The 123627-nt window shown below is 40.3% G+C and overlaps 2 protein-coding genes and 1 long non-coding RNA gene across 7 annotated transcripts; 1 reads left to right on the forward strand and 2 right to left on the reverse strand.

The window, feature by feature from the left end:
• Positions 1 to 12538: 12538 nt before the first annotated feature.
• Positions 12539 to 29957, reverse strand: ISCA1 (iron-sulfur cluster assembly 1). The gene is made up of 4 exons (XM_049895931.1): positions 29789 to 29957; positions 17003 to 17056; positions 15068 to 15173; positions 12539 to 13610 (listed from the first exon to the last, which is right to left on the reverse strand). Exons 1-4 carry the CDS (start codon positions 29867 to 29869, stop codon positions 13462 to 13464), a joined length of 390 nt encoding a protein of 129 aa, XP_049751888.1. The 5' UTR covers positions 29870 to 29957; the 3' UTR covers positions 12539 to 13461.
• Positions 29958 to 33924: 3967 nt separating this feature from the next.
• On the reverse strand, positions 33925 to 88285 carry TUT7 (terminal uridylyl transferase 7). Of its 5 annotated transcripts, none has more exons than XM_049895918.1 (27): positions 88029 to 88284; positions 86313 to 86863; positions 82032 to 82213; positions 81559 to 81675; positions 80654 to 80831; positions 78167 to 78255; positions 76414 to 76465; positions 75178 to 75247; positions 74115 to 74241; positions 72823 to 72942; positions 70280 to 70453; positions 67054 to 67234; positions 64558 to 65648; positions 63903 to 64053; positions 62414 to 62500; positions 61703 to 61803; positions 59994 to 60051; positions 57771 to 57874; positions 57220 to 57309; positions 56402 to 56515; positions 56163 to 56240; positions 55089 to 55266; positions 52882 to 52929; positions 52707 to 52798; positions 51739 to 51854; positions 48892 to 49217; positions 33925 to 35378 (listed from the first exon to the last, which is right to left on the reverse strand). In XM_049895918.1, the coding sequence occupies exons 2-27, from the start codon at positions 86830 to 86832 to the stop codon at positions 35311 to 35313; spliced, it is 4512 nt and encodes a 1503-aa protein (XP_049751875.1). In that variant the 5' UTR covers positions 86833 to 86863; positions 88029 to 88284; the 3' UTR covers positions 33925 to 35310. The 5 variants fall into 5 exon arrangements, with proteins under 5 accessions (XP_049751875.1, XP_049751877.1, XP_049751874.1 ...); XM_049895920.1 differs by having other exon boundaries at positions 87978 to 88284; XM_049895917.1 differs by having other exon boundaries at positions 87931 to 88284.
• A 7132-nt stretch (positions 88286 to 95417) lies between these two features.
• LOC126082857 (uncharacterized) lies at positions 95418 to 114439 on the forward strand. The gene is made up of 3 exons (XR_007518673.1): positions 95418 to 99269; positions 103455 to 103574; positions 112910 to 114439. It is a non-coding gene; the product is annotated as an uncharacterized LOC126082857 (long non-coding RNA).
• Positions 114440 to 123627: the final 9188 nt, after the last annotated feature.

The raw sequence follows: 123627 nt of genomic DNA on the forward strand, positions 1-123627 counted from the left end.
TTATAAAATGATGTCGTTTGACAGTTATGTAATATGTAATTTGGCAGTTATGTAATGATGTAGTCATCCTCCATGGTGTGATGTGATCTCCCAATAAGTTGTAGGCAGACTTTCCTCAGGGGGTGTGGCCTGCACCCAATATGTATATGGACATCTGGCAAAGCTCACTCGCTCTGGATCCTGCATCTGGCTTGTCATCTTACCTCTGGTTCTTGGGACTTGAGCCAGTAGTCTGCCATATTACCTACTGATCGTGGGATTCATTGCCTCCACAGCCTGTGAGCCAGCAGCCGGCCATCTTACCAGCTGATCTTGGATTGGTCAGTGTCATGGATTGAATTATGTCCCCCCAAAAATGTGTGTATTAGCTTGGTTGGGCCATGATTCTCAGTGTTCTGTGGTTGTCCTCCATTTTGTGATTGTAATTTTACGTTAAAGAGGATTAGGGTGGGATTGTAACACCCTTACCAGGTCACCTCCCTGATCCAAGGTAAAGGGAGTTTCCCTGGGGTGTGGCGTGCACTACCTTTTATCTCTCAAGAGATAAAAGGAAAGAGAAGTAAGCAGAGAGTTGGGAACCTCATACACCAAGAAAGCAGCACCAGGAGTGAAGCGTGTCCTTTGGATCTGAAGTTCCTGTGCTGAAATTCTCCCAGACCAAGGGAAGACTGATAACAAGGACCTTCCTCCAGAGTGGATAAAGAGAGAAAGCCTTCCCCTGGAGCCAGTGCCCTGAATTCAGACTTCTGGCTTCCTGGACTGTGAGAAAATAGGCTTCTCTTTGTTAAAGCCATCCACTTGTGGTATTTGCATTATACCAGCACTAGATAACTAAGACAGTCAGCCTCTGTAGCCCATGATCAGCAGCCTGCCGTCTGACCTGCCGATTTTGGTTTCGTCAGCCCCTGTGGCTACATGGGTCAAGAAAAGCTTCCAGCATGACATCTGACCCCAGGAATTGGTACTTCTCAGGCTGTACAACCATGTTAGGCATTTCCTTGAGACAAATCTCTCTCTCTCTACACAAATACACACTCACTTCACTGGTTTTGCTTCTCTAGAGAATCTAGCCTAAGAAACCACCAACAAAATTTGGTCTCTGTACATTTGTCTACTCTAGGTATATCGTAGAAGTGGAATCACACAATATTTGTCCTTTTGTGTGATTTATTTTAGGATAGTTTTAAATGAGGAATATTACTACTTAGAGCTCTTGCAAAGATGAAGGCTAAATTCAATGCCATCATTAATGAGAGAAGTGGCCTTTACTGAAGATTTTGTTGAGGAGTGAGGATGTTTATATTACACATTCTACAGTAAGTGGAGGTGGCCTGCATGTTGCTGTGATGCTGGAAGCTATGCCACCGGTATTCAAATGCCAGCAGGGTCATCCAGGATGGACAGGTTTCAGCTGAGCTTCCAGACTAAGACAGACTAGGAGGAAGGACACGGGGGTCTACCTTTGAACAAAAATTAGCCAGTAAAAATCTTATGAATAGCAGTGGAACACTGTCTGATATAGTGCCAGAAAATGAGCCCCTCAGGTTGGAAGGCACTCAAGAGATGACTGGGGAAGAGCTCCCTCCTCAAAGTAGAGTTGACCTTAATGACTAGGATGGAGTCAAGCTTTTGGGACCTTCATTTACTGCTGTGACATGACTCAAAATGAGAAGAAACAGATGCAAACATCCATTAATAACTGGAATGTGGAAGGTATGAATCTAGAAACATTGGAAGTAGTCAAAAATGAGATGCATCAACATTGATAACCTAGGCGTTACCAAGAGGAAATGGACTGGCATTGGTCATTTCGAATCGGACAATCATAGGGTCTACTATGCTTGGAATGACAAATTGAAGAAAGATGGTGTTGCGTTCCTCATCAAAAAGAACATTTAAGATCTATCCTGAACTGCAATGCTGTCAGTGATAGGATAATATCTATATGCCCACAACGAAGACCAGTTACTATGGCTATTATTCAAATTTATGAACCAACCACTAAGGCCAAAGATGAAGAAATTGAAGATTTTTACCAACTTCTGCAGCCTGAAATTGATCGAACATGCAATCAGGATGCATTGATAATTACAGATGATTGGAATGCAGAATTGGTAACAAAGAAGGATCGGTAGTTGGATAATATGGACTTGGTGATAGAAACGATGCTGGAGAGCACATGATAGAATTTTGCAAGACTTCTTCATTGCAAATACCATTTTTTTTTCCTTTTTTATTGTACTTTACATGAAGGTTTACAGAACAAACTAGCTTCTCACTAAACAGTTAGTACATGACTTGTCAACTCTCTCCCTTCTCGACCTTGGGTTCCCTACTACCAGCTTTCTTGTCCCCTCCTGCCTTCTAGTCCTTGCCCCTGGGCTGGTGTGCCCCTTTACTCTCATTTTGTTTTATGGGCCTGTCTAATCTTATGCTGAAGTGTGAACCTCAGGAGTGACTTCATTACTGAGCTAAAAGGGTGTCCGAGGGCCATACTCACGGGGTTTCTCCAGGCTCTGTCAGGCCAATAAGTCTGATTTTGTGTATGTGTGTGTGAGTTAGAATTTCTACATTTTTTTCCAGCTCTGTCTGGGACCCTCTATTGTGATCCCTGTCAGAGCAGTCCGTGGTGGTAGCTGGGCACCATCTAGTTGTACTGGACTCAGTCTGGTAGAGGCTGTGGTAGTTGTGGTCCATTAGTCCTATGGACTAATCTTTCCCTTGTGTCTTTAGCTTTTTTTTTTTCCTCCCTTGCTCCTGAAGGGGTGAGACCAGTGGAGTATCTTAGATGGCCCTAAGCTTTTAAGACCCCAGATGCTCCTCACCAAAGTAGAATGTAGAACACTTTCTTTATAAACTATGTTATGCCAATTGAGCTACACATTCCCCGAGACCATCGTCCTCACAGCCCTTAGACTAGTAATTTGGTCCCTCAGAGAGTCTGGGTGTGTTAATGGAGCTTACATGACCTTTCCTTGTACAAGCTGTGCTGGCTTTCCCAGTATTGTGTACTATCTTACCCTTCACCAAAGTTAATACTTGTCTACTGTCTAGTTTGGAAACCCTAGTGGCACAGTGATTGAGTGCTATGGCTGCTAACCAAGAGATCCGCAGTTTGAATCCGACAGGTGCTCCTTGGAAACTCTATTGGGCAGTTCTGCTGTCCTACAGGGTCACTATGAGTCGGAATTGACTCGATGGCGGTGGGTTTGGTTTCAGTTTTTGGCTACTGTCTAGTTAGTGATTTTGCCTCCCCACCTTTCCTCTCCCTCATAACCATCAAAGATTGTTTTTTTGTGTAAAATTTTGCTTGTTTTTTGTAATAGTGGCCTCATACAATATTTGTCCTTTTGTGATTGACTTATTTCACTCAGCATAATGCCCTCCAGATTCATCCATGTTGTGAGATGCTTCAAAGATTCATTGTTATTGTTGCATAGTACTCCATTGTGTGTATGTACCATAGTTTATCCATTCATCTGTTGTTGGGCATCTAGGCTGTTTCAAACTTTTTGCTATTGTGAACAATGCTGCAATGAACACGGGTTTGCGTATGTCTATTCGTGTGACGGCTCTTATTTCTCTAGGATATATTCCTAGGAGTGGGATTGCTGGATCATACGGTATTTCTATTTTTAGCTTTCTAAGGAAGTGTCATATCATTTTTCAAAATGGTTGTACCATTTTTGCATTTCCACCAGCAGTGCCTAAGAGTTTCAACCTTTCTGCAGCCTCTCCAACACTTTTTTTTTTTTTTTGATTTGTGCCAGTAATGCCAGGGTGAGGTGGTATTTCATTGTGGTTTTGATTTGCATTTCTCTAAAAAAAAAAAAAAAAAATTTTTTTTTTTTTTTTTTAATGGCTAGTGATTGAGAGCATTTCCTCATGTGTCTGTTAGCCGCTTGAATGTCTTCTTTGATGAAGTGTCTGTTCATTTCCTTTGCCCATTGTTTAACTGAATTATTTGTCTTTTTGTTGTAGAGGTGCTGGATTTTCCTGTAGATTTTAAAGATTAGACCTTTGTCAGATTTGTCACAGCCAGAAATTTTTTCCCAGTCTATAGGTTCTCTTTTTACTCTTTTTATGAAGTATTTGATGAGCACAAGTGTTTAATTTTTAGAAGATTCCAGGTATCTAGGTTACTTTCTGGAGTTTGTGTGTTGTTATCCTGTTAATGTTGTGTATTAGGGCCCCTAGCGTTGATCCTATTTTTCCTTCTATGATCTTTTACTGTTTTTCGCTTTATATTTAGGTCTCTGATTCATTTTTAATTAGTTTTTGTGTATGCTGTGAGGTATGGATCCTGTTTCATTTTTTTGCAGATGGATATCCAGTTTTGCCAGCACCATTTGTTAAAAAGACTGTCTTTTCCCCATGTGATAGACTTTGGGCCCTTGTCAAAGATCAAGTGATGGTAGGTGGATGGATTTACATCTGGGTTCTCAATTCTGTTCCATTGGCCAATGTAGGTACTGTTGTACCAGTACCAGGCTGTTTTGACTACCGTAGCTGTATAGTAGGTTCTTAGATCAGGTCGTACAAGTCCTCTTCTTTATTCTTCTTCTTCAATAGTGCCTTACTTACACAGGGTCTCTTCTCATTCCATATAAAGTTAATGATTAGTTTTGCAAATACCTCTTTTCAACAACAAAAATGACTATACACGTGGACCTTGTCAGAGGGAATATACAGGAATCAAATTGACTATATCTCTGGAAAGAAATGATGAAAAAGCTCAGTATCATCAGTCAGAACAAGGCCAGGGGCCGACTGCAGAAAGACCTTCAGTTGCTCATATGCAAACTCAAGTTGAAGCTGAAGAAAATTAGAACAAGTCCACAAGAGCCAAGTACAACCTTGAGTATATCCTACTTGAATTTACAGACCATCTCAAGAACAGATTTGACGCATTGAACACTAATGACTAAACACCAGATGAGTTGTGGAATGACATCACGGACAACAGACAGGAAGAAAGCAAAAGCTCATTAAAAAGATAGGAAAGAAAGAAAAGACCAAAATTGATGTCAGAATAGACTCTGAAACTTGCTCTTGAACGTCGAGTAGCTAAAGCCAACAGAAGGAATGATGAAGTAAAAGAGCTGAACAGAAGATTTCAAAGGGCAGCTCAAGAAGACAAAGTAAAGTATTATGATGACATGTGCAAAGATCTGGAGTTAGAAAACCAAACAGGAAGAACACACTCAGGATTTCTCAAGCTGAAAGAACTGCAGAAAAATTTAAGCCTTGAGTTACAATACTGAAGGATTCTATGGGCAAAATATCGAATGACACAGGAAGCATCAAAAGAAGATGGAAGGAATACAGAGTCACTGTACCAAAAAGAACTGGTCGACATTCAGTCATTTCAGGAGATAGCATATGATCAAGAACTGTTGGTACTGAAGGGAGAAGTCCAAGCTGCACTGAAGACGTTGGTGAAAAACAAGGCTTCCGGAGTTGACAGAATACTAATTGAGATGTTTCAACAAATGGATGTAGATCTGGAGGTGCTTACTTGTCTTTGCCAAGAAATTTGGAAGACAGCTTCCTGGCCAGCTGACTGGAAGAGGTCCATATTTATACCCATTCCAAAGAAAAGTGATTCAACCGAATGCAGAAACTATCCAACAATATCGCTAATATCACACATAAGTAAAATTTTGCTAAAGATTATTCAAAGGCAGTTGCAGCAATGCATTGACAGGGAATTGCCAGAAATTCAAACCGGATTCAGAAGAGGACGTGGAACAAGGGATATTATTGCTGATGTCAGATGGATCCTAGCTGAAAGCAGAGAATACCAGAAAGATGTTTACCTGTATTTTATTGACTCTGCAAGGCATTCGACTGTGTGGATTACAGATAACATTGCAAAGAATGGGAATTCCAGTACACTTGTGTTCAGGAGGAATCTATACATAAAGAGACAGTCATTTGAACAGAACAAGGGGGTACTGCATGGTTTAAAGTCAGGAAACATGTGTGTCAGGGTTGTATCCTTTCACCATACTTATTCAATCTGTAAACTGAGCAAATAATCCAAGAAGCTGGACTATATGAAGAAGAATGGGGCATCAGGATTGGAGAAAAACTCATCAACAACCTGTGTTATGCAGATGACACAACCTTGCTTGCTGAAAGTCAACAGGACTTGAAGCACTTATGATGGAAGATCAAAGACTACAGCCTTCAGTATGGATTATACCTCAACATAAAGAAAACAAAAATCCTCACAACTGGACCAATAAGCAACATCGTGATAGAGAAAAGATTGAAGTCTTTAAAGATTTCATTTTACTTGGATCCTCAATGTCCATGGAAGTAGTAGTCAAGAAATCAAACGACACATTCCATTGGGCATCTGCTGCAAAAGACCTCTTTAAAGAGTTAAAAAGCAAAGATGTCGCTTTAAGGAATAAAGTGTGCCTGACTCAAGTCATGGTACTTTCAATTGCCTGATATGCATGAGAAAGCTGGACAATGAATAAGGAAGACTGAAAGAATTGACATCTTTGAGTTATGGTGCTGGCGAAGAATATTGAACCATGGACTGTCGAAAGAGCAACAAATCTGTCTTGGAAGAAGTACTGCCAGAATGTTCCTTAGAAGCCAGGATGGCAAGACTTCATCTCACATTCTTTGGACATGTTATCAGGGGGGACCAGTCAGGAGAATGACATCATGCTTGGTAAAGTAGAGGGTCAGTGAAAAAGAGGAAGACTGTCAGGAAGATGGACTGGCACAGTGACTGCGACAATTGGCTTAGGCATAACAACGATCACGAGGATGGCACCAGTCAGTTTCCTTCTGCTGTATATAGGGTCGTTACAAGTCGGAACCAACTTGATGGCACCTAACAGCAGCAGCCACCTGTTTGGGATCAGCACCCCAGAGGGGTTGAAGGTAGGATGCCCTCTCCTCTCCCTCTGAAGTCTGGGGTCCAGGAGATTGAGCTTCTTATTGGGGAGGGGGCTTCTCAAGGCAGCTCAATTAGGGCAGGTCTCTCTCTACATGTTTTTTTTTTTTTTAATTGTGCTTTAAGTTTACAAAACCAGTCAGTTTCAAATACAAAAACTTACACACACCTTGCTATGTAACCCTAGCTGCTCTCCCCCTAATGTGACAGCACACTCTTCCTCTCCATCATGTATTCCCCATGGCCCTTCAACCAGCTCCTGTCTCCCTCTGCCTTCTCATCTTGCCTCCAGATAGAAGATGCCCACATAGCTTCATGTATCTGCTTTGAGCCAAGAAGCTCACTCCTCATCAGTATCATTTTGTCTTATAGTCCAGTCCAATACCTGTTCAAAGAATTGGCTTCAGGGATGGTTCCAGTCTTGGGCTAACAGAGAGTTCAGAGGCCATGACCTCTGGGGTCCCTCCAGTCACAGACAGACCATTAAGTCTGGTCTTTTTACAAGAATTTGAGGTCTGCATCCCACTGTTCTCCTGCTCCATCAGAGATTCTGTTACGTTCCCTGTCAGGGCAGTCATCAGGGGTAGTCGGACACTATCTAGTTCTTCCGGTCTCATGCTGATGTAGTTTCCTGGGCATATATTTACCTTGAATCTTTGGTGTTCTTCATTCGCTTTTGCTCCAGGTGGGTTGAGACCAATTGATGCATCTTAGATGGCCACTTGCTAGCGTTTTTGTTCATGAGAATTTCTTAATGGTGAATCAGCTATTAATCAAATAAAATTTCTCTGTATTATTATCTTTACATCTAATTTATAAGTTATTGTGAAAGGAATAAGGCAAATTTCTGCTAGATTTTAGTATGGGACAATATGTCCCTGTGCTGAAACTCTCATTTCCATAAACTCTTGGTGTGAATCATAACCCATTAGTTAGCCACTAGGAGAAATGATGTGTTGATACACACCACCATGTGGATGGAGCTAGAAGACATTATGCTGAGTGAAATAAGTGTCACAAATATCGGATGACCTCACTTATATAAAAAGACAAGAAAAGACAAATGTATACAGACCAAGTTTATTAGTGGTTACCAGGGGCAGGATGGAAGGGGAAAAAGGGGGATTATTGCTTAGGGAGAACTGAGTTTTGGTTCCCAGTGATGGAGAAATTGCACTGATTTACGGTTGCACAGCCAATTATTGTGACGTCAATAAGTTGTATGCCTATAAAGTTGAATTGGCCAAAGTTGTGTGATAGGCATATTTACAAGAGTAGTTGCCGAGGCTGCTCATGTACAACTAAACACCTCATGGGATTCGGTTCTTTGGAGGTTTAAGGTTATGGTTTCATGGGACATTCCAGGTAACTGGACTAATAACGTGTTTAGGGCTTTTCAGTTGTGTAGTGCCTGGGGTCTTAAAAGCTTGCAAGTGTCTATCCGAGGCACAACAAATGGTCTCTATTCACCTGGAGTAACACAGAAATGAAACTCAGGAAAGGAAGGGGAAATGGAATGTGTGGCTAATTGCCTCTACAAAAACTGCCTCCTTTGGTGTGAGACCAGAAGAACTGGATGGCACCCGGCTACCATTACTGAACATTTTGGTGAAAGATTTTATAGGAGAATCCTGATCAAAGTAAGGAAAACGCAGAACGGAATTTCAAATCCTCACAGATTCCAGTCTTCCCGAGCCATGAAGTTTGGATGAACTGCTGAAACTATTGCCCTACAATAATCTTCAAATCTTAAACCAAAAATATTCCCTGAAGTCTTCTTGAAAGCAAACAATACTTCAGCTTAAATAGTAAAAATGTCTGCCTTGAGCATTATGCTCTATGTGGGATCAAACTCGAAAGATTAGATAGGAACCATAGGGGGAAGGGAGTTTATGTTAATGGGGAGGAACAACTCATAAAAGGAGAGTGAGAATGGTTGCACAACTTGAAGAATGTACTCAGTGTCACTGAGCTGTGTATGTAGAAACTGCTGGCGTATGCTTTGCTGTGTATGTTCTCGACAACAAAATAAATTAAAAAATAAATAACCCATTAGTGTAGTAACAACTCAAGTGTCCATCAACAGATGAATGGATAAACAAAATGTGGTATATACATAACAACGGAATATTATTCAGCTACAAGAAAAATGAAGTTCTGGTACATGCTAGGTCATGGATGAATCCCGAAAATATGCTGGGTGTTAACAAGTCAGACGCAAAAGCACAAATATTGTCTGATCCCACTTACGTGAAATGTCTAAAACAGGCAAATGCATACCAACCAAAGCTTATTAATGGTTACCGGGGCTGGTGTAGGGAAAAACAGGACTTATTGCTTGAGGTGCACTGCATTTCCGGTACGGTGATGTAAGAATCTGCAAATGGATAGAGGCGATGGCTGTACAAAGTGGAGACTGTAATTAATGTCACTGAATTGTACACTTAAAAATGGTTAAAATGGCAAATGTTGTATTATATATATTTTATCACAATAAAAATAAATCCAGGGAAACCGGTAAAGGGAACTAAAACTACAACAATTGAGTATTTACTCTTAGCTGGATACTGTGTGTCATTAGCTCATCAAACTTTCCGAAATTCTGAGACTATTCTACACAAGGGGAAATGGACTCAGAGAAATTACCTAACCTGAGGCCGCAAGGCTACAAAATGAAAGTCAGGATTCCAATCCAGATAGGTCTCACCCCCAAACCTACACCTCTGCACTCCAGCACCCACTATCTATCCCAACATCAGCGCAGCCCATGCCAAGTCTGCCCTGAGGTTCAAATCAGGCAATGAGAATGAAAAAGTCTGGAGACTAGGAAGACCCTCGCAGCTGTTACATGGTGTTACTAGGCAGCACAACATCACAGGCCTTTGTATTTCCTGATCTCTCAGGTATCCAAACATGACAAGCAAGGCTATTTTTTGAGATATTTCCTGCTGAATGAAACCTAGGAAGTACTGGAGATCTTGTAGGGACTTTTGATCTTGTAAGGCATTTTTCAACCCCTGCCCCTACTTCCTCTTTGAGAACAAATTCATTCTCACTATTCGTGGTAGAAGGGCTGGGAGGTGCTGTCACTTGACACACAGCAGACCCGTCTTCTGAAATTCTCCAAGGTGTACTTGTAACCATCCCGTGTCTCAAGCCATTCAATTCAGCATGCTGATTTTCTAAACTGATTGTATGAACAAGCAGATCTGCCTCTACAGGTGGCTCCTTCCAGAGGCGGCTGACTGTCTCCGTGACACACAGGGCACTATCAGATGACCTTGCGCAGGAACCCCCAGTCTGTGAGTAGAGCTTGGATGAAGGACTATGACAGACTGGATTGAACCTTCCTGCTTATGGCTACAGCTTGACAATACAGCTTTGATAACGGCCCTAGTATTAACCATTACAACCATCACAAAGTGCCCAGTGCTAAGAGAGCACCAAAGGCGCAGTCTAACTCCTGTCCTCAAGAACCATTCACTGTTGTGGAGATGAAACCAAAAAACCACCAATGTAAGTACTGCGATGACGTGATTAGCCAAAGCTGCAGAACAGTCCTGTTGAGGCCAGTCTGTTCATCGAGTCCTGCAGATCTCACCTCCTAACCTACCTTACGCTGTTTCCCTCCTCACGTCCTATCTGAGGGTTTGCAATCACTTGCTCCTGTCCTCCCTATCATCCCAGCTACTCCACGCTCCACAGTGCAGCCAAGTTACCAAATTTGTCTTCTGGGGACTCCTTTGTAAGAACTGCCAGTAGCTCCCCAACATCGACGGAACCTACAGAAAGAACTAAATCAGGCCTTCTGCCTTCTCCATTGACTTTATCTGCTGCCCCTTACCTTTGTCTCCAAGGGCTTCATCCCCCACATACACTGTCTCATTCAAACCTCTCTGGGTTTGTCTTGCCTCCTCCCCCAAACCTTACATCTTTTAAGACTGGGCTCAGGTGTTGTGACCTCTGGCGCCTTTTTACATGCACACCTGGCTCTGTGCACACCAGTCTCGGTTCTCACAATGTATACAGCCCCACAACTGCCGAGAGCAAACCGTCTGGAAGCTGATGGCATGGGAGGCATTTGAACTTGGCCATTTGCTGTGTTAACTTTGGCAAAATATTTACCCAGTCTGTACCTCAGTGTTCTTGCCTATGAAGAGAGATTAACAGTCAGACCTACTTGACAGGATTGTCGTGAAGACTTAATCAGAACAGTTCCTGGAATGCAATAAGTATGCAACATAGGCTACTAAACCCACTAACTACCTTGATAATGTCCACCCGTGTGCCTCATCTGCTGGCGTCTCAGGTCTTCGAGGTCAGGAGCTGATTACCTGGGAAGCCCCAGGGTTGGGGCAGAGTAGGTGCTTACTAACGTGTCTGAAGTGAACCACGGAGGCCTTCTTGGAGGTGAGCTTTGCAAAGCTGGGCCTGGTGGGTGATGCAGAGGTGGGGAAGCAGTCCAGAAAAAGGATCATGACATGTGAGAATGGGGAAGCAAGCTGTGAGGTAGGCTGGAGGGAGCAGCCTGGATGGAGTGGATGATTCTCATACTGAAACAAGGAGGAAAGGAAAGGCTAATAAGGAAGGAGGAAACTATGAGAATTCTGAAGAACAGAGCATGTGAAATGGTTCTCTCTAAGGGTTACATGAAAAAGGCAGCAACTAAAAAACTCTGGATGCAACAGAACTGGGCGGAAGACTGACTACAAAAATACAGCAATTAACGGTTTGAACCCACCAGTTGTTCCACAGGAGAAAGATGTGGCCATCTGTTCCTGTAAAGATGACAGCCTGGAAATCCTATGTGGCAGTTGTACTCTCTCCTGCAGGGCTATGAGTCAAAATCACCTTGACAGCAATGGTTTTATATCTGCTAGTAGGAGTCTCTGGGTGGTGCAAAAGGTTAAGTGCTCAGCTACGAACTGAAAGGCTGGAGGTTCAAATCCACCCAAAGGTGCCTTGGAAGAAAGGTCTGGTGATCTACTTCTGAAAAATCTACGGAGCACAGTTCTATTCTGACACTCATGGCCAATTTGGTGTGTGTGTTTTTTTTTTTGGCTTTCTAGCCATTACTACCCCAAACCCTTCTCCCTCAACAAGAAAAGCCCATTTTATAATCACAGAGAGGCCACATGTTTTATTGACAACTCAATTTCTACATAATATAGTGCTGCACAAATTATAAGTGGATCGACAATTCTGGTAATGATACGAACTCAGGAACACTGATACGAGCCCTAGGTTTGGTGCATTTGTGCCGGGCGCTTCAGGGAACAAGGCAAACATCAAGGCTAACAGCACTACTTCAGTTCACGAGAGTCAGCTTTCAAAAACAACATATATGCCAACTCACAGAGTACCTGTACGTCAAACCCGGGAAAATCAATAACTAAATGACAAAGTGAACACTATTACAGAAAAGTTGGTGATAAAAATGCTAGGACAAAATGTCAGGTTTAAAATTTTGCAACTGGATTTAAGATGCAGAAAGTGTCAGCACACTGGGAATTTTCAGAAAAGACCTGTGTTCTGCTTCACAGTAACCTGTATGTTCCAAAGGCTAACTCTGGGCTGCTAGGTCTTACCTGCTAGGGTAAACCACTGCTTCATAGTTCAAAAAAAAAAAAAAAAAAAAAAGGTAATCCGCATAAATGGGTTTTACAATTCTTCCAATTCAGAATAAAAATAAAATGACCATGATCTATATCAAATTCCTAAGAAATTTTATCCAAGTGTGGAGCAGACGGAGAAGCCAGGCCACCCACGTAACGTCTCTGACGGGCTAAAGGCATAGAGGACGACACACCGACAGGGAAAGGGAGATGTGGCGGAGAGTCTGGCTCGGCCCCTAACTTGCAGCGTGAGGGTGGATGAGCCTTAGCTTCCCTGGGGTTTGGCTTCCTCAGCTACAGAACTGAGGGGTGGGCTGGATGGCTTTAAGAGTCCTTTGAATGAAAAGAATTGAAGTCAGCTCAAGATCCAATCTTTGAGCAGACATTTAGGGTGGAGACGGGAATGGATTAAGAAAATAGGTGGGTGGAGTGATTTCTACACCTTTTGATACCAGCATTCGGAATTCTTCTGTACGACAGTTCTGAGAAGTCTTAAGGGTCATCAGCTTGGTCGGGGAATGGCTAGGGAGCTGTGCAGTTCAAGCTTTCAACAAAGACCTAATGAGCGCATGCCCAGGAAGAAGACGTTTCCTGAAATGCCACCAGGAAGGTGACTTTGATGAGACTGGTTCTAACACAAAGGATACAAGGAGTTAAGTGCTGGGAAGGATTCTTTTTCCTTTACAGAACAGAAAAATGATCCAACGAGAACAATGGTTCCTCGTTCCATCCCCTAAGGAGGATACAAGCGTCACGTCTTCTCGAATTCAACACGCTGGCTTCGTTTTCAAATGCGTTCCTTTTCTTTTCCTCAAAAGGCAGCCGTGCATTGTGAATCTAGGATTGTGACAGTCACATGGTTTCCTCAGTAAGCCCGAAGTTCCCGTGAGCACCCCTGGAGCCCAGAGCCAGAGTAGTCCCAAGGTTTCAGACATTAAAGCTTTCTCCACAGCCACATGTTCCTTTGATGTTTGGGTTATTGAACACAAATTCACTGGATAATTTGTCTTCTACGTAGTCCATTTCTGTTCCTAAAAGGGTTAGCTGTGCTTTCTTTTCGATGAACACTCTGACCCCTTGGGGAAAAGAAAACATGCGTCAGATAAAGCCTGCGCGCCTTACGGAGCTAACCCGCCAAGTCAGAGCACAAGAGAACCTGGACAGAGAACCACTAACTGCTGCTTCAAGCAACTCAGACAGGAAGCTTCTGAATATGTTTCACTATTTCCTTTATGAGACTAAGTGGTCACTTTCCTGTCTGCCCCATTTCCCATGTGAATCTGTGTCGGGGGGAGTTTTACAATAGTCAATTCCATGCCAATTCCATGCACAGAGCTAGAATTTTCCTTTCATTGCATTTTTTTTTTTATCCATTGTTCCAACTGGCAACATTAAGAAACATATATTTGTCAGTGACAATTTTGCAAAGATGAAGAATTTATGAAAACCCTGCAGCAGCTTTTATACACACGGCACACGGCCAAGCCTAGGGACACACAAAGAACTGCGGCGTAATGAGGCCATTTTAGTAAGACTAGTCAGTACAGCGGCTACAGTTCCTCTGGTCACAGGGTGGAAAACTGGTGATCATACCCTATCTTTGTAAACAAAATCGGTTTGACTATAGCCAAGATGAAATATCTAAAGAAAGTTTTCTTACGAGAAAGTCAGTCATTATTTAAATATAAACCATTCATAATTCTTAAATCCCCATTTCTTTAATTTTAGGATAAAAATCTTAAGGTATAAGATAATTTGAGTTGATTTTAATAGTAATACCTTAAAAAAATGTCTTTATTGATCAGTAACTTCAGTTTACTAGAATGAAAGGAGGCTTGGGAACCCACGCCTCACACAGAGGCAAGGATCGCAAGCTAGCTGACATCCCACCTCACCTCCAATGCACAAAACCACTCCTGCCAAGCCCACAAACGAAGTTCCCGGAGAGTTGTAGCATTATTTACTTTGTTTTAAATGCGTTTTATCAGGTTATTGAGAGGGAGGTAGCTTGGGAAATAAAGTAAGTAAAGCTCTGATATTTTTAATAAAAAATAAGAACTGGAAATACAGAATTCTTTAAAAAACGTGAGTTGACATTACTTTTTGACATTGATGTAAAATTGCTGCTTCAAACAAAAATGACTGGTTTGTTCACTGTGAGGTTTCAGCATCTTAAAAACTTTCTGGGAAAGAAGATAAACAGATGACCTCTTGAAATGGAGATAAACAAACAAGCGTATCCAATAATCCATCACTCAGTCATAAGAGCACAGGCTCTGGTGTTTATCTGGGTTCAAATTTTTACCACGTCACTTATTAGCTGTGTGACCTTAGGCAAAGTACTTCCCCTCTGTGCCTCAGTTACTTCATCTGCAAAATGGGGATAATACAGTACAACTTCATTCAATTGTGGTGCCTAAATCCAACTGCCCAGCACACAGTGAGCACTCTATGTCCTTCCTACTATTAGTTTTACCATTTACTTCATGCTATGCAAAACACAGTACCCAGAAAAAGTTTGGTAAATATTCACCATCTTGAACAACTTCTTCATCAGAATCTCCTTTTGTCTTTGTATATTCTAAAGTATAAGAAAGGCCATTGCAACCCCTGGTTCGAACACCAACTTTCACACCTACCTGGAAGAGAAATGCAGATGTGCACTTAATTTTAAAGTGTTACAGATTAAACATTTACATTATATAATGTTATTAAAAAACATATTTAATATTATTCACTTTTCTCATAAGCTTTTTAAAAAGTATGATAAATATTAGATTTCTGGTTATAAAATGTTTCAGTAGTAAGTACGGAGTGGGGAGTCAGCATTTTATAAAAATTAACTACTGTACAAACATCATTATAACACTAACAGGGATCCAAAAAGAATAAAAAGACAATTAATATATACACAATACAGAGGGGGAAAAAAACCCTATTATTACCACTACCCTAACAAAACAGCATATGTTTTTTCATGTTTTCTTCTAGCCCCTGCTATATATATATAAACTGAACATAAATTTTATTTACAGCAGAAATAAAATTATTCCCTACTTCTTTGGGGAAATTTTGATGACTGGCAGCATTCAGAGCAGTCTCTCCTGTCCTTAGACAACCAGAAGAACGCCCACTGAGAGGGACTGCTTAGAGCAAGTGTGTAGGAATGTCACGTACTCAGCACGATGAATAAGTTGTCTAGCTGAAATTGTGGAGCACACGCCTAAGTTATTTGTTCAACCTAGTTTTCACTTTTGCAAGCAGGAAGCCCAAATACCAAGAGTGGATATGGGCATTTAACTTGAAATAAAGTTTAGAGGCAGCTCCCAGATGAAGAGGAGCACAGAGTGACTCAGTGAACACGTGAAAACACAACTTTAGGTGCCTGGAGCCAGCACTTCATGGGGTGTAATCTATGGCACAAGCCATCCCTTTTCCAAACAAACACGCCTGAAAATCTAAGAAGTTAAATTCTTCCTTCATTTGGTCAATGTGTACTCCAGTCATGAGTCTACCCGAATGGAGCTGGACACTGGCTTCCTTTTATAGGAGGGAGGTGCCGGAACTCCCGCCACACTTATTGTAGGCTGTGCAAACCAGCTCAGATGCCACTCAGCAGTCTATTATTAACATCAACGGTCTAATTAGTACTTGAACTACTTTACACGTACTACACAGGCAAGTAACAATGCACTAAAATTCAGATCACGCCCACACCCCTTACCCAACAACTGCACGTCTAGGGGCATGTCCTACGTAGACACACTACAGCATGCTCACGCGTCCATGACAACGTGCCTGGCACACTGCAGCCACTAAGGAATGATGCTTATGGCAGCACCAAATGGAACCTCAAAGGACCTTTCAAATGTGAGATTGGTTAAATAAATCAAACCTGCTCAATACATGCGGCCACAAGAAAGAACGAGCTACCTTTATGTAATGACATGGGAAGATCTTCCAGATTTATTATTCGGGCGTAGTAATAATAAGCACGGCAGGTACGCTATGCTCTCAGCCGAGTAGGAGAAGGGAGATACACACGAGCACAGGCGTATTTTTGGTTGTCATAACTTGGGGGGAGGGGGACTACTGGTATCTAGAGGGTAGAGGCAGGGACAATGATAAACACCACCTCCACCAAACAATTATCGGGCCCAAAATGTCACTAGGGCCGAGGTTGAGAAGCCCAGGTCTGAGCAGGTAACATACACAGAATGTCCATGGAAGGACCCTGGGAGGTGGCTGCTCGGATGGAAGAACGAGGATGAAGCATCCAGGCTGAGAAATGCTTCCTTTCCATTAAGCACCCTTTTTTACTACTTTTTAAAAATCATCAACATACATTACTTCTTAAAGCAAAATCCTTTAACTAATGAAAGCATACAATTTATCACAAGGTAAATTCATTCTGAAAATAGAACTTTAGTTTTTTACAAAATATTTGTCTGAATATTATTTTACTCACATGTTCAGGCTTATCTTTAAGAAGCTGCTTTATCTTCTGGACTGCTGAAGGTGTCTGAAAAAAGAGCACGGCATTAAGTTTTTGACTACAAAAACCTACATTCTTCCAAGGCTACTATTTCCTAGCCAGGAAGGCTGTTCAAGTCCAGTTTTAACAAATTCATGTGACGAATTTATGCTCCATTCTTGCCAGAGTACCTTGCAGATTTATTTTATACACAAACACAAGAACTTTATTAAATTGAAATCACCTTCTTTATTTTTAAAACATCTGATGGCAACACCCTTCTAATCTCACTCTCCCAGGGCCAGGTTCCCCTCTGCCATAATCTCTGTGGTACTATCTACTTCCATCATTAGGCTGATTTCTTCTGGCAACATCTATCCGGTTCACCTACTATATGCCCAGCAACAAGCACCCTGCCTGACACACAGGAGCACTCAAACGGTCAATGAATGGATACAGTGCCTCCTCATGGGGAAGCCAACAGTCAGGTTTTTCCTGTCGATTGTTATCTGGATTAAATGTTCTGAATATCTAGACAAACAGAAACAGGAATAGTTTTTCAGGGTTTCCCACCCCTACTTTCCTGGGAAGGAGTCTGTTAAGACCAGGCTCTGTTTGCATTCCTGGTCCACTTCCCAGCTGTGTCCCAGTGGGAGTCCCGTTACTTGGTTTACTTGTCCCTTATCTGTAAAAGGGCAACAACCGGTCCCTCCTCAGGGTTCTTGTCAGGATTAAAAGCATTCAGAGCAGTACCAGGCACATGCCAGCTGTTATTACAGTGATGAACACAGATGATGTCCTTCCTCCTTTCTGCTCTATTAACTCCTTCAGCTGGCAATGCTATGCTGGTCCTCCAGCTGTCTGTAGGGACATTTTACAGGTCTGTGAAATCCCAGAGTCTGGAGATGACGAACCATTACTCAGAGGTAGGAGTAGCCAGAACTCAACTCTGTGCTGAGGGAGCAGACCCAAGGGATGGCTGGGGGCGCAGAGGGGAGAACTTGACCAGGTGATGTTTAAACAGAGTCTGGGTCCCATTTAGAAGTGTCAGGAAACCAATTTAGGAGGTCAAGACCAGCATTTTTTTTTTTCTTTTTAAACATAAGGTAGAACAGAGAAGAAAACAATGCATTGCACTTAAAAAAGGTGAGCTCTGTTTAGTCAAACATTCATTTTAATTATTAATATATGGGGTGTGTATATTTACTTCTTACTGTGTATCACCGTAAAAAAAGGTAAAAAAAAAAATCATTACCAGGAGGTATCCCTAAAGGCCTTTTCCCATCATTCTTTCAAAACAAGACACAAGGAAAATACTAGCCCAAACGACTAAAACGACCACGCGAAACAGCGTCCACCAGCCTGACACCAGAACTAGGTGGTGCCCGGCTACCACCAACGGACCACTCTGACAAGGATCACAATACAACGTCCTGGACAGAGTGGGAGAAAAATGTAGAACAAAATTCAAATCCACAAAAAAAAAAAAAGGCCAGACTTACTGGTCAGACAGAGACTGAAGGAACCCCAGAGATTATGGCCCCCAGACACCCTGCTAATTCAGAACTAAAGCCACTCCTGAAGTCCACCTTTCAGCCAAAGATTAGACAGGCCTATAAAACAGTAACACCCATAAGAAACAGCTTCTTAGCTCAATCAAGTATACGAGACCAAATGGGCAACACCTGCCCAAAAGCAAAGAGAAGGGAGGAAGGGACAGGAGGCGAGTGCTGACATCGTTTGGGGATTGCAACCACTGTCACAAAACAATCTGTGCGTGAATTTTTGAATGAGAAGCTAACTTTGTAAACTTTCACCTAAAACACAATAAAAAAATAAAATAAAACCTGAGTCAAGCAGCCTGACAACACAGGGAGGAAGGAAGAAGGGCAGGATTATGACCCCTCCCCGTTTTCTGAAATGACAGCATATCAACCTCGCATAACCGTGGGGCTATAAAAAGATTGCTTTTTAAAGTGCTCATTTACCCTTCTAAATGATCACAGTGAAGTTCTCACTGTAGTCTTCTTACCTTCCATTTGTAAATTTTCCCAGTCACATTTTGTATGTGAGTGCTGAAGAGATTAATTTAATGACTGTCGAACAAAAAAGATTTCTGATAAGTTAAAAATAGGCGTAACCATGGGAAAATATTTGGTGGAATAAAAACCCGCCGCACGACCTCTGCAACCATCTAAACAAAACACATGTGGGTCACACACTAAACTAGAGGAACATGACTCTCTTTAAAGGGGAAGAGTATCTGAATGTGACTACCTTGGTTTTTTTTTTTTTTTTTAATAAATTCCCAGGCTGTTTTTGTTGTTAAAATTAGGGGAAAAGACACTGCAGATGAAGGGGTCTTAGTAACTACTTCATAGCAACATACTCTTACTTTATTCAATGCAGTAAGTTTCTGTTCCTTATAACAGAAACTTTTCATCCTAAACAGTGTATTTCCTTAAATAACTCCCCCAAGTAGTTTTTCATTTTTTTGGTGTGTGAGAAAACAAAATTAAAATGCAAAGTTTTAATTCAATCGACTCCATGATTATATATACTGAAAATGGGTCAACTACAACTGATTTTAATTTCATTATAAACTGGACATTTTAATGTTAACAAAGTGGTAGGTAAATAGCAGCCAATGAAAAAGTGCCAATATTATTTTCGCTCTTTAACCACCAGTGCTGGCATTACGGTGTTTTTTCAAACCTTGTCCTTTCCTATTGGTGTATATATACACAGATATATAGTTGTGATCACAGTATATATACACAATTTTGTAGCCTACCTTTAAAAACGTACTATGTCATGTTTCTCATTTGATACATAGTAGTAAACACACATTTGCCACTCATTAAGTGCCTTCCAGGTGCTTAATAAGGAGCCCTGGTGGCAAGGGTTAAGCACTCTGCTGGTAACTGAAAAGCTGTCAGTTCAAACCCACTCAGTGGTCCCAAAGGAGAAAGCCCCGGCAAACTGCCGTGAAAATTAAAGCCAAGAAACCCCTGTGGGGCAGCTCTGCTGCTGCGCGGCGTGAGGAGCTGAGACCAACTCCATGACACTGAACAGCCCCGAGTGAACGGTGCATAATGGTTTACATGCATCATCCTTACTGTTAAAACTGTGCGACTCAGGCATTAAAGGTTAAGTAATGTGCACGGGGTCACAGGGTCACAGAACTAGTATGTGAAAGAACCAAGAGTCACGGCTTGAAAATGTATTTTTTTAATCATTATTTACAATGACTACATATTTCACCAACAGGATCGACTCTAATTTACTTAACCATCCCCTCATTGTTAGACATTTAGTGGTGCATCCGGTTAGGTGCTCATCTACTAGCTGAAAAGTTGGCAGCTGGAAACCAGCAGGAGGTGCCTCAGGAGACAGAGCCGGCAATCTGTTTCTGAAAGGTCACAGCCTTGGAAACTACGGAGCCGCTCTACTCTGCATGCACACATGGGGTCGCCATGAGTCAGAACTGATCTGACAGCAACTAACAGCAATAACAGCCTACCCTTAGGTCCCTGGGTGGCACAAATGGTTTGTGCTCATCTCCTAACATAAAGGAAATCCTGGTGACGTAGTGGTTAAAAAGCTGTGACTGTTAGCCAAAAAGGTTGGCAGTTCGAATCCAGCAGGCGCTCCTTGGAAACCGTACGGGGCAGTTCTACTCTGTCCTATAGGGTCACTATGAGTCAGAATCGACTCAACAGCAACGGGTTTGGTTTTTGGTTACTAACATAAAGGTTTGTGGCTTGCACTCATGCAACGATGCTGCAGAAGAAAAGGCCTAATGATCTGCTTCTGTAAAGAGTGCAGCCATGAAAACACTACGGAGTTCTACCCTGTAGCACATGGGGTCACCATGAGCTGGAATCAACTTGACAGCAACAGGTTTGGTTTTGGTTATTATTCCCTTAAACTGCCTTCAGAGACAAAGCCAGTACTTGATGACACGTCTCTGGCCGCTGTTCCAAGTGACTTCTGGTGCTGGTCCTATGAATTACCAAAAAAAAAAAAAAAAACCCAAAACCAAACCTATTGCCATCAAGTCAATCCCGACTCATAGAGACCCCATAGGGTTTCTGAGGTTGTAAATCTTTTGCAGAAGCAGACTGCCATGTCTTTCTACCAAGGAGCTACTGATGGTTTTGAAAAAATGACCTTTCAGTTAGCAACGGATCACTTTATCCACAGTGCCACGGGGGCTCTATGAATTAACAACTCATGAGTGGCCTGAATGTATTTAACATCATATTAAGCATTTCCTGGCCCTCCTCAAGTGGGTTCCCCAAGACAGTTAAGCCCTACTGCCCTAAGGCATCAGCTGTACTTAATGAATTAACTTCTCTCCTGTGCATTAGACTAATACTGGGTATGTACCATCCTGGGGAGGACTGAGAAGTCACTCAAGTCATTTTCTGTAAGGCTCAATTCTCCCACAGAACTTTGGTTGAGAAAGGCTGCATTACAGGAATAAAAAATAAACATAAGACATAGTCACTACCTTATAAAAACTTAACATGTGAAATTTCGAAGAACAAGTGAGTGGTACAATAGTGATGTGAGCTATAAATCAAATTCAGAAGGTAGAGCAGGGGTTGGCTTTGTTGAGAAAACTAGAGTACACACCTGTGAGAAATCACGTCATCTGTGAGGGATTAAAGAGAATTAGCAAGGCCCAATATGACTGGCCCAACTGCTTGAAATACATTCTGTATTGGGGATATAGGACCAACTCTACTTAACACAAAACTGGTTCCTTAAGACCATTTGTATCCCAAAGTGACACTCTGAAAGGAAGGAAACCTGGGGGCGCAATAGTTAAGCGTTTGGCTTTGAACTGAAAGGCTAGTGGTTCGAGCCTACCCCAGAGCTCCCTGGGGAGGAAGACCTGGCGATCTGCTTCTGTAAAGACTACAGCCAAGAAAACCCTATGAGGCAGTTCTACTCTGTCACATGGGGTCATGATGGGTCAAAAATCAACTCAGTGGCACCTAACAACGACAACATATGATAGGTATGTTTCAGGAGAGAACTGCAAATATTGGCAATATTGTCTGACTCTTGCTCTTAAAATATTCATCCAAAGAAAGCTTTATTTTCTCTTGTAAATACATCTACACCAACAGCTGCTTTATGTGCAGTTGTGGGTACATCTCTTGTCCTATATGCGCTAATTCTGACTTGCACACTGATGGTGTCTCTTCAATGAAAACAAAGCTTCTGCCAGCAGGGTAGCACAAAATCTTTGGGTTATGCAAGCACATTTACTCTGGCTCCTACAAATTCAATTCCATCTGTCAATTCCCGAGGATGCAGGAAAATGAGGGGAAGAGAAGAGGGACGCTGCTCTCTTAAATTCTCTGCAGATGTTCAGGGGTACTCACTTGGATGCGGTGGGTGGGAGTCTTAAAGACCTCACTCAAGGAACCGTCACTGGTGTGCATAAACGTTTCACGGGCAGCCTGTCCCCGGTCTAAGCCCTTTCAAGGAAACCACCAGTCTGATGCTGGATTAACATCAATTAACTCAGATAATTTGTGTTGACACTTTTCCATCTCATCACTTTTCCTCCAGCTGAAGTGATAGCTGACTGCACAGAACTGCTGCAACATGTCAAATTCCAGAGGTGAAAATTTACAATGTATCACCCCATACATAAAGGTAACATTTATTTTTTCTTACTAGTTTTATTAAATTACCTGTTTGTTTCCTCTTATGTGTCTCCTTTCATTAGCCCTCTGATCACCTCACTGCTTTTCAATTTAACAGAACCTGCAGTGGTAAAAAATGTTTGGAAAACCAAGCACAAACAGCATATATGCCACGGTGTCTTGAGGGAACGTAAATCTAGGACAAAAATGGATGCAAACACTATTGGCAGAGAGTAGCGCTAATGTGATTTTTCTCTGGTACCAGCTGGTAAGAAAGATCAAAAGGAAAGGAGCTTCTAAAGGCTGCCATACAGTTAAGTAGAATGAATTCAGACATGAACTCTGCAAGTTAACTGGAACAACTCAATCAAGAAAAAAGGACCCCTGGTGAACTGAGAATTATGACAAAGCATTGTTTTGTTCTGTTTTTCAATTAGCCTGGTAAATGATAATGTGTAGTCAGGCACAAGGGAGTAAGCTGGTTCTGAGAATGTGAGATGTGTTGTTACCCTGGGGCAGGAACTGTTACATTTATTTCTGTTTGGTGCTGTCAAGTTGGTTCCGACTCACAGTGACCCTATCAACAACAGAAACACTGCCTGATCCTGCAACATCCTCACAGTCATTGCTATGTCTGAGACCCCTGTTGTAGCCACGGTATCAATCCATCTCATTGAGGGTCTTCCTCCTTTTTGCTGACCCTCTACCTTTCCACGCATGATGTTCTTCAGGGCCTGGGCCCTCCTGTCCAAACGATGGGAGACAAAGCCTCTTCATCCTCACTTCCTTATTTTTTTAATTGTGCTTCAGGTCAAAGTTTATAACTCAAGTTAATTATTCATATAAAAATTTATATACATATTGCTATATCACACTAATTGCAATCCCTATAATTTGACAGCACACTCCAGGACCTTTCCACTCCGGATTTCCTGTGTCCATCTGACCAGCTCCTGTCCCCTTCTGCCTTCTCATCCTGCCTATAGACAGGAGCCGCCCATTTGTTCTCATGTACCTGCCTGAACTAAGAAGCACACTCTTCAAGAATATTATTTTATCTTTTATAGCCTAGTCTAATCTTTCAAGAGTGAGCTTCAGGAATGGTTTTAGTTCTGGGTTGTTGAGTGTCCAGGGGCCATGGCTTCAAGGGTTCCTCAAGTCTTAATTAGACAATTAAGTCTGGTCTTTTTACATGAATTTGAGTTTTGCACCATACTTTTCTCCTGCTCCAACAGGGACTCTCTGTTGTGCCCCCTGTCAGGGCAGTCATTGGTGGCAGCTGGGCACCATCTAGTTCTTCTGGTCTCAGGTTGATGAAATCTCTGGTTAAGTGGCCCTTTTGTCTCTTGGGCTGATATTTCCCTTCTTTGATGTTCTTCATTCTCCTTTGCTCCAAGTACCAATCAATGAATCTTAGATGGCTGCTCGTAAGCTTTTACGACCCCAGACGCCATTCACCAAAGTGGTCGTCCTCGCTTCTGAGGAGCATTCTGGCTGTATTTCTTTCAAGATAGATTTGTTCACTCTTCTGGCAGTCCACGGTGCATTCAATATTCTTCGTCAATAACATAATTCAAAGGCATCAATTCGTCTTTGGTCTTCCTTATTCATAGTCCAGCTTTCACATGCATATGAGTCAACTGAAAGAGGTCTTTTGCAGCACATCTACCTAATGCAAAATGTCAACTGGTTTCCTGTCTGCTGCCTTCATGGTGGTCAACTGTGGATCCAAGTAAAATGAAATCCTTGATAACTCAATCTTTTCTCCATTTATCATGATGTTGCTTACTGGTCCAGGTGTGAGGGTTTTTATTTTCTTTATGTTGAGGTGTAGTCCATATTGAAGGCTGTAGTCTTTGATTTTCATCATAAGTGCTTCAAGTCCTTTTCACTTTCAGCAAGCAAGGTTGTGCCATCTGCATATCACAGGTTGTTAATGAGCGTTCCCCAATCCTAATGCCACATTTTTTCATATAGTCCAACTTCTTGGATTATTTGCTCAGCATACAGATTGAGTAAGTACAGTGAAAGGATACAACCCAGACATACAACTTTCTTGATTTTAAAATACAGTATTCCCTTGTTCTTTTCTAACGACTGCCTCTTGGTCTATATGCAGGCTCTCCACGAGCACAATTAAGTGTTCTAGAATTCACATTCTTCACAATGTTATCCATAATTTGTTATGAATCACAAAGTTGAATGAATGCCTTTGCACAGTGAATAATATACAGATAAACATCTTTTTGGTAATCTCTTTTTTCAGCCAAAATCCATCTGATTTCAGCAATGATATCCCTTGTTGCATGTCCTCTTTCTGAATCTGGCTTAAATTTCTCGCAGTTCCCTGTCGATGTACTACTGCAACCATTTTTGAATTACCTTCAGCAAAATTTTACTTGTGATATTAATAATATTGCTTGATAATTTCCACATTCTGCTGGAGCACCTTTCTTTGGAACAGGCTCAAGTCTTCCAGTTGGCTGGCCAGGTAGCTGTCTTCCAAATTTCATGGTATAGAGAAGTGCGTGATTCCAGTGTTATGTTCATTTGTTGAAACATCTCAATTGGTATTCTGTCAATTCCTGGAGCTTTGCTTTTTGCCAAAGCCTTTACTGCGGCCTGGACTTCTTCCTTCAGTACCACTGGTTCTTGAACATATGCTACCTCCTGAAATAGCTGAACATCGACCAATTCTTTTTGGCACAATGACTCAGTGTATTCCTTCCATCTTTCTTTTGAAGCTTCCTGCCAATAGAATCCTTCAATATTGCAACTTGAGGCTTCAATTTTTTCTTCAGTTCTTTCATCCTGAGAAATGCTAAGCATGTCCTTCCCTGTTGGTTTTCTAACTCCAGGTCTTTGCATATTTCAGTATAATACTTTGTCTTCTCAAGTCACCCTTTGAAGTCTTTCATTTAGCTCTTTTACTTCATCATTTCTCCCATTTGCTTTAGCTACTCTATGTTCAAGAGCAACATGCAGAGTCTCTTCTGACATCCATTTTGGTCTTTTCTTTCCCTCCTGTCTTTTTTAATGACCTTGTGCTTTCTTCATATATGACATCCTTGATGTCATCCCACAAGTCATCTGCTCTTCAGTCATTAGCATTCAATGCGTCAAATCTCTTAGTGAGATGGTCTCTAAATTGAGGTGGGATATACTCAAGGTCATACTTTGGCTCTCACGGACTGGTTTTAATTTTCTTCAGCTTCAACTTGAACTTGCATATGAGCAATTGATGGTCTGTTCCACAGTCAGCCCCTGGCCTTGTTTTGACTGACGATATTGAGCTTCTCCATGGTCACTTTCGTAGAAGTAGTCAATTTGATTCCTGTATATTCCATCCAGCAAGGTCCATGTGTATAGTCACCATTTATGTTGCTGAAAAAAGTCAAATAAACAATTTCTTTTATAAAGATCAACATAAAGCTGGTTCATATGAGATGGAGGTTAAAGATGTCTCAAATGCCTAACTTTTTCAAGCTGCTGTACCACTCCATCTTCTCTAGCATCAACTACTCCTTCTCTTCTCAGTACTTTCCCCGTCTTTGAGTTCCCTAATTTGCTGCAACATCTCACGGAACTCAGGAACCATATAAAGGAAATGGCTCACATGGTTGTAGAGGCTGGCAAGTCCCAAATTCATCGATCAGGCATAGACTTCTCCCAGGCCCTCAGTCTCTGCCCAAAGGCACTCAACTTTCCTGCTCCGTGGGCTGGGAAGCCCAATGAACCATTTCCTGTGGTCTCTGCTTCAAATCTCTCCTTCTTTGGTGATAATGGGCTCTCCTTGCTGCTCTGAAATTGGCTCTCTTTAAAGAAAGAAAAAAAAAAACTGACCAATCCCCTCAGTGGACCACAATTATTTTATTTGCACAGCCTCACCCAATCACCCAGGTGGAAGTCACAAGACCATGGCTAGAAAGGCCACACACAAAAGTAATTAATCACACCACAATGAATAGGTCATTGGTTTTACAAAATTCTATCATGCAATCTCTGGCATCATTTCTAACACCAAGGCCATATTTTCCAACTACCAACCCTTCCTTGTTTCCAGTTTTCGCATTCCAATCACCAGTTTTACAGACTGAATTGTGTCCCCCCAAAATGTGCCAACTTAGCTAGGGCATGATTCCCAGTACTGTGTGATTGTCCACCATTCTGTCATCTGCTGTGATTGTCCCATGTGCTGTAAATCCTACCTCCATGATGTTAATGAGGCAGGATTAGAGACAGTTATGTTAATAAGGCAAAACTCAAGCTACAACATTAGGTTGTATCTTAAGTCAATGTCTTTTAAGATAAAAAGGCAGAAGTGAGCAGAGCAACAGGTAAACCTTGTACCACCAAAAAAGTAGTGCCAGAAGCAGAGCGTGTCCTTTGGACCTGGGGTCCCTGCACTGAGAAGTTCCTACACCAGGGGAAGATTGATAAGAAAGCCCTTCCTTCCAGAGCTGAGAGAAAAAGCCTTCCCCGGGAGATGATGCCCTCAATTTGGACTTTTGGCCTACTGGATTGTGAAAGAATAAACTTGTTTGTTGAAGCCATCCACTTACGGTATTTCTGTGATAGCAGTACTAGATAACTAAGACAACCATTATCAATGCATCTTGACTGCATGTCTGGTTAATTTCAGACTGCAGAAGTTGGTAAAAATCTTCAATTCCTTCATCTTTGGGGTTAGAGGTTGGTGCGTAAAGTTGAATAACATTCATATTAACTAAACTCCCTTACAGGCGTATGGACAGCATTGTAGTTCAGGTAGACCTTGAAATGTTCTTTTTGACAATGAATACAACATCATTCCTGTTCAATCTGTCATTCCTGGCATTCTAGACCACATGATGGTGCAACTGAAAAAGGCCAATTCCAGTCCATTTCAACTCACTAATGCCTAGGGTGTCTTCAAGCGTTCGATTTTGTTTTTGATGATTTCCGATTTTCCTACGTTCATACTTCATACATTCCATGTTGATTATTAATGATGTTTGCAACTCTTCTCATTTTGAGTTGTGCCACAGCAGCACATGAAGGTTCTGAAAGTTTTACTCCACCCACATCATTAAGGCTGACTCTACTTTGAGGAGGTAGCTGTTCTTCATTCATATTTTGAGTGCCTTCCCACCTGCAGGGCTCATCTTCTGGCACTGTATCAGACAATGTCTTGCTGCTGTCCGTAAGGTTTTCTTTGACCAATATCTTTACAAGTAGATCGTCATGTTCTTCTTTCTGGTCTGCCTTAGTCTGGAAGCTCTGCAGAAACTCGTCCACTATGGGTGACCTTGCTGGTATTCGCAATACTGGTGGCACAGCTTCCAGCATTACAGGAACACAGAAGCCACCACAGTATGACAAAATGACAGACAATTTTTGGTTATTTATTTCTAGGTCTTGATAAACATCTGCTGAATGAGTAGGAACAGACAGGAAGAAAATGACTCATATTTTTGAAAGAACAGGTAAGACATCAATGGTGGAGAAAGACAGGCAAAAAAAGTCTCCCCCACCTCCTGAATCTTTCTGGCTTAACCATTATCGGCAGGAGAATTCTTCTGAATTTTGAATATTTTTGCTGAGATTGTCTGGTTCCTTGTGATTTCAAGACTCCGGTAAATTGTAAGGCCAGATAATGTACTCTTCCAGACATGAATATGAGATTGCTGGTACCAAAAAATATCACACAGAACACAGTACTATATAACCACATAGTCTCCTTAAGGGCCTAAAACACTGATCCCTTACAAAAACGAATTCTCCCACCTGATCATGACTTTCTTCTATTTTGCTACAACTGATTTTCTGGCAATAGGGCTGAAAGGAATCCACAGTTCAATTTAAATAAACTATTTTCCCAGTCTCAGGTGCTAAATGCTTGCACAAAGGCTTCTCCTTAACTTTGTATGAAGAATGTTTTCCTATAAAATGAATTTTTTTCAAAGTTACAAACACAAACGACTGCTTTATGGCTATGAGGTTTCCTCTTGGGTTGATGAAAACGTTTTAAACTAGGGAAAAGTGACAGCTGCACCACAACACCAGGAATGTACAAAATCCAGAGCTGTACATTTTAAAGAGGTAAGTTTTATGTTATATGAATTATACTTCAATTTAAAAAATCGTGCAAATACAGTACAGAGCAGATAATATATGAATAGTAAATTCTCCTGCTTCTTGAGTGTGTGTGACCTTTCACCCTGAAAACACTGTAAACTCCCTCAGGGGAGCAATCTTTACCCTTCTTTGTCCTATGTTAGGAGCCTACTGCAGCCTAGGATTGCTTGGGGGAGGCGGGGTGCACAGAAGGTGTTTCACAAAGGATCTCAGGACAGCAGGAAGTAACCCTTTGTGCACAGAAAGGGGGGTGGGCTTTGTTATGGCTGTGCTCTCATTACAGACTCTCGCTGTATTTACCGCGCCATCGCTGGGTGAGACTGGCCCCTCCCCAAGCACCCTAAGACATGTTGTTGTTATTGCCCGTTATTTGCCACTGAGTAGATTCCAAATCACGGCGACCCCACGTGTGCAGAGTAAAACAGCTCTATAGCGTTTTCAAGGCTGTGATCTTTCGAAAGCAGATGGCCTGTCTTCCAAGCGCCTCTGGGTAGGTTCAAAACACCCATCTTCCGTCTGGCAGTAGAGCGCTTAAGCACGTTCACGCCATCCAGGGAGGAATCTGGACTTATTCATCCAAATATCCCTGGTACTTAACTAGCACAGTCCACCTCTAAACGACATTAGACATCAAGCTACTAGAGCCCAGCAAAACCCACAAGGAACAAGGCTTTAGGGATCGTTCCTCGGCCCTAATTAAGGACACGGACGGCGCAGGGCAGGCCTGGGAGACACGCGCACCGCCCATTCCCCGCCCCACGCGGCGGCCGCACGGCCTGCAGGGAAACGTAGTTCCCACCGCGCAGCGAGGTGTTTCTCCCACTAGGGAGCCGAGAAGGGAAAAGCGGCGACTCGCCTGCGGAGCCGGGCCCGGCGTCGCGCCGCTCAGCCGCGTCTGCGCCCTCTACGTCCCCACTCTCAGTCACCGTGACCGCTCCTCGTAGGGGGCGGAGGTGAACCAATGTCACGGCCCCGGCCGCGCGTCCCCCGCACTCACCAGGGTGAGGGCGGCCCGGGTGGGCTGCAGCCTCCTCTTGCTCACAGCGCGGACAGTGGCTCGGACTAACGAAGCCGACATCTTGCCCGCCCCGGTGGCTCCGGCCGGAGCTCCGACCGCTCAGCCTCTCTCCATGGACACCGCGCGCACACTGACGCCACAAGCTCCTGCGCACGCCGCCAGGCCCCGCCCCACCCGGCGCCGTCCCGCCCCCTGCCATCCTCCGCTGCCATTGGCTGGGCCGCGTGAGTGACGGGCGGGCCGGCGCGGTCGGAGGCTGGGGAGCGCAGGAGCCAGGAGGCAGGTCTCCTCCGCCGGAGGTGGTTCTCGGTGTGACGTCAGAGAGCGGTTGGGAGACGCGAAGTGACTTTCTTGACCTTGCTGACTCTGGCGACGCTGCGCTTCAAGGCTTGACCCCTGGGCAAGGTGCGGCGTCACCTCTTTTGATCCTCACAATAACAAACGCATTAATAGGCTGTAAAGGCGTGATCTACTTCCAAAAATCAAACGTTGAAAACCCGACGGATGACAAAATGAAATCCCCAGGGCTCCTAACAATCCAATCTGCAACTGATTATGGGGATGGCACAGGATTGGGCAGCGTTTTGTTCAGTTGTGCATGGTGTCACCATGAGCCTGGGGTGACCTGAGGGCAGCTAACAACAGAGGCTTAAGAACAGAGAGGAAAGGCAACCCAGCAAGGAGAGCTGATGGTTCTCAAAGGCAGAATAGTTCCAGTGCCCAGACGTCTACATATATTTTCGTTCTTCCTTTTGGTACAGCCAGGCAGTTCCTCAGAGGTTAGAGTTGGGCCAGAAATTTGTCCAATAAGCAAACTCCCCCGCTTCCTGGCCCTCACCTGCACCCCAAGCTGTACCGCATGAGTCGTTGAAGGAGGAATCCTACGGTAAGATGTAATTCCACAGCACTGAATACTCACATTTATAGTGAGTACCAATCAAATGATTCCATAGATCACCTGTTTGTCAGACCGTGTCCTGATTGCTCAGGTTACAAATAAAATGGGGCTTAATTCTGTTAATTCAGCAAATATTCCAGAGCACCCACTGCCCACCAGGCACTGGTCAGCAGGCTCGGGCAGACGCAGGAAGTCCAGCAAACCAGAGGATCCAGGCAGAATTAGAGGTCCAGGTGGGAGGCTGGAAGTGCAGCATGGTTAGCAGCAGTTGGTGAGAAGATCAGGGCAGGCAGCATTTCTTCTGCAAGTGTTAAGAGATTAAGGGGGAAAGGAAGCAGAGGGTTCTGTGGAATGGTGCTGGGGAGGAGGGTAGGTGGTTCTTGCTCAGTGTTCTGACATAAAAAGACTAATGAAGTCCTTTTTAGAGCCATTTTTTTCTTTCATCCCCTAGAGTCTACAAGATCATAAAGGGCAGTTCAAAGTGCCTTTAAGTTCTGCGTCTGCTAAATGAAATGCAATTCCATAGTCTATAAAAGGACCAAAAAACGAACAAAAAAACCAGTAGTAGTGGATTCCGACTCATAGCGACCCTATAGGACAGAGTAGAACTGCCCTATGGGGTTTCCAAGGAGCGGCTGGTGGATTCAAATTATTGTTGGTTAGCAGACGTAGTTCTTAACCACTGTGCCACCAGGGCTCCTATAAAAGGATGGTGATTCCTAACTCTGGCAGTACACCGAAGAAACGGGGGGATTGAGAGGTGGTAGTGTGGTGGGCTTGTCCCTTCATCGTTGGCTAGCTGGGTGATTTGGGGTAAGGCATTTTACTTCTCATGCCTTTCTCATACAGATGTTGTGAGGATGAAATGAGTTGATACATGAAAAGCCCTTAGAAGACTGCCTGGAACCTAGCAACACTCAATAAACATTGCTAATTGTTAAATGGATGTTTAAAGATGCCATGCATCACTTCAGCTATTGTAATAGAATATGGTTGTGTAGCATTCTATAGGCTTCAAAAGAACCTTGAGTACATTAAGTCACACTAGCCTCACATCTCTGAGGTGAACACGCTAGGAGCATAGGCATGGCTATTTTATAAACGAGGTTTAAATGCTTCGTTCAGGGCAACGATGGCAGAGTGGCTGCTAAATTTTGTGATTCAGTTTCCTGCGTATCCTAATATGCACTGATCAGTTTTTAATTAGGTTAGCTGTTTTGCAGGTTTGCAAAATAAGCTGGTGTTAGAAGTTTTTCCTGATTACCAAGCAATATGAGTTTATCTCAGAGCAGCAGCTGCCCTGTGGTGTGGAAATGAGGTGGGTGTGGAAGCCTTTGAAGGGAGTTTGAGGGCTAAGACTTAGCATAGGGAAATGTTCAACACTATGCTTCGGGATTTAGTTTCAGTTCCAACATTTAAAAAAAAAAAGTGTTTTGACTTCCTGGAGCCACGAAGGTTGGATGAACCCCTGAAACTATTGCCCTGAGGTAATCTTTAAACCTTAAACCAGAAATATTCCCTGAAGTCTTCTTAGAACCATAGTTTAACTAGTAAAACATGTCTGCCTTGAGCATTATGCTCTTTAAAGAACTATCTATATGGGATCAAACTGAAAACAGCAACATGATAGATAGGAAACTTAAGGGACAGTAAATTTATGTTAATGTGGGAGGGTGAGAATGCACAACTGGAAAAATATAATCAATATCACTAAATGATCCATGTAGAAACTGTTGAATTGGTGTATGGTTTGCTGGGTACACTCTCAACAACAACAGTGTTTCCCTAGTAATACCTCACTTGATTCTGGTGACTGGAAGTGCAGGAGTGATCACCATTTTACAGGCAATAAAACAAACTGCCAAGAGGTTAAGGGACTTGACACACACAGTGCTGGAAAACCAGTAGAGTCAGAACCCTAATTAAATCTAAACTTTCACTCAGTGAAGCACGTTTAGTTCTTGGCTGCTGCTATCCCAAACAAAAAGGTACATCCTTACATTTTATGGGGTTGGTTAAATTCAACTCCCCCCCCCAAAAAAAAAGCCATTTGTGGAACACATTTCAAAATGAAAAATAAAACTGAAATTATCTAAGCACATTTAAAAAACATTGAAATCTGCAAATTGCTGCTACTGTATGTACTAAGCAAGAGATTAACAGTGTGGGTTGAGGCCGCTGGACCACTGCCATATAAGAAAGGGTTTCATACTTTGTTTCTGAAAGAGGAAGAACCTTGGTAGTGGGGCATCTGTGGCGCTTAAGAGAGACAGACCAGCTGTATGTGAAAGATAGCTGAGCCCTGGGAACTGAACCAAGTGTACAGCAGACACACCTGTTCTCTAGCTGGATGCTATGAAGGGGCTCTGACCAGCATCCAAATGAAGGTAGCAAAGAACCAAGGGCAATCCATTCACCAGTTCTACTGGTCATTTTCCAATGGATTCAGCGTGAGGAATTGAAAAGCAAACAAAAACCCCAATACACTGGGCAGAAAAGGAGTAAGGGAATATTATTTTGAAGGTTCAGAGGAAGCCCATCTCTCTAAAAAATATCTACTATAGGAATCAGAATAAAATTTGGAGAACTTTTAGTATCTTCAACAGGATACAAGAAAACATGGTTTCTATGAAGAGAACATAAAAGCAAAGTGAAGATGAGAAGAAAAGGTGGGTAAGTTCAAGAAAATGAAAATTTCCATGAGAAACAGAAAAGAGCAGAATAACTCTATAAAGATTGAGCCAGTGATACAGAGATGAAATTTGAGAAGTTTTTCTAGTACGAAGAAAACGACGGAGATGATAAAGGGAGAAATACTGAGAAAAGACAGAAGTGTTTTTGAGAAAAAAAAAAAAAATTCTATTATAAGACAGTTTCTGAAATTGAAAAAAAAAATCTGAGTAGGAAAACATATTGGATCACTTTCTTTTTTTTTGGACAAAAGTCACTGAAGAGATGTCAATAGTGTGGCAATTTCCCCCCTTAATTACAGAGACAAAAAGCATAGAAGCATCCAGGCAGAAAATTATGACCTACAAGGGAACAAAAATTAGGCTGGCCTCAGGTCGCAGAAGACAAAACAGCATCATCTATAGGCTTTTCAAAGAACGTGTGACAAGAACTGTATGTCCAGTCAAGGTGACTTTCATGCACAGAGGCAAGAGAAGACATCAGAATAGTAAAGTCCTGTAAAGCCAAGTTTCAGCCCAGGTTGCACAATTCACTTTAATTCACGAGTTTGTGTTAAAAACAAATAAGGCAAGATCACATTCTTCCTACCATGACTTCCTAATTCTAAAGTTTGTAATTCTGATGATTCCTTTTTAGCTGGAATGTCTTCTGTTTTCTTAAAAAGGGCATGTCAGCATGTATGCCCTGAGCCTGCAGGTATCTGAGAATACTCACCCAGCTGGCCCTTAGCATCCCTCCCGTAGGTATCCATCCATGCCCGTACGGCTGCGCCTTGAGCTTGTACACTGCAGTTCTCAGTACACAGTGGGTGTAAGTGAGCGCAGTGAACTCAAGACGAGTGCATGTCACGGCACTCAGTGTGCACTCTCATTAAAGAGGAGCAGGCCTGTCCTGTCCTTATTCCTCGATCTGTTTTTCTCAGGAAATTGAGAACTCCTTTGCTAGGAAATAATGTGGATAAAATTACAGGCTGAAAATTTGATTTTATTTCAGAATGATCAATAAACCGAGCCAGAATTCTGACCACGCAGTACTTTTGAAGGTGGTGTGAAGGGAGAGCAACAGTTCCGCGAGGGCTCCGGTGAGAGCAGAAATGAATCCACCAAACTCGGGACTGGCAGAGACAGCCTCTTTAATCTGCAGGGATTTTTAAAAGTTCTCCACCCTCATTTCTGAATTCATAAAAAGTAAAAAGCATTTTTATTTTGTCATTTTTCCTTTGAAAATGTTTTGAGAGGCTAACAGGACCACTTGATTTTCCTTATTTCATTTCTATGAGCATAGTAGTTATGTGTCAACTTTCTTAAAATTAGAGCGGGATGACACCCAAACCCTCAGGGGGTGCCACTCATCCGTCAAAGGCTCATAAATAGGTACTCATGTTCAGGTTTTCACTTTTTCTACAAATAGCAATAAAATGTTTGCGAGTTGTAAATACAGTAGTAGTTCACACATATTTGATACACTTCCACACAAGGATTCTGTAAACAACAATAAATATAATTTCCCCTCTTCAAAACAAAAAAGGGATTTATAGGGAAAAAAAGGTTAATTTACTTGGGGTTCATCAGCACACCATTTTAGTGTGCTTTCAAAGAATTAAAAACCATTGAACTGTATTCATTGAATACTGGCCCATAGTTACATCTTTTTTTTTTTTTTTTAAACCTGGCTTAAATACATACATCATGGCTTTCTATTAAAATCCTTAAATCTATGGGAATCTGTGGTAGATAAGATTCTATTAAAAATTTTTTTTCCTCATTAACAATTTCATTAAATTAAAAAAATCTTGACATTTCCCTTAAATGTTAAGTTGAAGCCTGATCTATGCTGCTGTGTCCTGTGAAGTGAACCTAATTTTCTGAGAATATGAATGCCTGGATGGCCAGAATGCTTCATTTTCATTCCCTCATGATTCCTGTTGGGTCCTCTTCGGTGAGACTTTTCCCTGAGTCATGTATTTACTGGAAAGGCTACCTAGAAAAGGGGGAAAAAAACAAACCCAGCATAAATAAAACAAGCCTCACTTTACCTCGAAAGCTATGAAATTACTTCTTATTGTTAACTATTCACAGATACTTTTTTCACAGAGGAAATGGTCACTTGTTTTGAATCAAATAATTAGGCTAGAGAGAAAAGTTACATATGGAACATGACCTATTACACACAGGCTTAGTCAAAATTCTTTTTAAACGAAGACAAGTTGCTAGAGTGATTAATTTTAATACATTTTCATGTCCACTATTTTCATGTTTGGATTGACAAAGTGGCTGCAACAATGGGCAACATGGCAACGACTGTGAGGATGGCACAGGACTGGGCAACGTTTCATTCTGTTGTACACAGACAGGGTCGCTGAGTTGGAGCTGACTTGATGACACCTAACAATTATTCCCGTGTTGGTGCAGAGGGCCAGGTGAATCCAATTTTTCAAAGGCTCCTTTGCATTGATCAGTGTCCTCATTCGCAACCAAACAGAAATAGACTGCAAAGAATTCTTTGGCCAAAAATATCTTGCATCATTACTCTACAGATATGGTGGGTGGTGACATTGTAATAACTCAGTGATATACCAAGGGGAAAAAGAAAATTTATTGCATTTACAGGTGAAGGACATCAATGAGAGTTGCTAATTAGAGACACCACAGAAAAATGAATAAATCTTGGTTCTGAACAAACAGATCAATGAAACAGAAGAGACAGCTGAGAAATTCTGAAGTGATCGTAAGAAAATAGTATATTATGACAATGGTATTTCAAATCAATGGGGGAAAGCATGAATTATTCATTAACTGGTATTATGTCAAGTAATTAAATTTTTTTTTCGTGGGGGACTTTTCCTTCCTCATACCATACCCTTCCTCCCCATGTAATTACAAATGAATTAGATTTAAATGCAAGGGAAGCTATCAAAATAAAAGAAGCAACTAGTGAATCTTAGGGTTAGGACGTTTCCTAAGCACACCAGAATTTGCTAGTATGTAAAGAATTTATAAATCAAGGGACAAAAAGATGAAAACAACAGGTAGCTGGGTGAAGAAAAAGCGATACATGACAGAGGAAAAAATGGCATGAGTGTATGAAAAAAAGTCCAGCATCAATGGGTAAGCAAAGAAATGTAAATTGAAACATGATACCGATTTTTGAGTATTAAATTGTAACAAGAAAGTAAATCAGGGTAGGGAGAGGCTTAGAAATTTTCTAAATGAACATTCATATAAACATTGACAATAATGTACATATACAAACAACCGAAATGTCTAACCCTTGTGCTATGGCCAAGTATATTATGGACCATGCACCCAATAAAACACTAGGCAGGCATAGAAGGAGAATGTTGTTAGATGCTGTAGAGTCAGTTCCAACTCATAACAACCCTACAAGACAGATCAGAACTGCCTCATAGGGTTTCTAAGGAGCAGCTGGTGGATTTGAATGGCTAACCTTTTGGTTAGCAGCCTGAGCTCTTAACCACTGAGCCACCAGGGCTCCTGAAGGAGAATAAATAACATAAAAAGAGCAAGTTATAAAACCACATGTATAGCATTTTCATAAAAACCAAAACTTAAAAACAAACAAAAACACTCCACCAATCATATATTTGAGGCCTCATTTTACTTATCCATGAAATGAGGGCAGTAATTACACCTACTCCCTTGGAGTTATTGTGAAGATTAAATGAATCAATACATGTAAAGCAACTGGAGCAGTACCTGGCACATAGAAAGAACTCAATAAATGTTAGCTACTATTATTACATTGATATAAAGTCAGGAAGTCTTCGCCTCCAAATCTAAGTAATGGTTAATGCTAGAATGGAGGGAGTACATGGGTGGTTTCTATTTTATTCAATCATACTTCCTAAATTTTCTAAAGTACACATATTAAGTATATAAGTAAAAACGTATACAAAAAGACAGCACAACTTTTCAAAGCAAAGTATCTATATAATCAACTCACAGTGAAAAATAAGTAATATCAGTCAGGGGATTTTGTAATACGTCAGGAAGAAACAAAGCACTCTACTGTAGTATTTATTATACCAGAGAGCGTCTATTGGTCTACAGGCACACATCTTTGACATTCTGAAGTGCACAAAGTATTGAGAAGAGGCTTTGGGGGAAAAAGGACAAGATCCCTATCTCATACTTTACCACATATGAATTCCAGGTAGATTAAATACTAAAATATGAGAACAAAGCTTTAAACCTATTAAAAGAAAATACAAATGGATGTCTTTATGGTCTCAGGTTAGAGTAGGGTTTCTTAAAGATGAACCGCACATCATGAACCATATGCTCCCAAAAAACCAATCATTTCATTATCGCACAATTAAAAACTTGAAACAAAAAATGCAGAGAGACTAGGTGTAATGGAAGAAGATATTTGGAATGTATATAACAAGGGAGCAGTATTCAGAATAAATGAAGAATATTTACAAATGAATACGCGAAAGATTATGCAATGGAAAAATGAGCAATAATTTGAGCAGGCAATTCAGAGAAGAGGAACTCCAGATAGGCAGTAAACATATGAAAAGGTGCTCAACATCACCAGAGTCTAGAAAGTACACATTAGGACAACACCAAAGTATTTGCCAGCCATCAGATTTGCAAACACGAAAAAAGTCTCACAAAATCAAGTATTTGCAAGGATGGGTGGAAATAAGAACCCATACACTACTGCTGGTGGGAGTGGCAACTGTTTCAGCCACTAAAGGGGTGATTTGACAGTATCTGAGTGAACTGAAAATGCATACGTGCTATAACCTACCAATCTGACTTCCAGGTACACAAACTCTATAGAATCCCTCACACGTGCTCAAGGAGACCTGCACAAGGATGTTCACTATAGCACTGCCTGTGACAGCAAAAATCAGACACAACCTAAAGGCCCATGTACTGGGTAACGGATAAATAAAACACTCTGTATTCATATGACGGAATAGGGTAAAAGAAAAAAAACTAAATCTATATACCACAAAAAAAACCCCATTGCTATCAGTTCTGACTCACAGTGACCATACAGGACAGAGTAGAACTGCCTCATAGGGTTTCCAAGGAGCACCTCGTGGACGTGAACTGTCAACCTTTTAGTTAGCAGCTATAGCACTTATCCACTATGCCACCAGGGTTTCTACATGCAGCAGCATGTAGATGTCACAATCAGTTTGTTAATTACATATGAATTTAAGTTAAAAAATTTACCAAGGATACATGCTAAGGGATAAATATGTAAGAGTTAAGAAGTTTAAAAAAAGAACTGAAAGGTTACTTAAACAGCCTCTGGGGTGGGGGACATGACAGACATAAAAGAGGCAGTCAAAGGGGACTTCTACCATCTTAAACCAAAAACCAAACCTGCTGCCATGAAGTTGATTCTGGCTCATAGTGACCCTATAGGACAGGGTAGAACTGCCGCATAGAGTTTCCAAGGAGTGCCTGGTGGATTCCAACTGCTGACCTTTTTGTTAGCACCTGTAGCTCTTAACCACTGTGCCTCCAGGGTTTCCTCTACCATCTTAGCGATCTTTTATTAAAAAAAAAAAATTTAAATGCCAATTCTCTAGTAGAAGATGGGTTGTTATATTATTATTTGTACCTTTTTATATTTTCCATAATGAAGACAATGTTAAGAAAACACTCCTTTCTATTAACATACACATATAAACATGTAATTATCTATATTAAACAAAATTCCATTATACCTGAAGAAGTGTCAAATAAAATAAATGCATGTAAAAAATAGAATATAAACTCTTATATAACCCAGGAGAAAATTTATAAAATTTGTAAGCATAACTCAACTCCCCCTGCCCTCCAACCTGCTAGATCAAACAAATAAACAAACATCTTGATGGTGAAACACATCATCAGTGAGGTTGGAAGAACTATAAATGGGGTGGTGGTGAGAGATGCTGTAACATGCCTGACAAAGAGCTCCAAAAAAAACATGGGTACTCTAACACAAACCTTGGCCCAAAGACACAAACATGAAGAAACACAAATGAAAACCCAAGGAAAATGTTAGAGTTCAATGGCAATCACAGAACTTCAAACAGACTGGCAAAATAAAAAAGGCTATCCCCCAATGACAGCGAGAAACAGGTTGTCATCGGCTCTTTGGGATTTTCAACAATCACAACCTTTTGACATTACTGACATCACTGTCAAAATGTGCACACTTTTTAACCTATCATTCTCTTAACTGGGAGTTTGTCCTTGGGAAATAAGTAGGCAAATATGCAAATATTCATTATACTGTTCTATACACATAAAAGTCATCAAACTAGGGTCTGTACATCCCTGAGCCTACTTGGCCGGGCATGTGGGCAAGGACAGAGTTCATTTCTACCTCCTCAACTTCTGTAGGTTGTCTTTCTTAAAACTGACAGGCCCTAGAATGCCTTCGTGGTCAAGGCTTCAGGCCTCGTTCTCAAATATTTGAAAATCATACCGATTTTCCTTTCCAACTCCCCTTTCACAATTACTCTTCTGCTTTACAGAAGAACAGTGAATCTCCTACCCACTCAAATCTTACTGTGGTGTCATGCCCCGAGGTGAGAAAAACCTGGGGTGATGCAAAGGCAAACATAAGGCTGATATCTGGGCTAAATGTGATTGCTTCTAATAAAAATCTAAATTCTCAGCTTTCATAAAGTCCCATTGATAGCTGATGATCATTACAAATAATTTCTGATGGTACATAACTGTGATTTTTGGTCATTTTATTCAAAAGGAATTAATTGACACTGCTGTAATACATCTTCCATCCCTAAGTCATTAAAACAAGTTACTTCTATTATTTTGAATTTACTATCACAGACCAGAGAAGTTTCTGAATGCTTAACAGCTATAAAAGCAAAAAAATGAGGAACAGAAATCATAAAGAGCATGTTTCATATACATGGAATAATATTCATCCAAAAACACACGAATGCATAGGGGGAAAAGCCCACTTATCTCATTAAATGAGTCATTTCAATAGGCAAACGTAAAAAATTATTTTCAATAGAAATTGTAACACAGTTGATCAGTTATATATTCTAATAAATATAAAAACTCAATTTAGAAGAATTTTTATACTTTGAGACTTGAGAAAAGTAAAAAAAAACCCCAAATTCATAGAAATATATTGCAGATGATAGGCTGATCAATAAAATACTTAAACTTTCAGCCTGTTAAAGAAGAACTGAAAACGGATGCTGGCAGGTATCAAAAACAATGGTATTCATATTCCCTTTGATACTTTTCAGGCTGATTTAAAAGTTTTATGTTAAAATGTCAATATTTACCCAAAGAACCCCAGAAATTACATACTTTGCAAAGATGATGAAAAATCTGGATGCCAATTTAAAAATGTGCAAGGAGATATATGGGCTTTCAAAATTTGGGGGGAGAATATGCAAGCAAAAAAGGTTTTGAAGACACTTGATATACCAAATAAATGGGAACAGCCTAAATGTCCATTAATAAGGACTGATTAAATAAATAATGGTGTATCTATATACTGGAATATCAAGGAAGTTTATCAAAAAGAATGGTCTATATTCACTGGCAATGAGATTGTGCCAAACTGTTAAAAAAAAAAAAAAAAGTATTCCTATTATTTTTTATTTACTATCATAAAGATCGGAAACCCTGGTAGCGTAGTGGTTAAGTGCTATGGCTGCTAACCAGGAGGTCAGCAGTTCGAATCCACCAGGTGCTCCTCGGAAACTCTATGGGGCAGTTCTACTCTGTCCCATAGGGTCGCTATGAGTCGCAATCGACTTGACAGCAACAGATTTGGTTTTTTTGGTATCATGAAGATCAGATTAAAAAAAAAAAAGTAGGTTTTTAAATAAGTATACAGCATCATGAGGGAGAGATGACATCCATCAATCTTTTATAGCAGCTCCAATTTTTAAGATTTTAAACCATGAAATTAAGGACACAGGTTTGTTTTTTTTTTTTTGAAAGTAATTTTCTTTGCAAAAAAAGGCGGCGGCTAAGGAATACAGAAGAAAAGCTTTTTTAAGATTCTCATGCTAAATAAATTACTATACGTAATGCAGTCTACCAGTTTATGCATAAAAATCAGTTATGACAATGGTAGTATATATATATTCCTGTTTGTTAAAAACTTCTACTATATATTTATACTGTAAGTTAGAAGATAAAAATTACAGCAAGGTTCAGAAACCCTGGTGGCGTAGTAGTTAAGAGCTACAGCTGCTAATCAAAAGACTGGCAGTTCAAATCCACCAGGTGCTCCTTGGAAACTGTGGGGCAGTTCTACTCTGTCCTATGGGGGGGTCACTATGAGTTGGAATCAACTTGATGGCAGTGGGTTTTTGGTGTGGTTGATATGTGCCAGATGCTAAGTGCTTTATGTATATGAAGTTAATCCTTATAACACTGTGACGTATTAGCCCTAATTTATAAAGAAACTGAGGCACAGAGTGGTTGGATAACTTGAGAGAGGCCACACAGGTAGTGAATGATTGAGTTGGATTTCAAGTGCAAGCATGTCTGACTCTACAGCTCATGTTCTTGAGCATCCTCTCAGTCTTCTTTATTCCTTCAAAACGAGCACACATCTCATCAATAGAACTTAAAGGCACTGTGTTAGCTTGGGGGGAGGGAGTAGGGAGAGAGGGAATAATGAAAAACTAGGCAATTCATGGCATCAGGGTTGCTATGATTCGAAATCAACTCAATAGCAATGGCTGCTATCTAGTTTGGAAGTTAAGAACTACATGTAGCCTGTGGTTGTTAGGTGTCGTCGAGTCGGCTCTGACTCAGTGACCCTATAGGAGAGAGAAGAACTGTCCCATAGGGTTTCCAAGGAGTGGCTGGTGGATTTGAACTGCTGACCTTTTTGGTTAGACACCGAGCTCTTAAGCACTGCGCCACCATGGCTCTGTATGTAGCCTAGTGGAAGGGAATGGAGACAGTATCAGGAGAGAAAAGAGAACTCGTGCTTACTATGCTGAGTGCTTTGATCTTCTCAGCACCTTAGGAGGCAGATGGTGCTATCACCCATTTTACAGGCGTGACACCTGGAGCTCAGTTCTCAGAGAAACTGACTTTCTTGCCTAAGGTCTATACGGCAAGTGTGTGAGAAGCCGGGCTGTCCATGCTAACAGGCACTCTTTAGGAAACTACCAGTGGGTCACAGACATATGTAGTACTATGGAAAGGAAGCACCGTTTCTAGATATATGTCTAGCAACTGTACGTTCCCCCACTTAAAAAAAAAACTATATTAAAATTCTACTTTCAGGATGTATAAAATTTTTAGCAGGAACTATGCTAGCAGGAATAATATATTGGTGCAACCACCACGACCATGACCCCTATCACATATTTTCTGCTTTCTAAGTGCCGTGACATGGATTTCTCAATAACCTAACAACTTAGATATTACTATTATTATCCCCTTTCTACAGATGAGAAAACTGAGGCATGTAGGGGGGTGAGTAGGCTGCTCAAGATCACCAATCTAGAGTCACACCTAGGCAAGCTGCCAGCAGGGCCTATGTTCTTATGTTCCATGTTCTATGCTTGCTACCTCGTCCTTGGTAAACAAACACTTCGACTAAGAAGGTGAGATTTTTTTTCCTATATAAAACGTCACCATGATCAATCAAGTCACCACACACTCAGCCCCATTCTGATTTCACTTCTGTTTGACTTGGGGGGTTTTTCCCCAGTAGAGCTTTTCTTATTTTTACGTCATACTTGTTCCACTGAGAACGATTACAAAACCTCTCCAGGAAATAGTTTTGATCACGTGTTCTCACAGAGCTGCCTGCTTCCTCACTTCTCACATACAGCATTCAACTCTGGGGAAGGGCAGTCACTCTTTGAAGATTCGTATTTCTTTTTGAATAATCCCATCTCATTCTGCATGCCACCATCAACCGTTGTTTCTTTTATATTTTGATTGTAAACAGATTTAATGCCACTTCAAACATTAAAAAAAAAAAAAACACCCAACTATCAAATTCACGTATCAGAAAAATAAATGCCTGGTTCTATTCTGATCATTTTATTTACCCGAAAATTCATCTTGTTACTGACAGGCACTTACTTAAATCTATTTATTTTTTCTCATGTTTACGACATTCAATATAGATAACCAAACAGACCTAGCCAGGACCTTTCTTAGCTTCAGCTTCTCCTGCCTGAGGTTCCTGGGATCTTGCTTATTACAGACCCGGTTAGTAAAATCAGAAAAGAGCTCTACTGTGGGATGTGGGAGGCTGCCGTGAATTGGGACTGGTACTTATCAATAACTGACAATGGATGGAAAGATTGGCTAAGGCAATGTAGATCCCTCTCCAATCTAAAAGCAAATGTTGTTTACTCATTAGCAATAAATATACGTAAAAGATGAGCATACAATATGTGCGCTGTTTTACATCTTACTTACATAAATGTCAGGTTAAACAATGAACTTTTAAAACTTCAAAAACTTAACTTTTCTCATAAACTGTATAGTTCAAAGAGACTACACATATTCTATTCGCTTACGTAATTTCCCTCCTTTAACCACAGCCATTGAGCAAACCCTGGTGGCGTAGTGGTTAAGTGCCACGGCTGCTAACCAAAAGGTCAGCAATTCAAAGCCGCCAGGTGCTCCCTGGAAATTCTATGGGGCAGTTCTACTGTCCTATAGAGTCGCTATGAGTTGGAATCGACCGATGGCAGTGGGTTTTTTTTTTTTTGTACTGAGCAAAGTTATTATTATGGCCCAGCTTCATTCCTTCTTCCTAATAAAAGCTAAAAAAGTTACTCAGTGTGTTGAAGTTACTTTGTTTCCCTGCCTCCCTCAATTTTCTCCCTTCCCTTTCAGGACTGCCAGGTACTCTTCAAACACCAGTAAAAGGCCTTCAGAGCTTCAGTCCAGCCCCCCATAGCTTCTTCCTGTAGGCTCTGACACTTCACACATACCAAAAAACCAAACCCACTGCTGTCAAGTTGATTCCGACTCATAGCAACCCTATAGGACAGAGTAGAACTGCCACATAGAGTTTCCAAGGAGCGCCTGGTAGATTTGAGCTGCCGACCTCTTGGTTAGCAGCCGTAGTACTTAACTACTACGCCACTGGGGTTTCCAAACAGCAGAGGTTAAGTAGCCCACAATTCCTCTTCCAGCATTTCTTGAACTCATGGCTTTCAGGTTTTTCTCCCCTCCACCCCAAAGAAATGGCTCTTTTCAAAGTCTCTAGTGAACTTCTATGCTGCCAAATCCAATGCCTAATCTCAGTCTACATGGCACTGGACCTATGAACAACATCACATACAAATGGTAAATCCCTCTTCTTTGAAGTGTTTTTTTTTTTTTTTCCATTTGGACTCCAGGACCCAACTCTCTTGATTCTTCCACCTCACTGATCACTTTTTCTCTGTCTTGTTTATTTCCCCCCCAGTCTCTAAATGCATTTCTCTTTTCCATCTGCATTTACTGCCCAGGTGATCTCATCCTGATGCAGGGCTTTAAACACTATCCACACTATCCGTACATTGGTAACACATGTATACCACTGGGTAAGGGTGATGATTCTTTGATATACGACAGGCTTATACCTCCAACTGACTACTTGTCATCTCTACCTGGATAGCTACTGGGTATCTTAAACTTACCATGTCTAAAATGGAACTCAATTTCACCCCCAAATCTGCTCCTCCTGTCTTCTGCTCAGTAAGTGTGACCTCCATCCTTCTAGATGTTCAGGCCAAAAATCACAGTGTCATCTCTGACTCATTTTTGTCTCATGCTTTACCATCTAACCATCAACAAATCTTGCTGGTTCTACCTTCAACATATCCACAATTGACCACTCCTCGTTTCCTTCACCACTACCACCCAAGTCTAACCATCATTAGCTCTCTCCTGAGCTACTGCAGTAGCCTCATATTTGTCTTATGAGTTTCCACCCTTGCCTCCACACCGCAGCCATAGAATGGACTTTTAAAAACAGAATCCAGATAACAGCATTCCTTTGCTCACAATCCTCCAGTAGCATCTCATCTCACTTAGCAAAAAGCAACTAGTCTCTGCCATTGCCACAAGGTGCTTCATGATCCAGGCCCACCTACCTCACCTTGTACCACCCTCCCTCTTGCTCATTCCACTCCTGCCACACAGGTCTCAGTGATAGCCCAGGAGCTGCAGACAACAGCCTAACACCATTTCCCCTTTGACTTGTTTCTTCATTTTATTCAATTCTTTGCGTAAATGTTACTTTGTCATAGAGGCCACCTCCCTAGCCAACATTCCCTTTTCCTTTTTCTGCTTTGCAATTCTTCTAAGCACCCATCGTCACATGAAATATTATTTACGGATCTCTTTATCATCTATCTCCGCTGACGAGAATGTTGAGTAAATGAGAACAAGAGCTTTGCTTGCTCACTGCCATATTCTCAGTGTCTAGGCTAGTGCCTGGCATTCAGCAAGTGGAGCTTAACATTTTTTGTTAAATGAATGAATGAAGTGGCAGAGAGGTAAAGAGCAGAGTTCAGGCTAATAGTTACTTTCCTTCCTTATTTTAGTATATGGCAGATATCTCTGTGAGGAGAATACACTGCTGGCAAGACAGTGGCAACTTCAAAGCAGAAACAAAAAGCATGGTTGAGGTACAAATAACTGAAGACTATGGTTCTTACTCAGGAGTGGAATAAGAATCAACAGGAATATTTCAAAATACACAGGCCCAAGCCTAACCACTTATGAGTCAGGTTTAGGAAATAGAGATGGGAACAGGGCAGCTGTAATTTTAAAAGTTCCCTAAAGTGAGTTTGATGTCCAGTTCCTGAGGAAGTGGGTCAAAAGGCGTTTGGTAAACTATGCAGTAAAGAAAATAACAATACATTTGCTTTTTAAAACCCACATACCTGACTGGGGACTCAAAATCGAAAGGAACAGCATCTGAAACAGCCTTAAAATGGTAACCACATCCAAGAAGGGCAGCTGAAACTAGGAATGTGAGCAGCAAAATTCTGCAAGCAAATTAGTAGCAGGACTCAGCTGCAGGGATACTTAAGAGCTTCCCTGCCACCCAGTGTGCAGCAAGCCTGCCACACAGCACTGAGGGCGCAGAGGGAAAGAGCAGCGAGGGCCAGTCAGAAGGAAGGAGCCAAGCCTGCGGCTGTGCCAGCACCTAACCAAGGACCTGGCATAGAGCCACCAGCACTCAGCAAGGGCTTCCTGAGTAAACAAAAGAGAGAATGGCTTCCTTCTGAGTTTTGAGCTACATTTACCTGAAAAAAAAAGTACCAGCTGGTCTCAAAGAGCTAGGTGAAGAAGGGGGCCCAAATACACAATCTGATTTAGATAAACCTAAAGAAAAAAATTAGCGTTTTTTGTTCCCACTTTAAATTGGAAGCCACAGACCTGCCTTTCACATAAAGATTTCCTATTAATATGACAGAAGGCCCACTCAGCATATTGTGTGGACAAAACAACATATTTGAAGAAACAAGAAGGAGCTGCATCATTTTTAGGCAGGAAGAAGCTATTGAAGGAAATTCACTCTAGTCTACCACCCAACCCAGTGCCGTTGAGTTGATTCCGACTCATAGTGACCCTATAGGACAGAGTAGAACTGCCCCATGGTTTCTAAGGAGCGCCTGGCGGATTCGAACCGCCGACTTTTTGGTTAGCAGCTGTAGCACTTAACCACTAACAGCCTTCGTTTTTACTTCTGTAACGGGTGACTCCTAAATTGGCGTGTAAATGCTGCATTCTGAAGAAACCAAGACTCTAGGTGAGTGCTTCTCCTCAGGTTTGATACTCGCAGGATACCTCTGTCTTTCTGATTTGCTGCTGCCTCCAAGCTGGCCAGGTTGCCTGCTCTAATTATTTTGAGAACTTCTTTAGTAGAGAAGTTAAAACTTGTCTACTGATAGACCTAAGCTGGGGGAGCACACAAGAAGTTTCTTCACTGCTCTGTCCTCCCAAAGCGGAGCATATGCTAATTTGCTGTCCGCTATCAGTAAGCACAGAACTTGCACTCCTATGAGGGGTAGCTGACAAAAATAATTTTGATAAAACTATATTAAATCTTATCTATACTGCAGTTTTCTCATTTGTAAAATGGGGATATTAATAACACCACACTTAATAGCACCATACTACTGCTGTGAAATTAAATGAGATAATTCATGTAAAGTGCATAAAATGGTGCCTGACCATTGTAAATGCTCAATGAATGTTAGCTATTGCTATTATTTTAATTTCTTTTAAATAGGTTTTCCTCTTACAATCATAAAATAGTTTCTTTTTGCTGTATGTCCCATGTCAGGGCAAAAAAGTCTGAATTTGCCTGAGTTCCTTAGAAGTAATTAACAATGGAGTATTTTAAGGATATTGTTAAGCGGCACTGCCTTTTTTTCCACAAGCATATTAACTGAAGATAGCCATAGGCTTATTATTTCAGTTCTGGGTTTCTATGAAGAATCAAAAAAATTACTTCCCCAAGATTCTCTTCTATGCTTTCACAGGTTTGTTCTGAAAGAATGTGCAAACTGCTTTGTAAATTATAACTTATTTAACACATATAAAGTTCATTACTTTTGATATAGTTTGTTAAAAAGGTGCCCACAATGGCCACTTGCCCATTTAACAGAAACGGCCAATTCACATTTAACAACTCAAAGGGGCAAGATTTGTGGATAATTTTGAACTAATTGATGTAGTCTTCCTCATCACAAGAGTAGTCAAACTCACTATAAAAACCGGATAAAATGCTCCATAACCGCCCCTTCCCCTTGCAGATATACTCACTGTTAATAGTATACTTCCTGAGTCGTGCAAACTGTTAACAAACTCAGATGTTAACAAAAGGCTGGCAGTTCCAGTTCACCTAGAGGCACCTCAGAAGAAAAGCCTGGCGATCTACTGAAAAATCAGCCACTGAAAACCACATGAAGCATATTCCACTCTGACACACATGGGATTGTTCTGAATCAGGGTCACCTCGACAGCAACTGCTGTATTTCCATCTATTCCCTCTGCTATGCATGTGGTATGTGTATTTAAAGGAAGTACAACTGGCTCACCTGGGTACAGAGTACGGTATCCCAAGGCAACTCCAGCTTCCGCCTCTTACCTGTCCAACGGTGCTTTGATATCCTAAGTTCACACACTGAGCAGTGAGGCTCAAGTAGTAATTTGTGTTCTGGTCACTTCGTCTATGTTTTTAGACATTTGGAATGACTAGGGAACTTTTCATGTCAGAAAAATCTTAGAAAAGTCAACCAATTGACTTTCATAAGACTATATACAAAATCAGGAATAAGTATTTAAGGCATACAGAGGTTCAGAATTAAAGAGGGGGATTTTACTTTCTTAAAAACAAAGCCCACTTTTAAAAAGTATATATGTAATTATACATACACACATGCATATAAAATAAAATAATTAAAATAAAAAAGAACTCTAAAGAAGAGGCTTCCCTTAAGATGTCAATGCAAACATCAAGGTGTAGTTGGTGTCCATACCTGGAGAGCCTTTAAACTGTGGGCATTCTTTTTTAATGTGCCCTTCTCTTCCACAAATAAAACAACGTTTTTCTCTTAAGTCTCTGTCATCCTGTCTCTTCCACTTCTCCACTGGAGGCCTGAGAAGCTTCTCTCTCCCCAGGTCGACAGCGGCCCTCACTGGCTTAGCTTTCTGAGGTGTGCACTGCAGGGGCTTATCCTCTTTTGCTGACACCTCCCTTTCTGTGCACTTGTTTTGAATTTCTTTGTCTTCTTTGCTTCTTTTTTCTTTGCTCTCAGGGTATCTTTGGTTTGGGGTATCTTCCTGATCTCGCCGCCGCCTCACTCTGTAGAAGATACAATACTAGTTGGAAAAATCTGAACAGAAACCTAACAAAATATTAAGATACCTCCAGATATAAGAGATAACCACAAATGGAAAGCATCAAAGGGAAAAACAAGAATTTAACACACCTAAGTCATCTTTTTTACTCAGAAGCTACCTCAGAGCTTAAAGATGTAGTTTTTTTTTTTCTGTATTCACACAATGGCTCTCATGTCACAAAAACAAGTTTTCCAATTAGTGGAACTCCTTGGTTCAATACCTACTTTGATACTGATGTACCGCAACTCAAACTACCCAACTCTGGGATGCATTCTTGAATAACCTTTCTGGTGCGTTAGCATTCTTTACTAGGCAGCACTAGAAATTCAAGATATGAAACTTTAAGTTCCACAAGGGAACAATGACTGTAAAATGTCAAAATCATTTCTTCCTTACCCTATAGGGTTAAGGACTATTACCTGAATGAACAAAAGGACTAAAAAAGAGCTTGTCAAATTCCAGCTGAAGACTTATTTTGGTGAACATGCCTTGAAATAAGATACTAGCGTAGAGTGAAAAATCTACCACCATCACCATCAAAAATAACATACCCTATGCAAGCAACCAAAAACAACCCCCCCCCGCCACCCTAATGAAAGCTACAAGAAGAAACGATGGTGACCAAACTGAGTAGGTTATCTACTCACAGCATTGATTAAAAACCCGTTGCTGTTCAGTTGACCCCGACTCATGGGAACCCCGCGCGTCAGAGCAGAACTGTGCTCTGCTGGGGTTTTTTTTTTAAATAATTTTTTTTGCTGCTGTTCAGAATATACACCACAAAACATACACCAGTTCAAACTTCTACTTATACATTTCAGTGACACTGATCACATTCTTCCAGTTGTGCAACCATTCTCATCTTTATTTTCTGAGTTGTTTCTCTCCCATTAACACAAACTCGCTGCCCCCTAAGGTTCCTACCTTTTGAGTTGCTGTTGTCACTTTGATCCCATATAGATAGTTCTGAAAAGCGCACAATGCTCAAGGCAGACATTTTTTACTAGTTAAGCTAAACTACTGCTTGGTTTTAAGAAGTCTTCGGGTGACATTTTTGGCTTAAGGTTTTTTAAAGATTATCTTAGGGCAATAGTTTCAGAGGTTCATCCACCCTCCATGGCTCCAGAAAGTATGGATTTCATGAGAATTCAAAATTCTGTCCTGCATTTCTCTCCTTTTGATCAGGATTCCTCTACAGAATCTTTCATCAAAACGTTCAGCAATGGTAGCAGAGCACCATCCAGTTCTTCTGGTCTCATGGCAAAGGAGGCGGCTGTTCACAGAGGCAATTAGTCACACACTCCATTTCCTCCGCCTGTTCCTGACTCTCCTTCCTCTGTTGCTCCAGGCAAATAGAGACCAACTGTTGTGCCTTGGATGGTTGCTTGCAAGCTTTTAAGACCCCAGGCACTGTGCAATGAATTAGGAGGTAGAACAGAAGCACTAAACATGCTATCGGGCCAATTGACTGGGATGGCCCATGAAACCATGATCCTAAACCACCAAACCAAGGAACTAAACCCCGTGAGGTGTTGGCTTGTACACAGTCCAAAAGGTTTTCAATGGCTGACGTTTTAGAAGTAGATCTCCAGGCCTTTCTTCTGACATAGCTGTATGAACTTGAACCTCCAACCTTTTGGTTAGCAGCCAAACATGTTAACTGTCTGTATCACCCAGGGACTCCATAGCATTTACTAGTGTAGAGTTAAGCTGAGTACAGATGAAGGATGCTATACTACAGTGAGCTGTTAGTATAAATCCTAACATTGCATGCCTCAGTTGTTATAAGAGATGACATCTGAAGGAACTCATTTTCTTTCCATTGATTGAAATGATTCTGAAATTTTAACTGCTGTAAAAGCGAGAATTTTAGTTTCCCCTTTTTTCCTTCCATCCCTATTGGAAGGCTAACGATTTGGGCCAGGGGCAGATTATGCAATAAGCACAGGGCCTACCTTGCTTAATAGTTCATCGGCAGTGAACAATTGTTCACTACAGGTTAGTTATGAAGCACGACTAAGCCCGAGATTACCTTGCTTACTGGGTCCTCTGCCGCTGTCAGGGATTGTAAATTTAAAAAGAGGCTTTGATTCTGTAGGAAGGTGCTGTGGGGTTGGGAGAAACAGATGCCAGCCATACCTAGAAGCAGAATCTTTGATGTGGTGAAAAAATATGAATCGGCCGCTACAGATGATCTGGTCAGCAAGGTAAGCACCATACTTACCTTGCTTACTGGATAATTCACCCCTGATTGGGGCCATGATCAAAATTAGGAAAGGGTAACATACACCTGAATCAAAGCTAGTCACCTGCACTTAAAACCATATTTTGAATCACTTCATTTTTAATTAAAGTTAAAAAAAAATATCTGAAAACTGCTGGATTTTATATACATTTATTTCCTCCGTTTCAACAGAACCTCATTCAAAAGCTGAAATAGTAAGAAAGTAAAATAAAACCATCCCTCTTCTATATTAACCTACTTTCTCCTCAGAGGACAGTCCTTCATGAAGTGTCCGATTTTCCCACAAATTCGGCAACACCTATCATTTGGCGCCAACTCTCCTTCGGTTAGTACATCTGGATCAAAAAAATACTCCTGGGGGAACACAGATGGAGAAGTCTGTCAGTGTGAGAACAAAACACAGAAACTAAGCAGATATCAAACAGGGATCTGATATCTCATCTTCAAGATGCTGTTATTTTTAATAAATATTATTTATATTGTGTAATTTCAAGAAAATCTAAAACCTTTAAAAAATCTAGTTCAGGATGATTTTACCTAGATCCATTTTTTTTAATTCCATTTAATCAGGCAGAGCACTCTTCTGCCCTAACCATAAAGGTTAACTCTTTTTATCGGCACACTTCTAAAAAAAAAAAGGCATACTTTTTTAATAAAATTTTATAATGTAATTTTTGTTTTGTTTTAAACAAGTACAAGTACAGTTCCTTAAAAACATGACTACCAAGTCACAGCAAAACGGACAGTTCTATCACCGGCAGTTCTGCCATTCTTCGAGCCCTGCCAAGGGGGTTTATGATTCTTTGCAAGCAAACTAAAAGAATCTAGACTGCCTCTCCTTTGCCATCATGGAGTGGAGCACATCCTTAAATATGAGCAAGCCAGGCTTGGCTGAGACCAGCACGAAGCTGAAGCTGGAGAACAGCGATGCCACCTATGATGCTTTACCAAGGGGAGGGAGAAGCAGCACAAGGATTCATTTTCTCCCAAATTTCAAGTCTTATTATTTCTCCCTGTTCTCCTTTTGGATGGCCCCAAAACAGGGATGTTGAAAAAAATAAATCTTTAGGAATTCTTTTGTACTGTAACCATTTACCTTGGCGAGACTCACCAGAATTTCAGAGTATTTATGACTGAAGCAATGTGTACAAAATAGGTGCTTAATAAAGGCTTTCAGAACTGTTTCGGTATTCAAGAGACACTTACCATTTTGGAGGGATAGTCCTTTGGAAATCCTTTGACTGGACTTCCAAATACTCTTCTCCCATTAATAAAAGCTTTCATTATAAAATTTGTCACTAAGGAGAAAGGAGTAGGAGCCCAGTTAGGTGGATTATAAGGAAAACGGATCTCATTAAAATTTACAAACAAAGTAACTTACTTTTCCTTGATAATCCAGCTCCAAGATTATGATTCAAATCAAAGGGATCTAAGTAAAGGAAATTAAAGAAAGCAAGTTAAGATAATGAAATAGAATGTGCCGCTAGTCACCTAGTAGGTGAGGTACATGGAACAAGGAGAAAGTGCCACATGCTTTTGTCAGCATTAAAAGTATTAAATGACTGGCTTTTAAATGAGTTTAAAATCTGTAACACAGCTAAGTAAAAAAAAAAAAGTAATAGATACTCCTAAATAAAGTTTTCCCCAAAGGTGTCCATCAGAAAGAGTGTTGCCTTATATTTGAATGCAAATGATGTATTAGACGTTTAAAGAAATTGTTTCATGAAATAAACAGGAGTGAAAGCACTATTTTTCAACTAACATACTATTCTGTATATGACTTTAAATAACTACATAACAATTCATAATTTAAAATATTATGCATACACATCTGACTATTTTCTACATGCCTGAAAACATAAGAATGCACACACACACACACACACACACAAAAAGCCCATTTTTTTTTGGGCGGGGGGTATGATGTCATTGAGAAAATTGAGGACTGCATGTATCTAGTATAAGCCAAAAGGAGTGAAGAAGTAAAAAGAGGTCTCTTCCTTCAGGTGGTTGGTTACACTTGTAGGGCACAGTAACTGAGGTGGGCCACACTGGGATGCAGACTCATCAACAGTTTACAGCACAGGGCCCTGCCCTCAGCTTAGCTCTACTCTAAGAATTGCTACAAATGAGAAGACTCTCTTCTTAAGTCAGTCACTATGCTTTTCTTTTTTACTTTTGATGAAAGTATACACAGCCAAAGACAGACCATTTCAACAACTTCTACATGTGTAATTGAGTGACACTGGTTACATTCTCAAGTTGTGCCACATTCTCACTATCTTTTTCCACATTATTCCACCACCATTATCTCAAACCCACTACCCCCTAAGCTTCCCATCCAATCTTTCGAGTTGCCACTGTCAACTTAATCTCATATAAAAAATTCTTTAAAAAAGCACAATGCTCAAAGCAATTGTACTTTACTAATTATTTATTGGTTCAAAGAAGACTTCAGGGAATAGTTTTGGGGGTCCATCCAGCCTCAAAGGCTCCAGAAAGTCTGGATTCCATGGTCACTATGCTTTCTTATGGTGATTTTATGTGTGCACGTGTGGGGGTATTTGTGTAGTACAAATACCTCAGTATTAACTATTTAACAATAAATACACTACTACCACTTTTTTTTTTTTTTTTACCACTACCATTGAAATTCCTCTGTTCTATCATAAGCATGTAGAAAGTCTTTCTAACTAAGTCTATCACTAAGCGCTCATTTGAAAGGATTGCGAAAATTAAAAAGCCAAAGATAAGGGTTGAAAAGTTAAAACAAAACGTTAATGGTCAGACCATAAGAAAGCACTGTGGTGAGGAAAAGAAGTAAAATGAAGTTCTATGTATTTGACGTATGAGATCCTAGAAAGTTAAATTTCATTTTCCAAATGTTTCACATATTTTAATACCGTCAATAGGTAGAAGGAATGAGGAAAGCACAGCCTAGAGAAACACATCATTTTACTTAGCTGATGTTATTAAAAAAAAAAAGAATACTATTAAAATTAACAAAATATTTCTTAAGCCATTTCTGAGGTCAGTTGTAAGTATTTTAACTCCATTTTGTCCTTTTAAAAGTAAAAGCCCACAAACTGAGAACAAGTCATCAACTATAAACATTAATGGCTCCTTGCAGTCTCACGTTCAGGTGGAGAAAGAAAAGGCCTCAGTACACCCAAAATTGACATATAATCATTAGTAGGTAAGTTCCTCCATCAAGAGCAAACAAGGATCTTGAAAGTTTACTCTTAGTGTACTCTTCAAACCCTCAATTAAGAAGCTTTAAAAAAGAAAATCCTACTCTCTTGAAGATGGCTTATTTTCCAGGACATGTCCAACAACAGTAAAAGATTTGTCACAGTGCACAAAGACTTTCAGGTTTGTGAGAGGCCCCAAATGCAGGCACCAATCACTGAAAATTCTTCAGCCTGCAAAGGGACAAGCCTGCCTAGGGTGGACGGCTGCCAGGCGGCTGCACTACACATCCAAGCAGCAGACCACAGCAGTCCCAAGAGCTCCGTAAGGATGAACGGCATTGCCCTCAGAGTGAAAACTCTACATTTGATTCAATTTTAAGTTGGGTTTTATCTGTACCTTCAATAACAATGTATTTTGAGGTCCACTGTTTCTTAAAAGTTGTAAGCAAACTTTTTCTCCTGATGCTAATAACATGTTCTTTAAAATCAAAGTTCTCTGTGTAGAAACGAAGAAGTCCCAACCATAGCTGCCCAACAGATTCTGTATTTTTGCCATATTCTGGCCAATAGGCGGGCTAGAAGTAAAAGGAAACAAGGGATATCATGCTGTATATGCAAGTGCTAATATGACTATTCATTTGATCTTAGGGAATAAATTAGGACATATTTCTAATTAAGTAAAATGTAAATAAATAAAACATATGATTATATACCTTCCCTTTCATATTGTAAAATGCAACGTACATGAATTCATTCACTACTAACCTAGGACTTGGAGATAGGGAGAGGGCAGGGTTTTAAATGCCAAGCCTGAGAACACAGTCTGTTAGCCCATAACTCATTGTCATTGAGTCAATTCCAACTCGTAGCAACCCTGTAAGGACAGAGAAGAACTGCCCCGTAGGGTTTCCAAGGCTGTAATCTTTACAGAAGCAGATTGTCGCCTTTCTCCCACGGAGCGGCTGATGGGTGCAAACCACCAATCTTTCAGTTAACAGCCAAGTGCTTTAACCACTGCATCACCATGCCTCCTTACATAGTCTATTGGTGGAAGAAGTAAAAATAAATTCCAAGAGTTTTGATGACTCCTAGGTTTCTATAACTCAAAGAAAGTCTTTCCAAACTCTCAGGACAAAATCGTAAGTGCAAATATTCATTCATTTTGAACAAAGCTACCTGCTCTTGTTGTTGTTACGGGCCATCAAGTAGGTACTGACTCTCAGCGACCCTATATAAGCTACCTAACTATGGGGACTTATTAGGCATTAAAGAAATCCTGGATATAGCCCCTAGAAACTTCCCTGGTCTGAGAATGTTTTCCGCTTCAAATAGAACACCTGTGTGTGCAGTCTCCCACTATCATAACACACACAAACCCGCCGAGCAGTAACAGGGCTGATCTACACGACTGCCTATTAGAGCTAACTTTTAGTCAAAGATGTAAATAGATCTTTGCTCTTAAAATACGTACCAGTTCATCTATCTGATCAAAAAAGTAAGTATTCCAGCCATCAACAAATATTTCAGGTTTCTTTTCATCTTTATATATCTGAAATTAATTTATAAAATATTAGTCTGGAGTATAAACTAAATTCATTGAAACAAAAACTTGTAGGAAAAGAGTTGAAAATTTAGCTACAGAATCACAGAATTTTAGAGCAGAGATCACCGAGATTTACAGATGAGAAATACAAGGTCTTTTATTCATACCTCTTGAAGGACAGGAATGACTGGTGGGTTCCTCTGCTGGAGAAAATATAGCACCATAAGAGTGTATGCATATGATGATAAGCTGCCTCTAGATGCATCACCGATATCACACATCTAGAGGGAGAGGAAACAAAGCAAAGATCACCAGTGTTTTCTGCTAAAAGTAAGGAATGGCCATGCAAGGCAGATTTTACTTAGAGGACTAAAATAAAAGTCCCGTTTTCAAACGTGAAAATATGACAATCGAACAAAAAACCAATCAGTCAAACCAACCAACCTCAGAATAACAACAAAGCAGCAAAAATATCAGCCACAATCAAGACTAGACTGTCATGTAAAATTTAAAAAGCAACTAAACTGTAGCTAGCTGAGTCAGGCTTGCCAAAAACAAAAAAAACGGGATGAATTTGACATGGCTATGGTTCTTTAACAGAAACCCTGGTGATGTAGTGGTCAAGAGCTACAAGGTCAGCAGTTTGAATCCACCAAGTGCTCCTTGGAAACTCTATGATTCTTTGAAGGAGTCCCAGTGGTGCAGTGGTTAAACACTTGGCTACTAACCAAAAGGTTGGTGGTTTGAAACCATCAGTTGCTCTGTGGGAGAAAGATGTGGCAACCTGCTTCTATAAAGGTTCCCAGCCTTGGAAACCCCTGGGGGGGTTCTATTTGGTCAGACAGGGTTGCTATGAGTAGAAATTGACTCGGTGGCAAGTGGTTTGGTTTCTGGTATGATTTTTTAAAAATACAGCTTATGTTTTCAACAAGGTTTGAAGATGTAATAAAATTTCCTGATGAATCACAACAGGAAGGGTACTCACCTTTGTAAATACTTTCATGGTATAGCACAAGTATTTCACTCTGGGGTCGATGGCTGAATAAGCAGCTAAGAGCCTTGTATTGTGAAGGGCCTGTTAAAAGGAAAAATTACTCTATAAGGTTATCAGTTAGAAGAAAAAAATTTTAAAATAGAATATTCTGGCAATACAAGGTTTACATTGTGATCCATTTTAAGAAGACATTAAGATTGAAGTTAGTTTATTTTTTCCCCAAAGGTAAACTTCATAATTTAACAGATAATAACTAAGAATTATAGGTAACATCTGATTTCATGACTCACACTCTGTTAATGTGTTTTCAGTCTGAACATCTCCCAGAAAATAAGGGCTATTAGAATGAATACTAAGGTTAATTTAATGCTGTTATATGTCCAGTCTCAGAATACTGTCTGACATAGCAAGTACTCACTAAATAAATGCTGAAAGAACGAGTAAGATAAAATGAATGGCTCATTCAACTTGAAGATTTTCTAAGTTCAGAGACATTTGTTCTCCTTAACCTTCCTAAAGAAAAATCCTGGAGAAAATCTTACCAATGTGTTATACAGACTGATATCCACTTCCAGACCACTTCTTGAATGGATAAACTTTACAATTGGCACCTTTGCTGTTGTAATAGGTAAGATGTTTCTCAGACCTGGTTGGGAAATAAGATCATATCAATACAACACCTGGGGGATATAACTGGTTTGTATGCTAATACTGTAATATAAAACCTTGTAAACCTAACTTTGGCCTGTGTCACTGCATTCACCGAGGGCTAGTCAAAGAATTCTCTGCTATCAACAAAGGTCTGGGAAGACTTCTGGCAAAGTTTACATTTTGTTTAGCAGATCAGTATTTGAACTATAGGCATGAACAAGGCTGTCATTGCCTTCCAGCAATTTACTGGATCAGGTATGCATGTGTGTGTGTGTGGGGGGGGGGGTGTCACTCTGATAAACACCAAAACAGAGGAAAGTACTAGAGTCTGGCTTATATGGGGTCTGCCTATTTGTCCATATGAGCATATTTAATTTAGAGAAAAGTCAACGGTGCAGTCATCTGAATCATCAAAACAAGCTACTTACCCTGGAGCTAGAAATTACAAAGTAGTAAAAAAAAAAAAAATCAATACCAATGGGAGAGGAGAGAACTATGTATGTGTTTTTCCCCCCCGAAACAGGTTCAAAGAGAACAACAGGCAAAAAGTGGAGTTGAGGGGACTTAGCAGGCAAGGAAAACTGCACATGAAAAGGGTACACGCCCAAATAAAATGGCACATTCAAGGAACTTCCATGCAATTGTACTGGCTGGAGAACAGATTTGAGGGAGAGGAATAATAAGAGATGGGGTAGAAATTGAGAAGAACCCAAATAAAGAATGTATATATCCTGCTAAGAAGTATCCTGAGGAAAAAAAGAGAAGCCAATAAGCCAGCATACGTTGGAGAGGATCACTGGTCACATCCACCCAGACGATGCTCCTGGCAATGGACAGACTGGAGGCACAGGAATGGAGGCAGGGTGACTACTTATGAAAAATGACTGGGCTTGAACTCTCGGGGTGGCAGTGGAAAAGCAAACGGAGGTGGGGGTAGGGTGATAAGGGAACGGGGGCTTTAACAGTAGAAATTACCATTTACTGAGCACCTCGTATGTAAAAGGTATATGCAAAGGACCCTTAGAAAACATTACCTCCCAAGGCTTTATCACTTCCACTTAAGAGGAAATAGAAGCTCAGAGAAATTAAATGACTTGCTTAGGAAGGTGCAGCTGAGATTCAAATCTAAGTATGACTGACTCCAAACTTCTGTACATAGTCGAGGACAAGCTAATTAACACTTCACACATTTTGTTGACTCAAAAGCCAAGAAAACGGATTCAGAAAGAAGGGCAGGAAATGGTGGTGGCTGCGGGACCACGGAGGTGGTAAAGAGAAAGATGAGTTCATTCTGAGATGACTGAGTGTGCATTTCTGCTGGCAGCTACATGGTGGTATCTAGAAGGTAGACAGACAGTATTCTAGAATGCAGGAGAAATGTCTATGTAGAAGATAGAAGAAATTTCAGAAAAAGAAGTCTGCAGGGAAGATAGAAGAAATCTGACTCATGCTGGTGGAAGAAGGGAAAGGAAGCACATATTCACTGGAGTACTTTGTAGTGGTTAAGAGCTTGCCTGCTGACCAAAAAGGTCAGTAGTTCGAACCCACCAGCTGCTCCTTGGAAACCCTGTGGGACAGTTCTACTCTGTCCTATAGGGTTGTTATGCGTTGGAATAAACTGGATGGCAATGAGTTCATTCTTTTTTCATTTGGTGGACTATGCTAGGCCCTGCACTTAATTATCTGTTTCATTTTTCTCAATTTATAGGTGAGGAGAAAGAGATCGAGTGAAGTTAGGTGACTTGTTCAGGGTCACACAGCCTGTTGAACAGAAAAGCTGCAAATACAATCTGCAGTCCCAGTCCGGAGTGTTTCCCATTACACTTTACGCATCTGGGAGAGACACTTACACTTTCCTTTGTACAATGTTGATAAGGCCAGATCACTCCCAGAATTTCTTGCCTGTCTGGTATATGCTTTGTCTTGAAATAAAACTGCACTAGGCAACAAAATGCACACAAATCACCAATTCCTCAGGGCTTCACACTTATTCACAGACAATTTTTTAAGACACCAATGCTGCAAATACGCTGTAATTCAGCATTATACTGCTTCACTGGCATTAGTAAATTCTAAGTACGTAAAATGCTATTTAAAAAAGTTTATAGAGGTACCTGAATGTTTTCTGAGGAATCTTGCTAATTCTTCAATAGTTCTTACACAGTCCAACCCCTGCAACAAAGATGGCATGAAGTACTGAATAAAAAACGGAAGACAGGTTCTTAAACCTGGTCATAAATAGCTTCCATTATCTTCAGAAATAATAGAACTAGTTTCAACTCATCCTATGTACACTGTTCCCTGTTAGGCAAACATCAGAGGTAGTAGGGGATCAGTATTCACAGGAAATACCGTACGGATAGAAAAACTACTGAACACCCTACTTACTAAGTGCTTTTGTAGGTGCAAAAAAGGGTAAAACTGGGCAGGAACCCTGTGGGCCTAGAGCGCCCGCACAGTCTCAGAAAGATGGGCAGGAACCTCCATTCTTCCCCACTACGTAATATCACTCGTCGGTATCCTGGGCGCCAGAATAAATAAGAGGGGCTTCTGTGCCCCGTGCTCCTCGTTTCAACTAAACCTTCATTATAGTTTAATTAAGAGCTGTGAATTGCTGTGGAGAGTGATTATGCTCATATTATTTCCCCACAGGGCTAGCCAAAAATAAAGTCATATAGAAATATGATTACTAGTTCAAAAAATCATACTTAACTACCTTTTGATGGTTATATACATTCTAAAACATATTTGACATTTTACTTTGGAAATGCCCTCAAAACTCATTTATAAGCTATACAAAAAACCAATTTTGAGGGGGTATAAAAAGGTCATTCCACGTGTGGGACCCAAGCTTTCTTATCAACTTTATTCATGAAACTCAAGCTAGATAACTTTTGGCTATTTTCCCAAATCAGATACATCTTCATAAGACAAAGACTTGAAACTAAAAGCAGGTATAAAAATATCTTGATCAATTTGCTGCATCACTCATTTGCATATATATATCATCTGGACTGTTACTAAAAGCAAAAAAAAAAAAAAAAATGCTTAATATTTTCTCAGACTTTATATAGTACTTTATGTTCCATAAATGCTTTCATATATTTCAGGGGCCAGCAAGCTTTTTCTGTAAAGGGCTACAGAGTAAGTATTTTCAGCTTTGTGGGCCAAACAGCCTGTTACAACTACTCAGCTTTGCAGTTACAGAGTGAAGGCAGCCACAGACAATATGCAAATTAGTGGGCATAGCTGTGTGGCAATAAAACTTTATTTACAAAAACAGGCCGTGGGCTGAATTTGGTCCACAGGCCCTAGTTCTCTGAATCCTGACACACTTGATCCAAGGTGATATGCACAATTTTCTAAGAACAGAAATTACTATTTCCATTTTTTGGTGATCTACTCAAGACCACATGTTTAGGCACTGACAAAACCAAGTCTGTCTCAAATCCAGGTCTTTGTGCTATACATTTAGCACTCTTGTCAATGTACCACATTGCCTGCCTGGTAAAAAGCATCACAGATACCCTTGTGGGGTGTGTGCCTCAAAATCAGCCAAGTGGCCATGCCAATGGGACAACACAAGGGCTGGCTTCACTTTGCAGAATTCCCAAATGTTGCTTTCAAATCCCTTTTGTACTACAGATTGAAGATCTAGTGCTTTCTCCTCCTCACGTTCACCTCTAAGCTTCTTCTTAATGTATTTGGCCAGACAGACTGGTACGCCCTGCAGAAATCTGGAAAACTCCGAGCTGCACTGTGAGTCAAGGCTGGTCAAATGACACTGCCAAGAGCAAATGGAAGTTTTATGTGGTCACGGTACCTCAGCAGTCTCATGTCCGTTAATTGTCATACAGACGTCGAGGTCACTCTGTTTGAACCCAAATCCATTTTTGGAGGAGCCAAACAAGCTCAATTTAGTTCCTGTTAGGGATATATGAAAAGTAATAACTAATTACCTGAGTACATTTAATTTTCTGATCAAAATGGCCCCCCCACGAATCAAAAATATCCAGTTGTTAACTATTCCACTTAATCTCATAATTATGATGTTCTATTAAGCAGTCATTTATTCTAATTTTTTTTCTCTCAAAGTTGACTGTAATTAAATACAAGGTAAAAAACCCAAAACACAAGGTATACATGGCATAAAAGATAACTACGTGCCGCTTTACTCTCAAATCCAAGAACGTTTCAAGGAATACACAGATCACCTCAATGCCTTTAACAATGTAAGCTTACTACCTTCTAAACAAGTTCACTTTTTGGAGCTGTGAACTCTGACTAAATATATCACTAGATGAAATTCACTTAATGGCATCTGCTAATAGAAACTGTACATTTTTACTGCCTTCTTGGTTGGCAAACTCAGATTTGGCAGGCAAAGACCATCCTAGGTATATCACAAAAAACAGCCGAACCCTGGGCCCGCCATCACCAAAAATTACTTTATATTCTCAAAATTAATGTGCTTACAACTCAAGCACTCATTCTGAAAGGTCACGCTACCTTTCTTTTCTTAAAAATGATTTACCTGGAAACTCTTGTCTTATGAAACTTTCTAGGTTTTGCCGAATATGCTCACGAGTCTGATCTTCTGAAGTTGTTGGAGAAAAATCCTCTGTTTAGAATAAACAGACACATTCAGGAAAAAAAAGGACTACTGACATTCCTGGAAAAGCTGAAATATAATGGTATCTTCTATACAATAAAATAAGCTTCAAAAAAACCCTAAATTTTGTGTCTTCTTGGTAGACAACATTAGCGCTGCAAAATAAAGAGGATACCTTTTTCTTAAAGACTGCTCTTGAAATGGAAACTAATCTGAACAAAGTTCTGCACCTGGGTTTCAGAGACCCACACCCCCCCACCTGCCACAGTGGTCTATAAAGGTGGTCTTCAGGGTGTAAATACAAGTTTGCGTGTATGTACACACCATAAAACCTGGGAAAGCTGGAACCTATGTAAGGCAGAAACCTGTCAGAGAAGGAAAACTCAAATATGTTCCACTAAAATGAGCGACAGGAATCATGCAAGAACCAAAAAACAAGGCAGACCTACTGAGTTCTGGCTCTCACAGGTTTCACTGCATGTATTTTTGTCTTGGGATAACCCAGTTTTTTTCATAGCTCATAACCTCCAAAATGGTTCAAAAAAAAAAAAAAAAACCACCGATTTAAAAAAAATATCTTTTGGCACAAGTGGACATGTCAAAATGTAGTTATCTGATGTATTAAGGTTCTTCTACTCCAAGCAACCACATGCCTCTCTTTTAAATATTTTTTTTTTTTTTTTGTAGAACTTTAAGTCCTCTGTATACCAATGCTTCCCCAAACTAGTCTTCTTTAAAAGGCTGTTATGTTGGCTATTCCAAAAACAAAACAAAAAAACCCCAAACTCGTTGCCGTCAGGTCAATTCTGACTCATAGCGACCTTAAAGGACAAAGTAGAATTGCCCTGTAGGGTTTCCAAGGAGGCTGGTGGATTCGAACTACTGACCTCTTGGTTGTGCCCTTAATTACTGTGCCACCAGGGCTCCATGAGGGCTATTAATTAATGTTAATTAAAAAGTATTCCACGTGCAAAATCTGAAAACACTGGACCAAAGAGTCAGATAGGATTTAAAAATTATACTATTTCTCAGAAAGCGTATTATGCTAACATGCCCAGTAAATTCCTACAGAAGGGCAGTGTGCAGGGCTATTCCCTACTTGGCCTGTGAAGCATCTATTGTTCCAAACTACTATCAAACTGCACCTAGAAGAATTCCAAGGGAAGCCAGTTGGGAAATACTAGTACTCTAACCTCAAGAGTAAAATAATCTGTCCTCCCTCCCTTCTTCGACAATTATTTAACGCACGTGTTGAACGGGCAGGCATTAAACAGACCACTGTGGATATAATGGAGAATGGAACAGACTTAGTCCTTAAGACCTTACGGACGTTACAGGTTAGTGATTCAGATGACTCGAGTTAATGTCAATTTACTATTTTGACAAAGCAAAAGAAACGTGAACAACTTACTGTAACACTGGATGCAAACTTGATCTAGGATACTTGAAAATTTGGGTGTTAATGGTGGCAGTGGCTCCAGCTGGATTCGTTTGAAGTCTTCAGGACAGTCCTTCTTTAGATGGCCCTCTCGTTTGCATAAACTGCACACCACAGTAGGAGACTGCAGGGACATGGAAAAGCAAAACCAGACTTGAGAGAAAACTCTCCCAAACCAAGCAAAGAGATTCTTGAACCTTTTTCTTAAAGGATACATTCTAGTCTCCACTTTACAATACTGAAAATAATAACATGCAGCTACTGTATGCCAGCTGAGAGTGGGGGACGCCCGTAGGTACACTCAGGAGAAAAAGGCAGTTATTTTCACTGCTAACAGTATCTCCTTTCTCTTACTCAAACTCCTATGAATGTTAAGAAGGGAAGTGTACCAAGGGGTTGTATTACAATGAAACATCAACTCATTAACCACTACAAGGTGGGGAAAGCCCTGTTCTAGTATATGAAAACTGAAATTCCACGCATTAAAATCCCCTAGCTCTATGTCTAGTGTTATTAGGTGCTGTTGAGCTGGCTCTGACCCACAGTGACCCCATGCACAACAGACTGAAACACCGCCCAGTACTGCTCCATCCTCACAATTGCTCTGTCTAGTAGTGGCACTGATTACCTTGCCTTTGGTGAAAATAAGTTTACTAAATTCATAAAAGAGAGCAGACTGGTCCTCAGCTGAATTTTCCTCATGTTCGTTTTTTTCCTTAAGACTTATTTTATTCAGTTCCACAAGCACAGTTCCATCTGCTTGTTCCCCACATTCTCTCAAGTCTTCATCCTTGGCAGCCTCGCCCAATTCCTCATCCTCTTCAGACACGGCGTCCTCCTCCCCCGACCCAGTGTAGGTGTTGTCTAACTCATCTTCGTTAGCAATGCCATCCTCATCTTCCCTTTGGTGAATGGTGAGCCTGGGCTCCTCTTCCTCCTCCTCATCTTCCTCCTCTTCTTCAGAGTGAATGATTTCTGATGTCTGGCTCTGTACTGAAGGGGCAAAGTGGTTTAGAGAGTCTTCTAGTTCATCCGTACCTTCTATGCTTTCTTCGTCAACATCGGTCTTGACAACTATAGTAACAAATCCATCACGCCCCCGGACTGTAACATTTCGGAAACCTTCTAAATCCAAAGTCCTGTCCGTCTCGCTATGTGTGCTGCCACAGATAGCAAGTTCTCCATGTTTGTTGCTGTTTAAATCTTGACCATGAGCAGTCAGATGATGCTGGCCCTCCCTTTCAATTTTTAATTTCTCCTGTTCACCTGCTGTTTCTTGACAGTGCGCAGTAACGTCCTCTGGATCACCACAAGTTTCCTCTGCCTCGACACAGTCGGAATTTTCCAGGCTTATGTCGATGTGCACGTTCCCCATTTCCTCTGTTGCTGGGCCTCCAAAGTGATCAGCAGGCTGTTTAAGAGCAAGTGGCTGTACCTTGGCGGTGTCTGCAGATGGTTTCATAGCACCAGGACCCTGGGCCAAAACTGAGTTTTTAAACTTGTCACCTTCTGCTTGTACACCTGGATCATGATTTGTTACTTCTTTAGAATGTTCTGAAATGCCTGTAACTGCACTCACAGGCTTTAGAAGGCTGGATTTTGTAATTTTATGTGGAAGAGCAAAATATTTATATGTTGTTCTTAAGCAATGAAGGACATATTCAAACACAGGTTGATTATTTAGGGTCCTCGCCACATTCCTTTTAACAGAGTAGGGATCTGTAACAAAATAAAATCCACCATGTCACACATTTGTATTTTGTGTTTAAAAAATTAACTGGCTATAGATAAAATCGGACAATAAATAAATAGCAAAGGTTATCATGTATTCTATATGCTTTAAAAAAAAAAAACGGGTGGGGAGCAAGAAAAAACAGTTGAAGGGATCAAAAAGAAACAAGACATGTTTTCTTAAGTATCTTCTCTAAGAAGAGAAGCCACTCTGCTCAGAACCAGTGCCCCTTTGCTATTTTGCTCTGTGACTGTGGAGGTAGAGTAGACGGCCACCGGCCTGGCTCTTGTGCCCTCGGGAAGGGAGGTCTTCCCGGCAGGCACTGCTGAGGGCTCTGCCTCCCCACTCAGCCAGGCCCTGTGCTTTGTAGAGCTTACCTCCACTCTTCTGCCCTGGGGAGCCCCATCACTGAACTGGCTGGACTGAGTTTCAGGGGCGAGAGGGAGGCACCAGGAGGAGACACCACTTCTCTCAATCTTTTCTCCTCCCCTAGAACTCCAGCGGGTTAGGCAATAGGCCAGAAGAGCTGAGCCACAGAAACTGCAGGGGAGGGTTTAAAAATGTGAGATCCCCATGACTGCACACAGAATTTATGCAAAAAAAACCCTCTTATGCAACAGAAAGCTTGAAAAAAAAAAAAAATCAAGCAAATGTAAGAGAATTCCATTGAGGAGGTTCTTAAAATTGCTTAAAGGAGGAGAATTAAGATTTCTAAGAGGGGTTTCAACCTCCTGACTTTGAAAAGCCAAGAAGAGCTAGTCCTGTTAACGAAGTCTCCAGAGCTTCTCAGTGCGTCTTTTATAGCGTAGTTTCCACAGAATGAGCCTTCGCTAAGGAAGTGTTTTTATGAATAAGTTCTAAATGTTATCGCAGACCTTTCATAAATAACTATTCTTTCCCTCTATGGAGAGGAATCCAGCTAAGCGTAGATACCCAGATAATTTAGATTATTATCTTTCCAGGGACAGTATTTTCCTTATCTTTGCAAAACTAAACAACATCTACAACCAACCACGAAAGTACTGAATTTAAAATCCACAAGTCAGAACAGTGAAGAGGAAGGGGGAATTCACACATCGCTGGGAAACACTTGGATGCTTTTAAGTTGTTAAGCAATTTACAAAGAAAGCAAGACTTGGCCAGCCATTATTTTAGCTGCTTAAGTAACTAAGGTGTTTTGTTGCGGCATTTAAAAAATGCAGGATGAAATGTTTGGATCCTTGGAGTGACTCAGTGAAACACATGCAGGATTCTGACTACTTATTTCACCTGAGACCAGGCCTACCTTACACATAGGAGCTGAGAAGAGACTGAAATAAAAGGCATGCTGTTAGACTGGTGCCTTTGGTGGGGGAAAAAAGGGGGGAGTTCAAGGTAAACATTTTCAGATACCTTCAACGGCAATGCGCTTTTTGGGCCAGTCCTTTGATTCACGAGATACAGATTCTTTGACACGTATGCTTATCACTAAATCAGCCAAATTAAATTCTAAAGCATAGAATCGAAGCAATTCCACCCAGAGCTGCCCAACTGGTACTGAAGGCTGGTGCTTTAAATCAAATATCAATGGTACCTATTAACAGCAAAGAGAAAACATACAGGTTATCTCGGAGGTCAGCGCAATCTGAAAAATGAGTGATCACCCAAGTATCAAATTAAAAAATCCGAAAAATCTTAGCCACGACAAGATGAATCAAATTCCACGTTCTATTTTGCTTGCTGGAAAACAGTATTACTTCACTGTGCCCTTGGGTTTATAGTATGTTAACAGAGTCGTTATCATAGGAGTAGACAGGGTCAGTTTTATTTAAACAGAGAGCTCTTCTTTCAGTTTTGAAAGATTAGTAACGGGGGAGAGGACTGTGCATGGGTTCCTAACACTCTCAGCACTGAACTCTTCCTGTTCCTGCTGCTTGAGGGCACCTGTAAACAGTTACAGACACACAGAGAATGAAGCAGCTAAATGTGCCGAGAAAAAGGGAAAAAGCTCCTCTCACTTGCCTCAATAAACCACACAAGCACACGGAATCTGCTAGTGGCAATTACTTTTAAAGCTGAGTGTTGATATCAGAAACTGATACTAGTCACAGATTTGTAGGACTAGTACTGTCATAGACTACAGTTCAGTCATGACTATTACAGTCATAAATCTTAAATTGTAACATCCCATGATGTACTACATTAGAAAGCACATGGGACTCTGAATAGAAAAAAAAAAACTGGGTCCAAATACTGATTCTGCCACTCCACAGTGACTTAGCTTCTTCATTCTCAGGCTGGCAGTAGAGCACAGTAGCTAAGAGAACTGGCTTGGGAATAGACAAGCTTAGGTGTGAAATCCAACTAGCTGTGTAAGATCCTGGTCAAGGTACATAACCTATCTAAAGCTTGGTTTCCTCATCTGAAAAATGGGATAACAGTACCCACCTCATAGGGTTGTTGGGAGGACTGAATGAGATAATGTCTGTAAAGTGCTTAGGACAGTGCCTGGCACACAGTGTTCAAAAAGTGGTCGCTATCATTATCTGCAGAGTAGGGATGATACCACCTATAACACAGGATAGTTATGAGGATTAAATCAGAAGCAAGGGAGACCATCTGACAGACTGGGTTGCCTGTATTTTCTCACTTAGCTATAGTCTTTTTACATACAAGAAATCTTTATATCATTGAAACATGACAGAAACTGCAAGATGCTCCCATGAGGTACTCCAGTTCAACTCCCTTATTTACAAGGAGAGGGAACTGAAGCCCATCGAGTTCAGACGACAGGTCAGAGGGTCACTCCGCTAGTCAGTGGTGGGATAACATTTCCCGGTCCCAGTATAGTACCTTTCACCATACCATGCAATCTCAACATCTAGCTCTCTCTCAATTTCAGAAGTGGAAGCAGGATTAATCTCTCCAGATACCATAAAATGTAAAAATATTTCATTGGATTTATAGCAATAGCTTTTCCTTCACCTTATCCCTGTAATTCACAGTAAAAAAAAATTTTTTTTCCAAGATATACCAACTGTTTGCAATCTCACTTTATAATATCAAGCTTCAAAGCTAGTGGTATGGCATTTTATTAATCACTAAATACCAACCACAAAGGTTCCATCAAATAAGATACAGTCATCTGATAGATTTACAAAGCAGATGTGCTTGAAAACGGAAGTTGTTCAGGTCCCAACCACTACAGATGAGGACACAAAGAAAACCTCCAGAAACTGAAAGCCGTGAGTTTCACCTCTTTATCCACAAACCTCTTTCAGAATTAAGTAACTTTAAGCATCTCACTGAAATGACTTGAATAATATCACAACATGAACTAAACAGACCTTGGGAGTATCTAGGCTACTAGTAAATTTTTTTTTCTCAGTAGAGAACACTTTCTTTTTCAAATGAAACAACAACTACAGCTAAGGTTCCCTAAGTGCTTACCACATGCTTGGCACTGAGCTAAGCCTTCTATAAATTAATAACCCTATGAGAGGGTACCATGTTATGCCAATTTACAGGTGAGGAAACTGGAGCACCGAAAGGTTAATTAAGTAAGGTGCCCAAGAACAAGCTAGGAAATGGGAGGGCTTAGGGTATGAAAATGGGAGGGTTTGGAATATGAATACCTATATTCCGACTTCACCACCTGTATCTTATCCACTACTGGACCCCCAAGGTAGAAATCAGAAAAGCGTTGCTATTCTGGTGGCTGCAGGGGTAGGGTGGCTCCACCTCCCTTCTTTCCTCTATGCTCAGGGATTCTAGAAAACACGAACTAAAAAAATCCATGATTTACCATAACCTCTTCCTTTTAGACATGAGTAAACTATGGACTGGAAGAGTGACATGACTTGTTCGTGTATGGCTTGTTTGTGAATCTTGGTCTCTAAAGTTATTTTGTGGGTATTAGTGTCATTTTACCCCAAAGGGTCATGGATAGGGGCCATTCCCAAATTTGGGACAGAATCCTATTCTTATTACTAGTTTAATTATATTGCACAGATTTTTCTTTGAAATTCGATTGGCAATTCTTTCCTTGTTCATAAATAAATTCTTCCCACCCCAAGGGCATGGATGAAGACAAGTATATTTAATCATATACTTATTCACTGTTACTTTGTAATTTGAGTTCAATTAAATTTTCATATATATAAGCCTTTTAAAACCATCTAAAATCAAAGTTTTTTGAGGAAAGGGTTTATCTTTGAATTCTTGCACAAAGAAACCATAGAACTGTCTGTGGATTTAATGATCTGAATTTTACCTTCCCTCACTACTTGCCTATTTAAGGGAGCACTAAACCAAAAAATAATATTTATTTTAAACCAAAAAAACCAAACCCACTGCCATCGAGTTGATTCGGACTCACAGCGACCCTGTGGGACAGAGTAGAACGGCCCCACAGAGTTTCCAAGGAGCATCTGGCGGATTCAAACTGCTGACCTCTTGGTTAGCAGCTGTAGTACTTAACCACTATACCACCAGGGTTTCCAAGGGAGCACTAGGAAATGAAATAGTCATGAAATAGGTACGATGCTGAGCAAACAGAGAAAGACCGATTAACCTGTGGACACCGCAATTAACACCTGAGCTAGAAACAGGTGGTAATAACAGAAAAGAGCTTGCACACCTGTCCCCTCTTAACCGGCACGTCTCCGGGCACATCTCTGGGCCCTCTGGGCGACTCTTCTTTGGCTGGGTCTGCATCCCCTGTGGCAGCATCAGCATATTCCCACACCACCACGTCTTTCTCGATATCTTTAAGGCTGAAGTTTCCTAGTTTGTTTAATGAAAATCCTTCAATCTAGAAAAAATGAGGCAAATACGATCATAAGGTAGAAATAATTTTATATCATATCAGAGCTTATTAATTTTAGAATCATTGAAAAGACAATATACTCAGTTCACTGAAAATACAGATGATATAATTTATGGAATTCCTGAGACATCTGTGAATTAAAAACATGTTTTTTTCAAGTAAAAAAACAAGGCTGTGCTTTGCAAAAGAAGTTGAGACTTTGCAAAGTAATTCTTTCGTAAAGATTCTAAGAGAAGAACATGGCCTCCTGGCTAAGACCATGGGTTCTGGAATAAAACCATCTTGGCCCAAATCTCAGCTCTCTCAAGTTCCAGTTGTGTGACCTCAGGTAAGGTACTTATTCTTTTTAGGCCTCAGGTTTCTGTAAAAAGTGATTAACACTAAAACCTCCTTTGTGGCACAGCTGTGATGATACGAAATAATGCACAGAAAGCGCCTGGACACAGAATCTGGCACACAGTAAATGCTCAATGAATGTAAACAGTTGTTATACTAACGCTATTTTTAAGAATCTGCAAACTGTAAAAACTAGAACCGCTGAGATACAAAGCTCGTAATTTTAAATAGTTAATTCTGGTTAAAAAGGAAATTGCAAAAACATTCTACAGGCTATTAACAGGTGTTAATGCAAAAGAAAATGGGCTTAAAGGTCTGGGAAATGTTAAACAAGGTTCAACGGGTTTCTTTAACATACAACAGGATTTTTATCATAGCCTTTAAACAGATTCATGTACATAATGAGTTGGAGGGTGTATGTGATATTCCATTTCCCGAATGTAGTTCCACAAAAAATGGAAGTACTTCATTGGTTTAGCAGATGAAGTAATCTTTCTATAACGTTAGACTTCATGTCACCTCCTTACTTTGCTCTTACCTTGCTCCTACTCTCTCTTACTCAAGATGAAACTCCCAAGTCCTTTATGGGGCCAAAAAGGCCCTGTGCAATCTGGCCCTTTCCCACCTCTCTGACCCAGCTCCTATCCTTGCTCAGGACTGACATTTCCTATTCCTCTACTGGGTTTTTTTCTGCTTGAATGCTCTCTCCCTAAACAATCATATGGCTCACTCTCTCACTTTTTTCAGGCTCTGCTCAAATACAGCTTTCTCAAAATAGCTTCCCCCTTCTTTTGTTCTCTGTCCTTACCCAGGTTTATTGTTCCTCAGAGAAACTACCACCACTTCATAGGTATTTGTTTCTCTCTCTCACCACTGGGTATATATGTGGCTTATTTTACTTTAGTCTTTATTCTTAAGACCTGGCAGATAAAGTTCCCTGCTTAATTCTCAGTCTACTAAGTATAATGAAAAAATCCTCTATAGCCATATTTTTGGCATGCACTATAGTTAAGAACTACTACTCCAGAACATATTATCTTCCTTGAACAATGCGAAAAACCTACGTACAGTAAGAAGAAAGGTTGCTAAAATACTTGATGTGCCAAAGTAAACTTTTCACCAACTGGGTCTTTCTATAAAAAGTACATATAAGATTATATCCAGATAAACCAAAAAACCCATTGTTGTAGAACTGATTCTGATTCACAGTGACCCTACAGGACAGAGGAGAACTGCTCCGTAGGGTTTCCAAGGAGCGGTTGCTGGATGTGAACCGCCAAAATTTTACTTAGCAGCCGTAGCCCTTAACCACCGCAAGCTACCAGGGCTTCTTACGAAGAAAGGGATTAAAAATGAGGTTTCCAAGATAGTGAACATAATTTTGACTCTGTGAGACTGTTTCTTCTTAAATCTTGCTATTTTGAATAGCTGAACATTAATTTATCCACAAAGAAAGAGGGTCACATTACTGAAGTTTAATTCATCCTAAAGACATCAATTATCACTCAAGAGTTGACTGTTAAGCTCTGCATCTTGTGGTATAGGTAGCAACCTCAACACTTATATTGTCTTTTATTTTTCCTGGTATAAGGAATAAAAAATATAAAAGATTAGAAATAGAAAGTAAATTACAGTCAATCAAATGCTTCCTACAGTTTGTTTGGAGGTGATACATAAATTCAAGTATCAAATTAGAAAACTGACCAAAGAAAATGTGCACCAAATGATAAATTTAACACAGGTTCACAGTCTCTTATCTAAAACTCTCAGGTCCATATGTTTCAATGGTTCTGAACTTTTGGGTTTTAGAAAACGTAATAATGCTCCTAGCAGGGTACTGGACAGCACCTTGTAATCACACGTTAATATCTCAGCAGTGAAACACACAAATATTCACATTAGTGGGATAAGTAAATTCATGTCAGTTCCGGTTAGGTTTTTAGATTTTGTAATTATGCTTAAGGGATTATGGACCTGTAATAAAATCAATATGAGATACATAAATAAAAATTTCATACCCATGATCCTAGGTAAACAGGTAGAAGGGGCTCTTTCCTCTGCTGAAGAAAGAAAATGGCCATCAGGGCAAACACGTAAGGTGGCAAGCCACCTTCTTCAGGGCGATCTATACTGCAAAGCTACAGAGAAGAGAAAACAAGAAGAGCATTATTTTTGTTAACAACTTGCCATTTATACCATTTGGCCTAAAACCTGTGACTTTATTCCCGCGTATGACTTGATTTACAGTGACTCCTCAAAACCAAACAGCACAGGGAGGAAACAGAAAACTTCCTTACACCCTGTGGCAACCACATTCCCCAGTTTTGCATGACAATTTCCACTTCAAATATTCAATCCTGTTCTAAGTATAACTAAAGTTAACTTCTGGGAGGCCCTAAAAAAATGTTTGCTGCTTTATTCTTAGACAGCCCTGATAAGCCCATTCACTTGACTTAAACACATGTTAATGAAGTCAAATCGATGGTTCCATTCAAAGTACAAGGCAACTGGTTTTGCCTTGTAAATGCATGCTCTGGCCACAAAGGCAATTTGGGCAGGAAATGTGGGCAAATTCATCAGTACTAACAGAAAAAAAAAAAATATCAACCAAAAAAGCATGGCCTACTTAGTGGTGAAACAGCTTTCAAAAAACAGCGTATTGTCATCATCTATTCCCCAAGTTATGAGTGAGGCATCCTCTGCTCGTCCTGGACGCAAGCAACAGGACTTACGCATTGTCACCTCTGTACCTTCGTCAATTAAGCTTTTGCTTCTCTCTAAAACACACCCACGGAGACTCTCCATTTTATAATGATTTGACCTTCATTTCAGGGGAATGCTAAATGCCTTAATATTTATTAAAGCCATTCAACTGGGATACTATATTACGGAAATGTAAGCAAGATCGGAGAGTGCCTTTCACCTGTGGGAGGGTCTCTGGGAGTATTACTGGAAATGGTAGGAGAAGCTTTTGTGCTTTATCTCGAACTTTTCTTGTGCCTAAAAATCACCTCGAGAAACCAGCTGAAATGCAAATCCTTGGGTCACAGCCCTGGAACTTGGGCCAGAAGTCCGGTTTTTAATAAGCACTATAGATCATTTTGATCTTTTGAGGAATACTGCTGTAGTGAAATACAAACACTGATTTTCCATGCTTTAAACCTTAAGATGTCTGCTCTGTTACTCAGATATCATAATCTCAATGTCTAGAAAATGCCTACAAAACATTTAAAGTAACTGAGTAAAAATCAAAGCACATCGGTTATGCATACGTAAAATGTATACACGCACTTGAAAAACTCAAACCTACCTTCGCCCAGTACCTAAACGCAATCACCAGGGGAACCAGTTTTGGTTCTAGTTTTCCAAGGGCAGTTAAATGATTCGTTGTCAGACAAGCATTTTCATTTCCTGCACTCACTTTACAAAGAAGACCACTGTTGGGGGTGGGAGGAAGCAAGGGAGGGAGGGAAAAAGAGAAGGAAAAAAGTGTTACACAGATACATTTTACCCTAACAACAGCTGATTTCTACAATGATTTAATAAATACTTTAAAACAGAATAAGTAAAAACCCACTTAACTTGTATGGGTCATTTAAGAAACTGGTTTAAAAAAAAACAAAACATGGCAGCTATTTTCTGAGTAAACTTCATTTTTCGGAACTAAAACTTTGTGTTTTTATATATTAAAGCTATTTTGGGGTGCAATGCAAATAAGGAAAATATTGTAAAATGTTTCAAATGAGGGCATGATTCATCTGTGTAACAATAAAAGAGTGTTTCCCAAGAGTGGGAGGAATCTGCCTAATGAAGAATCATTACAACCTACAAGCCATCCTTTTAGTGATGATGGTAATGCTTCCAGATGGAGGGAGAGATACACGGGTGAAGTCACACTAATTGTTACTCAGCACCGCCACGAGAGCTGCTAAAAAGGATGGCGATAAATGAGATTAGAGCAAGTGACCTTTTGATCAAGTTGTTTTTTTACCCAGTTGAAATGGGTTAACGCGTTTCTTTTTTCTCCTTTTAAGTACTTTTACTCTTTTAAAAATAAACATTCTTCTCCCTTTTGCATCAAGTGCCAAAAGCATAGGAAGAATGCCAGCAGTAAGCACCTGAAATAACCACGTAAAGAGTTTATAATTCTAGGAACTGGACGTTAGGCAGTGGTTATGAGCTTGGCTGCTAACCAAAAGGTTGGCAGTCTGAATCCACCAGCAGCTCCTTGGAAGCCCTAGGGGACAGTTCTAGTCTGTCCTATATGGTCGCTATGAGTTGGAGTCAGCTCGACGGCAACAGGTTTGAAGTACATGTGCTATTGCTAAAAAAAGATGGCATTTAATACTTAAATAGCTTAAAGAAGCTGAGACCTTTGCTTTTCTCTGCACACCACCACCGGCACTCTAGCATGGAAATCTGCATCGACATCGATAAAAGAATCTGAGGAGAGAAGAAAAGATATTAAGGAGGTCAATTAAACTTTTGTTTAAAAAAACAAGATAAGGTAGAAGTACCAGTTATGACTTATCTATTTGGCCCTTTTAAAGACTACTACTTTAAATAAACTCTGAAATGACTCAAAAAGGAAAAAAAATACCATATTCAAGAATCAAGTAATCAAATTAATTTAAAACTCTTCTTTTGCAAATGTTTGATTAGAAATGACTGTATAATTAGATCAGAATATTTAAATGTCACATGGATAAGAGAATTAGATAAACGAACAGGACATTTAAAAACAAAACTGTTGCAAAACCTACTAAAAAAAGTTCAGGGTCAAATATACATTGACTGAAGAAGACAAATTCAAATATTTTATTCAACCAAAACAAGAAGGCTGGGAAAGACTAATTCGATGGATGAGACAGATGACATCTGTAAACCATAATGAGTCCTGGCGGTGCGTGGTTAAGTGTTCGGCTGCTAACTGAAAGGCTGGTGATCAGAACGCACCAGACGCTCCTTGGGAAAAACACGTGGCAGTCTGCTTCTGTAAAGATTGCAGCCTTGGAAACCCTATGGGGCAGTTCTACTGTCCTATAGGGTCGCTATGAATCAGAATTGACTCGATGGCAACAGGTTTCAGGACGTAAACCATAAAAAGCCAGAAAACCCCAAGCTGGACATCATGCCTGATAACTGATAAACCTAATTGGGAACAACTATTTGTGGAGTCATTTATCAGTGTGGGCCATACCTACATACCTTTTGTAAAGTATTCATTTGAAAAGTAGATTATCTTTTAGTTTTCCCTTAAAAGCAAATTTACATATTTTACATTTAATTTACATATTTTACATTTCTGAGCCCTCCTGGTCAAAAAAAAAAAAAAGAGCCCTCCTGGTCTAGGGCTCAGTTAACTCTTAAATAAGAAAATTCTCAAGTAAAAACTTAAGAAATGGTTGTTCTGCATAGCAGATCTACAAAGAGGACTCTTTAATTTGCTAACAAGTCATGGGTATCTACTTTGGATATTACTTACATAAAAAAAAAAAAAAAGTAAAAAACATGATTTTTCCTATTTTCAAAGTTTGAGAAATAAGATACACTCAAACTACAGACAAAAGAAAAATTTGAGAGTAAACATTAAAAAATTTTGGCCTTACCACTATTCTTTAAACATTCCTGAACAAGTAAGAGGACATCTGGTTGAGACATCTAGGAAATAAATCAATGAATACATCAAATAAGCTGTAAGTACTTATGCTTCACTGAGATAATACATAGTCATCTGAAGTTCCCCAAGTGCTTTCCAAATCAGAAATGCACGTTGCTACCAGAGTAATCAATCATCATGCTGTGTGTGCGTATTACCCCAAGGCAGACAGATGAGCCCCAAACAAAGATGAGTATGGGCAGAAGAGACCTACTACACAGTTAACTTCTGACTGGTTCAGTATCTTAGCAAATCTCTAAGCTGTAGCTGAAGTTGTCAAACTGCTAACATTATTACCTCTAGCTTAAACCAATCCAACAGAATGCTTACTGGTCTCCTACTCTACTCTTGCCTTTCTCCCGGTGCTGCTCCACACAGGAACCAAAATCATTTAAAACCATGGTCATGCCCCTCCAATGGCTTCTTGCTGCACTTAGGTCAAAGTCTAAATTCTTTACCCCAGCCTACAATATGCTGCATGTTGGGCCCCAACCCACCTCTCCATTCTAATCTCATGCTCTTCTTTTCCTTGGTCTCTTTATCATGGCTATATTGTCCTTCTTTTAGCTCCTTGAACAGCCAATCTCCTAAGTGACTTAGGGTGCTTGGAAGTGCTGTTCCCCCTGCCTGAAGCACTCTTTCACCCACTCTCCATCGCCCTAGTTCCTCTTCATCTTTTAGAGCTCCCTTTAAATGTTACCTCCACAAAGAAGCCTCTGTGACTGCTCTATCATTTCACATCCCTTGTTATTTTCTACAACCTTGTTTCTTTGTACAGTTCTCATTATAATTAATTACATATGTAACTATCTGCTTCACAAGGATGAGGTCCATGAGGGAGGAATCATACCTGTTTTGTTCTCCAGAATCTGGCATAGTGCTTGGCACACAACAAAGGCTCAGTAAATAGTTGCTAAATGAATGAACAGGGTCAGATCAAAATAACTTCCTTGGTTGGTAAATCACTGGTGAGGTTTTTTAAGACTAATAGTAAAACCAATTGGTTAGATGACCATTCAGCTATAGCAGTTACGTATGGCAAGGAGTGAGAGGCTGTGAAATACAGTATCTGAGAGAGGGGCCCAGAAATCTGTATTTTTAACAGGCAACTCAAGTGACTGAATACGAATCATCTGTAAACTGGCCCGCAGGAACAGCCTAAGGATAAATGTAAGTCATCTACTAAAATGCCTTCTGGTTTTAAAATTTTCACTCATCAACATCTTTTTGAATTATGTTTAAACCAGAAATCTAGGCTACATGTGGTTCTTTGAAAACATTGTCATTTTGAACAGGTATGTTTTTTTATGTAAAAGAGGAAACTAAGGGCAAAACGAGCTTTTCAGTCATAGATGTTTACATATCTGTACTGTTTAAAATCTGAAATCCTTCCCTGACATTGGAAAGTTGATTTTATCGAGAGAACTCATTCTTTTCAAGTTAATAGAACCCAATAGCCTACTAGGCTCACATGGTTAGAAAACCAGTGGTCAATGTTAAACATAAAAGCCACTCAATATCTGTATTTTTCAAAATGATCTGAAACTGAAGGCAGGTAGAGGCATAAAGACAGAAGCTGTGGGAAAGAAAGTGCTGCCATTCTACTTAAAGTACCTAAAATGTATTTATATGCAGTTCACATTTGAAAGAATGAATTTTTGGTATCAGTCTGTGAATATTCAGAAATTTCATTCTGTACTTACAATGGCTGGAAATTCAATGTCAATGTTTACATCCGAATTTTTGAAGCCAAATCGGCTACAGGATGACCCATATAATCTTAGGGAACAGTCTAAAAAAAGTAAATAAATAAAAATCAACCATTAAAGTAAAATTTCTCAAAAGTAATAAACACTGTTATTTCAGAAATGGAACCATCAATTTAAACTACACACAACAGCAAAACTGTATTCAAGACTGGCATAAACAAAGGACAGGAACAGGTAGCTCTTTTCCTTGCTCTCATTTTATTTTATTTAACAGGGAAGGCTATGTTGATTACAGTTTAGCTTAACAGACACCTCTTTCACATCAGTTTCAAAACATGTTAAAACTCCTACCTTATCATGATCGCATTTTATGCAGAAAACACTACTTGCAAGGTTTTTTAAAAATGAAAACTGAAACTTTCTTTTATAGTTATAGTATATTACAGAGCTACAGGTAATGGAAATATTTTTCACCTTTAAGAAAACACACTTAGGTGTAATTTATTACACAGAGTATTTTTCAGTAAAACTGTATGCATAAAAACAATCTTTTAGCATGGAATTATTTTCCAGTATGAATTACTCCTTAGATTACATATAAAAATCATTTAACATAATTCCTTTAGAAAAACACTGAAGAATAATTACAAGAGCACCAAGCTCGTCACTCTTCAGAAGATGTGTGTTTATGTGAACTGCCTGTATTTGAATATAAATTTATGTTCATTTGTATTTTGGTATTTTTAGTATTTTGCTGCCACTGTGCCAAGAAAAATTATCCTTTCACATCACAGGATTTTGTTTTTTTCCTTAAGTTTGCTGATTCAAAGAAGTTCCTTGGGTTTTAACAAGCTTCCATGACAAAGAAGATTGAATTTTACAGTGGAAATGTATGGCAAAAATCATTGAAATTACAAGTGACTTTTCGGGAACATGTCTACAACATAACGGAAGATTTACCCATATCATGTCCTACAGGGACATTATAGCTCACCTCCCCCCGCCCACCATTCTTATGAAAGTATATATACCTTAAGAACACCACACGAATGATCTTTCAGAGGTACGAGGACTTCTGTGGCTGATGATGTGGTACAGTTAAATAATGAACCCAACCCAGGCTGTGGATCAGAATCACTTGTGGAGCATTCTAAAAACAGCTGTCTATGGCTCCACAGGTAATTCTGAGGCACTGCAAGGACTGAGAATGATTAAGCTTTTCTAATCAATCGTTTACCCAAACAGGAACTGCCAGTAAGTTTGGGGTGCTGTCTGGGGTTGTCAATTTCGTCAGACATACCTGGCCTTACCGCTGTCTAAACAGCACACTCCAGTCTTCCCTATCTCCCAAAAGATCAAAGATTAAAAATAGGCAGAAGACAGTAAACACGGGTATTCCTCGCTTTTCGAAAGTTCACTTTACGCCACTTCTCTTTTCCAAAACACCTACGTTAGTACCTGTTTTCATTTGCCTTGTGAAAGAAGGCGAAAAGCAAAAATAGTGTTCAGCATTTATTTTGCAACGAGCCATTAAAGAGGCGGCAAGCACCCTGAGCAGGGATCCTTCCCCAGGAACTACACTCAGCATCAAGGCCCCCATAGGTCTGTTAGTACCATTTTAGGTGTTCTGTGTTATTTGCTAGGTTATTTTTTAGGTCTGGGAATGCTCAACAAGTTTTCTCAGACAAAAAAAATCGTAATTGCTTCTTTGCTTTATGCCATTTCGGCTTACGAGAGTTTTTTACAGGAATGCTCTACTTTCAGACAGTGGGGGAAAACCTGTTATTTCACTATTAACCTGTAAAATAAATTCAACAGTACACGAACTACGTTACAAGTTAGTTTTCAAAGCTCAATTTTAGGTGTAACGTTTTTAAGTTTGGTGAAAACAAAACCTTTTTTGAGCAGGAATGCCCAGAAAATGACCCCAAAGACATCTCTTTAACTCAAAAATATTGTGTAAATTTAGACAGGTAGGGGGGAGAAAAAAAAAAGAGTCCCAAAGTGCCCCAGTAATATGGGGTATTTAGTTTATATTAGAGGCTGTTAGTAGCAGCTTAAGGAGTCCCGGTGGCACTGTGATTAAAGTGCTTGGTTGCGAAGTGAAGGGTCGCTAGTTCAAACCTACCAGCTGCTCCACGGGAGAAAGATATGGCAGTCTGCTTCCGTAAAGAGTACAGCCTTGGAAACCCTCTGGGCTGTTGTGCTCTGCCTTACAGGGTTGCTCGGAGTCGGAAATGACTTGAGGCAACGAATTTTGGTTTAATAGCAGCTTATACTAAAGCATTTATAATAAAAACAGGTTTAATCACAATGCATGTAGGCCTTTGTCATCTTGGTGGAAGCCAGAAAAAACAAATAAACAAGCCAAGAGCTTCAGGTCCTGGCAAATCCATTTTTAGTAGGTGTGAATTACTCCCAGTGGTTAAAATGAATGAGGTACTTTTAGGTACTACACCGAAAAACAAATCTAGAAAATACCTGGTAACTTGTGTTGGAACACATTTTCCATGATATGTTTAATTCCTCGTCTCTGTTCCAAGTTCTCATTGTGTAAGCCAAACTCCTGTACCACTTTGTCAATGGCAATGCCAACTGCATTTATCTGGGAGGGTGCTGGTGGAGGTAACGTAGTGAGCAACTCCTCTTCTTGCTTTTCCTTGAAAGACAAATACTGAGATTAAAAATGGCTCACACGAGTTTTTTTTACCTTCTAACACTTCACTGAGACTAAACTGTAGAATTTGCTGGTATCTTTCTCTTAATCTTCTTTCTCATCTTAGCTGAGTTAGTCTTCATGCTATCAGCATACACACCTTTCAATCAGCGTAACATGGATCAGAGATAATACAGGGTAGGCAGGAACAGAACGTACAAAGGCAGAATAATAAAAACAGCAATGTCAAACTCACTGCATATTATTACTGGCCTAGGACGTATAGCTAAGTCCTACCAATGACTTCACACACTGATATTATCCTCATATTCACAATATTGTCCAGCAAAACATATTTGACAAGTATAAAATATTCCAGCTAAAATAAATTCAGTAAATACAGGTTGTGAAGTAATTACAAGCATAAAATATTTTGGCTTAAATAAATCGATAAACTTAGTTAGCAAAGCTTTTAAGCCCTGGTGGTGCAGTGGTTAAGAGCTACAGCTGCTAACCAAGAGGGCAGCAGTTCGAATTGACCAGCTTCTCCCTGGAAGCTTATCAGGCAGTTTTACTCTGTCCTAAGGTCGCTATGAGTTAGAGTTGACTCAATGCCAACAGGTTTCATTTGGTTTGGTATTAAAATCATAGCCTTAAGAAGAAAGTGAAGAAGATGATAATAACAACAGCTGACACCTAAGTGTATTTGATTGGGCTACATTCAACTTACCTTGATGTTTTTCTTGTGCCTCTTCTCTTTGATATGTTTATGGGCAAATGCAATGGATTCAATTAAAACATCACAGAGTTTGCAGGTGTATTTTGCTGTAGGGAAGTTTCGTGGTCGCTATAATTTGAAGAGATTTATAGATAGATACATCTCCAAACATACAGGTAAATATTAGCCAGAAAATAATTTCCCCTTTATTTTTAATTTTAATACATTTCTAATGTATTTTAACGTATTATTGTCTCCCTTTATCACTATCCTCAATAGTCATTTTGATTTAAGTAGGTCAGCAATTATTCTTAATTCTGTTAAAGCAAAGTGAATATAATTTTTAACTCGTGGTATTTAAATACCAATAACGTAAGACGGCTAATTCACCAAAACGTCTACTCCCGATTACTAGCATAGTTCAGACGATTACTAGCATAGTTCAGACGGAAATCAGGACTTCAAGATTTGTACAAAGACGTTACCCTTTTTAGCCTGTCAATGCAGTCTCTTCTCAGTCGCTCCTCAGCCTGCTGTAAGCCCAGGAGCTCCTTCACAGAAAGGACCGACTCATCGATCACGGGGCCTTCCAAGCTTTCGTCTTGCTCATTTTCCTCATTTCTAGTTCGCCTGGGCTTCCTAGGTCTGGACCTCTGCTTCTTGTTTTCTTAAGTTGGGGGGAAAATATTATTGGCAATATTGAATAATGTCACTCCTAAGTACAAAGCAAAACTTACATTATTTATTAATTTAAAAATGTGATAGAGTGAATAATATCTTAGACCGAACATAGATGAAAAAGAAACGGTAGCTCGCCTGTGGATAAACTGCCTGAATATTTATCCACTGGATACAATCAATCCATGGAAATCATCTTTTTTGAAAACGTTCAGAAAATTTTACTTTGATGATGCAATTTAATTTTATCATCTCTTCCTGATATACAGCTGTACATATTCAAGCAATAGTAAAAAGGACAATCTTCTGAAGCCACATATTCTTGTAATTTAACATATTCTAGTATACCTGAATCAAAACCATCCGCATCTGCTTTCCTATTTGGGAAGTGAACAATCTCAAGAGGGCAAAAATGGACACTACCCCCGCCCCCCGCCCTGAACTCATGAATCAACTATGTCTTTTTCTGGAGTAAAAAGTCAATCATGTAGTTGCAGATTTAACTTTTGATGACACAAATGGCAATTGGGCGGCTTCCCCTTCCTAATTAAATACTAATACCAAGACCCAGGCCAACACTGCATATACTGAAATAAACTATTTTCCGTTTTATCTTTACATTCATTTTAGCTTCTTTGAACTGCCTGCACACTCAGCATATTTCAAAGGAGAAAAACAATTAGTAGTTGAAATAAGTTTTCTCTGAGTACAAATTCATTTGTTCATAAGCTTAGTTGTTAGTTCCACAAGTCTTACAACTAATAAGCCAATCTGCTCCTCTTTAAACAAAACTTTTCAATCTATGACACTCAAGATGACTGTGGGATTAAATTATAAAAATTATTTTAAATAGCTTTGATAAGTTCTCAAAATGAGGCTACCATTAACACAAAACATTAAAGTAAATTTTATTTCCCAAGTTAGAATTCTAATAAATGTATTAAGGTTTTAAATGGCCTACTAAAAATTAGTCTTTAAAATACAAACCTATTGAAATGCCCCACGAGGCAATTTCTGTAATGTTTTCAATTAAGTCATTAATTGTACAGCAATTACAATGAATCCTTTGAAAAAAAAATTGTCAGAAAAAGGAGGTATAGGACCTCCAATTTTTAAAAAAGCTATTGCTGTTAGCAACAGTCCTATGTCAGGGATGCTATTATCCCCATTGCATAGTCAGAAAATGATAGAATAAGTAACTTCCCCAGGGCCACATAGATGTAATTCTGAAATTCAGGCTTTTCTCTAACAATATAAGATTTCAAAATAAATTACTAAAACCTTTTCTTGTAGTATACCAACTCATATCTAGAACATTTGAGAACTCACACTACAATATAACCTTTTCAACCGCATTTCACAGGCCTGTATGGTAAAAAGCAGTAGAATAAAATCTCATAGAATGGGGTCTTGGAAGCCCAAGCTGGGTACTGCTGAAAAGCTCCCATTGTTACTTAAAGAGGAAGGCTACGTGGTCCATGCTGTGTGCTGTAATACAAGCTCTCTATGGCCGATATTCTCAGTTTCCCATTTATTACATGCATTTGGCTTGTGATCCCATTCACAAAGAACATGTGCACCTGAGTGGATGTTTCCTGTTAAGATCATTAACGACACTGTCCCAAATAAATTAAACTGGCAATCTTGGACATTTGGGAGATGAAGTGGGGGGTAACAATACAGAACTAAAAAACAGTATTAAAAAATAAGGCAATTCTAAGATAATTTTCATTACATCTTCTTACATCATTTAATAAGACCCTTCCTTATTAAGATACAGGTATGATTTATGGCAAATTTCAGTCCCTTTAAGAATTCTTTCTAGGGTCTTTTGAATGACATGCAAAGTTTATACCTTAAACTGAATTTCTTCTCTCTAGAGTAAACAGGGTTCTATCGAAGCTTAATATTTCCTTCATGAAGCTTTTTCAAGGGATAGAAACTGAATAGCTCTTCATTTAGCAACTGTGAAAGTACATACTTGCATTTCATTTAGAGAAAGCAGGCAAGCTTTTGGACTGTCTTCAACTTAAGGATACTAAAAATGTACTTCCTGTTCAAAAATACTTAAAAGTAACTTCTTCTTTTTAAAACCAAACAAGAATACATTCAAGAGATTTTCAGTCTATAAATGGTCTTTTTTAATATCTGTCTGGTTGCAATCTTTTTTTTAATCTATAAACGTTTCATTTTAAAATGCCATTCATGGCCAACTTTTTCTTTTCTAAAAGACCAATGAGAAGTAACTAAATTATATTTGCACAGCCCAGCTGGACACAGTCATACAAAAATAATTAAGTATTTGCAAACTTTTTCTTCACAAATACAAAAACAAAACAAAACAAAAAAATACAAAACCCATCAGTAATACAGAAAATGTTCAGTTTCCCTCCATCAGGATTGCAGGTCAAGCAGAGGCTGAGTTAATGGCCAGAGTTAAGCAGAGGGCAAGATTTCAGTTGCACTTCCTCGTCTATGACTCCGCATGAACAAGTCTGGATAAACTTAACCTCACCACGCTGCAGTTGTCTGATTAATAAAACTGCTATTCCGCCTTCGCTATATCAAGACAGAGGGCAGCACAGCCCCTTCAAGTTCTTTTTAGCTTAAAGATTTAAAGAGGTGAACATTTTATTTTTCCCTAGATTATGATTCTTTTTTTGGAAAATAAAGGAATTCCTTTAGTGGAAAAACGCCCACATCACCTAAAAGCATTTAAATGTAAAAATTTTTTAAAGCGCTGGCCAGTTTGCAAGCCATTCTATATGGCTACTCGTTGTTTCTGCCTCTTCGTACTTGGTATTTTCTCAAGATATAAAACGTTAATGGTGATGGTTGAATAAGATGAACATAAAGTCACTGAGGAAACCCCGCTGGCGTAATGGTTAGGTGCTACGGCTGCTAACCAAGGGGTCTGCAGTTCAAATCCGCCAGGTGCTCCTTGGAAACTCTATGGGGCAGTTCTACTCTGTCCTATAGGGTCGCTATGAGTCAGAATTGACAGCAGTGGATAATGTCACTGAACTGTACCCGTGAAAATTGCTGAAATAGCAAATATTTTGTCACCTATATATTTACCACAATAAAAATAAATAAAAAAAGATATAAAACAGCACCTTTTCCCTGATTTAATACTAACAAACGCTTGGGGTTTTCATCCAAAGATATGACTTTTCCTTTAAGTATTCTATGCGAGAAGTAAAAAAGATACCCTACATGGCCAGAGTCACAAACACAAATGCTTACATGTAACATACACATGTACAAATTGGTCACTGTGAGGGAACATGAAGGGAAAGAGAAGCTGGAGACCTGGGACATGCTTACATCTCCCAAAAGCATTTAAATTAAAAAAAAAATTTTAAAGTGCTGGCTAATTTGCAAGCCATTCTATGCCTTCAGCCAATAAACTTAAAAGCCCATTTTCCAATTACAATTTGCATTTTCAGACTAAATATTTTTTTCTAATTTATGCCTTTGGGACAAATATTACCAAGCATATGAAGGTTTTGGTTTTACTGAAACTAAACAAAGTTTTTATTGCATTTTTTACTTTCTAAACTTACGTTCCTCTGCCTCTGTTTGCCACGCTCCTTTTAAAGAAAGAAAAAAAAAAAATCTTTAACCTCCCAGAGACATATATCCCTTCCGTGGCATGATATATGCATGCCGCAAAATACATTGCGCTTTTTACATTAAATCAGATTTTTTTTAGCTTTACGTTTTATTACTTGTATTACAGACACATTCGTTATTCAAATACAAAATTATAATATATAATTTTCAAAACACATACACACCACTCAAAAATTTTAATATAGTCCCAAGGGAGATATGGTTACTAACTCCGATAAAAAGCACCAATGGCAAATGTTTACTAAAATGAGCTTCATGGCAAAGTAAGCTTTTAAAGGGACAAAATATATGAAATGTGTTGAAGCTGAATCACATTAAATAAGTGACTACTTCTGTAATGCAGGAACTATGAAAAACCGGAACTGCACTGTTGAAAACAAAACTCATTTGAATGAAAAAGAAAAGACATTGTTGACTTCAGAGTTGTAACTTCACAAATTGGAACACATTACCGGGACTTCCGGCTTCCATTTCTGACATAGTTTCTAGGCTCGTTAGTTCTTTATGAAACAGTCGTCTTACAATTCTGCAGCCTCTCCCATCTTGCCACCTATAACCATCTTCACTTTCTTGAAAGGAGTCTTTTCTTGGTCGGCTTGTAACAGGAATTCTAGGTCCAGGTTTGAATTCCCTCCAATTGTCTGAATTGCCAGGAAGTTCATCAGAAAGCCTTTTCTTACTCTGATCTCTGTGGCTGTCATTTATCCAAGCTGGTTGGCTGTAAATTGGGTTTTTAAACGCATACAGATTGTTGGAAACAGCATACTGTCCTTTTCTGGGAGTATTCCCATAGTTCCCTGGGGTTACTTTTTTTTTTGGAAGGCCTTTTTCCATTTTAACGCTATGGCCTTTAGCATAATCATCCATTATTAAATAATCTTGTTGGGGGTGACCCCTTCTGAAATCATCATCATCTATTGTCCCTCGGTCTTTAGCACGCTTCACAAAATATGGTTTTGTTGCATCTCCCATGGTCTTTGACTTCAATTTTCTTACTCTGCACCTGAAAGAAGGCATTTTGGGGAAAAATCAAACCATAACAACAACGTATGACACCAAGTACATAAAATACCACGTATTTACCGCAGGGATGCCCAAAAGCCTACCAGAAACTCTTCCTTTCCTACTTTTTGTTTTAAGAAAAGCATTTCCATCACATTGCCAATAATCAGTGCATTACACTAGAAGAGAGGAAGCTTGGCTCAATAAGAATCTTCATGAAAATTAGTTCTTCCTACTTAACATGATAAAGGGGAGCTCCTACTGTCTTGAGAACTGTATTATAGTAAATGTTATTAAACCAAGTTGGTGGGCTTTTACCTATATAACAAATGCGTTTCTTTTTCAAAGAAAATCGCAAGCCAAGCCTATATAATTACAAATCTATACTATCTAAAAAGGAAGTTGACAATCATTTTTAACTAAAGAGTTAAAGCAACAGAAACTTTACGTGAACGGAATACATCTTCTCTCAACTCAACTTTTGCACGTCTTCGTACCTCGTACCTCGTACCTCGGGGCCTCTGCTCCCTTCATCACCACCATTCACAACAGACCGGCTATGATCACTTCGGCTGCAATGTGGCTGGGTCCCACCAAGGTACAGCACCAGTTAAAGGGGACGGGTTCCCGACCAAGGGACAGCTCCAGCTAATCTCCCCACTCCTCATCCTCCAGCCCCAAACAAGTGTGGTCGTGTCATGAACAATTCCCTGCGGAATTACGACCTCTTCGAGTCCTATCTGACGATCCTACCCCCAATCTGCCTCAGTTTCCACACCCTTCGGGGCCGGAGGCGGAGAAAGAGGAGGCGTTCCCGCACTCCCGGCCACGAAGCCACCGCCGGGACCAGAAAGCAGGAAGTGACCTGCCTCCTCGATGGGGTTCCGGGGTCCCACCCGGCTGTCCAGGCAGCTGGAGCCCAGTGGCTCGATCCAAATCCCTTCTACTGTCCCCGTAGGCTCTGTCACAAAGTGAAAACACGGACTCGAACCCCAAAACCCACTCCTCGCCGGCACGGGAACTCCCCGGTTATCGAAACTGGGGCGGCGGAGGGTGGAGCCAACGTACCTCCGGGGCCAGGCCCGACCTCTGCTCTAGAGACCGGGGGAACCCACCGGAGGACAGCCTGGGAGGAACGCGGAGAGAAGCCGCCCCTGAGCACTCACCACCTCCGCCGCGGTCCCCAGCTTCTTCCTGTCCCGGCCGGGCTCCCTCTCCGTGTTTTCTTTCGGCCCCACTTCCGGCGCTCAGCTCTGTCTCATTGTGCGCGATTGGGAGACGGCGGTGTCTCCGCCCCAGCGCTCCGCCGTGCACGGCGGAAACGCGCGCCGCGCCCGAGAGGCCCGCCCACTGCCGCGGGCCCACCCGGCCAGCGCTTCCGCCGCCGGCGAGCTCTTCCTTTTGGGTCCCGGCGTCCGGTCCCCTCTTGGGAGGAGCGCGCTTCTGAGCTCAGGCGACCGTGGCGGTCGAAGGGCGGCAGGCAGTTCTTTGGCTTGGCTCTCCCCTGACCGCGGTTCGTGCGGAAGCTGCGTAACCGGCCGAGGTGCCCTTCCTGGCACCTCGCATCGCCTCGCTTCCGCTTTCTCAGTTGCCTTTAGGTTTCGAAAGCACCGAATGAGGCCAAGGGAGGAAGCCGGTTCTCCGGAGGGAAACCCGGAGCCCAGCGGTCAGGGCGCAGCCGGCTCTCGTCAGCCAGGGAGGAGGCTCGGCGTGGCCCCAGGATGCTCCTAAATGGCTGTCCAGGGGAAATTAAGCCTAGGTCTGAGGCCTCGAAACGCGATGGCTGTTTTTCTGATAATTCTGAGTGATTTAAAGTTTCAGTGGAGTCTTAATTATCGAACATGCAGAAAGGCCAGAGTTCAAGCATCCACTGTGCATCGCAACCTCAAGGTGGTCAAAGAATGTGGTCTGCTTTTTTTTTTAGATTGTGTCAGGATTAGTTTTGCTTAAAATTTTTTTCAGTGTATTTTGAAAGATATTTGTAATCGTAAAGGATGGTCAGGGAGGGTAATACTTGAATTTTTGAACTGAAGGGTGCAGTCCTTGAACTAGCAAACCAGCTAGGGTGGTGGGTTTTTAGCTGTATTACCTTCTTTGCTCTCAGCGGTGTTGTAAATATTTTGAAAGCATTAATCAACTAATAGGATTAGGGAGTGTTGAGATATTTTGACAGTTTTAGATTCTCTGATTTTCAAGAGCATTTAAATCTATCACACTTTTTGGGGCCACGGTCTTAAAATAATAGTGAACACATTCATTTTAGTGTAAAAATGAACACATTTAGTACTTGGTACTGCCAGACACTGTCGTAAGGGTTTTAGGAATTTAATCCTCACAGCAGCTATGAATATCATTATCTGCATTTTAAAGATGGTAAAACTTTACCACTTACAGTGAAGTAAATAGCACAATTGGAATTAAAACCTCGGGCAATCAAGCAGGGTCAGTGTTCTTAACCACCTGGGTATACCAAAGGTGATTTAATTAAAACACATTTGTACAACCTTTGTATAATTCCTTATTCAGATGCGTTGGTACTGAAAATGCATAAGAATTAAGCTAATAATCTGTTTGACAGGCAAACGATGTCCTTTATATTCTAAAGCGGGTGTGTTTGTATGTGATTATATTTGTTATGTGCCAGTGGTGTCACCATACCCAGGTGAGTAATTCTTGTACAGAAGAACTGCTTTAGAAAAAGTCTGACTCAGTTGCCTACAGTTTTAGAGGAGCAGGTCTTTTTAAGGGCTTAAAATACTTTAATTGCATTTTCTTGACTGTGTTTTCCCAAAGTCTGACCTCTCCTAATTAGTTGTCTTTAAGATTCATTTTGAGGGTAAAAGAAGCTCTGTACAACAAGATGCTGCCCTTAGAGTTGTGCAATGGCAGTGGCAGTTCGTGACTTTACATCTGCCCACCACAATGTCCAGCAGAAAAGAAGGTGGCCTCCAGAAGCCAGGAAGAACTTGCCAAGAAACTTGCAGACTTCATTGTACATCTTTAGTATCCTTGTTGTTGTTAGCTGCTGTCAGGTTGACCCCAACTCATGGTGACCCCATGCACCACGGGACAAGATGCTGCCCAGTCTTGCACCATCCCCATGATTGGTTGCAGACCAGACCGTTGTGATTCGTAGGGTTTTTATTGGCAGATTTTCAGAAATAGATCACCAAGCCTTTCTTTTTAGTGTCTCTTTAGTCTGGAAGCTCTTAGTCTGGAAGTCTGAAACCTGTTCAGCCTGAAATCTGTGGAGGCAACGTGCAAGCCTCCACTAATGAGTGCTGGCTGTGCTTGACGTGCATTGGCCACAAATCAAACCTGGGCCTGTGGAATAAGTTGCTGGCAAGGGGGATGTCATTACCTCTAGACCAGGGTTTTTCCACCTCTACAGGGACTGTTGATGTGTGGGTTGGATAGTTGTCGTGGAGGTCTATTCTGTGTGTTATAGGATGTTTAGCAGCATCCCTGGCCTCTATCCACTCGATTACATCCCCCTCCTAATTGTGACAATCAAAAATGTCTCCAGGCATTGCCAAAGGCCTCCGGGGGAGCAAAATCACCCCCCAGTTGAGAACCGCTGCTTTAGACCATCAGGCCTGCTCTTGGAGCTAGGAATTGGAGTTAACCTTTTCTTTTTTTTTTTCAATTTAAGATTTGAGCAAGGAACATACATTGCATTTAGTTGTCATGTCTCCTTAGTGTTCTTTAATCTAGAACAGGTTGCCAGCCTTTTTTGTTTGTTTGTTCTTTCATGATACTGACCTCTTTAAAGAGTCCAGTTGTGGTGAAATGAGTTCCTTTATGTGGCCTTTTGCTTTGGTTCTTTGTGGAAAAACAGCTTGAGAGACTTTTCCCTTAATACCCTTGCCCTAGTTTTCTACCCTAGAGGGTTTTGTTATTTTTGTTTAGATTTATTGACCTTTTCTGGGTAAGCTGTAAATAACTTGTTACTTTTTGTCTAGTCCTGGGCTGCAGCCTGTCCTGTGATTGGTGTGCACCTTGCAGGGATTGGTCAGTAGACGCTGTGAATGAAGTATCTGTAGCCTACTGTGCAAATGAAATGTTTCTGCTGTATCCAGAGGGGATTGGTCAGTTTGTGGCCTTGGTGGGAGGGCCATGCCTTGAAATTGATGAGGCATTTGTGTGTATAAGCAGCCAACCCTGCAGGTTTTTTTCAGATAGGAGGGAGCAGTGAGAAAGAGAGGAGGCAAGGAACCTCCTAAAACAGCTGTAACATGGGTCAAGGACTGGAACACTGAAGGCAACGAGAGGCCCGGAAGGGGCCCAGGCAGAGCTTGTGGTGACAGGCAGCAGGGCTGAGAGGAGACGAGGAGGCCTGCATGGCTAAGAGGAGCTGACCTGCACTGAAGAATGGATGCTGCCTGCAAGTGCTTGCTGATCCTGGTCCTGAGTTTTAACCTGCTGACCCTGATCCCAAATTATATCTTGTTACTTTCCTAATAAACCACTTAACTGTAAGTAAAGTTTGTGAGTTCTATGAGACATTGCATCAAATTGTTGAACTAAAATGGGAGAGGGAAGGTTACTGAGGGGACGGAAGTGACTGGTGTTGGAGACGGATTGGTACTCAGCTTGGAGAATGTGGAGATCTGCATATATTGGACCTTTGCTTCATAGGAATTGGCTTTGTGCTGATTCTTATATTTGAAATTATTAGCACGCCAGGCTTGTTCATTTGCAGAATGTCTTTCCCAGATGTCTGATTGTTTCTTGTGACTGGATTTAGATTAAACATTTTTGGCAAGGAGACTGCACAGATGATATGCCCTTCTCAGTGCATCACACCGGAGGACGTATGATGTGAATTTGTTATTTTATTGATGATAAGTTTGATCATTTGGTTAAAGTGGTGTCTACCAGATTTCTCCATTTTTTTTTTTTTTGCAGTTAGTAACTTGTGGAATGATAGTTTGAGACTGTGAATATCCTATATTCCTATACCTTTCTCTCAGTGGTTGTCTTAGTCATCTAGTGCTGCTGTAACATAAATGCCACAAGTGATTGGCTTTAACAAACAGAAGTTTATTCTCTCATGGTCTCGTAGTCTAGAAGTCCAAATTCAGGGTGTCAACTCCAGGGCAATGCTTTCTCTGTGGCTCTGGAGGAAGGTTCTTGTCATCGATCTTCCCCGGACTAGGAGCTTCTTCGCACAGGAACCCCAGGTCCAAAGGACGTGCTGTGCTCCTGGCGCTGCTTTCTTGGTGGTACGAGGTCCCCCACCTCTGCTCGCTTCTCTATTATATCTCAAAAGTGTTTGGCTCAAGACGCAATCCAGTCTTGTAGATTGAGTCCTGCTTCTTTAACATCGTAGAGGTAGAATTTACAACACATAGGAAAATCATATTAGATGACAAAATGGTAGACAGTCACGCAATACTGGCAGTTATGCCCTAGCCAAATTGATACACGTCTTTTGGGGGGACACAATTCAATCTATGAGAATGGTTTTAGTATCCACTGATGATTCTCTCTTGAATCAAATATTAATATAAAATTTAAAAAATGTGTTGCTGTTGAGTTGATTCCGACTCATAGCAACTCTGTAGGACAGAGTAGAACTGCCGCATAGGGTTTCTAGGGAGTGGCTGGTGGATTTGAACTGCTAACCTTTTGGTTAACAGCCAAGCTTTTAACCACTGTGCCACCAGTTGTAAAATGGTGATTTTCTATTTGTCATTCCTTCTACATTTATTAGTTGGCACTCTTCTTGAAAAAAGGGCTTTCCTTTGTCTTCCTAATTCCTTTAAAAATTGCCTCTTAATGTAAGTGTGGAGTCATGGATTCTGTTTTATACAGCGTGTAATAATTCATTCCTGTCATTACCTATTTTGATGCTCAAATTGTCCCAAATTTGCCCAGTGGCAGCCTTAAGCTGGTTCTTAAATCTTCTTGACGTGTCTTCCTCAGTTTTTCAGCACTTCCGTCAGTTCTGGCACAAGATGCTCCAGAATCACCTTGAAATTAATCATTTTTCCAAAGGGCCTGAAGAATGGTGTTTAGAAAGCAAGGTCTGGGTGCTATGTGTGCTCATTGCTCTGGGGTGAAACTGCTATTAGGCTCTTTGAATAGAAATAACTAGGAAACTTTTTTTTTTTAATCATGAGTTCATACTGATACCTCTAATTGACACCCTGTCCAATAGTATAGGGCTCTTTTTCTCCTTCCTCCAATCCATATTTGCGTCTTCCTTCTCCCACAGTGATACTTCTAGTTCCTCAACATATCAATATGTTTACTCACGTGCTGAGTCCTGCAATATACAAAATAGTTTCAGGATTGCTGCACTTGATAATACTAGGAAGCAAATCAACAAGTCAAGCCTGAGATTTTTTTTTGCCCTTAGAATATATCCCATTAAAAGTGTTCAGGCAGAGCACTCTCTTACTATGTTTGGAAGTTTTTTTTTAATTCTTTTTTTCTTTGTAATGATGTTAACAATTTGATTGTAATCAAGTTCATTCGTTTTTTTCACTTTCAAGTTCTCCTACTTTTGTTGATTTATTTTTTGAACATGTAAAATACTAACCAGGTTCAAAATTCAAAACTATATAGAAAGTTATATTCAGACAAATCCCATCCCCTTTCCATCCCTCCTTCTCCACACCTCCCATAAGGATCCAGATTCATTCATTTCTGGTTTATCTTTCCTGTGTTTCTTTGTGTCTCTCTCTGCAGTTTCACACACAAAATGTAGCATTCTGCATATAGTCTTTAGCACCTTGGTATTTTGTTTTTGTTTTTTACTGAATATATTAAGTAATATATTACGGAAACCAGTTCATGTCAGTTTATAAAAATATTTTTCATTTTTTAATTTTTCATTTGTCTGGTACTGCATGGAGTAAATATGCCATAGTTTATTAAACAGAACTCCTAGGTATGGGCGTTTGGGTTATTTCCAGTATTTTGCTATTACAAATAATGCTACAATGATTGGCCTTGTGCATATGCTTCTATTGTTGGAGGTGTTTTTCAGATAAGTTCCTAGAAATGTGATTTCTGGGCTAAAGGGTAAATACACATGTAGTTTTGCTAGATATTTCCTGGTTTCGCTCCATAGGAGTTGTGCCATTTTATATCCACAAGTAGTGAATGCGAGTCTGTTTCCCCACGACCTCAGTGTTTTGTCAAGCATTGATATCTGCGCCAAATGCATAGAGGAGAAATAACATCTCTTACAGTTTTAGTTTCGGTGAAGCACTGGTGGCACAGTGGTTAAGTACTTGTCTACTAACCAAAAGTTCGGGAATTCCAACCCACCACCTGCTCCTTAGAACCCTATGGGCCAGTTCTACTCTGTCCTGTAGGGTCACTATGCATTGGGATTGACTCAATGGCAATGGGTTTTCTTGTATAGTTTTAAAATGCACTTCTCCTTTTATGAATGGAGCATCATTTCGTATGTCCTTTTCCTTTTAAAACTAGAAATAAAACTTCGGCGATAATACTTGTATGAAGTCTTCATCTGTGCTGCAATAAAATGAAACAAAACTCTTCTCTGTAGACTGTCTTGTTTCCATGCATGCAAGTAGTTTTCTAGTGCTCTGTTGGTGCAGTGGTTAAGAGCTTGGCTGTTAACCAAAACGTTATCAGTTTGAATCTACCAGCTGATCCTTGGAGAACCCTTTAGGGCAGTTCTCCTCTGTCCTATAGGATCTCTATGAGTTGGAATGGACTCAGTGGCAACAGTTTTTTTTAAAGAAGGCAATAACTTCAGAGATAAAGTGTTATTTTGTAACCATATTGCCAAACAATTTGTTAGGTGAAGTTAAAATAAAAGTCATTACCTGAAATAAATTGTGTCCTGTGTTACTTGAAGAAAAGTTACTAATGGTCTCTCTATTTGATATATCGCTCTGTTACAAAAGACTCTTACTTTAATCCCGAAAAGTATGTGGGTCAAGGGTTATTACCTCATTTTATAGAAGAGGTGACAGGCTGAGAGAAGTTTGGAGACTTGCCTATAGTCATGTGACCAAGAATTGATAGAACTGAGTCTTCTTTTTTTAATTGCATGAAATTTATTTTTCTTGTCTTCACTTTTTTTTTCACTTTAGTAAAATTACTCATTATGTTGTTATAATCAAGATTTTTACATAATTTATATTCTAATGATAAAACAAAACCAAACCTGTTGCCTTTGAGTCGATTCCGACTCAGCAGAAACCCTGGTGATGTAGTGGTTGTTAAGAGCCACGGCTGCTAACCAAAAGTTTGAATCCACCAATTGCTCCTTGGAAACTCTATGGGGCAGCTGTAGTCTGTTCTTTAGGGTTGCTATGAGTATAATGATTCTAATGATAGCCATGCCAGATTAGATAAACCTTCGTAATTCATTGTAATCCTTATTTTTAAATGAATTTTAGGATGGAGAAAACTTTACATTAAGTCAATAATAGCAGCTGAAATTGTCAATGAAGTTATTGTAGTGTCTTACATTAAAAAATAAATGGATCTACATACAAAATTCAAGTAGTGTGATGGGTCTTATGATAAACTATTGTTAAAGAAAATACTACAAAATCTTTTAATTCCATCATATAAGTTGTTATCACTTATATCACAGTTTTCACCTTGTGAAAAACCAGTATCCAGATCTGTAAAATATTAAGTTCTTTCAAATTTTTCAGGGCTGTGCTATTACAAGGAGAAGAAAACAACAGCAAAATGGCAATATGTTTCATGGTTTATTCAATTCTTATTTTAATTGAGACTATACCTTAATCTATAAAAACCCAAATATAGTCTCAGTAAAAATCAGTGTGGGGATTAACCAAAAAAAACCTGTTGCCATTGAGTCGATTCTTTCTCATAGCAACTCTACAGGACAGAGTAGAACTGTCCCACATGGTTTCCAAAGAGCGACTGGTGGATTCAAACTGCTGACCGTTTGATTAACAGCCATCGTAGCTCTTAACCGCAGAGCCACTAGGGCTCCAGTTTAGGGATTACGTGTATGTAAATATTCTCCTTATAGTGATATGAACATTTTTGTTTTCTAATTTTACTGTATTTATAGGACTGTCACATCTGTTACATACTTCACATGCAAAACCAAAACCAAACCCACTGCCTTCGAGTTGATTCTGACTCATAGCGACCCTATAGGTCAGAGTAGAATTGGCCCATAGAGTTTCCAAGGAGAGCCTGGTGGATTTGAACTGCCTAATTTTTGGGTAGCAGTTGTAGCACTTAACGACTGTGCCACCATGGTTTCCACTTCATGTGCAGTATATTTAAATTTAGCAAGTCTTTGACTCTATCCAGTATTCTTTAACTAAAGATTAACTACTATATTCTGAGTTTACAACCCAGGCATTTTTGTTTTAGTAATGGTTCAGAATTTGGGGTTTTTCTTGTGTGTTGATAGAAAATTCCTTTTAAAATTCCTGATTATTTAAGTAAAATTATTAAGTTAGCATGTTATGGTAATATATTACAGCAATCAGTTTATGTCAATTCATAGAAATATTTTCACTTTTTAGTTTTTTAGCTGCATAGTAGTCCATGGAGCAAGTGTACCATGGAGTAGAATGTACCATAGTTTATTCAGCCAAACTCCTATGTATGCGTCTTTGGGTTATTTCTAATATTTTGCTATTATAAATAATGCTGCAGTGAATGGCCTTGTGGGTATGTTAATGAAACTTTCTCTTTTTGTTGTGATTTTGAGCATACTCAGTTTCTCAGACTAAGCCAAACTTACGGTCTGTGAAGAAGGGAGGTAAGTTGGGACAAACTACTCATCTGCCATTTTTCCAGACTTTCTCGGGTGTTCCTCTCAATTTCCCTTTGATGACCCCCTGTTATTCCCAAAGACTAAACTCCTTAACATGCTGTGCAGTCCCGGAAAAGCCAGGTCCTTCCCCACCCTCCAGCTTTATGTTGCCCATTCTTCCGTGGGCTCTTTGCCCTCACCACATTTTGCCTTCTCTCAATCCTCAAACTTGTTTCCTCGAGGCTTTTACACATGTTCTTCTTCCTGGAGCACTTTTCCTCCCTTTCCTCACCTACTTATCATCCAGCACTTAGAGGATACATGGCTTCTTCAGGGAAGCTTCTGTGATCGCCCCACCTGGGCCAGTCTCCCTGTTTTATTCTCTCACAGTACCATGTACCTCAGTTTTACAGATGTTTGTGCAATTACTTAATGTCTGTCTCTCTTAGACAAGTGTAAGCTTCAGGAGAGCAAGAACTCTGTCTCGGCTCACCGTTGTGTTCCTCAGCTGTGATGGTTAATTCTGTGTGTCGACCTGGGTAGGCTGCGGTGCCCAGTTGTTTGGTCACACATCGGTCTAGATGTTGCTGTGATAGAATTTTGTAGATGTGATTAACAGTTGCAATCAGTTAACCTTAAGTAAAGCAGATTATCCTCCATAATGGGCCTCATCCCATCAGTTGAAAGTCTTAGGAGCAAAAACCGAAGTTTCCCAAGGGAGAAGGACTCTGTTTCAAAACTAAATAGACATCCTGCCAGAATTTCCAGCCGGCCACCTGGCCTACCAATTTCTGAATCAAGACTGCTGGAGTTTCCAGCCTGTTGCTTAACCTACGAATTTTGGGCTTTCCAGCCCCCACAGTCAGGTGAGCCAGTTCCTTAAGATAAGGATATCTTATTGGTTTTGTTTCTTTGGAGAACCCTGACCAAGACAGCAGCCTAGTACAGTGCCTGGCACATAGTAGGAGTTCAGCAGTTATTGATTGGATTAATGAATGCATGGTGGCACCCATGCATTTGCATGGCAATTCCCTTGGGTTGGTATGTCATTGTCACATCCTCTCATCTTCTCTAGATCCTTTTTCACTTTTCCATATCTGCTCATAACATTTTGAGCCTTTGGTGGATATATGCATATTTAATCATGTATTATTTTATATAACCTAATTACCAACTGGGGGTCCCTGAGTGGTGTACACAGTTAATGTGTTTAGCTGCTAACCAAAAGATTAGAGGTTCTAGTCCACCCAGAGGTACCTCAGAAGAAAAGCCTGGTGATCTCTTTCAAAAAAAATCAGCCATTGAAAACCCTACGGAGCACAGCTCTACTCTGACACACATGGGGCCGCCATGAGTGGGAGCCAACGCGAAGGCAAGTGGTAGTTATCAGCTGAGGCCACGTTGCCCATCTGTCTCCTATTTCCACATGTATGTTCTATGTTTCTTACACGTACTCATAACCCACTCATAAACCTTCATGGATTTAGTGGCTTTAGTGACAGTTTGAGAGGTAGGTAATCCCTTCCATCAGTACGTGGCCTCCCGCCATTTCTTTGGCTTTCCTTTTCTTTTTTCCCAAACTTTCTCTTCCGTCCTCTGTTCCTCCTCTCCTTCAGGAGTGTCACACATATCTGGCCCCGTGCAGGGTGGTTTGGGGAAATCACAGTGCCAGCCAATATCCATGCCCCTACGGGGACTCCCCTTCTCCAAATGGGTTGACCCAGGCGTTTTCTCAGCAAAGATGGATCTCGTACAAGAAAAATTCTAGTACCAGCTGCTTAGAGTACATTTTCTTTATGTTACATTAGAGTGATTGTATTTCTGGTCACATTTGGAGACTGTCCAGTGCTCTAGCCCATGCCATTTGAGGAGAGGTTGATGGAGGGAGGGATCAAAGTGAGAATAATTTTCTCAAGCTTACTAAGACACATACAGTTAGCTTTCCAGCCACCCCAGTCTCTCCCCGTTTCTACTCTCAGACAACATAGTAGAAAATACCACATTCTCAAGAGTTCCTTTGAAGACCCCTGGGCAAAACAGATTCAGGACCAAACTAAACCCAAACTCAGTGCTGTCGAGTCTATTATGACTCAGCGAACCTATAGGACAGAGTAGAACTGCCCTATAGAGTTTCCAAGGAGCGCCTGGTGGATTCGAACTGCCATCCCTTTGGTTAGCAGCTGTAGCACTTAACCACTATGCCACTAGAGTTTCCAGATTCAGAACAGGCTGACTTAATTCTGGAGTTACCAAATGGGACCTGGGAGCAGCTCACAAACACTTGAGCACGTCTTCCTAAGTTTCTAAAGCAAGTATTTCTGCCATCCTCAGTTTATCTTTCAGGTTTTGATGCATTTCTCCACCCAGAGCTACCTCGTGCAAGGATTTCACGTGATGCTGTTTTTGCTTTTGTTTGATTCTATACTAGATTCTATACTTTGTTTAGAGAAACTGACAATCATAAGTGGCCATCTAGTCCATCCCAACATATGTCGAGTATTTTCTGTGTGCTGGGAACTCTACTGTGGCAGTGACTCACTGTATCCTTTAAAACAGGTAGCACCATGGTCCCCATCATATATGCAGAGACTGGAACCTAGGATGAGAAGCTCTTCCTAAGACAACTGCTATGAGCCAGAATTTGAACCTTCATCTCCTACCAAGTCCTGTGAGCCTAAATGTTTGGCTGTTTACCTACCTGGGGGGTTGGGGAATTAAAAGCAGTGTTCTGTTAAATCAACAAATATGTTTACTCTGTCTGTATAAACAGTGAAATTTCCCCAGATGAATCACACAGAATTGCTGTTAGCTCTTGTTTTCACTCATCAATGTCACTTCTCTTTTGTAACCATGTTTTTTGTTACTCATTAATTTTTAAAAAACCTCAATTAGCCCTCTTTTGGAATAGCTGTTATTATAATTTAAAAAAAAAAAAAAACTGAGTCTCTTTTGACTTTTCCCTAGCATCTCTTCCAGCACAAGTCAATATCCCTCAATTGGTATCATTTCAGATCTTAGGGAATTAAGGCCAGAAACATATATAGGTTTGGGACTTTTTTTTTTTGCACCTTTCTTTTTGTGGTGGTAAAATATCTTTAACACATTTGAGGTTTTAACCATTTTTAAGTGTACAATTCAGTGGCATTAATTACATTCACAACATTGTGCAACCATGACCACTATTTGTTTCCAAAACTTTTTTATCACCCCAAATAGAAACTCTATATCCTTTAAGCATTAACTCCGCATATTCCATGTCATAGCATCTGATACATAATTTTGTACTTTTTAATAAAACCAAGATTATATTATGTAGTACAGAAGTACACAAATCCTCAATATTGCTCCTCAGCCATTGCAACCTATTGAACTGTCTTTATTCCAGTACCTCCTTCATTATAGGGTTTTAAGGTTATTTACCTTTTCCGCCCCAAAATGCATACAGATGTTGCGTTTGTGCCTTAAGTCATCTAGTGCTGCTATAACAGAAATACCACATGTGGATGGCTTTAACAAAGAGAAGTTTATTTTCTTGCAGTAAACTAGGCTAAAAGTCCAAATTCAGGGCATTGGCTCTGGGGGAAGGGTTTCTTTCTCTGTTGGCTCTGGAGGAAGGTCCTGGTCCTCAATCTTCCCCTGGTCGAGGAGCTTCCCAGGTACGGGGACCCCGGGTCCAGAGGACGTGCACTGCCCCCGGTGCTGCATTCTTGGTGGTATGAGATCCCCAACTCTGTGCTTGCTTCCCTTGCCTTTTATCTCTTGAGAGTGCAGGCCACACCCCAGGGAAACTCCCTTTACACTGGAAAAGGGAGGTGACCTGAGTAAGGGTGGTGTTACAATCCCACCCTAATTCTCTCAACATAAAAATATCACCAAATGGAGGACAACCACACAATACCGGGAATCATGGCCTAACCAAGTTGATACATTTTTGGGGGGACATAATTCAATCTATGGCATTTTGCATAGTCATTATTCAAAATATAGTACTTAATCATCTCCAGGCTGCAGGCAGTCAGTAATGAATTAAGATGTCTTCAGAAATCAAACCTGTTCCCGTCGAGTTGATTCCAACTTATAGCGACCCTATAGGATAGAGTAGAACTCCCCTATAGGGTTACCAAGGAGTGGCTGGTGGATTTGAACTGCTGACCTCTTGATTAGCAGCCAGGCTCTTAACCGCATCTCCACCAGGGCTCCAAGATATGTTGACTTTGTGAGAGAGTAGGGAGGGGTCTGTTGCAAACTCAAGCTATACAGCACACCACGAACCCAGCGGTGGGGCTGGCATACAGGTCATAAAGGCTATGTGGCAGGAAGGCTAATGACTTTGTCCTAGAAACATGGAGTGACTCAGGATACAGATGTCCCGCCTACTCCCATGTCTGTAATTATGAGCTGGCAATGGCAGTGCCCAGGGAGCCTTTGAATCATCTGTTCTCATATTTTCTCATGATGCTGCTCTTTTTAGAACAATCTAGGACATGTCAGCTGAAAAACGCACCCGTTGCTTGCAAAGGCAGAATGTTTTTTTTATGTAGGGGTGGAGGCACAGAGTTCTTCTCCCTCTCTGCTTGGGAAAGTGATGCGGAGGATAAGTTAATATTTTTCAGAGAAACACATGAGTCCTGAAGAACCCTGATACCTGGAGAACATCATGACGTGAAATCAGCTTAGGGTTCCTTTTAACTTTCGTCCTGGTGTGTTTAAGATAAGGGCAGGAGCTCCAGCACGACTCTATAATTTCATTTTAATTAATATGAACACAAAGGAGATGAAGCAGAGAAACCTGAATTTGAGGGACAGCTTCATGCAGTAAAAATAAACTGGCTACCCATTGTGAAATCATTGTTGGTGCCGTTCGCCCTGGGGATATGTCCCTTCTGGTATTTTTCCACATGGATGTCCCAGAGTCCAGGAAGATTCAGATAAACAGATGGAATTCTAGGTCAGAAGAACTCCTGGGTCACTTCTGCCCAGGACAACAGGCCTTATTTTTTTCTTTGTCAAATATTCATCTGTGCAAAGCCTCCTGTAGGGCACTGAGTCCTGGCTTTTGCTCTAACTTGCTATTATCCCCTCCCAGTACCAAGGCCAGGTAGAGGCAGAAGCAACAGTAAAATAGAATTTTAGAGCTAAAGTGTATGTCAGAGATACGGTGCTGGTTCATGGAAGGGTGGTAGAAAATTTTCATCAGTTTGGACAAAATGAAGAACAAAGAAACAAGACAGTGAGTTTTGTATAAAACTAAATATTCTATTTAAGAAATATATTTTTCAGAATGTCTACTTTTCTTATTATTAAAAGTGATTTGGGGGGAATAAAGCCTTTATCTTCTACCCTCGTATTTCTGCTCCCTTTTCCTGCCAGAGGAAAAGAGAAGAGGCTTAAGAAAGCTTAAGAGCTGAGACCCAGAAGGGGAGCAACGTACCAATTTTGCACTGGGTTGGGTAAGGGCACAGTGGCACTCTAAGTCCAAGCCACTCATTTAAACTAAAATGGAGAATGGCTTTGGATTGACAGGCTGGAGGGGAGCCTACTACCCCTCCGCCAAGCTGAATTCAGCCAAGTCCATAAGCCAGCCTGACTCAAAGGCCTAGTCACAGGCAGAGGAGGTGGAGCAGGAGGTGAGTTATGGATTTACTCTACTGGGACTGGCCTCTCCTGTTTATCACACAGAGTATAAGGACAAGCACAGTGACCTTAACCCCTGCCTGCTAGTGACCCATGGCCTCAAATGTCAGCTCTCACCAACCAGATCAGATGCATCTCTTCCTTTGAAATGGCAGGAAGAGTGGAGTTCAAGCTCTTCCCAGTCAGCATTCTCCTAGAGGTGGAAATGTTGGTGGAAGGTCCTTCCGCCATGGACCAAAGTGAGCTGTGCAGAGAGGGCTGGGGGAGCCTGGAGATGCCCTCGTGCATTGTTGGATAGCTAAGGTTTGGAGAGAATCCTAGAGCTGTATTTTTCATCCTGTAATCAGGCTAAGGGGGATTGTTGAAATGCTGTGAACTCTGAAATTGGCTGATTAGGAGCCGTGGACAATAGGTCTCTGAGGTGAGGACTACGGCCACCTCAGAGGACCAGCCTACCAAGCTAGTGGGGGACTGTCTCAGTGCTGCTATAACAGAAATGCCACATGTGGGTGACTTTAACAAACAAATTATTTTCTCATAGTTAGGAGTCTCGAAGTCCGAATTCAGCGTGCTGACTGTAGGGGAAGGCATTCCCTGTTGGCTCTGGGGAAAGTCCTTGTCTCTTTTCAGCTTCTATTCCTCCGTCCTTTGTGATATTCATGTGGTGTGACATCTGTCTTCGTCTATGCTTGCTTCTGAGCCTAATCTGCCAATTTACATCTCAAAAGTGATTGGTTTAAGACACACTCTATACTGATATGGCCCCATTAACACAGCAACGAAAAACTCTATCCCCAAATGGAATTACATGCACAGGTATAGGAGATAGGATTTACAACGCATATTTTTTGGGGGACACAATTCAATTCATACCAGGGACCTTGGTATGTGGATGCACGGCTGACCCGTTTTCAAGCTCAGGGGACACTTCACCTTTGCTAATTGAAGGTGGTCCCACAGGGCATTTTCTGGGAAGGTAGGGGATCCAGGGGGAGATTCTGATGAGTTTTGTTGTAGTGTAAACACTACAAGTCTGTTTGAATTTAAAAACAAAGAGTTTTGTTGGCAAAGAAAGCGTTCTGCAACAAAAAGACAGTATTGGGAAAAATGCAACAATGTGTTCCCCTGTTTTGCAGGATGCTTTCTTTGCCAGAATAAAACTCATTGTTTTTAAATTCACACAGACTTGTGGTATTTACACTACAACATTTGGTTTCAGAAAACGTGGGATCCATAGGAGACTCCCTCTGACAGCGCCCCGAAAGCCTGGAAAACGGGCTTTGGATCCAGCTGAGCCAATGGGCTCTCCTTTTTCTGTGGACCTTTGGAAGCTGCCTGGGTGAGTACCTCTTGGATAAAAAAAAAAGAACCTTCACTTGTTGCATCTGAAGGCCTCCAAGTTTTGTTAGTGGTGTACTTTCATTCTTATTAGCGTATTTTCATTATTATTAATTTTAATTTGGCCTGAATTTGTTTTCCCTTTTCTCTGTGTTCTAGTTCTCTTGAGTCTTGGTTCATTTGCAAGTCTGGGTCAAAGTTCTCTGCTTGCAAGTTTGGGTACTTTTGATCCCAAGACAAAAATTTACCCTCCACTGGGGTGCCATTAGCGGTAATTGACTGCCCCCCTTTCAGGTTCGGGTTAAGTGTTCTGCTTGCAGGTCTGGACACTTTGGCAAAAATTGTCCTCTTGTAGGTTCGGATTGAGCGTTTCTGCCTACAAGCCCAAATCTGGACACATTTTGATTCTGACTTTGGTGCACACTTCTGGTTAACAAGGGAAATGGGGAATAACAAATAGAAAACCAGAGAATGCCCTTTGGGGACTTCTGCACAATTTATAAGCAAACATTATGGTCCTGCTACTCGAAGGGCAACCTGGAGTTGGACATTTGCCCTTCTGTACTCTTTGAGTGTGTCTTCAGGTCTGTAAAGTCCCTGAAACAGGTTAAAGTTTGCATGCATACCTATTTTGTCTTTAAGAGAGAAAAACAGATGCATATCTAGTCTATGTTTAAGAGAGAAAAATAGAGGAAAAGACAAATGCCTTATATGAGAACAAGATAAACAACCCAAATAGAGAATTTTTGACGTGTCTAAACAATTTTTTTTCTTGGGAAGTAAATAAATGGAATCGCCTTTTAAATTAATACCAGGAGGGATCTGTTATGGATTGAACTGTGTCCTCCAAAAATATCTGTTAACTTGACTAGGTCATGATCCCCAGTGTTGTGGATTGTCCACCATTTTGTCATCTGATGTGGTTTTCCTATGTGTTGTAAATCCTACCTCTGTGACGTTAATGAGGTGGGATTAGTAGCAGTTAATGAGGCAGGACTCGATTTATAAGATTAGGTTATGTTTTAAGCCAATCTCTTTTGAATTTAAAAGAGAGAAGCCAGCAGAGAGACAGGGGGACCTCATACTACCAAGAAACAAGAGCCAGGAGAATAGTGTATCCTTTGGACCTAGGGTCCTTGAACTGAGAAGCTCCTAGTCTAGGAGAAGATTGATGACAAGGACCCTTCTCCAGAGCCAACAGGGAGAGAAAGACTTCCCCTGGAGCTGGCACCCTGAATTCAGACTTCTAGCCTAGACTGAGAGAATAAATTTGTTTGTTAAAAGCATTCACTTGTGGTATTTTTTTTTATAGCAGCACTAGATAACTAAGACAGGGTCCAAATCAGCAGGACAGTAAAACTCCTCTCTACAGAGTAAAACCTCAAGCACCTGTCACTCCTTTTTCTGTCTCCTTTGCTTTCAGTTCCCTATCTATACATCCTACTGAATTTTCTACAGCTGAATCTTCAAAAACTGAGTCTTTAAAACTAGAGTGAGTTCTTTGAGAATTATTGTTTGTTTTACCGTTTGTTTCATTTTCTTCTCAGTTTTCATTTTATTACCTTAAGAATTTTACCAGGGGCGACGTCCCCAAAAGTTGTTTACACAAAATTTACCTTCACTAGGTTTTTTTTTTTTAGTATGAGGTTCTAAACAGCTTATTTTCCTAGGAGTTTTCAAATCTGTAGGATCTCAGAATCTGTAAGCTGCAAAGCTAAACTGCGCGGCAATCCTCGTTAGAATTTACTAGGTCTGAGAGTTCTGACCTTCAAAACAAAGTTGAACTTTCAGTAATACTGTGTTAGGGTTCTTTTAAACCTAATGCCTATTTTAATTGATATCTTAAGATTTAAATTTTTAGAAAATATCAAAATAATATACTATTGTTTAGCAAACTGCATAGAATCAGAAGCTACTCTGTCTAAACTTGTCCAAACTCTGCACCTATTCCCTCTGCTCTTTGGAGACAGCTTACTTGGTCTGAACTTCCTTTTTTATTTATGACTTCCTTTTTTTCTAAGAAACCTTTAGTGGTCACTTTAAGAAAATAAATTCCTCTTTACATTGCCCTTTTCAGAGAATTTTTGTTTAATACTCAAGTTTTGTCAGAGGGTCTAATATCCTTCTACCTGAGACCCTAAAAACCTAATGAGTTTATCTAAGACTTATTTATCTGTTAAGTCAATGTTACTAAAGAATTGCTATATGTGTTTTAAAAAATAGAAGCACGTTTATGTGGTTTTTCTCTTTCTCTTTTTCAAGTTTCCTATCTTGATTTACTAATTTTATCTCCTGCACAGTTAAAATCTAGTGTTTTAAAGAAGAAGGAAATCGTAGCTCTTCTTGAATTTAAACGTTTAAATAATGTATTCTAGATGCTTATATAAAAACCCATACCAAATCTGTTGCTGTTAGTCAATTCCAACTCATAGCGACCCAATCGGACAGAGTAGAACTGCCTCATAGAGTTTCCAACGAGCAGCTGGTGAATTTGAACTTCTGACCTTTTGGTTAGTAGCTGAGCTCTTAACTACCGTGCCAACAGGGCTCCAGATGCTTATAGATGCTTATATAGATTTAAAAAAATTAGAAACAACTATTGTTTTCAAGATTTTTCATAAAAATATATTAGAGAAAATGGTAGCCCCAAATATTTCAAATGGTTTCTTTTTGTAGTTTGTAGCATTGCCTGAAGTTTTTAACTTCTTAACAATATGTGTGTGTGTGTTTTGTTTGTTATGTATAAGTTTCGTATAAGCCATAAATCAGACTTTCAGTCGCATAAATTAGTCCATTTTAAAGTACACTAAAAGAGATCAATTGTTTATTTAGTACAACAAGGTCTTTACATTATTACTCTTCAAAGAGTCTTATAACATGTAAAAGAAAAGATAATAGTTTTTCACCTCTGGATGGTATTATTCTAATTGGTTTAATAATAAATAAAAATTTATACAAATTAAATAAATTAATAAGAGTCTTAATTCAAATCCTAGTCAAACAAAAGTTTTTATGTCAGCTGTAAAAACAAAACCGCATTTATCTAGGTAGGTCAGGGTATAGTGGAAGGCTTTGAAAAAAATGACAAGCTACATTGTATGACAGAGAAGAACTCTAAGGTGGAGTCACTTAATACAAGAAAGGATTGGATTTAGATCTTACCCAGAAATTCCAGTCATGCCAAGAAGCCTCAGTTTTGGAACGGCCCTGTCTTACTCCTCCATTTTGATCAAGAATTCTTCTGGTGTTAAAAAGGTGACTGCTTACCTTGTAAGTCATTTAAGACCCTGGACACTATCATACCAATGATGAGACTGGGCTGTCATCAAGTGGATAGCCAGGTACCATCAGACGGATAGCAAGCATTTTTTAAAAAAATAATTTTTATTGTGCCTTAAGTGAAAGTTTACAAATCAAGTCAGTCTCTCACACAAAAACCTACATACACATTGCTACACACTCCCAATTACTCTCCTCCTAATGAGACAGCCTGCTCTCTCCCTCCACTCTCTCGTTTCGTGTCCTTTTCGCCAGCTTTTAATCACCCCCCACCCTCTCATCTCCCCTCCAGGCAGGAGATGCCAACATAGTCTCAAGTGTCCACCTGAGCCAAGAAGCTCACTCCTCACCGGCATCCCTCTCCAACCCATTGTCTGGTCCAATCCATGTCTGAAGAGTTGGGTTTGGGAATGGTTCCTGTCCTGGGCCAACAGAAGGTCTGGGGGCCATGACCACTGGGGTCCTTCCAGTCTCAGACCAGTAAGTCTGGTCTTATGAGAATTTGGGGTCTGTATTTTTTTTTTTTATCCCACTGCTCTCCTGCTCCCTCAGGGGTTCTGTGTTGTGTTCCCTGTCAGGGCAGTCATTGGTTGTAGCTGGGCACCATCTAGTTCTTCTGGCCTCTGGATGATGTAGTCAATAGCAGGCATTTTTGTAAGTTATCGAATCAATTTGTTATTTGCAAGTTCTTAAGACTCTAGGCAAAGGGTGACTGGGCATTATCTCACCAAGTTTCTTCACCAGACTATTGTTTAAATACTGTTTTTCAGTGATCTTGCTATTAGGGGGAGTGAATAACAGCATGACCAAATTGAAAGGAATAACTTGATAGACTGAAGACATTTAACCAAGGTGTGAGGTCAAATTCTTGTTTGTGTCCAGGGTCTTAAATAACTTACAAGGTAAGCAGTTACCATTTTAACCCTTCCAGAAGATGGGTTACTCCTTTGTGGGTGACATGAGACCAGCTCATCCTGAAGATGAGACCCTATAAATAGCAAGACAGCAATCCTGACCCAAGGACAAAGTACAAGCAAGAGAAAGATACTCTTAAGTGTGATCATTGGATTCCCAAAAGAATTCTTGATCAAAAGGGGGGAGTGAGAAAGTGCCTTTCCAAAACTGAAGCTTCTTGGCACAAATGGAATTTCCAACCAAGATCTGAACCCAATCCTTTATTATCCTAAGTGACTTCATTTTTGAGTTCTTTTCTGTCAAGTAATGCAGCTTGTCATTTTTTTCAAAGCCTCCCACTATACGCTGACTTACCTAGATAAATGAGATTTTGCTGCTAGAGGAAGCATTTTCAGTTAGAAATGGCCGATGTTAAAAAGAGATCATACAGATGTTAGAAGTATTAAACACGTTACCCTAATAACTATGCCAGTTGTCAGAAAATGCCCCCTTTGCCCTCCCTCAAAAACTGCTTTTTAATCTGTGCCTGTGTCCTTACATTTTTTTTAAAACCTTGTTCAGCCTAAACCTGAGGGAGACCTGATCCCTGTTAAAACTTAGAATAAACTAATGTTACAAAGTTATAGCTCTTCTTTATCAAACACCCTTTTTTCCTCCTTAAACATTAGAATACTTAGCGTTTTTACTTATAATCATCTTAGAACATTTTATTTTATATTTCAACAGAATTCTCCATCATAATGCTAAAGTAACTCAATTTAACGTGGCTTACAGATGTCTAGATACCAGAAATCGTGTGCCTTTAGTGGTCAGCCAGAATCCTGTCACCTGGAGCCATCCTTGCAAAAGATCTCAACACCTGCCAGGATGGTCAGCCAAGGTGCCTCCCACCTGCAGCTTTGTAAATGTTAACCAATCAAAATTGTTTTAGCTATAAGGTGCTTTTTGTGGTTTTTTCCTTCATAAGTCTTTGTATTCCTGTAGCCCCCCAGAACACATTGTTGAATTTCTCCCAGCACTGTGTCTCCCCATTTGCAGAATGCTTTCTTTGCCATAGTAAGACTCTTTGTTTTTTAAACCTAAAGAGACGCATGGCTTGTTCCACTACAATAGTTTCATACAGTAGAATAATTTGTTGCACTGGCTAAACATTCTGTCACTGTCCTGTTGGAGACCTGAGCCGTGGAACATGACGCCGCTGGACACTACAGCTACAAGGGTACACTCTTGTATTACCTGCATGAGATGCACCAGGTTCTACCTACAGAAGCAGTCCTTTATATCCTATACAGCTGAAATTCTCAAATTCAGTGTGAGTAAAAATGTAGATTTTGATTTTGATTCCTGTTCAGTAGGTTGGAGTGGGGTACAGAATCTACATTTTGTAACAAGCATCCCTGGTGATTCTGGTGCAGATGGTCCATGAATACAACTTTGGGAAACACTACTGTAGGGCTGGTAGTGGTTCAGGACATTGAACACAGGGTGTGGAATTGTAGAGCCTGAGAACTGTGGATTGGGGTAGCATCAGTTTGGGAAAACCTTGCTAATAGAAAAGGATTGTATGTACAGAACACCATCTGTCATTTGAGGTGGGTGAGGTTGCTATGAGATGGAATTGAATCAACTCTACACTAATGGGTTTGGTTTATTTATTTTTTCTGCCTGCACACTAGATGGTCTGTGACAGAGCGTTTAACTGATTGTTGTCCAAGGGAGCTTGAGCCTAACCCTCACTGTGGCAGTTGGCACCTGGTGTACCAGTAGTTCTGGCAATGGCCTAACATTGCTTGGGCAGTTCTAGCATCTTCCTGAGCATAGAGCTGGAGAGTATGTAAAGACATGGGATAAATTCCTTATTTCGACCAGAAAGCAGAGCTACAGCAATCAAGAAGGACATACAACAGCACCTATTTAGTCATTGGGTACCATTTCAATGGCTTCTCCCTCAGGGTTCATCCCACTGTAAGCTTGAATGTGGGTCATACCTCTAATCACTGGCTTGCTCCTGGAAGTGCCTTCTGTACCACTGGGATCCATGATCGTTCCTCTGTAACACTCATGAAAGAGACCGTTCTGCTGTCAGGATTATATTCTTGAGAAGATTCCTACTATGTGATAAATCTGAGTGAGAGAAATTGTTGAACCTTAAATGTCTTCTGACTTTAACTTACCAGATTCAAAGGATTTCATTTCTGGAATTTAACTTCTCTTTGAAAATGTAATCATGGCTGTGAGTTCATGTTCAAATCTGGGCATTTTTGTATTGTTGACTTTGCATTATTTGGAGTATTTTAGGCTTTTGTCTGTGTTCTTTGTAAAATCTCTGGTGAGTTATGCAGGGCAATGGAGCAGGATATAACTTGAGTTAGGAAATAGAAAAGGCAGTGAATTTCAGTCCAGAGTTTGTGTGGCCTTGAAGTTATCTTACTATTCTGTTCTGACCTATATCAGAGCCTTTGGGGCAGTAGCAGAGCTGCCTACTTCACAGACCCTAGACGTAGCCACAAGCAGCATGTGGGAGGAAGAAGGGGCTCAGCCTCTTCTAGATAGAAAAGGGTCTTTTTGCTCACTCTGGATCCTGCATCTGGCTCGTCATCACCTGACTTCCCATTATTAGGCCTTGAGCCAGTGGCCTGCCTTATTGCCTGCCTATCTTGGGATTTGTTGGCCTCTGTAGCCTATGAGCCAGCAGCCTGATGATTAGGGCTCAGAATTTCCTCATCATCACTTTATATTTTTCAGCCAGGAATTGGGAAGATACTAAGACATTTAGCATAACTTAAAAGGAAGAAAATACGCGGAAAGGATAGAGGTCAAATAGAACAAAAGCTACACCAGATTACCTTTTATAACTTGCCCTTCATTGTCCCAGAACATTATTTCCAACATTTAGGCTGGAGTGAGAATCTGTATCTTCTGATTTGCTTTGTGGTTTCTAAAAGATGGCATTGATTCTAGCATTACAAGGTTCCTAAAGGCTTCCCTTTGTTTGATGTTAAAATTTAACTTTCAGAATGTTCAGCAGTATTTATTTGGGCAGAAATGTAGTCAGTGATTTACAAGAAGTGATAGCTCTTATCCCCTCAAAAGGGAAGCATGTGCCAAAGGTCAGTCACTGAACGTCAGTGGGCTGCCCCCATGAAAAAACTGTCACAGTCACAAAGCACAGCCAATGTTGCAGACACATCTTCTTATCCATTTTTAGGGGGTTCCCTCCATTCTTTCATTTATCCCTTTGTTCACTTATTCAATAAATATTTATTAAATGTTTGCCGTGTATGTGCCAGGCATTGCTCTAGGCACTGGGGGTGTATCCGTTAAGCAGCCAACCGGTTGCGGTCACGTTGACTCTGACTCCTGGCGACCCCGTATGTGTCAGAGTGGGAATGTGCTCCACAGGGTTTTCAATGGCTGATTCTTTGGACGTAGATCACCAGGGCTTTCTTCTGAGGTGCCTCTGGGTGGACTCAAACCTCCAACATTGTGGCTAACAGCTAAGTGAGTTAACTGTTTGCATCACCCAGGGACTTCTATTCGTTAACAGAAAAGTGAAAGGCAAAAAAGACAACATCTCTGCTCTCTTGGAGCTTACTTCTCAGCAGGGATGGGGAGAAGCAGACACTATGAACAGCGAGCATCAGAAATAAGTCAATTATGCAGCACAGCATTGCAAGGAGGTGATAAGTGCCACGGAAAGAATAAAGCAGGTAGGGAGAATCAGGAATGTGTGGGGGCGTGGGGAGGCTGAAGGTCTGTGAATGGCCCCAGGTGTGTAGGCCTGGCCCAGTGGCCCCTCTTGAGGCTAACCAATGAACAACCAACTGACCAGCACTACACTTCACCTTCACCGTTTCTTTCCTTTCCCCTTTTTACCCTGATGCCTCCCTTAATTGGGGGACATTGGTGGGTGAGTGATAGAATTCTCACCCTCCATGTGGGAGACCCGGGTTCCATTTTTGGCCAGTGCATCTTATGCGCAACCATCACCCATCTGTCAGTGGAAGCTTGCATGTTCTGTGATGTTGAACAGCTTTCAGTGAAGCTTTCAGACTAAGATGGTCTAGGAAGAAAGGCCTGGTGATCCCCTCCCAAAAGCCAGCCAATGAAAACCCTATGATTGCAACGCTCTGATCTGCGATTGGTCACAGGGATGGTGCAGGACTGGGCAGTGTATCCTTCTGTTGTGTCTGGGGTTGCCATGAGTCCAGGCTGACTTGACCGCAGCTAATAACAAAAACATTTTTTCCTTTTATCTCTGTCTCTCTAGGCTCCTGGGTCTCTTATTCTACGATTGCATGACTTTCCCTCTCCACTTTCTTTCTTGTATTTATATTCCATTTTCCAGTCTCTTTACTGCCTTTATCTTTTTTTTTTCTTAATATCATCTGTACCCTGTCTCATTCTCTGTTTCCTTTGACTTTCTCTCTTTCCCTCTTTTCTCCTCTCAATCTTCTTCACTAGAAAGAAGTAAAATAACCATGCCAAAGGCCCAAAATAGTGTGTGATGGGGTGAAAGGTGACTCCTCTTGAGGCCAAATGGGACAGAGAGTCACTAGGAAACTAATCCTTATTACCTGGCTTGTTTTCAGGGTCATCTGAAAAATCATCTCATTTTTGAAATACTATTTTTTTTTCCCTTAGAAGTTTTACTTAATTAAAATAAAAGCAGGAAGACCATGGTAAGTATAGCTCCCAAGAGTTTATTCTGCAAAAAAAAAAATGCTTTGAATCAAGTAAGAGAGCAAAATTAACACACATTCAGTTTCTCTTTTTACAGAGCCCAGAGTTCTCTTTTCTCCACACTAGAGGGCAGTAGATTTAAATAAAAACACATAAAACAACTGTTCAAAGGCTTAAATTTTCCCACAAAGTCTGTTGGTATAACAGAAAGTTAAATTACAATAGAGGCATGATATGACACTTTAATGTGTCAGGCTCTTTAAGGCAGTGCGTTTTGGGCAGAATTCTCTGTCTTTACTGGGTGAGGAGAGGCAGCAGTAAAAAAAAAAACTATTAAATCGAACTCCTAACATATGATGTTGACTTTCGGTTGGCAAAGTGAAGTGTTTAATTTGACCCTGTTCTTAAAAGTAACTCTCTGATTTGTTAATATTTCTTTGTGTCTTTTCTGCCATTCAGGATCAAGCAGCATTTCATGTGAAAATTGGAAGCCCTGAGGAAGTCAGCCCTTCAGTGGTTTTCAGATGTTTTAGCAAGAAATTTAGGAGTGGTGTTGTCAGGATTCTCAGAATAACAATAAATATAACAATAATAATAAGTAATAACAATAAGTATATGGGTGAGGGAATAAAGCAAATGTATCAAAATGTTAACTATTGATGAACCTGGGTAGAAGGTATGTGGTGTTCGTTGTACTATTCTTGTAACTTTTCTGTAGCTTTACCTTTTTTTTTTTTTTTGCATTTGCCTTTTCTTGTCTTTTTGTACAAGTAAGGTCATACAACATTTGTCCTTTTGTGATTGGCTTATTTCACTCAGCATAATGTCTCCAAGCTCTATCCATACCACAGCATGTATCAAGACTTCATTTCTCCTACTGGCCGAGTAGTATTCTATTGTATGTATGTACCACATTTTGTTTATCCGTTTATCTGCTGATGGGCATTTAGGTAGTTTCCACCTTTTGGCTACTGTGAATAGTGCTGCAATGAACATTGGTGAATAAGTGTTTGAGTCTCTGCTTTCAAGTCTTGGGCATATACCTAGGAGTGGAATTGCTGGGTCATATAGTTCCATTTTTAGTTTTTTGAGGAACCACCACACTGTTTTCCACAATAGCTGTACCATTTTGCATTCCCACCAGCAATGGATAAGAGTTCCATTTTTCCCACATCCTCACCAACAATTGTTTTTTTTTTTTTTTTTTTTTTTTTAATCTTAGCCATCTTAGTGAGAGTGAAATGGTATCTCATTGTGGTTTTGATTTACATTTCTCTGATGGCTAGTGTCTCAGGCTGGGTTCTCTAGAGACGCAAAACCAGTAAAGTATATAAATATATGTAGAGATTTATATCAAGGAAATGGCGATTGTAGAGACTGGAATATCCCAAGTCTGTGGATCAGGATAGAGACTTCTCCTGATTCATGTAGCTGCAGGGGCTGGCAAATCCAAGATCAGCAGGTTGGAGAGCAGGGCTCTTGCTCACAGGTTGTCAAGATCGACAAATCCTAAATCAGCAGGCAAGACCACAAGGCTTCTCCTGATTCACGTAGCCGCAGGGGCTGCTGAACCCAAGATTGGCAGGTCAGAGAGCAGGGCTCTTGCTCACAGGCTGTGAAGATTGACACATCTCAGGATTGGCAGGTAAGCTGCCAGCTGAAGTCCCAAGAACCAGAGGTCGGATGAACAGGAGCCAGCTCTAGGATCCAGAGGAGGCAAAAGCCAGAATGTCCACTTATATTCGTATGCAGGCCACATGCTTAAGGAAACTCCCTTTCAACTGATTGGCTACTCACAGCAGATCCCATCATGGGGGTGATCACGTATAAACACTGAGAATCATGGCCCAGCCAAGTTGACAGACAATCTTAACCATCACAACTAGTGACTCTGAGGATCTTTTCATGTGTTTGATGGACATTTGAATGCCCTCCTTGGTAAAATGTCTATTCAAGTCTTTTGCCCATTTTATGATTGGGTTTTTTGTCTTTTTTTGTTAAGTTGTTGAAATTTTATATATATTTTGGTTATTAAATTCTTGTCAGAAAAAAATTCTTGTTGGAGTGTTAAAATTTTTTCAAATAAAAAATTGAAAATAGGGGGAAAAAAGTAGTCACAAAATGGGTGGCTGAACTCACACACCTAGTAGGTGTGTAGAAAGAGTTGCTCTGGAGCATATTTTCTTACCACTACTGCAGTTATTATCAAACACTTGGCATAGTTTCTTAAGATGAGATCTATCCTTCTAGTAAATCGAGGCCAAGGCTTGAGTAATAGCCAGGCCCTAACCTGGTATTCATTCAGTCTGTCATACAACAAGTATGTATTGGACAACTACTAAGTGCCAGGTGCTGTACAGGAGTTACAGAGGTGAACAGCATGCCTCCTGAAGCTTACAGGCAACTAGGAGACACAGCAAAAGGCCAATAAACATAGGTTTGAATAGTGATAAGTACTGGGAAGAAAATCAAAGTAGGATATTAGGATAAAGAATGATGGGGAATGGTCATTTTAGGATGGTCAGGGTGGACTGGCCTGTCTGAGGAGTCATTGGAGGAGAGACCTGAGGAAGTGAGATGTGGACCCTGTATATATCTGAGGAAGAGTGTTCCAGACAGAGCGAGTGTGCCTGATGAGCAGGAGTCAACGAGCAGCCACTGTGGCTTGAGTGAGGTGAGGGGCAAGGAGCCAGGTAGATGAGGATGGACAGGTGACAGACCAGATCAGGCCAGCAAGCCAACATAGAAACATTGAGAAGAAAAACAATCATTAATGCCTAAAGCCTGTTATGAAATATCCTTCTTCATTTTTTATTATTCACAATTTTCACTTTATCCTCTCAAGATGACTGTTACGCAAGGACTCTAAAGATTTGAAATACTTTTCTGCAACATTGACCATCAATTTTTACTATTTTAACTCCTAGCCGCTCACAAAAGAAACACGCACTCACACAACAAAATTGGTAATTTTTTTACAGCTCCTTATCATCAAATGAATCCCTGGATGGTTAATGTGCTTGGCTGCTAACCAAAATATTCGAAGTTGAAGTCCACCCAGAGATTGGCAGGCAAGACAGCAAGGCTTCTCCTGATTCACATAGCTGCAGGGGCTGGTGAACTCAAGATCAGCAGGTCAGAGAGCAGGGCTCTTGCTCACAGGTACCTCGGAAGAAAGGTCTGGCAATTTACTTCAAAAAAATCCGCCATCGAAAACCCCAATGGAACACAGTTCTACTCAGACTCACATGGGGTCACCAGGAGTCAGAGTTGATGCAACGACAGCTGGTTTTTTCAGTTTGTCATCAAGGGTCTCTTCTTAAGGAGGGAATTAATAGATGAAAATCACGTATGGAAATTCTTATTTGTAAGCACGAAAAGCTGGACAAACTAAATGTTCAATAATTGTGAAATAGCTAAATCATTGTAAAACACTTATTCAATAGAACGTTATGTATCCAGTAATATGATGATGACGTGAAAATGCTTTTGAATAAGTATTACATGAAAATGACAGGCTATAAAACTTTATATGGAGTACGATCTCATTTTAGTTGGAAGACACACACAGAACTGAAAGTAAAAAGTAATTTATCAAGATGCTAATGGCATTAATCTAGGTGCTAGTATTACGAATAATTTATTTTCATTATAATCGTAGCATTTGCATTTCTCCAATTTTTTTTATTACGGAAATCTTCAAACATACAAAAAAAAAAAAAACTAATACAAGGAACACCTATGTACCCTTTACTCAGATTCAATAATTATTAAGGTTTTCCCGTTTTTGTTCTATTTAGCTATCTACACAAGGAGCCTGCACACTGTGGCAAAGCCTAAAATATTTACTGACTCTACAAAAAAAGTTTGTCAACCCCTGATCTACACAAAGACACAACCACGTGAGCCATTTGAAAGCAAGTTACAGATGTTGTAACATTTCTCCCTCAAATACTTTACTACATGTCTCCTAAAAATAGTCGTTTTCCTACTTAACCATGATATTATCACACCAAAGAAAATGAACGATTATTTCATGATACTATGACATACTCTCTATATTCAAATTTACATGATTGTATTTGCACGTTTTACAAAGTGGAAATGCATAACTTTAAACAATACAAGAAAAATCTTTTTAAATCACATTTTTATAGTCAGCATGAATTTTTAGCAACAATTTTATTATACAAGGATTTAGGAGAACTATTCTAAGCAGGCATTTCATGGCAGAACTTAATGTGTTTGTAGGTCAAACAGCTCATATTCTACAAAGCGTCCAGGATTGGTGGTGGTCTTGTTTGCTCTGGGCATAGGCAGTACTGGATAGGAGGCTGTGTAGCTTTTTATTTAAATATATAATCTCTAGTATAATGGAAACCTTGGTAGCATAGTGGTTAAGAGCTATGGCTGCTAACCAAAAGATCGGCAGTTTGAATCCACCAGGCGCTCCTTGGAAACCCTATGGGGCAGTTCTACTCTGTCCTATAGGGTCGCTATGAGTTGGAATCTGCTTGACGGCAACGGGTTTAGTATCACTAATGATTTTTGAATAGCTGGGTGATGGGTACATTGGGTTTGTTATGCTATATCTCCTACAACTTTTGTGCATGATTTCAAGTTTCATAATAAAAAATGTATTCGTTGTCGTTAGTTGGTGTCGAGTTGATTCCAACTCATGGCAGCTCCACTTGTCAGAGTACAACTGTGCCCCACAGGGTTTTCAAGGCTGTGGCTTTTCAGAAGCAGATTGACAGGCCTGTCTTCCAGGGTGCCTCTTAATGGCTTCCAACTGCTAGCCTCTTGGCTAGTGGTTGAGTGCTTAATCCTCTGAGTCATTGAGGGACTCCTTAAAAAAAAACAAAACAAAAAAACTATGTATGTATGTGTATAAGACTAAAAAAAAAAAAAGTAATAGATTTGATTCATGACCTCTATCTTCTAAGACACGACTGCATTTAAAGTATGTCAGAACCCTGAAACTTACATGTGAAAATTGTATGTATGTGTGTTTCTGTGAACCTTTCATTTTAGAATAAGAGATGGTAGTTTATATAAAACAAAACACAGAAAAAAACTGTTGGCTTGAAAATTTGAATGGATTTTGGGAAAAGCGTACTTTGTCCTTTGGGAATCTTGTTTTTGTAAACACTCCACTTTTTGTGGGATGTGAATCCTGTGTTGGGATCACCTGATTTAGCTGTGGTATAACTGGAGGACTGGGGGGAGACTCTGTTTTTAAAATTCCTCACCACCAATCATGATTATGGTTACATGTGATTCACATCTTGAAAAAAGAGATCTGTGTCCCAAAGCTCTGGTATTATTTAAACCATGTACTTTTGTAAGCTCATCTTTGTTCTGTTTGAGCCATAATGTTATGTCTGCTTTTCCCACAATCACATGGATAAGGAGCTGGCAGGTCAGGCCCTCCCCTGGCAAGCAACAGTGTAGAATCTGCTGTATAAAGTCAGCCGAAAGATCAAACAAATTCCTTCTCCTTGCTTTATGCAGAGCTCTAAGAAAAACATTCTACTGCATATTTTTTTTTTAAAAAAGTGGAGATAATCGTGCTATGTTATTTTGTAAGGAAAACTTGAATAACAAAAAATTTGAAAAAGTCATAGCGAGTCCTTGAAAAGTTTTCTGGTTGAAAATATAGTATTACATTTTTGCTGTCATAAAACATACACGTTTTTAGTGTTCTCAATGAGATACCAAGATGAAGTTATTAATTATGGACTGTTAAATTCAGGGCATCCAGATATGTTTGTATAACAAATATGTATAACAGTATATAAACGTAACATATTCCTGTCCTATAATATTTGTATAATAAATATTGTATAATAATGGTATTTGTATATATATTCATCCCTTTGGAAAGAAATGGCTGCAGAATGTATTCTTCCTACTACATTTGAGTAGGAAATGTACATTGATTACTCCGTCCTGTTTGTGTACTGTCCTTGTTAGGTAATAATTTACTTTCTACCTTTACTGTGTAATCTGGCACTTTTTAAAATTATATGAATACATAATTCTATTTATATATCTCTTTGGCCTCATAATGTCAGTTCATGAAGCAACTTTTCATCTGTTGATGTCATTTCCAAATAGGTTTCTTCCCTCCTTCATTCTTTCATCATGCATTTATGGACTGTCTTAGTTATCTACTGCTGCTGTAACAGAAATACCACACGTAGGTGGCTTTAGCAAACAGACATTTATTCTTTCCCAGTTTAGAAGACTACAAGTCCGAATTAAGGCCCTGGCTCTAGGAGAAATCTTTCTCCTTCTGTCGACTCTGGGCAAAGTTCTTGTTCCACGGTTCCTTGGTGATCTTCATGTGGCTTGGCTTCAGTCTTCCCCCAGCTCTGCTTACTTCTCTGTCCTAATCTGCTCTTTTCATATCCCAGAGGTGACTGGCTTAAAACATACCCTACACTGATATCTCCTGTTAACGTAACAGAGAAAGCTCATTCCCAAATGGGATTAAAATTACAAGTATAAACCAAAAACCAGATCTTCCAGTCAATTCCAACAGAGTAGAACTGCCCCATAGGGTTTCCAAGGCTGTAATCTAAACAGAAGCAGATTGCCACATCTTTCTCCTGTGGAGCAGCTTGTGAATTCGAATTGCCAACCTTTTGGTTAGCAGCCAAGCACTTAATGACTGTGCCACCAGGGCTCTTTACTACAAGTATAAAAAACAAACCAAACCCACTGCCGTCGAGTCGATTCTGACTCATAGCAACCCTATAGGATAGAGTAGAACTGCCCCAGTTTCCAAGGAGCGTCTGGCAGATTTGAACTGCAAGTATAGGGGTTTGAACTACAAGTATAGGGGTTAGGATTTACAATACGTATTTTTGGAGGACACAGATCAATCAATAACATTGTCTACTATTTGTAGTTACTCTGGTAAATTCTGGGAACACGAAGATGAATAAGACTCATTTTTATGGTCAAGTATAATAAATTATACTTCTTATAATTTATTATAAAATAAATTGCAGGGGAGGGAAGTGAACATAACTATGATAACCACGTAACTGAGGTATAAACAAGATGTTACAAGAATTCTAAGAGAAAAGCAATTAAGTTCCTTGGGACCCATGTGGAACAGTGAGAAGACTAAGAACTTGGAAGTCAGACCTGTGTGCGCTAATAACTGTGTGACCATACCCAAGTTCTTTAAAATTTTGAGACTCAGTTCACTTATTGGAAAAATGGAGATGGCAATTCCTACCTTCTGGGACTACTGCGAGGCAAGCATCTAATACTGGAAAAAAGTAGGTACTCAAGCTAGGTACTTAGGATGAGAAAGATAAAGGGCAGCTTTACAGGGGAGGTGACATTTGAGCTGTGCCTTGAAACATGAGAAAGATTTCCATGGGTGCATTGATAGGAGGGGAAGTATGGGGCTTGTAAACCCTTTGTAGTTTTGTATTTCATATGCCTCCATCTAGCTAAGTGTGGTGCGGGGGAACTAATAGATACTCAGTTAATGAATGTTGATTGGTTGGTTGATTGAGTGAGAGAGGTGAAGGTCCAGTGGTTCCGTTGTTGATCCCTTTGGATCTGTTTCTTTTCTGAGCCACTGAGTTCCCTTTTGTTTTTTTCCCAGTTGCTGTCGAGTCAGTTCTGATTCATGGAGACCCCATGTGTGTCAGAGTAGAACTGTGCTCCATAAGGTTTTCAGTGAATGATTTTTTTGGAAGTAGATCACCAGGTCTTTTTTCTGAGGAGCCTCTGGGTACACTTGAACCTCCAACCTTTTTGTTAGCAACTGAGAGTGTTAACCATTTGTACCACCCAGCGACTCCACCTAGTTCCATAACGACACATATTTTATTTTTTTTAGTCGAGTCTACTCTCCTCAAAAAAGCAATACCCAGGCGATGCTCAAGGAACTTGACTCTCCTGAGAAGGACAGGGGTAGGGTTTACACTTTTCAGGCTTTTTTTCCCTTTCTTTTTTTGATTGTGCTTTAGGTGGAAGTTTACAGCTCAAGTTAATTTCTCATACAAAAATCTATACATATATTGTTATGTGGCACTAGTAACAATCCCTACAATGTGACAGCACACTCCCCCCTTCCACCCTGAGTTCCCTGTGTCCATTCAACCAGCTCCTGTCCCTTCCTGCCTTTTCACCCTGCCTCTGGACAAGAGCCACCCATTTGGTCTTGTGTATCTGATTGAACTAAGAAGCACACTCCTCATGAGTATTATTTTTGTTTTATACCCAGATCAACAACCCACTGCCATCAAGTGAATTCCAACTATAGTTTTATAGTGTTTTATAGTGCAGTCTAATCTTTGTCTGAAGAGTGGGCTTTGGGAATGGTTTTAGTTCTGGGTTAACAGAGTATCCAGGGGACGTAGTTTCGGGGGTTCTTCCAGTCTTAGTCAGACCATTAAGTCTGGTCTTTTTATGTGAATTTGAGTTCTGCTCCACACTTTTCTCCCACTCCATCTGGGACTCTCTGTTGGGTTCCCTGTCAGGGTGGTCATTGGTGGTAGGTGGGCACCATCTAGTTCTTCTGGTCTCAGGCTGATGAAGTCTCTGGTTTATGTGGCCCTTTTGTCTCTTGGGCCAATATTTTCCATGTGCCTTTGGTGTTCTTCATTTTCCTTTGCTCCAGGTGGGTTGGGACCAGTTGATGCATCTTAGATGGCTGCTCAACAACACATATTTTTGCCCCTTTACATACCGCTCTTTGGAGATTTAGTCTGTAGTCATCAAACAAGAGAATGTACTTCGGCTAAGAGTTGTATACTTCCAAATTTATTTTGAGTAAGGATGTGCCTGGAAAATGAAAGACATGGAAGAAAGAAGATAAGAAAATATGTGTTTGTGTGCACACGTATGTGGGAAGGGAACATCAAGGGGGAGAAAAAGAGGTAGGTGGAGAGAAAGAGAGAGAGAGCATGAGAGAGAGAGAGAGAGAAAGACATGAGATGAGATGAAACACATAGATAAATCTTAGCAATGGAATAGGAAGTGAAATAATAATTTCCCAAAGAATATAGGCAAACATAAAAAATAGCAACCATTATTTGTTGTTAGTTGCTGTGTTGGCTCTGACTCGTGGTGACCTCACATACTACAATATGAAACCATACAGTAAAGAAATCAGCACCGAATCCGAGTGACTAAAACTAATGTCCCCAACAAGGAGCAACCAGATGTGATTCCCTAAAAAGGACACAGTGTTATTTCTGTGAAAAATGCATAGTCTGAATCTAATCATAAGGGAACACCAGGCAAATCCAAACTGAAGGACATTCTATAAAATACCTGGCTTGTATTCTTCAAAAAATGTTAATGTCAGGAAAGACAAAGAAAGATTAAAGAAATATTCCAGCTTAAAGGAGAGACTAAAGTAGACACAACTGAATGCAATTCCTTTTTTTTTAAATTTATTTTATTTTTTGTTATTGTTGAGAAAATACACAGCAGAACATACACCAGTTCAACAATTTTTACATGTATAATTTAATGACGTTCTTCAAAGTTGTGCAATAATTCTCACCCTCCTTTTCTGGATTGGGTGGGAGAGTGGGCTACCAAATGGTTATATGTAAGATATTATTGAGATCCTAGTTTGTGTTGCAATAGTTGATAGATTCACGGTGATGCAGTGTTTAAGCACTTGGCTGCTAACTGAAAGGTTCAGGGGTTCCAATCTACCCAGCAGCTCCACGAGAGAAAAGACCTTGTGATCTGCTCCTGTAAAGTTGCTGTTGTTAGGTGCTATCAAGTTGGTTCTGACTCATAGCGATCCTGTGTACAAAATGAAACACTGCCTGGTCCTGTGCCATACTCACAATCATTGCTGTGTTTGAGCCCTTTGTTGCAGCCACTGTGTCAATCCATCTCATTGAGGGTCTTCCTCTTTTTGCTGACCCTCTATTTTACCAAGCATCACGTCTTTCTCCAGGACTGGTCCCTCCTGATAACATGCTTAAATTACACGAGATGAAGTTTTGCCGTCCTCACTTCCAAGGAGCATTCTGGCTCTGTTTCCTCCAAGACAGATTTGTTCTTATGACAGTCTGTGGTATAGTCAATATTCTTCGCCAACACCATAATTCAAATGCATCCATTCTTCCATGGTCTTCCTTATTGTCCAGCTTTCGCATGCATATGAGGTAGATAAAAATACCATGCTTGGGTCAGGCACACCTTAGTCCTCAAAGCGACATTTTTGCCTTTTAACACTTTGAAGAAGTCTTTTGCAGGAGATTTTCTCAATGCCACATGTCATTTGATTTCTTGACTGCTGCTTCCATGAGCCTTGATTGTGGACTCAGGTAAAATGAAATCTTTGACAGCATCTATCTTTTCTCCGTTTATCATGTTGTTGCTTATTGGTCTAGTTGTGAGAATTTTTGTTTTCTTTATGCTGAGGCATAATCCATACTGAAGACTGTGGTCTTTGATCTTCATCAGTAAGTGCTTCAAGTCCTCTTCACTTTCAGCAAGCAAGGTTGTATCATCTGCATATCACAGGTTGTTAACGAGTCTTCCTCCAATAGCCTAGGATACACTATGGGGCATTTCTGATCTACTCGAAGGCACACAACAACAACAACAAAAACAACATTAAGTTATTAAAAACAAACAAAAACAATGACCAAATAAAAGAGGACTATGCATGGAACACAGTGTATGATTCATCTATCTGTTTTCAGAGGTTTATAGGTGGTGCAAACGGTTTGCGCTTGGCTACTAACCTGAAGGTTGGCGGTTCAGACCAACAAAGTGGCACCGAAAGGCCTGGCCATCTGCTTCTGTAAAGATTACAGCCAAGAAAACCCTGTGGAGCAGTTCTACTCTGTAACACGAGGGGTCACCATTAGTTTGAACTGGTTCGACAGCAATGGGTTTGGTTTGGTTTATTTGTTTTCTTCTGAGGTCAATTAAAAAAAAAAGAAAAAGAAAGGGAGGGCAAGAGAGGAAGAGAGGAGGGAGAGAGGGAAAAAGGGAAATAGAGAAATCAAGGGGCAGAGAAAAATAGAGGCTGTAAATCTTTTGAAGGAGAATAAAAACCCCCTCTAGATATAATAAACTGAAGGAAAAAAAAAATGGGGCAAGACCAAGCATATTTCGATGAGAAGATAAGAATGGATTTGAAGAAGCTGGAAGAGAGATAAATGGGAATGCTG

This window comes from Elephas maximus, chromosome 9 (assembly GCF_024166365.1).
Source record: "Elephas maximus indicus isolate mEleMax1 chromosome 9, mEleMax1 primary haplotype, whole genome shotgun sequence".
NCBI lineage: Eukaryota > Metazoa > Chordata > Mammalia > Proboscidea > Elephantidae > Elephas > Elephas maximus.

Coding starts and splice junctions, on each gene's coding strand:
- ISCA1 (XM_049895931.1), bottom strand. CDS start 29,869: ATGTCGGCTTCGTTAGTCCGAGCCACTGTCCGCGCTGTGAGCAAGAGG. Junction 17,057..29,788: donor CCCGGGCCGCCCTCACCCTG/GTGAGTGCGGGG, acceptor CTCTTTTTTCAG/ACACCTTCAGCAGTCCAGAA. Junction 15,174..17,002: donor TTAAAGATAAGCCTGAACAT/GTGAGTAAAATA, acceptor TTTCTCTTCCAG/GTAGGTGTGAAAGTTGGTGT.
- TUT7 (XM_049895918.1), bottom strand. CDS start 86,832: ATGGGAGATGCAACAAAACCATATTTTGTGAAGCGTGCTAAAGACCGA. Junction 78,256..80,653: donor GTTCCAACACAAGTTACCAG/GTATTTTCTAGA, acceptor TACTTTTTTTAG/ACTGTTCCCTAAGATTATAT. Junction 56,516..57,219: donor CCATGAAAGTATTTACAAAG/GTGAGTACCCTT, acceptor CTCTCCCTCTAG/ATGTGTGATATCGGTGATGC.